This window comes from Brassica napus, chromosome A7 (assembly GCF_020379485.1).
Source record: "Brassica napus cultivar Da-Ae chromosome A7, Da-Ae, whole genome shotgun sequence".
NCBI classification, from domain to species: domain Eukaryota; kingdom Viridiplantae; phylum Streptophyta; class Magnoliopsida; order Brassicales; family Brassicaceae; genus Brassica; species Brassica napus.
In genome coordinates this window covers 17153120-17292726 of record NC_063440.1, presented here as the reverse complement: position 1 = coordinate 17292726, position 139607 = coordinate 17153120, and the positions used below count along the sequence as shown (strand labels likewise).

At 33.1% G+C, this 139607-nt stretch overlaps 19 protein-coding genes, 2 long non-coding RNA genes and 3 pseudogenes across 33 annotated transcripts in view; 10 read left to right on the top strand and 14 right to left on the bottom strand.

The window, feature by feature from the left end:
* Nucleotides 1-565: 565 nt before the first annotated feature.
* LOC106356736 lies at nucleotides 566-1967 on the bottom strand. 2 transcript variants are annotated; one of them, XM_013796459.3, is made up of 4 exons: nucleotides 1671-1967; nucleotides 1158-1280; nucleotides 901-1074; nucleotides 566-778 (listed from the first exon to the last, which is right to left on the bottom strand). In XM_013796459.3, exons 1-4 carry the CDS (start codon nucleotides 1749-1751, stop codon nucleotides 776-778), a joined length of 381 nt encoding a protein of 126 aa, XP_013651913.1. In that variant the 5' UTR covers nucleotides 1752-1967; the 3' UTR covers nucleotides 566-775. The 2 variants fall into 2 exon arrangements, with proteins under 2 accessions (XP_013651913.1, XP_013651911.1); XM_013796457.3 differs by having other exon boundaries at nucleotides 566-812; nucleotides 1671-1952.
* A 7047-nt stretch (nucleotides 1968-9014) lies between these two features.
* Nucleotides 9015-11270, top strand: LOC106352910 (alpha-soluble NSF attachment protein 2). The gene is made up of 9 exons (XM_013792563.3): nucleotides 9015-9272; nucleotides 9442-9491; nucleotides 9577-9649; nucleotides 9809-9888; nucleotides 10073-10224; nucleotides 10423-10582; nucleotides 10658-10705; nucleotides 10798-10878; nucleotides 10973-11270. The coding sequence occupies exons 1-9, from the start codon at nucleotides 9128-9130 to the stop codon at nucleotides 11051-11053; spliced, it is 870 nt and encodes a 289-aa protein (XP_013648017.2). The 5' UTR covers nucleotides 9015-9127; the 3' UTR covers nucleotides 11054-11270.
* On the bottom strand, nucleotides 11167-12502 carry LOC106352911 (protein LURP-one-related 14-like). 2 transcript variants are annotated; one of them, XM_013792564.3, is made up of 3 exons: nucleotides 11874-12502; nucleotides 11568-11798; nucleotides 11167-11462 (listed from the first exon to the last, which is right to left on the bottom strand). In XM_013792564.3, the coding sequence occupies exons 1-3, from the start codon at nucleotides 12126-12128 to the stop codon at nucleotides 11328-11330; spliced, it is 621 nt and encodes a 206-aa protein (XP_013648018.1). In that variant the 5' UTR covers nucleotides 12129-12502; the 3' UTR covers nucleotides 11167-11327. The 2 variants fall into 2 exon arrangements, with proteins under 2 accessions (XP_013648018.1, XP_022544645.1); XM_022688924.2 differs by having other exon boundaries at nucleotides 11562-11798; nucleotides 11874-12501.
* Nucleotides 12503-13598: 1096 nt separating this feature from the next.
* On the bottom strand, nucleotides 13599-16891 carry LOC125576606 (protein RETICULATA-RELATED 6, chloroplastic). The gene is made up of 6 exons (XM_048737030.1): nucleotides 16115-16891; nucleotides 15900-16029; nucleotides 14923-15453; nucleotides 14190-14846; nucleotides 13988-14101; nucleotides 13599-13912 (listed from the first exon to the last, which is right to left on the bottom strand). The coding sequence occupies exons 1-6, from the start codon at nucleotides 16759-16761 to the stop codon at nucleotides 13766-13768; spliced, it is 2226 nt and encodes a 741-aa protein (XP_048592987.1). The 5' UTR covers nucleotides 16762-16891; the 3' UTR covers nucleotides 13599-13765.
* Nucleotides 16892-17854: 963 nt separating this feature from the next.
* On the top strand, nucleotides 17855-18923 carry LOC106352906 (PRA1 family protein B1). Its single transcript, XM_013792560.3, has one exon. It carries the CDS (start codon nucleotides 18048-18050, stop codon nucleotides 18678-18680), a length of 633 nt encoding a protein of 210 aa, XP_013648014.2. The 5' UTR covers nucleotides 17855-18047; the 3' UTR covers nucleotides 18681-18923.
* A 2076-nt stretch (nucleotides 18924-20999) lies between these two features.
* Nucleotides 21000-24675, top strand: LOC106352905 (probable leucine-rich repeat receptor-like protein kinase IMK3). Its single transcript, XM_013792558.3, has 2 exons — nucleotides 21000-22695; nucleotides 22768-24675. The coding sequence occupies exons 1-2, from the start codon at nucleotides 21000-21002 to the stop codon at nucleotides 23397-23399; spliced, it is 2328 nt and encodes a 775-aa protein (XP_013648012.2). The 3' UTR covers nucleotides 23400-24675.
* Nucleotides 24676-24890: 215 nt separating this feature from the next.
* Nucleotides 24891-26476, top strand: LOC106352904 (ferritin-3, chloroplastic). Its single transcript, XM_013792557.3, has 8 exons — nucleotides 24891-25227; nucleotides 25291-25374; nucleotides 25468-25528; nucleotides 25609-25696; nucleotides 25816-25877; nucleotides 25989-26054; nucleotides 26164-26227; nucleotides 26311-26476. Exons 1-8 carry the CDS (start codon nucleotides 24962-24964, stop codon nucleotides 26355-26357), a joined length of 738 nt encoding a protein of 245 aa, XP_013648011.2. The 5' UTR covers nucleotides 24891-24961; the 3' UTR covers nucleotides 26358-26476.
* Nucleotides 26477-27513: 1037 nt separating this feature from the next.
* Nucleotides 27514-30071, bottom strand: LOC106352903 (xylan O-acetyltransferase 1). The gene is made up of 5 exons (XM_013792556.3): nucleotides 29362-30071; nucleotides 29105-29276; nucleotides 28814-29013; nucleotides 28573-28731; nucleotides 27514-28123 (listed from the first exon to the last, which is right to left on the bottom strand). Exons 1-5 carry the CDS (start codon nucleotides 29964-29966, stop codon nucleotides 27775-27777), a joined length of 1485 nt encoding a protein of 494 aa, XP_013648010.2. The 5' UTR covers nucleotides 29967-30071; the 3' UTR covers nucleotides 27514-27774.
* A 5293-nt stretch (nucleotides 30072-35364) lies between these two features.
* On the top strand, nucleotides 35365-37083 carry LOC106352902 (CTD small phosphatase-like protein). Its single transcript, XM_013792555.3, has 6 exons — nucleotides 35365-35785; nucleotides 35853-35981; nucleotides 36080-36200; nucleotides 36274-36355; nucleotides 36440-36593; nucleotides 36688-37083. The coding sequence occupies exons 1-6, from the start codon at nucleotides 35516-35518 to the stop codon at nucleotides 36820-36822; spliced, it is 891 nt and encodes a 296-aa protein (XP_013648009.2). The 5' UTR covers nucleotides 35365-35515; the 3' UTR covers nucleotides 36823-37083.
* Nucleotides 37084-39267: 2184 nt separating this feature from the next.
* Nucleotides 39268-42031, bottom strand: LOC125576605 (protein yippee-like At3g55890). Its single transcript, XM_048737028.1, has 5 exons — nucleotides 40366-42031; nucleotides 40053-40096; nucleotides 39842-39950; nucleotides 39681-39736; nucleotides 39268-39528 (listed from the first exon to the last, which is right to left on the bottom strand). Exons 1-5 carry the CDS (start codon nucleotides 40459-40461, stop codon nucleotides 39456-39458), a joined length of 378 nt encoding a protein of 125 aa, XP_048592985.1. The 5' UTR covers nucleotides 40462-42031; the 3' UTR covers nucleotides 39268-39455.
* Nucleotides 42032-42269: 238 nt separating this feature from the next.
* On the bottom strand, nucleotides 42270-44336 carry LOC106352900. 3 transcript variants are annotated; one of them, XM_048737027.1, is made up of 3 exons: nucleotides 43931-44336; nucleotides 43580-43857; nucleotides 42270-42975 (listed from the first exon to the last, which is right to left on the bottom strand). In XM_048737027.1, exons 1-3 carry the CDS (start codon nucleotides 44226-44228, stop codon nucleotides 42910-42912), a joined length of 642 nt encoding a protein of 213 aa, XP_048592984.1. In that variant the 5' UTR covers nucleotides 44229-44336; the 3' UTR covers nucleotides 42270-42909. The 3 variants fall into 3 exon arrangements, with proteins under 3 accessions (XP_048592984.1, XP_013648006.2, XP_048592983.1); XM_013792552.3 differs by having other exon boundaries at nucleotides 42270-42566; nucleotides 43931-44321; XM_048737026.1 differs by having other exon boundaries at nucleotides 42270-43857; nucleotides 43931-44321.
* Nucleotides 44337-47860: 3524 nt separating this feature from the next.
* Nucleotides 47861-50177, bottom strand: LOC106352898 (sedoheptulose-1,7-bisphosphatase, chloroplastic). Of its 2 annotated transcripts, none has more exons than XM_013792550.3 (7): nucleotides 49816-50177; nucleotides 49530-49655; nucleotides 49246-49431; nucleotides 48683-48986; nucleotides 48487-48587; nucleotides 48320-48391; nucleotides 47861-48244 (listed from the first exon to the last, which is right to left on the bottom strand). In XM_013792550.3, the coding sequence occupies exons 1-7, from the start codon at nucleotides 49930-49932 to the stop codon at nucleotides 47966-47968; spliced, it is 1185 nt and encodes a 394-aa protein (XP_013648004.2). In that variant the 5' UTR covers nucleotides 49933-50177; the 3' UTR covers nucleotides 47861-47965. The 2 variants fall into 2 exon arrangements, with proteins under 2 accessions (XP_013648004.2, XP_022544644.2); XM_022688923.2 differs by having other exon boundaries at nucleotides 49530-49658; nucleotides 49816-50098.
* An 8670-nt stretch (nucleotides 50178-58847) lies between these two features.
* Nucleotides 58848-68537, top strand: LOC106355533 (annotated as a pseudogene).
* An 8537-nt stretch (nucleotides 68538-77074) lies between these two features.
* Nucleotides 77075-79653, bottom strand: LOC106352896 (UDP-glycosyltransferase 76F1-like). Its single transcript, XM_013792549.3, has 2 exons — nucleotides 78795-79653; nucleotides 77075-78098 (listed from the first exon to the last, which is right to left on the bottom strand). Exons 1-2 carry the CDS (start codon nucleotides 79288-79290, stop codon nucleotides 77206-77208), a joined length of 1389 nt encoding a protein of 462 aa, XP_013648003.2. The 5' UTR covers nucleotides 79291-79653; the 3' UTR covers nucleotides 77075-77205.
* Nucleotides 79654-80407: 754 nt separating this feature from the next.
* On the bottom strand, nucleotides 80408-82135 carry LOC106355531. The gene is made up of 4 exons (XM_048737025.1): nucleotides 81976-82135; nucleotides 81585-81935; nucleotides 81094-81508; nucleotides 80408-81013 (listed from the first exon to the last, which is right to left on the bottom strand). Exons 2-4 carry the CDS (start codon nucleotides 81855-81857, stop codon nucleotides 80850-80852), a joined length of 852 nt encoding a protein of 283 aa, XP_048592982.1. The 5' UTR covers nucleotides 81858-81935; nucleotides 81976-82135; the 3' UTR covers nucleotides 80408-80849.
* Nucleotides 82136-82800: 665 nt separating this feature from the next.
* Nucleotides 82801-84671, bottom strand: LOC106449639. Of its 2 annotated transcripts, none has more exons than XR_001289223.3 (6): nucleotides 84430-84671; nucleotides 84306-84363; nucleotides 83985-84104; nucleotides 83771-83899; nucleotides 83517-83702; nucleotides 82801-83414 (listed from the first exon to the last, which is right to left on the bottom strand). It is a non-coding gene; the product is annotated as an uncharacterized LOC106449639 (long non-coding RNA). The 2 variants fall into 2 exon arrangements; XR_001289224.3 differs by having other exon boundaries at nucleotides 83985-84087.
* Nucleotides 84672-87064: 2393 nt separating this feature from the next.
* On the bottom strand, nucleotides 87065-89942 carry LOC125576604 (S-protein homolog 5-like). Its single transcript, XM_048737024.1, has one exon. It carries the CDS (start codon nucleotides 88252-88254, stop codon nucleotides 87730-87732), a length of 525 nt encoding a protein of 174 aa, XP_048592981.1. The 5' UTR covers nucleotides 88255-89942; the 3' UTR covers nucleotides 87065-87729.
* Nucleotides 89943-92973: 3031 nt separating this feature from the next.
* Nucleotides 92974-93809, bottom strand: LOC106355530 (annotated as a pseudogene).
* Nucleotides 93810-105453: 11644 nt separating this feature from the next.
* LOC106352895 (AT-hook motif nuclear-localized protein 15) lies at nucleotides 105454-107447 on the top strand. Of its 6 annotated transcripts, none has more exons than XM_013792547.3 (3): nucleotides 105454-105866; nucleotides 106009-106116; nucleotides 106247-107447. In XM_013792547.3, exon 3 carries the CDS (start codon nucleotides 106330-106332, stop codon nucleotides 107119-107121), a length of 792 nt encoding a protein of 263 aa, XP_013648001.2. In that variant the 5' UTR covers nucleotides 105454-105866; nucleotides 106009-106116; nucleotides 106247-106329; the 3' UTR covers nucleotides 107122-107447. The 6 variants fall into 6 exon arrangements, with proteins under 6 accessions (XP_013648001.2, XP_022544642.2, XP_013648002.2 ...); XM_022688921.2 differs by having other exon boundaries at nucleotides 106005-106116; XM_013792541.3 differs by having other exon boundaries at nucleotides 105457-105866; nucleotides 106203-107447.
* Nucleotides 107448-108419: 972 nt separating this feature from the next.
* On the top strand, nucleotides 108420-111650 carry LOC106357450 (L-type lectin-domain containing receptor kinase S.4). The gene has a single exon (XM_013797120.2). The coding sequence runs from the start codon at nucleotides 108964-108966 to the stop codon at nucleotides 111013-111015; it is 2052 nt and encodes a 683-aa protein (XP_013652574.2). The 5' UTR covers nucleotides 108420-108963; the 3' UTR covers nucleotides 111016-111650.
* Nucleotides 111651-113426: 1776 nt separating this feature from the next.
* On the bottom strand, nucleotides 113427-117610 carry LOC125575440 (triosephosphate isomerase, cytosolic-like). Its single transcript, XM_048735551.1, has 5 exons — nucleotides 117533-117610; nucleotides 117317-117449; nucleotides 115932-116014; nucleotides 114389-114536; nucleotides 113427-113572 (listed from the first exon to the last, which is right to left on the bottom strand). The coding sequence occupies exons 1-5, from the start codon at nucleotides 117608-117610 to the stop codon at nucleotides 113427-113429; spliced, it is 588 nt and encodes a 195-aa protein (XP_048591508.1).
* Nucleotides 117611-124414: 6804 nt separating this feature from the next.
* On the top strand, nucleotides 124415-134371 carry LOC125576603 (annotated as a pseudogene).
* An 873-nt stretch (nucleotides 134372-135244) lies between these two features.
* On the top strand, nucleotides 135245-136930 carry LOC125576602. 2 transcript variants are annotated; one of them, XR_007315032.1, is made up of 5 exons: nucleotides 135245-135436; nucleotides 135597-135688; nucleotides 135791-136182; nucleotides 136276-136372; nucleotides 136487-136930. It is a non-coding gene; the product is annotated as an uncharacterized LOC125576602 (long non-coding RNA). The 2 variants fall into 2 exon arrangements; XR_007315031.1 differs by having other exon boundaries at nucleotides 135597-136024; nucleotides 136110-136182.
* A 2045-nt stretch (nucleotides 136931-138975) lies between these two features.
* Nucleotides 138976-139607, bottom strand: part of LOC125576157 (triosephosphate isomerase, cytosolic-like) — a 1325-nt gene continuing 693 nt past the window's right edge. Inside the window, exons 3-4 of the mRNA XM_048735550.1 lie at nucleotides 139098-139159; nucleotides 138976-139050 (exon numbers count right to left, since the gene is read on the bottom strand). Of these exons, the coding sequence (XP_048591507.1) occupies nucleotides 138976-139050; nucleotides 139098-139159 (137 nt within the window). The remainder of the gene's footprint in view (nucleotides 139051-139097; nucleotides 139160-139607) is intronic.

The following is a 139607-nucleotide window of genomic DNA, read 5'->3' as shown; positions in this document are numbered from 1 at the left end:
TCTCTCTCGCCCTCTCCTCTCATCTCTCTCTCTCTCTCTCTCTCTCCTCTCTCTCTCTCTCTCTCTCTCTCTCTCTCTCTCTCTCTCTCTCTCTCTCTCTCTCTCTCGTAATTCATTTTAGGTGCAGATAGAATAAAATGAATTGGAATAAATGGAATAATGGTAATTTGATGAATTAAAAGAATGATATATGTATTTGTATCGATTAAAGTTTATAGTCCATATTTGTATAATAGATAATGTGGTGTTAGGACTTCTTATATTATCCATAATGTGTCACTGAGAAGTATATGCATCAAATAAATGTGGGAACTATTCTTGAATGATGATGAGGGGGATATTTTAGATATCAAGACAAAAAAAAAGAGTAAATTATGACATGTCTTGGCAAAAAAAACTATGACATGTAAAGTTAAAAAAAACGAAGAAGTATTTATAAAATATATAAAGAAACGACAGAAAGTGTCCTTCTGAGTTCTGAATGTTTATTTTGATGAAGTTATTCAAGTTTTCATAAAATAGTAATGTATGACTTGATGCCGAAAAATAAAAATAAAAATAAAACTTGATGCCGAAGGAATATTTTTCATTAGAAATTTTGATTGAGAGAGACATACAATTGATTCTTCTTGATTGTGTGTCTAACTAAAATCCCTTTTTAGGTCAAACAAATGTATAAATATAGAGAGAGATAATCATGAATACTTTATCTGTCTTTACCCTTTTGGATCATGGCTATCACTCCAGGTCCTGATTGCCACTGCAACTGCCTGTTTCACTGATTCACCATCCATGCTTTCACAATCATCATTCTGGGAGATTGAAATTATAAATCATTTGTGAAAAATTATAATGAATGGACTAATATATAACAATGACAACGGAGATTAGTGTGCTTACATTTGATGAACCAATGGCATGCAAGCTAAATGAGTCCATACATGAAACCCTAGCTTCAACAACCTCAAGTCCAAGATCTTCAAAGGCTTCAAGAACACAAACCAACAAGCCTGCCTCATTCTTCCCTGACATTACTTTTATCATGAATCCCTTCTCTAGGGTTTCCACTGTAACCTATCGTCAGTACAAAACCCCAAAATCAACTGAAGCATTTTAATGTAAATGGGTCAAATACTCAAAGATATATGTTGATATACCATGTGACCGGTAGGATCACAGAAATATTTCTCAGACGTGGTCTCATTGTTGATTTTTTCAACTTTCTGCTTAAGCTTTTTGATATATTTTGATGCATCCACTATGATCGAGGTTTCACTTTCCTGCAAAACGTGTGATTCAAGTTTAGTCTGGGAAAACTTCCCATTTCAGTTAACACATTTTGGCTCTTTTATTTTTCTTGTTAAAACTATATTGTTGATTATGGTTAGAACGAAGTAAGTAACTAACTATATATTTAAGATAGACAGAAAAAAATCAAATAACAAATATCACTAAATGATTACTCTCAAAAGCGATATCCCAAAAAGTATTACATACAATGAAAAGGAGTAAACTTTGATCTCTAATGAATCAAAGAAAGATAGAGGTCACGGTTAAATTGGTAATTTGGTATGTAAAATAGTACGACTGAATTGGTTATATAGTAGAGGTCGAATCCTAACAAAATAAGAAAAAAACAAAGTTAAAAAGAGAGTGATGGAATCAATTACAGCATTAGAGTTAGTGATTGAACGAAGCAATTGAAACTTTTCACGAAGAGAGGAATCTCTCTTGTATTCCCTCGAAACCATCCTTCAAATTTTTAGTTTCTTCTCCTCTTACCCTACGGTTTTTCTTCTATATATATATATATATATATACTAAGAAAGAGAAATTAGAGATCAGAGTTTCTACAACGTTTATAGGATCCTCTCGTCTCTCACATGTCTGCCTTACAGTCTGATCTCTTCATCGCTACAGAATGTGATACATACGGACAAATCCTTTGGTATCTCGTGAATTACTTGATTGCCTCTATGTCTAGTTACACGTTATTCTATATTATATATCTCTACAATTTATACTTACGTGAGAGTACTTATATAAGAAAGTGAATGTGTAAAGATCAACACGTGTGAGGGTATATTCGATGTAATGATCTTGTATCTAGAAACAAATATTGATAGTACTTGTCGAACTAAATGGAAGCGATAATAAGACCATCTCCTATAGTCTTTTATTTTGAAGAAAAACATTAAAAAATGAAGGAAAACTTTCTGCAATAGTGCAGCATTTTGAGAAATTTTTTTTTATGAATAGTGTTCCTTCAAAGTTGAAGAACACCATTCACAAACTCATTTTAGTAAACTCAGTTTAGTGTTAAATTTTTTTATATATAAATTAGTCCTTAAATTTTTTTATAATTTGATGAAAAAAAAACTTTTTATAACTTTGTTTTATATCTAAAAGATTCAATGTTTATGCTTCATTTTTAAAGAAATTATTATTACCTTAGTAATACAATTATAACTTTATATAAATCATTATATCTTTTAGAAACTAAAATTATATATATAATGAATTTTTAGTTCAAATAAAATTATATTTCAGTAAAATTTGTATGTTTAATAAAATAATAAGCATTTTGGAATTAATCATAAGTAGTAATAGTATAATTAATATATTTAAATATATTTTTTGAAAGGAACCATTGGAGCAAAATTCAAACTTATTTTGAATTTATTTTATTTTGAAAAAAATAATGAGGTAAACTATTCTTGATGCCCTAAAGATAGAAATACAGTCAGTCAGTTAACATGACCTTCAAGATCTAACACATCTTCTTTATAAAAAAAGGAAACCATCTCGCATACATGAATTTTTTAATATCCCCATAAAGACCAGTTTGGTTAAATTAAAAATTATCTCCAATTTAGACATATAAATAAATATATATATATATATATATATATATGTGAGACACAAATCCGTTTAAGTTTCATCAACTTTAAAAATAAAACTAATTGGTGATAAGTGAATTAATCTAAGTCATTTGGTTATAGGATCTTGCCACGCCTCTTTCAATTGATGACTCTTATGGGTTCATCTTAAACTAAATTCTACTTTAGAACCAGTAATAAATTATTTTATGAATCATCTTAGTTGGCAACAAAAAAAAACTTTAATAACATGTAAAATTTCATGTGCTTCTAAATTAAAAATTAAACTAAGTACTAACTATCAATATGGACCGATCCAAATATTTTATATATTATTGTTGATCTATTTAAACTTCCAATGTGGGATCTCAATACCTTCCCATTGTGAACTGCAAATATTCAATTGCATTTTCAGAATATTCCATCTATAGACTATAGTTAACCGGTTTTAGTTTTAGTGATAACTGATTCGTATGCTTCTAATCTACATTTATCGTCCTTGTCTCTTTTTAATTGTTTTTGACAACTCATTTCACAGTTTTATATATACATTTGTGCGTGTAAGCGATTCTTGAGTATATAAGGTTTCAAGAAATGAGGAGAGGACAAAAGTAAAAACGAAGAAGGGAACCGTGAGCTCGTAATGGAGCTGGAGGAAACAAAACTTTAAGATATTTATACATATATATAAATTATTGAAGTAGGAGCATCGAAAGAAGTGAAGGAAGAGGATAAAAGCAAACAGAAGAATGTTGTTGTGATTTTGGAATGCCTCCAAACACTCCTCACGGGGATATTTATGAGTTTCCCTCATCACTCTTATTGATCACTACCCAACATCTAATTTTTGTGTATATATATATATGCTTTTATTTGATATAAATATTACAATATGTATATGAACCTTATATATGTGCATGCAGACATAAAACATACATGTCATTCTTAACGAGCACCGATGCAATATGACAAATCTATTACCTTTACCTTTTCACTTTTTTTATTGTAAGATATTACCAGGGCATGCTCTAAGATTTTGAAGATTATAGACAATTTAATCAGATGATATAATCTTTTTTTTTGACAAACTTGAGAATATATATATATATATATATATATATATATATATATGTATATATAATTTTTTCTAGAAATTTTGAAGGTAGTAGATCAATACTTCACCAGCCTATGCTCAGAGCCTGCCCTCAATACTACCAAGACCATATAATTACAATGTAACAATTTATTGTCACGCTGAATAATGCAAGCAAAACTCAATTGATACAACAACGTTGACAGAAAAAACTTCTTAAATTTGGATATATTTTAGGAAACCTGGGAAGATATCATATCTATTTACACAAAATTTTCTTGATTACTACACATGCCGGTTTAAAAAACATTCAAAAAGTACATGAGGCATATGTTTATGTAATCGCGTCTATGTTATAGAAATGTAATGAGTGGAGAATATGGAATTATCTTATTCCACAAGAACATATAAAAGTACCCATCAATTCACATGTGTGCCGATTAATCATCATCACAAAATAACACTCTGCAATATAGACAAACCCTTTCTTCTGACGTATAGCCTACTCATACATATCCTACTATTTCTCATATTCTTCTACTATTACAGTCTGCTTTCTGTCTTTTTAATTAACTAAAAAGATAGATATGTAGGATTTTAATTGCTCGGATTTGCCAAAGAAATGGCACTCACGTGACTTTTACTTCGGGAAGTACATTCATATTCACATGCACAATTTGACAATATAAGAAAGTTAAAAACCCTTTTAATCTTTAAAGCTGAGAAATAAACGTTTTCGTTGCCCATAGAGAGGTTAGTAGAAAGAAAGGGACGTGAGCAAGAGAGTTTGGACATGAAAATTTCACATGCAAAGGCGATGTTGTCTCTTCCAATATATTAGTACTGATGCGTATTATTCGTGTCATGGACTTGTGTCCACTCATTTTTATAAATATGAGAACGGAATTACATTAACTGCGTGAAAAATAATAATAGAATGATCACGCATTACAACAGAAAACGTCCACCACAAATAATTTAAAGTGAAATAATTGCACAGTACGTACTTAAGTAAATGTGTTAACATCATCAGTTCCTTCCTTTATGTGATAATAATCTCCTGTATATTAAAAGAAAAGCATTACCACATTTGAAATAGTCATGTGTCATTGCCATAATGAGTTTTAAAATCCTAGAAAAATATGTTGGTTCATCTAAATATATAATAAATTTTTTATTAAACTAACCATAAATTCGTTATTAATATTTTTTCATTCTTTCCTTAAATAAAAATTACAAAATTGCCTAATGTGACTAAAATATATATGAAAATTAATGATTTTGAATAATAAAGATTTGATAAAAATTAGTGTATTCTCTATCATATTTGTTTACTTTAAATTAATAAAATAAATTAAACAACTACATTAACCATATAATAAAAATTTAAAATTTTCTGTATATGTTATATTTTGATTTTCTTAAACGAGTATAGATTACTAAAACTGTTAAAAGTCCCACATTCAAATTTTTACGATCCATGGTTTAAAGGTTTTTGTTATGATAAAATATAAATGATTACAAAATCATATAACTAAGAAGTCTCATTTAATAAATATTAAGTGCAAAAGATATATATATATATATATATATATATATATATTAAAATTACACTATATACCATCTAAAATATATAAATACTTTAATTTCAAAATTTTCTTTGAACAAATATTTTGGTAAAAGTTATTGAATAAATATTGACAACTTAATATTTAAATTTTAAACTTAGCTTTGAATTTTTTTTTAAATTACAAAAACTATTAATCACACAATGAAAATTTTGTTATCACTTATCTAAAGTTTTTGTTATAAAAAAATACAAATGATAAAATAAACATATGAGTTGAAAGCATCATTATTTAATATATATCAATACTAAAAATACATATTATATATAGGTTAACGTCATTTAAATTTAATTATATACAATAGAAAAAATAAAAAGTAATTGTTTGGATTAATGAAACTTATTTATGTGTTCGCATCAATTTAATTATATATGTAATAATTACTGAATTTTTAATTATTCAATAATTTTTTTTATAAATATGTAAAAGAACATATAATACACAAAAATAGTATATATAATGTTCGTTTCGCGCAAGGTGCAGGTCCTAACCTAGTATATATTTATTTTTCAAAACAAAATTAAGCATGAGTGCATGACTAATGTATGTATGTATGTATGTATACACTATCTAGAAACCGACTGTGTAAAAACGGATTATGACGCCATTTCCCTTAAAGGCTTCATTACCAGTCAAATAGTTTTGTTTTTGAAAAAAGTCAGTCAAATAGTTTACTAAATAGTTTCCTTAATTGTCATCCTTAAATATCTGTAGTGACACGTGAGTTTGATAAAACTGTGGACTTTGGTTAACGGTAGAAAGAGATAAAGGCTTAGAATGTTAAGAACTGTTCCGTCCCGCACTGCAGTTAACAGTAACAAAAATCTTTACATATACCATATATCTATACGTTTTTATAATTGTTAGAACTGCACCGCAGTTAAACCGCTTGTCCCGCACCGCTCAAACCGCAGTTACCATTCGAAGAAAAAAGAGAAGAGGGGTCGAGAAGAGAAGAGAAAAAAAGTTGGGTGTGTAACGAACGTAACAACAGAACGTAATAAGTTGAGAAAAAAGGTTAAGGGCACTAATAAACTATTAAAAAAAATATTTTCGCATATTTTACTTTCTTTTTATTTGATTACTATATATATATATATATATATAAATATGTCATTTCTTCTTTTTCTTCCATTACATTACGTATGTAATACAAGAAAATATATGTCTTAGAGGTTTTTATTAAACTTTTTGTGACCTCTTAGAATCTGAATGGCTGTTATAGCAGATTTTAGTTTCAATTCATCTTGTAACCGAACATTCATTCTTTTCTAAATAATGACATTTACAATTTAACAAAAAAAAAAAAATATATGTCATTTCTTCTTTGTCTTCTTCTTCCATTACATTATGTACATATGTAATAAAAAAAAAACAAAATATATAAAAATGTTAGAAAGTCTCGTGTTTGTGACAGCTATATTTCCTCTGTCTTCTCTCCAAAGGTATTGTATTCCCTTGTCCGAATCAAATATCATTTCGAGAGTGATTGGTAAATGTGAGAAGAATTGAGAGTAAATTAAAATAGATGAAATGAGTGGAAAACTTTTAGAGTAAATGAAAGGGAAAAAAATATAAAACAGTAAAAGTAGCGTAACCCCGTTTCTCTTTCCATAAATCATAAGGTACAAAAGTGAGTGGTTTTACTCCATTTAAACAGTATTTAGAGTAAGAAGATAAAAAAAGTTTTTTTATCTGATTGGAACAACAAAAGTTGAACTGAGAGTAAATGTCAAATCCAGAGTAAAATTTTACTCTAATGAGTACATACAGTCATACCCTTCATGACACCTAAATGCACATATTTATAACATTATAAATTTAACAAAAGCTGAAAAACCCCATCATTTTGCGTATAGGATACTAGATTAACACCATATCCACATGTTTTCTTCGTCGTGTGAGGCATCTCGTCGATCGGGTTTCTCGCTGTCCATCGTGCAGAAGGTGCGGCGAGGTCTCTCCTTAATGGCGAGTTTGTGAAACTCCCGGTTTCGTCGGCTCCAGCGGTCTTTCGTGTTGGCGCGTGTGCGTATGCGGCTTGGCTTTTGAGTCGGAGTCGTCTATGGCTTTCGGCTATATCCTAGTTTGTGGCACTTCCTTCGTGTCCTCTTCTAGCCTCGGTGCTCCCTCTAGATGTCTACGGTGGTCCTTCTTCAGCTGCCTTCATCGTCATGTTTTTTGCTTCGTTCTTTTTTTGCAAGCCGGTCAGCGCCTTGGTTCTCAGGGTCTGTCCATGTTCGATGCTCTCCTCCTCTCCAAGTGGTCGTTGGTTTAGGTGGAGCTCATGCTTCTTTGGTTTGAACTCATCATCCCAACACTGAACTCAGTCTCTAGACATTCTGCTTTCAAGTGGATGTGTTATTTTGGTATGTGAAATGGACCTGGAGTGCTTATTGTGGAGTTTTTGATGCTTTCAGTCTGTTTTGTATAGGTCTTTTATGTGTGGCTCCTTGGTGGGTTCACGTCCGAATAAATGCTTGGTCGAGCATGCGGGTGCTTGGCCTCTTGGTGCTTGGCTCCTTGGTGACTTTTTGTTCGTGTTGGCGGATACTCAGGAAGTCTTCCGCTCTTTAAGAGCATATCATCATAGATGCCATAATTATCGGGTTCTCATTCTCGTTGTAATTCTGACTCTTTTTTTGCGGTTTTGCGGCAAGTGGTGAATGCAGATTAGTTGAGGTCTCTTGATATTGGTTTATGCCTGTTATGTCTGTTCCAGCTTAGACTAGATCGAATTTATGTTTAGATTTTATTTTTCTTTCCTCTACTTCTTTTTTCATTTGTTCTTCTGTCAAAAACTTTAAAAATTAGTAATAATATTTTTACATTTTTACAAAAGAAATAAACATTGTAAACATATCCTTACAGACGATACCCATTCCATCTGTGCCACTCTCTTCTTCCAAGTGACCAAAAAATTATATTAGAGAATTAGGTCACAGGGCAGCTTTGAGCTTATATCAAACAATGTCACTCTTTTTTGGAAAAAAAATTATTTTTCCAGATAGCATATATACACATAACAGAGAACTGAAGAAAATATCTGATTAGCTTTTGTAGTATTATCACAGCTAATTTTGGGTTTTTAACTAATCAGCTTACAACTTCTTTTTAAAATAATTAGTTTAAAATTCTATAAATATACTTCCGAATAACTCAAAATTTATGATATTATGTCTCTAAGTTCTTCTAGATTAAAAAAAAAATAATATCACCCTTGGAGAGATACATAATAGATTACTGATTTTATATAATGGCTTCGGGAAATTTGCAGAATCGAATTACTTTCCTTCTTAACTTTTACATGAGAGCAAATGTTAAAAATGGGAGTAAAACGGTAAACAAACTCACTGTTATAGTAACGCGTGTAACTAAGTTGGGCTTTTAAAAACTAAAGCCCATATTAGGCCCACCTATATCATTTCTGCGAAAATTCTTGGAAGCAAATTCAATCGAAGACGAAACATTCGAAGAAGAATCGAAAGCAAAACCATCAGAGTTCATTTCAATTGAGAGTTGGGGGCATGGGTGATCATCTGGTGAGAGCGGAGGAATTCGAGAAGAAGGCAGAGAAGAAGCTCAACGGATGGGGAATCTTCGGATCTAAGTACGAAGACGCTGCCGATCTCCTCGAGAAAGCTGCTAATTCCTATAAACTCGCCAAATCATGTAAAGTTTTCCTTTTTCTTTCTGGGTTTTTCTCAGAAAAAGATATGATTTGATATTACGTTATTTTGATCCATTAGAGTTGCTCATTGGGTCTAGTAGCTAGACCTGTTTGATTGATATTAAAAAGGTTTTATCTTGTGTTGATGTGTTCAGTATATGATTGTTTCAGGGGATCAAGCTGGAAAGGCTTATCTTAAACTTGCTGATTGTCACTTAAAGGTAAGTGCTTTTGTCCTAAGAGCATGATGAATGTGTTGAACTATTATGTAGTAATGTATATGATAGCATTTCTGTCTATTTGCAGTCGGACAGCAAACATGATGCTGCTAATGCCTATGCTGAAGCTGCTAAATGCTACAAGAAAGTTGACACTAATGGTATGTAGAGAGATCACTAGAATATTTATATCCTAAAGACGTTATTTTGTTAATTGACATGTCTGTGATATGGGAGTGGTTATCAACTTTCTTTTGTGTGTTTCCTTTTCGCTATGCATGTGTATCGTTGTCTTAACATAGCCATGATCTTGTATGCAGAGGCTGCATCTTGTTTAGAGCGAGCAGTGAATATATTCTGCGAGATAGGGAGGCTTAACATGGCTGCGAGATACTACAAGGTACCATTTAGTCTCCTTTGAGCAAAATAAAATATTACACTCTTTAAATACTCTCTTCATTGCTCCTTTTTTTTTTTTTTTTACTTTTATGTATATTGGATCCAGTAAAAATGTTTTCCGTACACTTAAGTAAGATTGTTTTCTGTAATTGGTTTTGTACTGATGGGTACATTATGGTTTACAGGAAATTGCTGAGTATTATGAAGCTGACCAGAAAATCGATCAGGCTATTGCTTACTATGAAAAGGCAGCTGAGTTTTTTCAGAATGAAGAAGTGACGACTTCTGCAAACCAGTGCAATCTAAAGGTGGCGCAATATGCTTCCCAGTTGGAGCAGTAAGATTTATATGAACCTTCCCTGAGTTTCTGCTTTCTCGTCCTTTGGTATTGACATGCTTACAGTACTCAGTTGAATCCGTACATTGTTTGTATTCATGATGTTGTTCACTATGCACGGGCAGCAATGATGGCTTTTTATTTAATTTTCTTTGGATGGATGGATGGATTGATAAGGGCTTGGTGTATTTTTGACAGGTATGAGAAGGCAATCAAGATTTATGAAGATATAGCACGCCATTCCCTGGGGAATAACTTGCTTAAGTATGGAGTTAAGGGCCATCTTCTCAATGCCGGCATGTGCCACCTTTGCAAAGCTGATGTTGTATCCATCACCAATGCTCTGGAGAAATATCAGGTTCGTTAACATCAGCATTCGTGTGTTGTCCTTTCAGGAACTATGACAGGATTTATAACTTCTACTTCTCTGCAGGATCTGGATCCAACTTTTACAGGAACACGAGAATGCAAGTTCTTATCGGTAAGGCTTAAAAACTGAGTTTTGTAGTGATTATGAGAGTGTAGCTTAGCGTAATGTATGCTAACTTAAGTGTTTTTAATTCCCCCGGATAGGACCTTGCTGGTGCCATCGATGAAGAAGACATCGCAAAGTTCACAGACGTTGTCAAGGAATTTGATAGCATGACTCCTCTGGTATGGGCCCATTGCATACCAACAAAGTTTGAATAAGAATGTCTTTCTTTTTAACCTTGTCTGATCTTTATCATGGAATTGGTATTGTTGGCAGGATTCATGGAAGACAACTATGTTGTTGAGGGTGAAGGAGAAGCTGAAGGCAAAGGAGCTTGAGGAGGATGATCTTACCTAAACATACCCTCTCTATCCATCCGGGAGCTTTGCTTATTAATCGTTTCTGGTGTGTATCTTCATTTGTGTTCATGTCACTTCATGTTCCACTCTTGGTTGATTTTATTGTGTCTGGTTATGAGTTTCTTAAGAGGTTTGTTCAAAATTGGTTTGTTTGATATCAAAAGACTACATTTGCTCTGCTTCTCATTACTTCTATGGAGATTTGCTTCTATTTATTTACATATAATAATAAGTGTTCGTTCAGACAATATAATATAGTAAGCAGATACTCTTTAACACAAATTCTCAATGTCATCGACCATAACAAGCAAAGCAATGATAAAAGCATAATCCACTTCTGGATTTACACTAACACTAAAGTTGTATTTCCCTTTGCAGTAACTTCCCCATGTAAACTTATGCGTAACCTGCAAGCATCCCCATAACAACAAAAAGATTTCAAATTTTCACCAATGTCTTCTAACAAAAGAGAGATTAATTAAGAGATGTGTCTTAGTCTTTTTTACCCCTACCCCGGCGATGAGAGCATCAGATTTGAAAACTTTGAATGAGATATTTGAGTATCCACCTGAAGCATGAAAATCACAAGCACTGCTCTTCTTGATGTTACTATTCTCAGCCAAGAAAACATCCACTGATGTTTTCAACGACATGGCTGAAGATTGCTGTACCGTGAACAGCAAGTCTTCTTTATCTTTGCTCTCTCCTCCATGCACTTCCCATTTCCTCTTCAACCTAATCCCCTGTACACATACATACACAATCTCAAGATAACACAATCTCAGTGGAGGCTTCAAAGATTGAATGTTTTTGTAAACCTTTTGGCGCATTGTGAGGACTATGAAACCAGCAGGATCACGCATAACCCTTTTACGGTTAAACCCCCAAGCTTGTCCATCAATTTGCAGGAGGATATTCCCACTAGGATCAACCACTTGGTAATGATCTTTTGAGAAGTTTATAACTTTCCTCTTCACCATTAGTTCCATTGGGTATGGATTACAGAATTGGTCGCCTACTACGCTTATGGGAGGATCTCCTACTTGCCATTCTGTTTTCTTGTTCTTTGGCATTGATTCTATATTTGAATAAACTCAAGAAAGAAGAAGAAGAAGAAGAAGAAGAAGAAGAAGAAGGTTGCAAAAGATTATGAAAGGCTCTTTGCTTTAGAGCCCTTGATAATCCTCTCCTTATGATGATAATTTGTCAAGAACAGTTTTCACATTTTCTTTTGAAATATATCAACTAGAAAACAAATTTTGCAACTTTTCAAAATTGGTGTTGTTACTTTCTCTGGTTATGAAATCAGAGTTTTATTCTCAACCCTATATTGTAAACCCAAAAATAAACTAATTCCTTAAATATAGAAACAAAATAACTAAGCAATCTGCTATTTCCAGGTTCAATCAGATTCCCAGGACACAAAACCGGACCACAGATTTCCTATCCGAAATTTTAAATCAAGCCAATTGATATGTTAAGCTTAGGTATTCTGACATATGTTATTCAAATTTATAGGTAATATATTATTTTATTTATAGATTTTGAGAAATTTAAAATATATAATGATTTAAAACTTTAAAAATAATTTAAATGGGTTATCCAAACTCGAACCAAACCCGCAAAGATCCAAATCAAACTCAAACCAAAATTTAGAAACATCCTAATAGGGCTGAAATCTTTGACCCTGAAAACCCGAAACGCAAACCGATCAGAACCAAACCCGTATGGGTACCCGAAAGCCCATCCCTAGTCATTATTAATATCGTATATTGTCATCATATAATTATTCGTATTTTATACGTACCATCATATAAGTAATCATATAATTAATAGTATTTTATGCGTACCATCATATAAATAATTATATATAATATATTTTTAAAACTTAATATGAAATGTAAAAACCATAATTTGAGTTGGTATTTCAAATTGGGCTTTGTATTGTATTTTTCTTATATATATTGACAACATTTTTTTACAATGGTTATTGAAAAATAGTTTAGTAAAAAAATCTATTTTTGAATATATGTATATTTTTTAATCAATTTTTGATATAAATCAACTTTGAATCATTATTTTGATTTGAAATATGTATATAAAGTTTAAAAAAAAAATTTATGGTTAGTTTAGAAAAAAAAGTTTTAGTTAATTAGATTGATCCATTTTCGTATATTTTAAAACTGGTCCAGATAGATAGTTTCTTATAATATGATTGACTTTCAATTTTTCTTAATAACATAAACCCATTATTTTTTTTCTTAATACTACTGTTTTTGTTTCCAAACAAAATTAACTTTTTTTTAAAGACTATAATCCATATTTTCAAACACTTCAAATTTTTTTAATAGTCCTATTCAAGTTTTCAAACACTCAATTTGTACTTGAGTTTTAATAATATAGATAGGTAGCAAAATTTGATTTCGAACTCACAGCATTTTTCAGGTAAGACTGTAAGAGTAAGTTAGACTATGTATGAATTCTTGGAGATGCTATATCATCTCCTACACTGCCCAAGAAACTCTTACAGTGTCCCATCATCCTAGACAAATATGATTATTTAAATACAAAAAAATACTATATTGATCTCCACGAAGCACAAGTACAAACATCAAAGGTAAAAACTGTGAAACTATGCTCATTTCAACCATCTAAAGCTTTTGGATAAAACAACTATACATTGATAGCTAGTGAGATAGCCTCACCGGTATCATTGGTTATCAAGCTTGTCAACATTCTCCTCTTCAGTAGCATTGCACTCCACCGTAGTTTCTTCCAAAGCCTCAGGAACATCCTTAGAGGCTGGTGTGCTTTTCTGAGATTGCAGACCCGTAGAACGAGCAAGATCAATCCATTGCTGCAAACATTTTTAATGAAAAGTTAGAATTAAGATAACAAAGAAGAAACCAAATTACAGACATGTAACTCTGACCTGTGTTCCAAAATATGAGTTAAGTGTCCTGACAACAAATGAAATTGTATTCACTAGTAAAGGTTGCGAAGAAAGCTCATCAGATATACGATGCTCTATTAATCCAGCTATTATCTGCATTTTAAAGACACTTTGATGTTAAGAGGCATAAATTGAATACAAAGAACATCACTGTCATGCAGCATGGAAACATCATTCATACCTGGTAACGAAGGTTTGCAGAAGTTCCCAAGAAACCTCCATACACCATTGCTGTCTTCAGAAGAGGAGATCTCTTAGGTTTCTGAGCAACAACCAACTCTGGTTTAATCACTTTTCGAACACCATTCAACGCATTTGAAGCTCCCACAGCTGCAAAACTGGAAACAACTCCAACACCTGCAAGCTTCAAGCCACCAACAATAACAGCAGCGACTCTAAGATTCAAGTTCCACTCTCTTCCAGCAAGACTTTTCTGAAATGCATTGTCAGGTATGGATCCTAGGAGGCCTCTCAAGGCGTCTATGCTGTCTGGTCCAGCGGTCTCATCAGCATAGGAAAGAAAAGACAAAGTAGGTGCAGGAAGCCAAACCGTGAAGAAATCAACAACTGATCCTCTCACTGTATCGGTTATAACATAATCTAGCTCTTCAAAGAAGTTCTCTTTTCGCTTCTCGTATTGTGCTAGAAGTGTGGTTGTTATTGATATGGACTCTTCAATAGCTAACCTGTTAAGAAACTTGGGGTCTGCCAACAACCTTTCTCTGAAACCCTGGAACCGCTGAGCAAGCTCAGAGATGAGAGGATACTGCTCCAAATCAAACAAGTTCTGCAGAACCTCAGGTGACACCAAACCAAGATCCAATCCATTTTGAATATCCTGTAAGCATGACAAAACATTACATCAAAGTTTAGCTCAAATGAGAACAGAAGTGAACTGCTTAGTGAAAACTCACCTGTGGAAGAGCATCTCTTCTTCTGCCAGCTGCATTCATCACTCGAGCAATCTCTGCTCGGTCAAAGCAGTTTCTACTACAAGGTCTAGCTGCAGAATACCACAAGAAATCAGCAACTGGAGTTTCTCCCTCTCTTCGCAGGTACTGTCTTTCAGGGTCAAGCAACACAACAACTTGGTTTTTCTTTGGGAACTTCCTCGAGATCCTTGCTGGCAAACCTGTTCCTCTTGAACCATACTCAACATGACTTGCTCCTGTCACAACTAACAGCAGACCAGTCCCACCTCCATCTGCTACTGCTTGTAGAATAACTTGTGACATTGTGTGGTCTTCCACAACTCTTGCTTGTGCAGACAGATAAGAGCTTGGTCCAAAGGGAACGATCTGTGTAGGGAGGCTCATGTCGAATGTAGATCTACGTGAAAACGAAGAGAAGCCTGAGATGAACCCGGAGCCAGCAGGGGGAGTGTAGAGTTTGCGCTCAGACTTTGAAAGACCGCGGATACCCTCTGCTTGGACAGTTCTTAAAACCTACATCATATTAAGTACAATGCTGTCAGCTCTCATCAGAATCCAAATGCAATATCTATGATAAGGATTATCGTCTTTACAGCTTGAATATGTGCATACTTAGTTGTAATGGTCAAAACCAGACTCATGCCACTTAACACTAATCGAAAAGAGCATTGCATTACATCTAAAAACCAGTAAAGAAGCATGTAACAAAAATGAAATCAAGCAGCATGATCAAAAGGTTCAAGAGCCATAAACAACTTTTGATTAATCTTACTAATTTTTTTTTTTTTTTTTTTTTGACAATTTGAGGCTTATGCAGTATGATATCTCTTTGAAATTTGGGGGTTGGTCAAAGCGAATGTTTCACCGGCTGTGCTGCCCTGACTAGAGTGATCAGCTAAACCAAACCAAAGAGTTAACTCCACCCTAAATCAAACATAAGACTTTTTTGAAGACTCTACCTTGAGAGGAGTGCCACAAGCGATGAGTCTAACAGCGTTATCACGACAATAAGTTAAAAGGGGTTCATATTCTTGCCAAAGTTGAGCTGGCCAATCTGTTACATAAGACTTCAACGTCTCTCCGTCAATCCTGCCATCAAAAAAGTTGATTCCTTTCAGCACATAAAAAAAAACACTAAACAAATATTCAAGAAACTTGAGCTGCAAATCTCAACCTCTTATCCATGTACTGGTTGAGCTGTTCCTGCAAATCAAGAGGGAACGCTTCCAACGCCACAGAGATTTGACGCTCGCTATCGAGGCATCTCTTCCTCAAGTTTCTAACGATTTCGAGTTCGAGTTCCTTATCGTCTTTGGTAGGAACCTGCTCAGCTTCCCCGAGGTAGACGACCCTTGCGTTCATCAGCTTCTCCCACACCTTCTTCTTGTCTTTCCCCATAGCCATCGGCTCACCGATAGCTGTCGCGTCATAGATTCTTGACGTTATAGTCTCTTCCTTGTTCACTGACGTAGACTGCGGCGGTGGAGGAGGAGGAGGAGTTGCTGGTTCCGCAGGAGAGGTCACAGTGGCGGAAGAGGTCTCTTCTGAGGCTAAAGAGACAGACGGCTTTAGAAACAGGGAAGCAGCGGCGGAGAGGAGTGGCGGCGCGAGGAGAATAGCGCGGCGGGAGAAGGCGGTTGAGGAAGGAAGGTCGGAATCAGAGAGAGCAACGATGGAGAGAGAATTGTTCTTTCTAGTGAGGTTAATCGGGAGATGAAGGCCATGGCGGCGAGGAAGGGAGGAGGAGGAGGAGGAGGAGAGGCAGGGGAAGTGAAGGGATGGTTGAGAAGCGAAGAGATCATTCGTGGCCGTGTTTTTCATTTTCAGACAGGAGTGACCTGTTTGTACACGTCAGCTAGTTACATCGGTCGAACGACGGAACTAATAAGAAGAGCCATCTTAACACATTATGTCATTTTTCCTCTGATAATCTGGGAAGATAAGATAGCCACTTCATTTTCTCATTTTTTTCAAATATTTATTTCGTTTTTTGGTCAATACAAATATTTATTTCTATGGTGCAGAAAATCCATATTTGTTTCGGAGACTTTGAACTAAAAAACCATATGAGTAGTTTACTAACGATTTATCAGTTTTTATAACAACAAAAATTGAAAAATAAATAAAATTTTCAACATTGTGTAAATAAAATTGTCAACCGTAGAATTGTTTTGGTTTGTGATATAGGCTTCGAATGTTTACAACCGTTCTGTCTCGTTCCATATCGCAGTTAACAGTAACAAAATTTTTTATATATACTATATATTTATACGTTTTTATAACTGATAAAACTGCACCGCAGTTGAACTGTTTGTCCCGCACGGCTCAAACCGCAGTCATCATTGGGAACCATAGTATAATAATCCAACATTGAAAAGTAAACTCTCCAGTGACAAAACGCTAATATTTCTCTTACGATATTTACCTTAGTAATATTTTGTTTGTCAATTGGTGTTCTAAGAATACGAAGATTAGACTAAGAAAAAGAAAAGAACAAAATTTGAATAAAATGATTAATATCTAAAAAGTAAAATTACAGTAAATATGTTTATTCAATATTTATGGGATTATAGCCACTTTTATGGGATTTATATGTTTATTCAATATTTTTTACTTGATATTTTAGATATAAAAATTTGAAAAACTTTTTTTTATCAAAAATATATTTTTAATGTTCAAAAATATTTTTAGACTATAATTAGACATTTTGTAGAAAATTAGAATACCCAAAAAACATTTTTAGAACATTGTTTATTATATCCATAAATTTTCGAATTGATTATTTATATCTTTAGGATTTTTTCTAGTTCAGAATTTTTTTTTATTCAGGTAAAATGTCCAATATATCAACAAAATAATAAAACTGATCGAGGAAAATGAAAAGAAAAAAAACATCTAAAACAAATACAAAGCAAGAGTCGAACCCGTGCCTTGACGGTATTGGGCCGGCGCAACCTTTATTGATCAGAGGCCCTAAAGTATCTAAACACGGAGCTCTGATCTGAATCTGATCCACCAATTGCACTTCTTTGTTTTCCAATCTTAAGATCCAAACCTCTCAACCAAATCAGCCGCCGTACCTAACCTCACGCGCCACCGGCACCGCCATGTCCACTCCACCGACGCTCCCCGTCACCAATCAGCAAGCTGTTCAATCTCAGCCACCAATCAACACCCCCGCCTTCCGCACCTTCTTCTCACGCCTCTCCGCCTCGATCCGCGACGGCTTATCACAACGCCGCCCCTGGGCGGAGCTCGTCGATCGGAGCTCCATGGCGCGACCTGAATCCCTCACCGACGCCTTGTCCCGGATCCGGAAGAATCTCGCCTACTTCAAGGTGAACTACGTCGCCGTCGTCTCCCTCGTCCTCGCCTTCTCGCTTTTCTCGCACCCTCTCTCCCTCCTCGTCCTCCTCGGCCTCCTCGCCGGGTGGATGTTCCTCTACCTCTTCCGTCCGTCGGATCAGCCGCTCGTCGTCTTCGGGCGCACCTTCTCGGATCGAGAGACTCTCCTTGCTCTCGTCTTGTCTACGGTCGTTGTCGTGTTTATGACGAGCGTTGGATCGCTTTTGACGTCCGCGTTGATGATTGGAGTCGCGATTGTTTGCGTTCACGGCGCGTTTGTGGTTCCGGATGATCTGTTCATGGACGATCAAGAGCCTGCTAACGCTGGGTTACTCTCCTTCCTTGGTGGCTCTGCTACTTCGGCGGCGGCTTCAGCTGTTGCGGCGAGAGTTTAAACTTATAGAAGAGGTGAGAGGTTTCTCTTGACAATTGTTGTTGTTTCGTCCTCTAATCTGGGATTTGTGTTATGATGTTAAATGTTTAATCACATGGAAGCATTTTAGCTTTGATTGTATTTCTGATCATTTGGTTTGTATAATTTGGAGTTAGAATCTTTCATGTTTTGTGGTTGGAAAAGACATGACTATCTTGGTTCTGCTTTTGTCTGAAGTTGATCGAAAAGCTATGTTTGTTCATTATATGGTGATATAGTCGGGTTTCACGATATTAAGAATGTGTGATACTGGTTTTTGATAGTCTTGATTTATCTCAGTACACCAGAAGTTCATCTCGCTCACGTGATTGTGGCAAAAGACTATCAGCTCGGTTATGTAGACGTTTTTTTTTGTCATCTGTTAGATTATTTTTTTAACTGGAACAATGTTCACAAAAGTTACAACTAGAATCCCCACTGAAATGGATCTCTACATACCAATCCATCCAACGCTCAAAAGCCTAAACCCCCCCCCCCCCCCCCCCCCCCCCCCCCCCCCCCCCCCCAAAAACAAGGTTAACATGAAGCCTTCCTATCTTACGGCCAAAAAAACAACCAGCCTATACTCCATCAATAAACAGAGGGCTGGGGACCTCCTCACTCTCAAAGAAATTCTTTAACCAAAAGGGAGGCCCTGCTGCCACACTGTTAACCAAACCTATTCTTACTCACACTGTTTACAATCTTCTACACTCTGTTGTATTCTAATTTTTGTTACTTCTTATGGATTATTAGATAGTAGGGTTCAATGTGTGCATAGTCATTCGTATCCAAGTGAGTTTTTATGGGTTTTCACTTTGTTATGCAAAGTTTATTGTCACATTTCTGTGTGCTACATAGAATATCCACATAACTATTCTCTGAGATTTTGCGTTGCTTTTGACCCTTTTTTGCTGTTTTGGATGATTTGCTCTTCATGCTACTACATATACCATCTTTGTATCTATTCTTCCAAAAAAAATTGTTGAGACGAACAAAATTTGTGATGACATCTACAAAATTTATTGCATAGTAAAATATTTATTTCTTGCAACCATATTGTATCCATGGGGATGATACGTGACATTCTCTGGAGATAAAATGGTCAATTTTTTAGATTCAGACTGTAAGTGTTTGAATTGGAATACAATTGAACTTTTAAACTGAACTTCAAAAGCTACATATCTAACGGGCTAAGCAACTGTCTTATTAAAGAAGAGAAGTAAATATACATCAACGTCGAAACACTAAACCTCGTAAGTCACAACCCTTCTCTTCATTTTCAGTCACCTTCAAGTTTTCAAAGTCGTGTGTCGTCTTCTTGAACTTCACATTATTATACTTCTCACCTTTGAGGGTACTTTCGTCATTCACCATGACAAACTGGCTTTGTAAACACACATTCGCACACTTGGGCTTTAGCTGATCTAGTTATCAGTTATCACTGTCTCATGGGACCCACAAATATAGCCGTTGGAGGAGAAGTGAAGGAGAGCGGTTTGTTATCAACAGGCCAGCTCCGGCGCATTAACCGAAGGCTGGTCTACTGGTCTGCAAACAAAAAAGTGTTGTCTTTTTATTTTTTATTTGCTTACTTTATTCAGATGATCAATGCTTTTGATCTCTTCCTCAGATTTGGCATTAGTATTGCCTAATAATTGTATTATTTTTCAGAAAATTCACAAGCTGATAATTGTATTATTTTCATTATGAATCGTGATAACTGTTTTGCTTTAAAATAGTTTTGAAACGTTTAGCATTGTTCATATTCATATTTAAAAGGAAGCTCTAGTATGGAGTATATTTTTTCATACAAATTAGACATAATAGGATATAGTTGTTATTCAGAACAATCTTGTTATCAAATTTAGTAAAATGAGTAGTTTACAACAAAAAAAAACCGTGATAATTCTCATTATAAAATACTTATGTCTTTGCTAGAACAAACATTTTTGTATTGTGGTTAAATTGTATATTTTAATGATACAGTTAAACAAAATGACATGAGTTAGATCAACCCAATAGAAAAACTAGCCGTTGGAGATCATTTAGTATTAGGCAAGATAGAGAGCCTTTGCTCCACCCACCAACCTCTTATTGCCATCACTTGATCTGTCTCCTCTCTCTCTCTCTCACTAGAAGATAAAAAGAACATAAAGATTCTCTCTCTCTCTCTCTCTAAGATGGTCACGTGCTGTGTTCTTTTCCAACTAAACCCATCTCTCACTTTACAAAACTCTTTCAAACGCTGTTTCATCCTCCTCATTAATTAGGGAACTCACTCAACCTTCTTCATTGTCCCATGGAGTTTACTACCAAAAGTCAACCCTTTGATCAGCCTCAGGCTTCACTTCGAAGCCGCTTTCTCCTTCACCTACTCCTATTCCTCCTCTTCTTTGTCTCTCCAGGCTCAAGCCAAGCTTGGGACGGTGTAGTGATCACACAAGCTGACTACCAAGGCCTTCAAGCGGTCAAGCAAGAGTTTATTGACCCAAGAGGCTACTTGAGAAGCTGGAACGGTTCTGGTCTAAATGCTTGCTCTGGAGGTTGGGCAGGAATCAAATGTGCCCAAGGTCAAGTTATAGTGATTCAGCTTCCATGGAAGTCTCTTGGAGGTAGAATATCTGAGAAAATAGGACAGCTTCAAGCTCTACGTAAGCTTAGTCTCCATGACAACAACCTAGGAGGTTCCATCCCAATGTCTTTAGGACTCATTCCTAATCTCAGAGGAGTTCAGCTTTTCAACAACCGTCTCTCCGGCTCCATCCCTGCGTCTCTAGGTCTCTCTCGTTTCCTTCAAACGCTTGATCTCAGCAGTAACCTTCTTACTCAAGGTATTCCACAGAATCTTGCTGATTCTACTAAGCTTCTTAGGCTTAACCACAGCTTCAACTCACTCTCTGGTCAAGTCCCAGTGAGTCTCACCCGTTCTTCTTCTCTTCAGTTTCTTGCCCTTGACCACAACAACCTCTCTGGTCCAGTCTTAGACACTTGGGGTAACAACAACACTTCTCCTAGTCTCCGTGTCTTGTCTCTTGACCACAACTCTCTCACTGGTCCATTCCCATTTTCCCTCTGCAAGTTACTTCACCTACAAGTCTTCTCCCTTAGTCATAACAGGATCGGTGGAACCCTACCTTCTGAGTTAAGCAAACTTACTAAGCTTAGAACAATTGATATTAGCAGTAACATTGTCACTGGCCAGATTCCTGAAACTCTAGGGAACATTTCTTCTCTTACACATCTTGATTTGTCTCAAAACAAACTCACCGGAGAGATTCCTGTTTCATTGACTGGTCTCAAAAGCCTTACTTTCTTCAATGTCTCTTACAACAACTTATCTGGTTCTGTTCCTACTCTCTTATCCCAAAAGTTCAGTTCCTCCTCTTTTGTCGGAAACTTGCAGCTTTGTGGATACAGCGTTTCCACCTTGTGTCCTACTCTAAATCCTCCTTCATCGTCTCCTCGTAGGAGTCTGAGTACCAAAGACATCCTCCTCATTGCTTCTGGAGCACTCATCATAGTTCTTGTTATCCTTGTATTTGTTCTCATCTGTTGCTTGCTGAGGAAGAAACAAGACAAATCCAAACCTAAGGGCCTAGAGGCAGGACAAGGAGCTGCAGCTGCAAAGACGGAGAAAGGAGGAGAAGCTGAAGCTGGAGGAGGAGGAGACCCCGGAGGGAAGCTAGTTCACTTTGATGGGCCAATGACGTTTACTGCAGATGATCTTCTGTGTGCAACAGCAGAGATTATGGGGAAAAGTACTTATGGAACAGTTTACAAAACTACACTTGAAGATGGAAGTCAAGTTGCAGTGAAGAGACTGAGAGAGAAGATCACCAAAAGTCAGAAAGAGTTCGAGAACGAGATTAATGTACTGGGACGCATACGTCATCCCAACCTTCTTGCACTTAGAGCTTATTACTTGGGACCCAAGGGAGAGAAGCTTGTGGTCTTTGATTACATGCCTAGAGGCAGTCTTGCCACTTTCCTCCATGGTACTAACCTCAAACTTCAATGAAAAAAACATTAACAATGTTTGTTGTTAACTAAATGTTTTGAAACTGCAGCAAGGGGACAAGATGTTCGTATCAACTGGCCTACAAGGATGAGTTTAATAAAAGGAATGGCTCGTGGGTTGTTCTACCTTCACACGCACGCAAATCTCATCCACGGAAACCTAACATCAAACAATGTACTTCTGGATGAGAACATCAACGCAAAGATCTCAGATTACGGTCTTTCAAGACTAATGACAACAGCTGCAGGATCAAGCGTGATAGCAACAGCTGGTGCGTTAGGTTACAGAGCACCTGAGCTTTCTAAGCTGAAGAAAGCCAGCGTGAAAACCGATGTTTATAGCCTTGGTGTGATCATCTTGGAGCTTTTGACTGGCAAGTCTCCGAGCGAGGCTTTGAACGGTGTGGACTTGCTGCCTCAGTGGGTTGCTGCTGCGGTTAAAGAAGAGTCGACTAATGAGGTTTTTGATGTGGAGCTGTTGAATGATGTGAACACTGTGGGAGATGAGATGTTGAATACGCTTAAACTGGCTTTGCATTGCGTGGATCCTGCACCGTCAGCACGACCTGAAGCTCAACAAGTTATGACGCAACTCAGAGAGATTAGACCTGAAGAGACGTCAGCAACAACATCTGAACCGTTGATTGATGTTCCTGAAGCTTCTGCTTCCACAAGTCAATAGAAATGAGTGGAGAGTTTTGGTAGTGGTAGATTTTGTTTTTGCAATTCTTTGATTCTTCAAGTAGTTTTGAATTTTTAGCCATTTTGTCTTTAGTTTGTGTTTGTATATTGGCTAAGCTTCCATTTCATCAAACAGAGTTCTCTGTGTTTGTCAAACTTGATTGAAGAAATTAGAATTTGGGTTTGTAGAAGGTACTATAGGATAAGAGGTTCATCATCAAATAGACAGATAGATGTATATTATATAAAGAGAAGACTGATGAAATCATGAAATACATACAAAGTTGCCAAATCATTAACGCATACACAATTGCATATAAGCTTAATCGTTTAACACTTTTAACTTAGGAAATGTGAAAGAGTGACACAAAGATAAAACGTTTCTGCTTTATTATTGTATTTCAGATGCTTTACAATGAGTGTTTACAGATGATTTTATAGATGATAAGAGAAGAAAACAATATAGAATGGTTGGCTATATATCTTTTTCTAGATGTCACAACTGTAAAGATTGGAGAAACAATTTAGAATGTCTTCTTTTTGCAGGTTCAAAAGTCTTGATTTTGATCATTGTTGTCTTCTTCTGCTGTCTTTGACTAGGCTTTAAGTTTGGGCCTTTGTTTTCATTTTGGGCTTTGTTTAAAGAACCTGATGGTGGTCACTTACAGGAAGCACAAAGGGGTAAAAGATTCAACAATTACGGTCAAAGTTTCCAAATTCCAATTGGTGTGTTACCATTTATACATATAATTTAAGAATTATATAAAAGTAATATTGTAGATCTTTTGGATGGAGTTTTTGTAATCTCTCACTCAGGTCTGACTCTAAATTAAACCGGTCATCTTGTATCTTTAGAACGTGTGAAGCTCAACCACGTGTGAAGCTCAACCACAAAATATGTTATTTTTCCTTTGTTGGACACACAAACAAACCTTAGTTAGTACATATATATATGACTGGTGAGATAACCTGTCGCAATAAACCATAGATATGGCAACCATGTACCTAACTATGCATATCATTATTCTAAAATTAAACATATTTTAAAGATTTAGAAAAATGAATAAAAAGTTACTCAAAAAAATGAATAAGAAAATCAAATCATTAAGTTAAATATATATCTTATATTATGCAAAAAATATTATATTTTATAACAACTAATAAAGTGCTTAACTATAAAAAACTGTTTAATTCAAATCAAATAATTTGATAAATTAGCATAATTTTATCATAATTAAATATATATATATATATTTTTTTTTTTTGAAAAGTTTACAGCAAGAAAAATTGAATGAAAAGCTGAAAAGACAAAAAAAAAAAAGAGGGGCCACATTTACGCAAATACCAAGGCAAAAAATGAAAAATATCTTCCAGCGAAGCAATAACACCACGAGCCAACCACGCGCCTCCATCCAACTCTCAATCTCGTCCATCCACGTGTCGACAATCCATAGCCTCATCATCCACATAACCTCGCTTTATATCTCCTCTCCTTCCTCCTCCTAGCCACAAGTCGCCTCCTTTCTTCTCTCTTCCCATTTCTTCGCTGCAGACAGATCCAAAATGCTTCTCAAAGCTGCCTCTACGTTCTCGCTCATGACCGTTCACGGAGTGAAGAAGGACGTCTCTCCTCTCTCCTCCTCCGTTTCATCGGGGAGAAACCTCTCCTTCTCTGTTCGTGCCTCCACGCAGCCACTAAGCGGCGTCGTTTTCGAGCCGTTCGTGGAGGTGAAGAAGGAGCTCGATCTCGTCCCTTCGAGTCCGCAGCTTTCGCTCGCTCGACATTTGTACTCCCCTGAGTGCGAAGCCGCCGTCAATGAGCAGATCAAGTAAGCTCCTTTTTCAATCGTTCTGTGTTGTAAACGTCATGTATCTGAGTTGTTTTGATGCAGTGTTGAATACAATGTGTCGTATGTGTATCACGCTTTGTACGCTTACTTCGACCGTGACAACGTTGCTCTGAAAGGTCTTGCCAAGTGAGTGGAAACGTTTTTTTGTTCGGTTGTCTGATAAAGGTTGTGTCTTTTTATTGATTAATGAGTTTGTTTTGATGTGTGTCTTGTTGTCAGGTTTTTCAAGGACTCGAGTGTGGAGGAACGAGACCACGCTGAGATGTTGATGGAGTATCAGGTCCTTGGCTAATATGTTTCGTTCATAATCCTTAATTGTTTGAGATTAGTTTCTGACACCGTTTTGTTTTGGTTCTGTAGAACAAACGTGGTGGGAGGGTTAAGCTACAGCCTATGGTGATCCCTCAGTCTGAGTTTGACCACGCTGAGAAAGGAGATGCTCTCTATGGTAAGCCTCTTTCTCATTAGCTTTGGAAAGGTTGTGACTTTTCTTCAGAAATGGATACCCTTTTGTGGAATATGTATAGTTGCAAAACAATGATGATGATGTTCTTTTATTTGTTACAGCCATGGAGTTGGCTCTATCATTGGAGAAACTGGTCAATGAGAAGCTCTTAAATGTGCACAGTGTAAGTCCATTACTCCTTGAAAACCAATTCTTGTTTGTGGTATTCATGTCATTTTTCAGTCTAATGTTTCAAGAAAGAATAAAAGTTGCATTTTAATATTGTGAACAACAGGTGGCTTCGAAGAACGACGATGTCCACTTGGCTGATTTCATTGAGAGCGTGTTTTTGAACGAACAGGTAAAACAAACAAAAGAAAACACGTTCTATGTTAGTGGTGAAGACATAGTGATCTAAAGCCTGGTCTTAAGGGAATCTAATGAAGTTGAAATAAACATTATTTGCGCAGGTTGAAGCTATTAAGAAAATCTCGGAGTATGTCTCTCAGCTTAGAAGACTCGGCAAAGGACATGGTAACCATTAGTCTTCTCAATTTTATAAATAATAAAAACACACATCTCATTTCGTCCACTTACACTTTGTTTTATTTGTTCAGGGACATGGCATTTCGATCAGAAGCTTTTGGAAACTGCTGCTGCTTAAGCTATTTTTGGTTGTAATCTCTCTAATAAACTGCTGTTGCTTAATCTATGGTTGTTGTACTCTCTTTAAAAACTGGTGTTGCTTACTCAATTTTGGCTGAGGGATATTTTAATCTTTTAGTTTTTTGTTTTCATCGGCTTACTCACAAAAATTGGACTTAGGCAACAAGTTCATTTAGAAAATATTTTACTATCAACGGTTGTTTAACTTGAGGTCTACATTCAACAAAAACTGTTCTAAGTGAAAATTAATGTTAACCAAAATTTATATCTAATGTGGTTTGGACACAACACAACAAGTTTTTTTTTTTTGGTCAACCCTTTTTCATTAAAACTTAAGAAAACAGAGTATAAGGATCATTACAGAGCATTTCGCCATGAGGTTACATAATTATCATTCCTTACTCTTGCTTCCTTTGAAAGTCTATCAACATAGGCCACAAAAGACCTTTGAACATACTGAAAAGAGTAGTCTTGGCTTTGAGGCTTCCTTATTTTTACAATGTCAGTTAGTATTGTGGTTGCCTCGTTACCATGCTCTTCCATTTGATCTTCAGCTGTTTGATGAAGATTTAAGAAGTCAAACAACTGCTTACAGTCTCCTATAAAAGTGACTTGTCTATATGATAAACGATTTATTTCGTGTACTGCCATCAACAATGCAATTGCTTCTGCCTCCATAGATGTGTTAGTAGGGAGTATTGATGGTCGTCCTTGCAGAATTTCGGCGAAACGGTATAGGTTTAGTATTTTTTTTAACCATTTACTCATATATGTACAGCAATAAAGAAAGGGGAAAATTTTAGAGATTCAACAAAGACATGATGATCATCAAATAGGAAGAAACCACAACTATTTTAGGAACTGGATCATATGTTGTTCAGTTGTTATACTGGTGGCAGAGAAATATGTGAAAGGCGTGAACTTGAATAGGGCTCTGAACCAAGACTCTAATTGTGAAATGGGATAACTGGCCCCCTATATTTTGTCCAAATTAGTGCATTATCATGTCCAACCCAAAAAAAAAAAAATGGAGGAGAAATGAATACAGATTGACCTTTATATATATACTCCTGTGAACAATATATTGAATGCTTGTAGATATAGTGGATGACAGGATGTGGGTAAGTTTTACATAATTAATTGACCGAAAAAAGCAAAACACAAAAACATTTGGCATCCTTTGCTTTCCACCTCACTCCAAAGTTCAAGAGTGTACAAAGACAGTTAAAAGGCCCTCTAATAACCATTTAAAGAAGAAAAAAGAAAACATTTCACAATTACAGTTACTGAAAATTATGAACATTATAACATGAAAATAATAACATTTCCAGGCACCGGATCGATGGAGCATAGAGGAAAAAAAAAGGTTTTAAAAGAAAGATTCCAAAACATTTCTTTTGTTATCTTTTAGGACGTCACGAACGAGAAATAATACGTGTGTAAAGAAACTCGTTCCACGTATCAGGCAAACCAGGAAGACACCAATGGATACAATCAGCATAAGTGTTGGGATCGGCTTGTTGCTCCGGCGTCAGCATTTTGCCTTGTCGGATTGTGTGAACCGAAGTGTGAGCGTCTTTCCTGTATTCGGACAGTTTCGTAATGTTCAGGAAGTAAACCGGAACTTTAAGAGAATGCGTGACGTTTTCCGCTACTGAAAACAGCCTGTAGTCTGTTCCTACGCTGAACGGCATTGACATGTTGAGGATCGGTGTCGTCTCCAAAGCACACTTTATCCCATCTGGATTCTCCCAGTCCAAGCTCCTATGATATAATAAAAAAAAGACTTGTTATCTACTTTTCTGGTAGTTGCTTGGCTTTAAAGTTAGGGCACATGTGACTTTTTGTAATTTAAAAGGATCAACTAGCTACGATCACTAACTAACTTCAAGTTGTGAGTAGTTTCATATTGCAAGCAAAGCATCACTAGTTATGATCAGTTCATCAATCCAAGCTCCTAAGATACCAATAAACAATAATATGCTAAGTTTGTAAATTTTGTGGCCTTTTCAAGGGACAAGGACTTGTTATCTCATTTTCACTGGTTTCTTGGTTTTCAAGTTAGGGCACGTCTGAATTGGTGGCACTAGACAAAACCTCTCAAGTGGTGAGTAGTTTCATTATTGCAAGAAAAGAATCAGTTCATCAAGCAACTAAGCAAGACACAAGCTTTCTTAACCTGAAATCTAGATGGGAGTTAAGGGATTAGTTACTTGATGTGGAGAGGAGACATGCTGGCGAAGAAAACAGTGGTACGTAGAGGATCTATATTGCGGTCCACCCAATCTCCCCAAGTCCTTAACACTCTCTGGTACGCTACTGGCCGTGGGATCTCTTCGTACTCAGTGTCTCCTTTATCGAACGATCCTCGTCTGCTTGTTACACCATCTCAGTTGACAACTTTGTAATTTACACACATATCGATAGAGTCAGTAATGTAGTAGAAGCACTTACAGGACTTTCATGGCGAATGTGTTCATCCACCAGATGTAAGTGTTGAATACAAGAAAGTCAACGCCTTTCCAGTTGACTCCATGCTTCTCTATTGACTCAGGCATTATTATACGGTTAAGTATACTGTGCATGTTTGGATCATCTGAATTTGATTCCACCAAAAATGGCGCCCAATAAAACTCCACCGTTGCATTATAATCCTTTTTTACATTCAAAAAACAATTAATTACTAACTACTCTCATAATCCTATAAAACATTAATTAATTAGTTGAAGTTTGTTAATTAATTACCTCGATTCTAAAGACGGAGAGAGAACCGGTTTTGTTCAAGCTCTTTCGACCGGGAGGAACCACTGATTGAACCAAGCAAACCATCGATTCCCATTGATTCCGGTTAAGAGAGTCCCCAACGAACATCATTCTCTTGTTTCGTAGCTTCTCCAGTAGCAGTTTCGCTTTGAACCTTCACAAAACCGAGACAAATTAGACTTAACCGAAACTAAACCAAACCGATAACCGATTGGACAAACAGAGCTTTTCCGGTTTACTTTGGTAAAGAACAATCTCTGGGTTGCCATCTCCAGTTCTGATACAGAGAATCTTTTCTCCCGTTTCTCATGCACGTCACTTGCGCCGTCAAGAACTCACACTGATCCTCTTTATACAACGGATGCGTCTCGTTATCGAAAACCCATTCTCCGGTGAACAAGTCGCACTCCTCCGGCGGCAGCTCCACGTCGTCGTCTTCCTCCGCCGCAGCAAACAGCTCAATCTTCTTCTCTTCCTCTGTCTTCGATGGCTCTGCTTCTCTCACTGAATCATGATCAAGCTTTTGGCTTTTGACCGAGTCCTGAACTGGGTCTGCGTTTCCCGCCGAATCATGAGCTGGGTCTGAGTTCTTGATCGGTTCTTGTACTGGTAGTGCCGTGACCTCTGTGATCGGTTTAGCATCTTCTTGGCTCTCTTGGACGTCGCTAGGTTTTGAGCTGGAGAAAGGGAACTCGGCGATGGATTTGACGTCCTCGTTGTACATGAAGATACCGAAGAGGAACACAGAGAAGACGACGACGAAGATCGAGAGATTACTGTTCTTCCTCTGTTTCATTGTCACTCCTGTTTCGAACAATGGAAACTTTCTTCTCCAGGGTTGCATCTGAGTTAGAAGAAATGAACAAAAAAATATCTTCAAGGCTCTCTAAAATATCAGTATGTTTGTGAGAGAGGGAGATAGATCGAAGGAAATATAAGAGCAACGAAATTAAAATTATACATTTAAATTGTTATTGTTAACGTTAATTAGTTTTGTGATTAATAGTTTGGTGAGATGCGTTTATCTTGAACTGGTTTCCAAAGCCTTTCAGATGAATTAAAATGTAATCTAATTCGCCTAACTAATCTATCTTGAAGTTGTTGTCATAGCAAAGTAGAGTTTGGAGAGAAGAGTGGATTCAAAGATTCCAAAGATTGTCTCAATCCTCACCTAAAGAAAGGCCCATAGAAACAAAAAAATTGTGCAAGCACCATCTTACTAATTACATTTATACTTCAACACTTTTAGAAGCATACTTCATTTCATTTTCACTGTCCACATTGTTTCCTACTTGTATACACCAAAGTATATATTCTATCCTTTTATATTTTCTAACCATGGATTATAATGTTTTAAAGAATTTGTTTGCTTCCTAAACACAGCTTTTTATTTATTCAAAATTATGATCAAAAGTGAATTTTATGTTTCGTGCATGTTCCAGTAAAACCATGTCTCAGCATCATTCACGTATTCAGAATAAGTTTATAGATAATGCAGAGTAGTAACTTAACAAAATTCGATCGTGGATTGATTTGTATGCATGATAAATACCTTTTTTTGGTTTAGGGTATGCTTAATGGCAGGAAGCCTCAGCATTTCTTTAATTGAGATTAGATCAGTGATTAGTCACATCCCCTGTTTGGAACTATATGATAGGTGGTAGTCGATCGGCAATTCCTGGCCTAGCGAGTTACAAAAAAATTAGGGAGTACTAGCTAGGAGAATACACGGAGTCTAATTTTAAATACAATTTAATATACTTATAATATGTTTAGCTAATTTTAAACATGATGAAACAAGTTCTTAGATATAATTATATAACTTTTTATATATAATTTTAAACGGCCTCTTTTTGATTTGTCGAACATTTAGATTACGGTGTGTTTGGTACAAAAAAAATTCCTAAATTTAGTATGTATGTATTTATTTTGGGTTTGATAGCTAATTGCCTAATTGTAATTATTTAGTAATTAATAATTAAATAAAATCTGTCAATAATGAGTAAAAAACAATCAATTGTGTTTCAACTTTACACGGACAAAAAAAAATTTAGGCGGTCAATTCAGGAATTAGGCGGAAATTAAGCGGTCAACACGGAAATTAAGCGGTCTTACGCGGATCAACACTTTGCGTTACCGATTTGTCATATTCACCGTGGTTAACGTCCGAACAGTGCCTAGACGGTCGCGTTTTCGAACAGGTCACACCAACACTTTAACTATCTAAGACTAGACTAATCTTTCGTTTCGGTAACAATCAGTGCGTCCACCGCGTGTTGAGGGTGAAACATCCTTGTTCGTTAAGAGAAACATAAACATATATTTTTCACTTGAAAAGGTGATGGAAAATAAGTGGACAAGTATGATCAACTCAAAATGATGCATGAAGCTTTCTCTTTGAGAAAAGTAAAGGCTAAGTAATCTCCTCAGTCCTCACAACACACAAACACAGTATATACGTTACCAACCATTATCAATCCATTTTATTTACATCATCTTCTACATGTATATATACTTATATAATTTCTTCGCAAATATTGTAATACTTTATTACGACTCCATTTGGCTTTAGTTGTTACTTCAATATGTGAATCATTTTGCTTTGAACCAAAGCCAAAGGAACCTAACTCAAACCTTTTGTAATTTTGTTTGTGTAAGTGAGACACACATGTAGAACTCGGCCCTTTTATTTCTATGATGATTTTGCTAGAAGTTCACCACGTGCGTAATGATGTGCCTGAGTCACACGTGCGTCCTATAAGACTTGTGGTATTTTCTTATTAAATCTAAGAAAACTCTACTGTTTTGATGAAAACTTCAAAATTAGACTTTATCAAACATCAGCCACCCTACCAAAAACATTCTTTGATGGTTTCTTTTATTCGGATGAATGACTAACCAATTACACGTTTTAAATCAAGTTGAATAATCTGAAAATAAGGTGACCAACCAATCTGAATGATAGACCACATATATATGTGGTGGACTCAAGAAGGAAAACACTAACAATTGTTTGAAGTAGAATTATTTGATGCACATGTCCTATCAAAAGGTCTGAAAATGTTTTTTTTTTTCATTTATGCAGCAAAGCTTCTGATGGCTTGTGTACCGCCGTCTTATTGAAGTATATCGCGCGCGCACACGCGCACACACACAAAAGGAGAGCATAATCTCAATCCAAGATTGCAAGTGATTTAGTGTGATGAAGGGCTAAGAACTCCTTTTAAAAAAGGTTAAATGGGTGATTGAGAACATAAAGCCTGTTTTGAAAGCCATTAAATATAATCAAATCCGTTTAACACATAAAATAAACGACATTCTTTCTATTAATTGTGCATGCTACCTGTAGAACCTGCACGCTCAAGTGGTTTCAACTTTGACCAAGCTACTTCACTTAGTCTTGTCTAACCATATTTCTTTGTTAGAGATGTTTGTGTTGAATTCCCTCATCCACAATTGCCTCATTAAAAGCCCAATAAGAACACATAGAAGCCCAAAAGAGAGTTGAGTTTAATAATATCATATACTACCAGTACCAAGGCTTGTCTTCATTCTGGCCCAAGCCCAAGCTCTTGAATTTCCTAAACCTTCCTGCTTTATATTAAAATCTTCAGTTGCCCAAAAAAAAAAAAAAAAATACTACCAGTACCACTGAAGTCTCCGGAAACAACTAAAGAAAGTTACAAAAATAAAAGAATTAAATTGCAAAGATTGCCTAAAACCAAAGTATAAAGCTATTTAAGTTTGTCTTTGTGTTTTGTTGACAAAAAAAAAAGGTAAGTTTGTGTGTGTTTACTCCACACTCTGCTACTTCTCTCTGTACATTTGCTCAGCCCATGACAACCCCAAAACCTCTCTCCAACACCACATTGTCTTTACCAAAGAGTTAACCCACGAAACATCTGGCTCGTTCATATAAGTTCACAAACTAACCGAAGTATATCTTGATGATTCATTTTGAAGAAAAAATGAAATAAGCTTCCGTAAATTCGGTTCAGAGATAAGACAAATATGTCCTCTCCTCGATGATCATTGTAGATTTGGGATTAGACAGAGAGAGCGACTGAATATTATAAGTTGCGAGCATGTGATCGTGTGTGTATGTGCGCGTGTGTCACTGTACTTCATACTAGCAATGAATGGATCAAATTCCTTTCAGCAAATACAATAGAAAATTTTGTCTCGTGTATGGTTTCAATTAGGTTAGTCAAATTTGACAGGTTGGAACCCTTTACAAAATTAAATCAGACATCTCAAGTTGGTTCAAGCTTTTCCCCCTAAATTGAAACCCGAAATTTTGAAATGGTTTGTAAGCAAAATGGGAGTTAAACCGAATTTAAATCAAATCAAACCGGGAGAGTCATGTTAAAGGAAAAGTGTACATGGAGAAAAGGACAAAAGGAAAATTATACGGATGGAAGAAGCGTCTTCGTGCAGTTTAGAAATCTGTATTGTTCCTATTGGCTATATTGTCTACGAATTGATTTTTAGGTTAAAAATATTTCAAATAAAATATAAATGGATTTGAGTGACCTTTGAAACGATGAGAAGCTAATAAAACCGGATATATAAACTCTCTTTTTTTGACAAAAATATATACTCTTTCATCAACTTAGGTTCGAAAACATAATTTATACTCACTATGTTCTATGAAGATTGTTATTTTGACATTTTAATGTAGATTAAAAAATAATTAAAATACATTATTTTACTATTAATTATACTTATTTAATTAACAGCATTTAAAATAAATAAAATATTTATCATATCAATAAATTTTATAATTAATATTAAACTTAAAATAAATATAAATTGTATTAAAATATTAAAATTACATTCTTTATTGAAACAAAAATTGTTAAAATGACGAGTATGATTGGTTAATATCTCCGATAGCCCCATCTATGCTAATATTTCTCCTATGGTCATCAAGTATGGTCCACATCGATATTGGCCTTGTTGTTGTCTCCTTTGGAAGTGTTTTTTATTATTCTCGAGTTATTGAAAATCGTTGAATTAAATAAGCAATTTGATATTGGAAACCGCCATCACCGAATGAAGAAAAGTGTAGGTCTTGTATCAAAGGAGACTTCTGCGTCAATCATCTTCTGGATGCGTCGTCTCTTAGGCAATGGGGCGATTGTTATGATAATATTTGTGGTGAATTACTGTGTGTAAGTTTCTCAGAGGTCTATAACAGAAGCAAGGAGTCTGCAAATGTTTCTACAACAAAACAAATTGAAAATATGGCTTTAACGATTTCAAAGCAAAGAAATTTCAATACCATGGATGGATAGTTACTGCACACGTTATCTACTGTAGTGGAAATATTTGGGATGGATTGCAATATAACATATGGATAAAGTCTAATGATTTTTTAAGAGAAATCAAGAATCACAAGAGGATCTTACAAGACCAAAAACTAAGTGGAAAAAAGGTAACGAATTAACATATCGTACGAATGCGCTAGGTAGCATCGTATTACCAATGTCTCTATTAAAAGTTCTTCTTAATAATATGTTTGGTATAATTTATGGTTAATGTAATATGTCACGTTGATTTGATATTAACTTAAAGTTAATATGTTAAAAAAGAATAGAAAAGTATATATTTGGCTTTATAGTTTGGAAATGTTTGCTATATTACTCTAAACTATTTTCATAAAAAATATATTTGGGATATATGTGTTTGAACTAGGATGATAATTAAGAAGAAAAGTACTTTAATTTTCTTAATTACTAAATAAATATTCAATGGAGTTATTGCTTATTAGGTTTTAATTGATTTAGAAATCTAAGAAAAATTATGTATTATGAGAATAAATGATAACTTTTTTGTAAAATCAACTGTTGTTTATTTAACAATTTCTAAATATTAACTAAAATTTTATAAGATTTAGCCATATTAATTTATTGATGATTTCACAGTAACTTTTGCCAGGTTTAGAAAAAAAATCTATAAATATATAAATTCAAAAGAAATATACGAAATTGAACAATGATTTCACAGTGACTTTTATATAAATTTCTAAATCAATTAGTAAAAATCTTATAAGAACAAGAATATTATTGAACAAAAATTATAAAGAGTTCCGAAAATAGGCAAGTGGGCGCGTGCATCGTATCATTAAATGTCATTTTCAAACTTGTTCATCGAACCATCGCCATAGATACACACACATACACCTCTCTCTCTCTCTCTCTCTCTCTCTCTCTCTCTCTCTCTCTCTCTCTCTCTCTCTCTCTCTCCTAATTAAAAATCAAATTAAAAATTAGATTAAAACAACATCAAAGGAAGAAGAAAACCCAAAAGCTTAGATTGCTTCCTTCCTTCTTCACCTTAGATTCCAACTCCCCACCGAGTTGCTTCCGCGCCAATCGCCTCCACCGATACATGGCCGAGCTGACTCAGGCCGATGTCGTATACTCTCGTCGGTCGCTTCAACTGTGGAAGACTCTGGTGAACTGCCTCGCCTTCTTCTACCAGCTCTTCCTCCAGATCCTCCGCGCCGTCGGATACCATCCCCTCCTCTCTTCCTCCGCCGATGGTTTCAAACCCTTACCGAACATCGAACTTCTCGAAACGGCGGCGGATGATTCTCCCGCCTCCGTGGAAATCGAGTCCTCAATAGAAGTCCAACACAGCCGATTCCAGAGACTCAAGGCACGCTTTCGATTTCTTCTTCTTCTTCGTCTTATCAATCAGTTTGAATATGTGTGTTTGTTTGTAGGTAGTTCTTGACTTGGACGAGACGTTAGTTTGTGCATATGAGACTTCTAGTCTACCTGCTGCTTTGCGTAATCAAGCCATTGACGCTGGATTAAACTGGTTCGAGCTTGAGTGCTTGTCATCTGACAAGGTTTGCTTTCTATTACCCGGTTTAGATTGGTCAAATTGTAAATGTAATTTAGGCTGGTTTAGTTCGGTTTAGTATGACACACTCTTGTTGTCTTGAAGGAAGTTAATGGGAAACCTAAGATCAATTATGTCACGGTCTTTGAGCGTCCTGGATTACACGACTTCTTAGAGCAACTTAGCCACTTTGCAGATCTTGTTCTCTTCACCGCTGGTCTCGAAGGTCTCTTTTATTTCAAATGCATACTCATATATGTAATCTGTTAGACTTGAACGTTCGTGTTTCTCGCCTGCAGGGTATGCGAGACCACTTGTGGACAGGATAGATACTAGGAAAGTACTCAGCAACCGACTTTATCGACCTTCAACAGTCAGCACGTGAGTTGATACTTGCTCTGTTTTACACTTGTTGTTTGGTAGGTTATTGAGATCTTTGTACATTGTTGTTTGATTTTTAATCAGGCAATACAGAGATCACGTGAAGGATCTGTTAAGCACATCAACGAACATGTCTAGGACTGTGATTGTTGACAACAATCCTTTCAGCTTCTTATTGCAACCATCAAATGGGATTCCATGTGTTGCCTTTTCCGCTGGGCAGCCTAATGACACTCAGGTCTCTACTAGTTTATTGCTCTTCTCTCATGCATCCCTTTTGATTATTGTTATCATCACTCTCGAGACTAATCGAAAATTATCAACACATGAAGCTTTTGGACGTTATACTTCCACTTCTAAAGCAACTTTCAGAGGAAGAAGATGTAAGACGGACACTTTATGATCGGTTCCACATGCCTGAATGGTTTGAGAAGCAAGGCATACCACCTTCGTGCTGGAATTCATGAACTGATTAAGCAGAAACTAATGGATATATATATCAGAAATCTTTGGTCCACTCAAAAAGGAAAAGGACTTGGTTGGTACAGTAGTTTCAGCAATGGAAACGTGAGGAGAAGTAAGGCACATAAATTACCATTTGTACTGTCTATATTCTATGGTAGAAGATTCCTTTTAATGATCTGTTACACATTCTTGGTTTCATGTAATTTCTCTAGCTTTCTTTGTAATATTGGTTAATAATCAAGCCATTATTTTTTTTCTTTTAACGGGTTGGTTCTATATTACTTTATTTTCCACTCCAAAATGGAGTAACTCTAAAATGGAATTAAATTTTACTCCAATGTATTACTCCATTTTCTACTCCAAAATAGAATATTCTTAATATATTATATTTTATATTTATTTAAAAATTAGTAATATCACTTTCCATTTATACTATTTGTAAAACAATACATTTTTAGATTGTAACAATTATATTAAATACAATATTAACCACAATTAAATTTTATTATATAAATAAAATTACTCCACAAGGTTTAAAAAGAAAACATTTATTACATTATATAGCTTAAACACAATAATACATCAACTTAAATGATTCATTAGAATAAGTATAATTTTCCCACAAATGATCAACTAATGCATTTCGAAGTAAAAAATAAGCTTTGTTATCTTTGATTTTTTTATATGTATGATCTGTTATGTTTTATATTATATATATTTTGTTGCATAAAATAGTTCATTAGATGGCTATATATATAATTAAGAAATATTAACAGTAAATTTTATAATATATATAGTAAAATAATATTATTATTATTTACTTAGAACAATTATATTGAAAACAAAAATATTTAAATATGGAAAACCATTTTATAAATTAAAAAGTTCAACTCCATTTTGAAGAAATGAGTTGGTTTACTCAATATTTAGAGTAATCATGTCTATTACTCTATTTTGGAGTTAGTTTTGGAGTGGAGTTAGAGATAATTTTACTATAAAATAGGGTTTGAAATGAGTTTTAGAGCATCGCCAATGTATAACTCCATTTTTTCCTCTAAAATAAAGTAAAAGTGAAAATGGAGTAAAATTGCTCCAATCCTACTCTATTTTCCACTCCATAATGGAGTGATGAACAAACAAAAAATAGAAAATTTCATTATGGAGTGAGATATAAAGTTGGGTTGGAGCATTCCTTACTCCATATTCACTTTTACTCCATTTTAGAGGAAAAAATAGAGTAGAGATGAAGATGCCCTTAGAGCATCTCCAATGTAATACTCCATTTTTTCTTCCAAAATAGAGTAAAAGTGAAAATGAAGTAAAAATGCTCCAACCCTACTCTATTTTTCACTCCAAAATAGAGTGATGAACAAAAAAAAAATAGATTACTCCATTTATGGAGTAAACTCTATTATGGAGTGAGATATGGAGTTGGGTTGGAGCAATTCTTACTCCATATTCACTTTAAAAAAAAATGAAGTGGGGTTGGAGATGCCCTTAGACTTGATTACCTAGTCTAATTTTTATTTGGTTTGGTGGGGGCATTGAGAACTGTAAAATTTTATTATGCTTTAGTTTTACAGTTTTTAATGTCTTGCCAAACCGTTTGTAGGCAAATGATAAGGTGCTTCGTCCATTTAGGAAAAAGTCTCCGATAATTAAGGTTTATGTTCGAAATCCTAAGTCCAAATATGAAGTATATGCTTTTAACTATAGTTTTTGTGTTGTTTTATGGTTATATCGTTTAACTATAGTGATCGTTTTGTTTATCAATCGATATAAAGTTGGATTTATGTTAGGAACTAGCGAAGTTGTTTCTGAAGGGCTTAGAAAAACCAATGATTGCTTAACATTCCCTAACATTAGTCTTTCTCCAACCCATAAAACTTTATTCCATATTATAATTATCTTCCATGAAGAACATCTGCAACCATTTGCAACCATCTGCACTGGAACTCGGCCAAAGATTTAGTTCAATAACCCTTGGCACCTTTCTCCAATGCTTCTATTATAGGTTCTTCCCTAGACTCACAGCTCCGCTGATAACGGTTAAAACTTTTACAAATTAATAATTAGATAAGTGTGTTTAGCTTTTGCTTTAATACTGACAATAATGACTAGATAAGTTCGTTTCTTGCTCTAACAAGCAAGGAAATGGAATCCAATTCGATGGCTACAGTGTAAAGTGGAAAATATGTATTAACAAGACTGAATTTGAAACCATATTGTGATTAGTTAAGTAAATTATTATTAGGCGGATCGAATTTGAAACACTACTGTGATTAGTGTACTATTCTACACCATCAAATTTGATGGTCATCTCACAAGAAATGGACTTCTTGGGTGTTCTTGAGGATATGTAATTAGAAAATGATTACTACCAAGCCAATTTGGTGGAGGAAACCCCACTACAATTCGTCATCATTACTTCCAAGAATCATCAAGCATAATGTGTAGTTAATAGTTATTCGTTCAAAAATAAATAAGACTAAAAACCTATCAAACCAGGCAATTAGGACGGGTACCAAATTTACTTATTCGAGACAGAACCAAAAGAAAATGAAAAAGAAGTCGAAGAATGTACATTGTAAAAGAAATCTAAGAAATAAAAGGAAAATGCTTAAGCATCATCTGATTATTGAATCATAAGCTGAGAAACTTGTTGACAAACCAAGTCGTTGCTATCATGAGGACCCACAATCTTATACCTGTTGCAAACAAACAACCATAATATTAGCATTTGGGATCATACCTCAAATCACATTCTTGAATCAAAAGTTGTAACCTTTGTGTTTATTTGTTGAAACTTGGAAATGTAATCAATGCTTTGATAAAAAAAAGTTAAGGAAATGATTCTCACAATTCAAGAACAGACTTTCCTTCCTTGTATTTCTGGCTCACATCATGGGCAGTCACCTGAAAACATAAACCACAAACCAAGTTTCACTACTCTATCATTGCGAAAATGGACTATTATTATGTCTGTAAAGCAACTAAACTAAAATAAAGTGTTTGACTTACATATTTCCAGCCAACGTTTAATCCACAACCAACACAGAATATATCAGTTACAGTATGAAGCCCCGTTATCATCATTCTGTCTTCTTTATTTCCAGTTGAAACGTTTACACTATAAGATCAACAACAACAACAACAAGAAAACGTAATTATGAGTATAGGGGAAAAACTAAATAATAGACCAAAGTAAACTATAAGAAAACAGAAAACTTACACTTCACTGAAGAGATAAGCTTGTCCACCCCTGCTTTTGAAAGACTGCAAACACAAAGTCTATCAGTACTATAGTGTAGTCTATGTATTATATGTTACCCATGTTGACATAAACACCTTTTAATAGTAAGAACGGTGCAATACTCTGTAAACTAAGAAACTGAAACTGACACTAAGCAATGTGATGAGATGTTATCATATACATGGTCAATACTAAAAGGAATCATTGAAAACTCATATATATAATCAGAAAACGGAGGCCCTAGGCCCCTAAATGAAAAAAATCATTTATCAACCAAAAAAAAACATCAGACCTTGGACATGATGTCTTGATCTTTAGTAAGATTGGTCTTACAGTGTATGCAACTATAGACTTTCCCTTCCAGATCAACAATAAAAACCCTTCCCATCTTGATTGTAACTACAAATCTCTCTCTTCTTCCGTGAACTGGATAACTAATCCCTAAAATCCGAGTGTTTTGATTTTATATGACTTTTGGAGTAGTTTTCGGTAACGTATAAAAACTGTTAACAAGAGGACTCGGTCTGATTGGATTTGGAAGTTGCGTATTTTAGCAAGAAACGTGGATATGGAAGTTGATTTCTATTTTTGTTCAAAAAAAGAAGATTTTTCTCAAACAAAAACATATTTATTTGAAAACGTTCAAAATCATAAGAGCAGGTGATGATGATTGTTTTCTAGATTTTAGTTTTTGATTTTTTTTTGGTTTTTGGTTATCCAGTAGATTTTAGTTTTTTGTTTTACATGAAAAAGATATTTTATTTTGAAAAACTGTTCTGAAATCCCTCTTAACATTATTTTTGATTTGATTATGTATTATCATTATATTCATTATTAAAAAGAAAAATATGACACTGGATCAACCTAATTATGATATGTACAAATTTATTTATAAACATTCACATTTTTGACAAAATTTTAAAATATGTTAATAATTAATAATTCATGTATTATTAAAATAAGTTTTCTTTATAGAGATTCATGTTTTGTAAATTTTATAAAATATGGTAATAACTAATAATTCATATATCATCATTAAAGTAAATCAAACTTCACACTAATAATTAATTTAAATAATAATACAATTAAAAAATGTTGGTCCATAATTTTCCTAGAATTGGATTCCGTTTTAATAACACGTTAGGTGTTTAAACTTTAAACACAACATGTTAATATGAACCAACCTTACCACGATAAATATATGAATCTAAAAGTATAGAAAACACGAAAAAATGAAACTAGAATTAGCCGATAAAACAATGCGGACTTCCGGTTAGCCACGTATTTTGATTGGTCTCCTCCTAACCTTTACTGTTTTGGTCCTAACTAGTCACTCATTAGGATAGGGTTGGTAGGTCTAATTAAGGTTTTCTTCTGTAATGTCAACATGTTTCTGATAGATATTGTCTCTATGTAAATTCGTTATATGTCTAGTTTAAGGTCCTTGACCCTAATTGCTGAGGGAAGGCTTGGACCAAATCTTGCATAAAAAGAACTATAACCTTTATCTCAAAACTATGTATCCCGGTGAGAGTTTCATCTAGTGGGTCGATTCTAGGTATGTGCAAAACTTTTAGTTCGGCCTAATAAGCTCGGATTATAGTAATCAGTTTAACAAACGGATTACCTAGAAATTGCGGACTTTTAAAGTATATTTGTTAAATAAAGATCAGATAGATTTTTATTAGCAAATGAGATCATCTTCGAGCGTAGTGTACCATTTTATAGTTCGAAAATATATTATATGCACTCAATAGGACATTAAGAAGTTACGTTGGAACCGTTGGACAAACATAGTTTGATAAATTGCATGTTTATCTACAAAAAGTCAAGTGACGGAGTAAGAAAACACTCTTCTTCTTTTTTTTTTTGTGCAAAGGAGTAAGAAAACACTAAAACACATTTCTTACTACAAGATTTTGAATTCAATGATCACATAAGTAAATGAAGCATTTTAATCGACAAACAAGTCAAGTCGTGGAGTAAGAAAACACTCTTCTTCGTTTTTTTTGTGCAACGGAGTAAGAAAACACTAAAACACATTTCTTAATACAAGATTTTGAATTCAATCGACAAACAAGTCCACTATGTCCACAGTTTCAAAGGGTTGGAGTAGATAGAAAGTTCCATACAAAACATATGCAAACTTACAATATGTGTAAATATATTCTTTCTTTTTATAGTACAAAAGAGAAGTGGGAGAAAGATGCCTTCGGCTTCTTATTTCATTGATGAAAATAAGGTTTGTACAAACAAAACAAAAAGACAAGAGTGTAACGGTGGATCATTCATTAAAGTAAGGGAAAAAACCTCCTACAACGATTCTTTTTGTGTGTGTGTGTGTCTACCTAATTTTAAATCTATAATATAGTAAACAACTGCCAATTCATTGGAGCTGTCTTAGATAGTGTCACATGGAAAAGCAATAGTGTTATATTAAAGCCCATTCGTTATCTGTTCTTGCCTCCTTTACAGATTATCCTTTGGACCTTTCTGTAACGAAAACATACAATTAACAACATTATCAACACACATATTCTCAAATTGGTTATACATCCACTATATATGACTCACAGACTCCGAAAATGATAGTAATCAAAGCAACTTTAGTATTTAATAATCAAGTTATTAGTGCAAGTTGGTGGTCCGTATTTTATGGAAACACTAGTATATAAAAACGATGAGGTGGGTTTTGTTACCTGATACTTGTAAGGAGAAAACAAATCCCAGAAGACGTCGCATAATCGCATTTGATACGTATATTTATATATATATATATATATAACTGTATCGTAAGTATATATATGTACAAGTGTTGATAGTCTTCTAATATTAGCTATTTGAGTCTCTCTTGTAGAAGGATCTTCTGGTATCTGGGAAACGCATTTTTACAAGCTGAAACCTGCCATTAGATTACCACAAACCCAACAATTAAAACCTTAAAACTATATTTATTAGTCACAGTTCATTAAAAACAACCATGAGGCGTGTCTTAATTAGGTGTTAGTGACATTGTCATGGCCTAGTAGATTAGTAAAGCAATCCAATCCATCATTATTCACCTCACACGGTTCCCACTCGGAAACATTTTCATTTAGGAAAATGTGATTTATTCTTTTGAGGGCCCTGTTAATCCTACTTATTGGTCACTATCTATTTTTAGGTAAATTATTTTAAAACCATAAAAAGGTGTTAATCAAAATAAAATTTGGTATTTTGGTTGGGAGTGAAAAATCAAACCTTCTAAATTGACTAGTCATTTCCAAACCTATAAACGACATACAAACTTCAAGAACCCGTAGTGCCCAAATATGTGTAATTTAATATCTAATGTCACATGCCATTTCTGACCGAGTCTGGTTTTTATAAGTGGTAGAAGAAGAGCATCTCAGATATTTTTAAAATAAAAAAAATATCTAAATTAGTACTACTAATGTTTCTGTAACGGTAAAATTAATTAAATTAAATTGAATGATGAAAGAATAATCAAACGTTGAGAAACTTACGGATTCGATGTCGATCTTGAAGACTAAGAGCTTTCTTCTCTCTCTACAACTCGTTCTGTACGCCACAACGATATGACCGATGGCTAAGACCCACGAACACACAAACAGAGCCACTTCCTCTGTTCTAAACTTTCCTCCCCCGTCTCCGACCACTGGCTCGCCGAACACAACAGCTGCCTTAAAAGACACGTAGATTAATGAACATATCGAGCATATCATCGTTATGGTCAGATATGGTCCCCTTGATAGCTTTGGTCCATCACAGAGCCCGTAAACACCTGTCATAAAAAAATATAAAAATATAAACTTTAAGAACAGAACTAATGGTACGGGTCTTGTGGGGATACTTACAGAGAATAATGGAAGATCTAATGATGGAGATGAGAGGAATATCGATGAGGGAGTATCTGAAATCGTAGTTGCTTATATGAGAAGAAACCGTCGCCGGAGAAAGACGAAGGAGAGAAGAGAAGGATGAGAGGATGATGGAGGGTAGGACGGCGTCTGCGACAGAGAGGAAGATAGGAGCAGAGAAGAGGATGAAAGAGAGGAACATAGTGAAGAGAACGAAGATGGTCTTGATGCATCTCCATAGAGAAGATGAGTATCTTCTTGTTTTGCTGATCTCTTCTTTGCTAATCAGACCCATTTTTGATTTTTTGTTTGTGTGTGTGTTTTTTTTTGTTATTTGCAGAGTGTTTGTATTTGATGCAAGTGTGATTTGTCTATAGAGAGAGGGTTTTTGAAAGGGTCGAAGAAAATAAAAAATTGACAATGCTGTCGATAATGCTGATGTGTAATTTGTGTCTTAAATTAATATTTTTAACCATTATAATGACATCTTCTGTTGAATTAAAACATTTGATATGATATGATATTATTTTGGTCGTCTTTTGCCAGGAGATATTATTCTGGGAGAACTTTGGTTATGACTGAATGTCATTTCTAGAGTAAAACTTTAAGGTGGAAAGTGTTTTATTCCTGGTTACTCAACAAAATTATTCATTTCGTCTGATTACTATTTAGATAAGTAAAACATAGATACATATGTACTCTCTCCTTCACAAGAATAAACATATTTAGGTTATAACTGGATGTTAATAAAAAGAATAAGTGGAATTAAAAGAATGATAATTAGTAAAATCCAGTGGAATGGAATTTAGTATTCCATTTGTTCCAGAGCTATCTTTACATGGAATAATTTTTCAAAAGAGTGTTGATATTTTATTTTTGGAATGGAAAGGAATAATAAGAAATGCGATGAAATACTTTTCTCTTTTTTTATTGCAACTGGTGAATATTTTGTGGAATGAGAAAGAATTAAGCATTCAGAAAATTTATATTTCAAAAAATGCATTCAGCTGCACACTTTACTCTATTTTCCCCACTTTTTTTTTTCTTTTTCTTTCACTTATTTGTATTTCTCTTATTTATTCTTGCTGGAGCCGGATTTCACCCCGTTCCAGACCAGTTTCAAGATATCAATCCAATTGCGATAAGGTTTAAATTCTGACAATATCAAAGCTAAGAAGGAAACATAGGCTCACAGAGGCCAAAGTCCACCCCAGACACAAGGAATCAAATATACCAAGCTTGGAAAAGTCAATTGTTAAAGATAGAGCAATCAAGAGCACTAAAACCATTATCAAAACGCTCGATCCACGATGAAAATCGTGCCGCCGAGATGACCTATAAAAGACAAAGGACTAGCCAAAGACAAATGATCCGAATTTTGGACAGCTTTACTATACTCTCATTATATACACTCTCGAATCTTATCAAATGCCCCCATGTACTCATCTCTATAATCAGCAATAAAACATCAATTTTCTATAATTGATCATAGTTGTGTCTTTCCATTTAATTTGAACTTACTTGTCAATCAAGTTTTTGTGTCGTAAATTCTATTTCTGAATGAATTTTATGATTCATCAACTCCAAAAATAACCAATCACACTCTTTGTATATGAGATATTCGTTCTGCATCATTTTTTTCGGTTGATTTTGTTAGTTGGGTATAAAATAGATCTAGCTGTACAATTTTAACTACCTTTCGTGTTTTTGCGATCCTCATATATTTTTTAAATGAATTTCTATATATAATCAATTAGCTACTGCAAGTGATTATGAGCATATATATTGTTAGTGCCTTATGGTATATCAGTATATGCTATAATCGCTGTTGTGTCAGTGTCATTACCGTATTCAAAATTTCATATTGTATCTTGACGAAACAAAATTATATAAACTACTAGTGTGTGTATTTTCCAATTAAAAAACGATGTTAGAGTAGACTATTAACTTGGAAACTTGTTTTAATGTTCATTGTCATTTAGAAAATATTAGTTCCATGTTTGTGTTCATGATATTATGAGTTTATTCTCTCTCCTTGCATTTTTAGTGTTGTATATCGCTATCCTGGATTCATGTAATTCAGTACGTATTTGCTAACAGCTTTTTGTGTTAATGTTTGCTAATAGCTTTCCTTAATAAAAGTTGTGTTCGTATAACACAGCTCACTAGAATCTGTTTTCGTGTATGAGAGCTTAACAACTCTGCTCTTTAATTAAAAAACATGTTAGCTTTAGTCTCCCTGGAATAACTGTATTCAGAGAGAGTGAGCACTGATCAAATACATGCGGCTAATTTCTCATACAACTTGTACAAAAGTAGATATATTTAACTTTAGTACTATCATCAGTTTTATAAATATTAGTATATACTTAATTATTTTGTTTTATACATTTGACTAATAGTTGTATAATTTTTTTCGAAATGTACATGTCAGTATGTCATTGATGTTAGAAACTCTAGATCGAGAAAATGAAAACTGATTACTTCAACAGACTGCACTAACCACAAAACATGGTTTTTTCTCTCGTAATTTATCGTGCATGCAACAGAGTATAATATATATAAAAGAAGAGAAACAAATTTGTACAATAAGTTTTGATTGATCTTGTTGAAATACTGTAAGACTAAACTAGACTTAAGAATTTTGCATCACACTTTAAACGAATACAAGTTTCGAAAAACTCTAGAGCTGCGGGAGTTGACTAGCGACTAGTAATTTGAAAGAAGCTTCTTTCTTACCTATGGAGCTCACAAGAGACATATCTTTTCGGCCTTTTAGGTATACTTTTTCTCAATGGAGAAATGGATACATATTTGTTTTGAAAAAAAGAAATGGATACATATTTGATAAAATAATATATCAATCATTACAGATTTATTGAAATTATTATAAATTAATTAGCTGTCATTTTGCTGACAGATATTGAAATAAAATGTTTATTTTTCTGATATTTTCAAACAAAAAAAATTGCATAGTTTTTGGTCGTCTATTCTGGATGTTTGCTATATGATATATATACATGTATGGTCAAATACACAAGTATGTGTTTACAATAATTCTAAATAGTTCTTTTATAAGAACTATTTTTTATTTTCTGTTTTGGGTAAAATCTCCTAAAAGAAATGGTGACCTGTAGCAAATTCATATGTGATTTTCTTTTTTTCCAACATCAGATTCATGTTTGATAAGAAAAACGAAATACCTAAAGAAAAAAACTGAAAAAACTGTAATCACAGGGTAAAAGAAAAGTTGGAGAGAAACGAGAAGGTAGAGAGCCATGTGTAAGCAGCCAGGGGCAAGGGCGGCTTAATGATCCATCACATCAACTTCGTGTCTTCTTGAGCTTCGTTTACGTTGTAGGAAGGAACCTAAGTCCACTCGAGAGACTCACCAACTCTTTCTTTTTGATGGGCAATTCATTTTCTGTATAAAATTATAACGCGATATTTTTGTTCGTATCTCATTCGTCCACTTGGATAAGTATTTGGAACAAGTATCATTTAGCGTTTATATCTTGCCATATGGCGAAATCATAGAACAGTATTTTTGGGTGATCAACAAACAACTATATAATTAAAAAGTAAGGAGTTCAATATCTGAAAACATTTAGGAGTTGCTTATGGCTTACCACGTATTTCTTTTAGTTATGTATAACTTTTTTTTTCATTAACGCCTTTATTGAAAGCAGAAGGAAAAGAGTTTTATAGCCCACCATAGCCTCAGTTAAAATATTATAGAAGAGAAACGTATTAATTAGTAATCAGATCAAACCAAATTATCGACAGGTTTGATCTGATTCCTAATTAACTGATTGTTTATTCTAAAACTAGCGAACCGAATCAAACTTATAACCGAACATAAACCAAAAATTTCGGTTTAGGCAAGTCCTAGGCCTTTCCGTACTGGTGACTTGTGAGAAACTAGAGTTTGGTAATAGTTTTGTTGCATCTTATATATAACTCAACAGAAAAAGAGAAGATTATCCGGTTTAAGGAAAAACAAACATGCTTTTGAGTTTTTTCAAAGGGTTTCTAAGCAGTAGCTCCAATGGGAACATTCTTGAGTCTTGATGTTGCGTAAAGGGTTTCTTCGAAGCGAATGATCTCGTTCTTTGAGCCATAGGCAACTTGAGTTCTATCGTCGAGGTTGACGATGGTCTTGTCAAGCACAGACTTGTATCCATCACTACTGAATCCACCAGCATTCTCAATGAGAAGGCCAAGAGGAGCCACTTCGAACAACAGCCTCAGCTTTGCCTTAGCCGTAGGAGACGTCACGTTCGTGAAGATTCCTTTCTCCTTCACAATAATCTGCATGCCATTATTAATAAATTAGTATTTAATTCAAGTGTCGTTCAGAAGTAGAAGTGCCAGAGAGGAACGAACCTGGTTAACGTCAGGAACCATTCCTCCCGTGTATCGTAGTGTGTACTTCTCTTTCACGTAGTAATCAATCAGCTGATTTCACAGTGAAAGTAATGAAGAAAAAGAGCATTCAGAGATTAGTAGATTCAAGAAAAAGTTGAAGTCAGATTGATCAAGAAAGCAAGAACCTTGCTGTATTCGGAGTTGTCAAACGTGGCTCTCAAGTTTCCTGGTGAGAACATTTTCCCTTCATTGATCTCTGTTGTCTCCTTAACATGCTGCCATTTCCCTGTGAATACATTTTGAGCTTAGTCTAAAGCTACCAAAGAGAGAAGAAGAATCTTTTTAAACCTAGATTGTACTAATTAAAAAACAGAGAGATACCTTCATCAAGAAGCAAGAACTCATGAGTTCCAGGAAACCCTTTAACAGCCAAAACATAAGTGGTTCTTGGACCATAGATTCCCATGGCTGCAGCCACTTGATCTGCCCCAGTGACTCCGGTTAACTTATCACCAGGCCAAACCCCAAATATGGTTCCCACAGTGAAGTTCGTATCCACAATGCTGGATCCATCCAATGGATCAAATGCTACACTAAAGCCACCTTCCACTGGACCTCCCATGTCTTGAAGCTCAGGTACTTCTTCAGAGCAAGCGTACTTACACACATGCGAGTATTGCAAAGCCTATAAAACCAATACACAAATTAAAACGTAATGAGCCCCTTCATGGGCGTATACAAGTAGAACATATGCCTTTTTGGACTCCAAATTTTTTCGAGTAAATATAATATGAACAGTCTCGAAATTGTTTATAACTTTTTTTTTTACTTAAGTTATTACTAAATTGCTTAAGGCCCTCACAATCTTAGGCCGGCCTAGTGATCATCATGTTGGAAACCAAACTTGTGTAACAAGTTATTCAAAGAATGTAGTGAAAGAATACCTCAAAGAGAAGCTTGTCGGCGAGCATATCGACAGCGAGTTGTTCATCTCCAAAGGAATTAACACAAGCTGTTCCACCACAAGAAGCTGTCCTGACTTTGAAAGCTATTGTCCTCAATGCTTCTCCCATACACATCAGCAAAGTTCTCAAACCCTTGTCAGGTGTTGCTTGTGTCAAAAACTCTTCCTATGTACACTCAAGAAGTAAAAAAAAGAAAAGCTCACTTAGAGATCAAATCTTGACCACATGATTTGAATTTAAAGATTTGATTCTTTTGTTGATACCAAGCTTTGACCAATTTCACACTTGGTCATGGTTGAAGCACCATTGTTCTTCGCCTTCGTGGCTTTCAGTTGCGATCTTGGTGTTAGTCGTAGTGAATCTCCGAAAATAGAGCTTGACTTCAGACGCTGCTGACAAGAAAATTTGCATATCCTTTCGTAATTAGGAATACATTCGTTCTACTTACTAGTCTAGCAGTGAACAAATTCTCCTCTGTACTCGCACGTTTGCATGTGTGTGTGTGTGTGTTTGATTGAACTCAAGCCATTTGTTGTAAAGGATACTAACCTTGAAGCTGGATGAAGCAGAGAAGGAAGAAGGAGGAGAAACAAGTGTAGAGGATCTTTGAGAAGAGACGCTTGGGAGGAGGATCCCACGTGAGTAGCTAGTGACGCTGGTCTCCATTGCCAATACTTTTGAAGTCGAGGGTTGATCGAATAAGAAGAGAAAGAGCTCTCTAAAGGGAATGGTGGAGACAAAAAACAAACAAACCAAACCCAAGTGACTTTCGAGAAGATAAAACGATGTTACTCTGGGAGTGACACGTGGCAGTATGAGAAGATATGCTTACGGCTCTGGTGATGAGCAATTGGGCAAGAGAGTTTGAGGCAAAGAAATGTGTTGGCTTTGATTTGCCATCTTACATCAGTTGTGTGGTTAGTCTTTTCTATCGTATTGTGTTTATATATCTCTCAAATAGAAACAGGTCTTTGGCAAAAAAAAAAATAGAAACAGGTAAAAAGCTAGAACACATAAGTACACTTCAAACTAAATAAATGTTAATTTTTTTATATCAGAGCCAGGTTTTCGATTCTGGGATCTGTGGGTTATGGGATCAACATGCTTCCACTGCGCCACTATATTTGTTGATTTGATTTATAGTTGTTCAATGCACAAATTTTAAGAATTTTAAAAATGATATCGCAAGAATATTAAAATATTGTAAGATAACATGAAGAATTCTTATTTTTATTTTAGACGATTTATTTACATAACTTTTAAATTTGAAGATTTGAGGTTGAGTTGGAATGACACAAAACTTAAAATTTGAGGATTCTCTTAACAAAACAAGTGAGTCAATTGGTATCCTAAGATCCATTGGACCTTTTTTACCCAGATAGTGTATGAAAGGACCAAGTGGAGTCAACGGATCCCACCAGAAATAAGTTTATCCACCATCATTAATCTCAAAGTAAACCAGAGATTGGACAACAAGGCGTAGCTTGACAAGCCTTTGAACCATCCAAGAAGTGTTTAGCGTAGTAAGCCGTAGCGACCAAAACGAGTATCAGTTAAGATATTTCATTATGACCTAAGCTACCCATAAGGATCCGGCTCTGAAATGTAGTAACCAAATAAGCTTATGACCAAAAACTGTATTCCAAGAGGATAATTTCTTCAGACCTAAACCTCCCTTTTCTCTAAGATAACAAACATCTTCCCATGCTATCTTATCACTTCTGGGATTATCCAGGCAGCCATGCCAAAGAAAAGAAGAAGTTAGCTATTAATCATCTTCAAACCTTTCATGGAATACAAAAAGCGGATGTGAATCCAATTATAATTTGGATAATCGAAGAAATTGGAGTCAGTCTTCCCGCCAAACTCAGGCGTCTATTCATCCAGTTATTGTACTTCTTTCTAATTTGGAAAATTAGTTGATCACAATATTTTACTGATAAATTTTGTAGAGAAGAGAGGTATTCCCAAGTAATCAGAGAGACCTGAACAGAACATTAATGTTTTATGGATGTTTAAGATAGTTTTTCAAAATGGATAACACAATGAAAACTCTCACAAAAATTTCTCCGTCCTCTCTAGGAGTATGATTAAGTCATCTACAAAAACCAAATGGGTAAGAGCCAAGTCACCACAGGCCTGGAGATGCCAATCAAAAATCTTTATTACAGATGAAGTTGGACACCACCAAACAATATGGACCATCTGAAGCCTCATCACTTGCAACCTGGTATGGATTGGATACCTGATATGAAATTAGAAATGCAAAGGGATTAACACAAATCAATAATACAACATGTTTTTCCTTGGACATTAGCACCCTTGAAAGTGCTGCATTTGAGACAATAGTGAAAGGAGGATCTTCATCAACCTTCTTCTTAAGAATAAGAGGAGGAGGCTAAATCCAAAGCACAAAGCTGGTTCTGACTCACTGAGGTAACCTCGTTAGTTTCAATGCAGCATATCCATCTCTAGAGATTTGAGGCCGATAATTCTTCTTTGGCACATAAGCAGCACCCGCCTGCCTGTTTTGCTTAAAAGATGATTTATCTGATTCTATAGGGGTATTTTTTTGTCCACAAAAACTTTCTAAGCCAATGGATAAAGCTGGAAACATGCATCTTTTGCTTAAAAGATGATTTATCTGATTCCATAGGGGTCTTTCTTTGTCCACAAAAACTTCTGAGCCAATGGACAAAGCTGGAATTTATGACCAAGCTCGTTACATACAGGACAAAGAGGTGGCAGCCACGGATATGTGACTGAGATAACTTGAATACCACCATCTTCTCGTTCAACTTCAACTTTTTTCAGCAAGGGATGCATCAAATCAACTACAACCTTGATCTCAGTCGAAGATACTGAAGTGAAAGGTTGGGCATCCACTATTACACCAATAGGTTTGGAGATAATTGATAATCCTTCATCAGTAAGAAGATCAAAAAGAACATTTGAAACCTAACACATACATGAGTTTTTTGAAGCGATGGAGGGTCAAAAGTGAATGGAAGCTTTCCATTCTCTCACAAAAAAGGGTGAGTCCTAACTCTCAAAAGCTCATGTTGAAGAACCCTCTGCCTTAAAGATTCAGATAGTATATGGAAGAGATAAGCATTTGCTGAAAGATTATGAATAGTAACCGTCCTATCTTTTCTATAGAGAAAGTTTAGAACATCCAAATTTTACCATAAGGTAGATTACCGTAGAAAATCCTAAATTTCGTCAAAGTAACTGAAACCATAAACTTTGGGAATTTAATTGCTGACTTTGAGCGCTCTGTCCAACTAAAAGTAGAAGCTGCAGAGAATTGAGATTTCTCAGTTGGAGTGACTACCTCTAGAATAGTGCCGAAAGTAACATACGTTTTGGGGATGGTCATTTGACGAACAACACCGTTCTTCGCAACTCCAAAACAGTTGGAGTAGAACCCACTGGCTCTGATAATGAGCTAGTAAAACCAGGTAGAACCTCTATTGAAGAGGAGATATTCGCTTGAGGCATGCGAGATAGAATCCTTCATCAAGGCGAGAGAAGAAGGATCCTAGAAAATGAGGGTTAATGATAGGAGCTAGGAATTTTGACTTTTCGTTTGAGAGGAAAATGCTGTTCGAATAAATGTCTCTAATGCAACATAAGTACGAGTTGCAAAATCTACAAAAGATACATCCGCTGCGCTACTCTTGTTTTCTTGCTTAAATTGTTAATTTATATATAATGTTTAATATTTTGAACATATATGAGTGTCATAAGATTAAAAAGTCCATTATGTTTTGGGAAACTGATTTACATACATTCTTATCTTTTCACTATGTGTGAGTTATATATCTATGCATGCAATATCTAAACCAACATGATACTGCTCAATATGATTTTATTGAGTGGTGTGGATGATTAAGATGCAAAGAAAATATTTCCCTCTAAAATCAATTTTTTTTTTGAATTATACAGGGGTATCATGGCCTCACAGAAGTAGTTCAGACTAGTCACATGTTGCCACGTGTTGGTTCCCTGTCCCTGGCGATGCCGAAATGTTAATTCTCCAGGGGTTGGAACTTGAACCCTGGTAACATTACCGTATTGGACTTTTTTCCTCAAGTTAATCATCACCAAGACCACAAGTCCTGGTTTCTAAAATCAATTCACTAAAGATTGTGTAGATAAAAGGAACCCTAAGAAAACAATGACGTTGGTGCAAATGCGTAAATGAGACATGGTGCTGTTGATAAGAAGTTGGGCAAACTGATGTTATTGATCACTAAAGTTCTATTATCTAGCTTTTCTCCCTGAAGCAGATTATAGTCTAATGAAATGTGATCAAGGAGAAGTGTGAGAGCTTGGCTCACTTCAGCTTCAGCCTTCAGAACTTGCAAAACAAAGGGAGCAATTCCTCAAAAAAAAGGGTAGAACCTTTGTTACATATATATAGTCTTACATTTTGTGATGATTTGAATTTTGCCGATCGTACCATACTTTAACCTTTCTACGTTTGCGTTTTTATCACTTCTAGACACAGCCATTTGGTATTAACCATATATAATTCAATAGTTTCTTGCATGTTCTTTTATCAGCATAAATATTCATAAAATTGGAAAGAAGAACAAATTATTAGCGTAAAAATAATAAAGTATTAAACCTTTTTTTTCTTTGAAGAAAGATCATATACATGCATTTGACATTGACCGAGATCTTACATCTAACTAATAGAAGGTTGACGCACGTCGGGGAAAAATGAGTGGCTGAAATCCTTTGAAAAGGGATCACTGGAGAAAGGAAAGCTTTTGACCAGATGACTATCATTATCGATTAATTACTTTTTTTTTTGGTAAAAAGATTAATTACTTTACATTAGAAAGGTAGCATTTTTCCAATAAAAGGAGGACAAATCATTGTATTGGAAGTCTCTTTAAATTTTCACAAAGCATCGAACAATTACAAGGAAACTTTCTACCAATGGTCATATATTTTCACTTAACATAATCGAGCGACCACAAAAAAAAAACATAATCGAGCGTAGCCTTCTAAATTACGCTAACATAATCATTAGTATTGTTTTTCCTTCTCTCTTCTCCCTTCAAAATTCTTTAGTTAGTGTCTGTTCCACGTTGTATTAAACTACCAATGCAAAAAAAAAAAAAAAAAAAAATCTGTACTTAGAGCATCTCCAAAAAATATTTTATAATTTTAAATATAAAATTTTTCTTTACAAAAAGAAAATTTCAAATTTCAAATTTGAAAATTTTAGTATTGAAATTTTATATTTGAAGTGTCACTAATCAAAACTTCAAATTTTAAGTTTCATATTTTATTTGATTTTTAATCTTTACAATTACACATCACATTTATAATTATTAAATATTTTGTTGTTTATCGTTTTAATCCTTTAAATTTTATATCTTATAAATATTTTAATTTTTTTTTGTAAATTTAAATTTTACACATAAATTAAATAAAAGATTTAAAATAAAATTTAAAATATTTTAAAATTAGATTTAGAAATGCACTAGTTGATCATGTATAGGAGCATTACATATATAGTTTTATGGATTAATGTGATAATTTTATTGTAGTTTAATATTTAATTATGAATATCTATGCAACTTCTATATTTCGTGAAACATTTTATTAATTAATATTGTTGTAATATTTTACATATATGACTAGTTATTTATAAAAGTTTATCAATTTAAATTAATTAAGATAAATATAAGGACAATAATATAAAATATAAATAGTTTTGAAGTTAAGTTTGAAATTTATCTTTTAGAAAAAAACACTTTTAAACTTCAATAGAAAATTTTGTAAACTTCAAAATAGAGTATTTTTTAAAGATGCTCTTAACAACCGACTTTACAATCATACTCTTTTTCTATGAAAATAGATGTTTTTAAATATGTTACTAGCCTATTGATTCATCAGCTTAGCTTACTCACCAGTTTGTCATCATGTGTAGTTGTCTATATGGGAGTAGAAGATGCAATCGAAAATATTTCAGTGTTTTCTGTTGCTGAGAGCTAGCTTAAATGTCATATTATGTGACTATTCTCCAATTGTTTGACTTCGTAAGGAAGGCTTTTTTGACATCACTAAACTTTGTTTCGAGTTTGTTGTCATCTTTTGAGGAAAACCTATTTGAATTAGTTCTATCTTTCCTTGTACTTTATATTTTTTTTCAAAGAAAATGAAAATTTTTTTTTTTTGTATTGTATCTAAATAAGGTTGAATGAATGATATTAAGTGGTTTTACAAAGAAACAACAAAGTTGTAAGAAAATATTAACCAGAGAAATCAATAATTATTATATCTACTACACAGTGACATATTATTTCAAAGGTGATTATTAGTAAGAAAAAGTTTTACAGATATTGACTTTCATACCACAATCTTTAATAGATTGATCTGATAATCACTTCTTAGAAACTAAAGAACTTTTCTTTTTTGATAACGATGGGAATCCGGCGACCAATGTCAATCAACTTATTCCATAAAATTCGAAGCACACATATTCTTACCATTTAAGATAGTCCGCGTGGCCAACGGGAATCGAACTGTAGATTCGCCGTATTAGAGTTATTTCTCAAGCGCCAATATTCCAACCCCATTGGTTAATATCACATACTTTAATAGATTTAGAAACTAAAGAACATTCTAAAATATATTTGATTTTCTAACAAATTTTTAGTTACACATTTTCCTGTCATTAATTACTATGTCACATTGGATTTCACCCATTTTCATGGTTTATAATTACTGTAATACTCTGAACTAGTTTACCAAACTTAATTTCAACACAAAGTATGTAAATTCAAGATGGGTCGGATTCTCACTCTCACTAGTGAGAACTAAATTACGGGATCGGAGCACTTCTTGATCTAGTATTTCGAACTAGTAAGTGTAACAGAATTAAAATTTAACTTATATATACTATATACTTTCCAATAATTTGTTCTTAGGTAAAATTAACAAGAACACTCTAAAGATGTATATTCAGGGTATGTATGACGTTTCTATCAGTAAGACTTTTGGAAAAGAATACCTCATATTCTTGTTTTCTTGACATGTGTCCTAAATCCTCGAAACTTTGTAGAAACCCTTTGACCAAGGTGGAAGCTACCAGAGGATGAATCCGAAGAGATCGCATGATCCGGAAAACGAAGCAAAATTTTTTTTTTCTATCTTTCCATTGAGAAAAAATTAAAATAATTATTCGGGAATAACTCAGCTTGATTAGGATCAATGCGATCCCTTTGGATCCTTTCTCTAGTTGCTGTGAAGAACTCTTTTTCTCTCTCTAAGTGGGAGCAATGTTGTTTTTCTCCAAGGCCATTGATATAAATGATGGACATGTTCCTCTTGTTAAATAAATAGATCAAATACGTTTTTAATCTCTTTTTAATTCCACCTTCTCATCTTTAACTTTTTATTATTATTACTATTTCCACTTTGAGGGTTCCTTTATAGGGAAATTTGCTAAAAATACACTAACTAAAAACATCCTATCTCTCTTACTTTTTCTTCCTATATCTTGCTACTATCTCTCTAAAAATCTAATTTTACTTTTTTTGGGTATTTGGCAAATAAGTCTTCTTTTATATTGGTAGTTCATAAAAAAAAAATTCCTTTATATTTGACTTGAACGCATCTCCAACAAGCTTCCTCATTTTGAATTAATGAGACCACCCTAAAAATAAAAGGATAAAGGAATGATTTTCCAATGGTGGTCCTCAAATATTTTTTTCTTAAAATTTTATATTTTACAGCAGTTCTATTAAAAATTAATTATAATAATTAAACTTTAATTTATAAAAAAGCACATATTTATATATGGTATTGACATAATTAATAAAAAGAATTAGTAATAACACTAAATTACTTATAATAAAAAATAAAAGACATAAAATTGCATATAACAATTAAACACATACAATTCAAATTACAAAATATACCAAATATAAAACTAATCAATACGATCATTCCCGTAATGCTATTATATATGCTCAATCAATGCATTTTAAGTAATAAGTGAGCTTCTTTATTTTTTATTCGCAGATTACATGCTAAAAACTGTTGAAAACGCATATCTTTGTTTATGGCAATTTCAACTTTTATTGGAGGTGCCGGTCTTGTATCTCGAATCTGGAAAAATATGAGATAGTTCAGTTACGCATGCAAAATCAAGAAAAAAAATTAACTCAAAAAGAAATGGAAGGAAAAAATAAAAATTTGCTGACAAATTTAAACTCTATCGATGATATTAACATTCGCCAGTTTATCTGAGCTGAACAAGCAAGAATCATATAAAAAAAACTCAGCAACAAGAATCTTAAGAGACTGCTCCAAATTTATATTGATAATTTTTTGATGATCTTGGAGGTTTGAGACCAAATTTACCTGAATATTAGTGTTGTAATATATTTTTAATGTTTAGTATATCAGCTTATGTAACTTTTATTTTGATATAAAATATTATGATTATATTATAATTTTAATTTTTGTTAAATTTCCGTAATGTATTATTATTGATATTACTATATTTTGGTATACAATATTATTGAATATACTATTATTATTTGAAATTAACTTTATAAGACCATAATTATAATATTTAAGTGCTAATATAATCTATAGTACTAAAATGCAGCACAAAAATAACAAGCACACGATCATTGGACATGTGTCATCAATAGATAGAGTAAAATGGAAAGTAAATAGTGTTTAAAGGAGAAAAACAGTCCACTGTCAAATTTAAGGGTATACTATTTTACCTTTTTAAATTTGAGGAGACGACGGATTGCTAAAGGGTAAAACCCCTAAAAATGAATGCACAAGAGGCCGTTGGAAATACCACGAAAAAGTAAAAAAGACGTCTAAAGTTTAGCCGAATTTCGTTTATAAAAAAAAAAAAGTTTAGCCGAATTCTTGTGGCATCATTACTTAAGCACCGTAACCCACATGATATACTATTTTACTATTGTTATCTTCCACTGTTTTATGTAGAGGTGGCCACAATTACTCACCCCATACGTAGTGTTGTCCATAAAACTAAGTATTCATCTCGACCAAGTCGAATAGCAGATCATTTATTTCAGTTACTTGTAGATACAAAAAAAGATCAAGTACTAAAATAAAATTAACAATTTGATGTTGTAATTTACCTGCTTTTACTCTTGAAGAAATTTTTTTATCTAAATTATGATAGAATAAATTGTTTATATGATAAATGTTATTACATGATGAGGATTATTTATATGATAAATGTTACAAAAAATAAAAAAATAAAGTTAAAATTGAAAAATTTATTATTCAATAATAATAATTTATATTATTTATTTAAATAATTATTTATATAGCAATAAAGTAAATATAGAAGAATCTTTTACCTCTTTAATAAAACTCGCATTACGCAGGATCTACCGACAATCCCATCTTCTATCACCGCTCCTACTCTTCCTTCCACCGAAGTCACCTCTCCTCTCTTTTGACCACACCACAACCTGCAAATTCTGTTGGTCCTTCCACAAAAATCTAATTTCCTTTCTGAAGCTCACCTGCTGCACCGTCATCCGCTCCTCGGAAGGGCCCAGATGACTACGCCAAGACACGTTTCTGCACACCAGAATGGTTTCTCCTTAAAGAACTTTAGATCTGTGAGACTTGTGTCTTTTCTTGAAAAGCCTCATTGCCGAATTGGTCCAGTGCAGCTGGAGATTAAATCTCAACTGACACTGGCAAATTCACTAATTTCTTCAGACCTTCACCATCTCTGCCTCACCGGCTCCTCATGGAGGATTACACAAACTCACTCATTGTACACCAATGTCTCCGGCTCCAGCGTAGACCTTCTATGACTTATCATTAACTTGACAGGTTTCGTGGATCAGTGTTTCAGACTCGGTTTCCCCAAAGCTCGTGTTCTCTATCGCGGTAATGTTGGTGTCATATGCTTTGATTTGACCAAAGTCCCCGCTTTATCATGTTATCAAGTTAACCTCTACTCTATTGGCTGTTCTGAAGTCTCTAATGGTACTTTTTAGATTCACCTAGTCTCACTATCTTCCTACTGATAATTACTCATCAATGTGTTTGAGGTTCACCTAGTTTTTTTTTGTGAGCTTTGTCTGTTTTAGAGTTGATCATGCTTATTTAAGTGTCAAATCAAGTCAGCTAGGAATTCGTAATCTCGATGTTGCCTATGATTCTTGAGCTTCTCACCAGAAGTTCTTGCCGGTCAACATTTCAACTTTTACGGTGCATCAACGTTGTTTTTTCGACTATCATCAATCAGTTGTTATTTCGAACAATAGTTTATGGGTTTCAACTGAAGTATTTCTTCGGGTTCTTGCACTTCTTAAGCACATCTATCTACCTTCTCGTTGTTGTAGTATTTGTTATTTAGCTTGCCGTTGAATTTACTTCCGGTTCTACTCTTATAAGTTTCTTGGACCGTTAGATTAGTATAACCGTTTCATTGACTAAAAATGTCTTTTGAGAAAATTACTCAAAAATTTATACATAACAAGTTTTTAAAGGGTTTGTAAGACATAACATGTTTGAATCTCCAAATTTGCATTCAAAATCTACAAAAAATTGTGTTTTCGAAAATTTGACATGAAAAGAATACTTACGCCATTGAAATAATATTCAATTTCTACTTATTTTCACATTTAACCAACTAATTAATAAGAAAATTAAAATAATTAACGTACTTTTCAATATTCTAGTGTTAAATTGTACTTCGGTAATTTTTATTTATGAATATTCTAGGGAAAGTAGAGTTACTTGAGTACAAAATTGTTAATGGCCTTTTCTCAAACAAACCCAGACAAACAACTTCCCCACAAGTTGGGTGGCACTATTAATTATCTGTTTGTCGTTTATATTATCTTTCTATTGTTTTTAGCTTATTTTATTGGAAAGATTTTTTTTCTTGGTGTGGTCCATCCCATGTTCCCCTTTGCTTTTGGCACCAAACATTTTCTAAAGACTCTTCGAATATTTTAAAGTTATTTAAATTATAATAGAACCAATATTTGATTATATTTTTATTTATCCTCAGAAGATTGTGAGGAGTAGTTCCAAGAATAAAACATTTTCGTCTAAACTGCCTTATAGATTGACACATAGGTAATCATAGGATCAGAATCAAGTCAAAGGTTTGGTCATATGATTGACACCTAATAAAGAAATATTAAACTAATGGATCCAATGCTTCTCCATCGCCTTGCACACATATAGATACATATATATGTATAATGTTTGATCAAAAAAATAATATGTATAATGGTATCATTATTCGTTATACTATCAAAGATGCCTATTTCACATCTCAATAATTAAGTTCGATCATAGGGATCACATGTTATCCATATCTTTCATTCAAAATATCACTTGCAAAAGCAACACATACAGATTGGTGAATCAGAGAACCAAAAGGCTAAGGATCTCTACTATCGGCAGATGTAATAAGTCCACGATGTTATGTGTTTCTAAATGAATCAATCCAGAGAGTGGTTTACAGTAACTATCATAGATAATAATTTCATAAATATTTTAAAATATTTCAGAATTCCAAAATGTGAGCATTCTTTAAACATGTCATCACTGCTTGGCTTGGCCAGGAGAAGAAAAAAGGAGAGAAAAAGAGGATGAGCATGTGGCCTACTGTGTTTCCATCTAGTAGATTATCTTTTATTTTTAAAAAATAATTTATATATAATATGATATATATAGAGGTAGGAAAACAAAGAATCTACAATAAATCAGTGCACATGGAGAGTCTATTCTACATAAGGGAGGTATTCAATTTCATACCAGACAAGGAAAATCTTTGGCTATTCCATCTGTTCGAACATGACTCGAGTTACAGCGTATGTATGTGCGTTTAACTTTGTATATATAGTAAGAATATAAAGATTAAAGTGCTTGGAAATATTATCTTAGTATTTACTAGAGAAACGTGAAAGGTCGAATAGAATAAGAATTTTAAATTTTTAACTAAGATTGTGACAGTCTTTTCAATCACATGATTTGTGTTTGTGCTTTTGTAACTAAGTAGAGATTCTACTTTGGCTGGTAAAAATGCATTTATTTTGATCATATCCACTATGCATAAACTATTAATGGATCTTTAAGGCATATATAGACCCTTTTTTTTGTCACAAGGCATATATAGACTAAATGGCCTAAAAGATTGTTAACAGATAATTAAATTAGTACTTCCTTCTGTCATCGTGACTAGACCTAATCATCATCACGCCAACCCATATGGGTTAGGAAAACAAAAACTTGTCAAGCAGTTGATCATAGCGCGTACCGAAATCAATCATGAGAGTTCCATAAATTGTTAGGTTTTATAGACTGCATAATATGCATATAAATACATTGATCTATCTATTGAATCCTGTTTACTGTAATACTTGAATATTTTTTTTCCTCAGTAATACTTGAATAATTAGGAAAACAGTATCTAATATGATATTGACTGGTCTTAAACAAAATAGGCTATATACTTCAAAGGTTTTAAACTTTTTTTTTTTTTTTTTGGTAAAATCAAAGGTTTTAAACTTTACATAACTAATCTGTTATACGCATAAATATTTTGGCACTAAGCCATTGCCTACCTTGCTTATGATATAAGCCGGCAGGTTGTAAAACTAGTTTTGTTAGAGAATTATGGAAAAATATATATATATATATATATATATATATTTTTTTTTTTTTTTGCTTATAGAATTATGGAAATTTGAGATGAGGGTTCCTTTCTAGACTCTTTCTTCTCGTATAGAACATCATAAAACGTATGTTTCAATTTGTAAATTTCTTTTTTCCTTTTCCAAAAATTTAATATTAAAGATGTTTTGATCAGATAAATTGTATGATACATGATCTTATTGGAGTTAACTATCAATGTACGTACGACATTATGAGTGGAAATTATATTTATGGGAATACACATAGCCAATATGTACAAAGGTTTCAAAACGAATATGGTTGTCGGGAAAGAGTGAGATCACAAACAGAAATTGAACACGCAGTTACAATACAAGTGTATGATCCTAGAACCACTGCTCTCCTTTCATTTGAAAAATTAAAAATACATCCATTTAATATGTATCATGTATATATGAAATCATATCATCTAAAGTGTATGTATTTGAAGACGCACGTATGGATGTAGAACAAATGGTAGGGTAAAATGGGGATGCGTGGTTTGTAATTGTCGATGGATGAAACCATGAAAGTGAGATATACATATAAGACATCAAAACAAAAGCGGGTCACTTAGAAAAGATCCCAACGTAGTAAACATAATATTAGATGTCTCTTCTTTGTTGGACACCAACCCCAATTCTGCATACCTCTTTGTCGTTCTTTCCATTTTACAACTCATTATTTTTATATATTTCAACTTCAGTATATCGATGTGTGTAAGCTTGAATCTCTTTGTTGGGTGAAATTTTTTGTTTACTTCGAATTTCATTAATTCATGGGTAATTCATTATACACCTAATTTTATGCTTGGAGAGCTTTAACTCGAATTTGCTGTTAGTTTATGGAGTGTAATTGTAAATTTTGAAATAGCAGAAAAATGTAAGTTCGGTCGATCCACAGGTTCAACCAATCAGCTGATTTACTATGTTACAATGCCCGAGTCTTGGTATGTTCAAGAGGTGCATTTGCTTTGGGCTCAATAATTTTATGCAACTCTTTGATTACAATTTAAAGCATTTTTCAAAATTTAAAGGATTTTTTTAAAAAATTTGGAACCATTTCAATAAAATTATTTTAGTTGTTCTTATAAAATTAAAACTTGCATAGATCCAAAAAAATTATGAGACAGATAACATAAATTAACAGGTCAATTAGGTAGATGAATAACTAGAAATCAAATTATTCATTTTCGTTATGAGGTTTAATTGAAGGATATATAGTTTAAACAAACAGATAAATAAATTTTGATTTCTTCCTTGACAGAGAACCTCCAGCTCCATACATAATTAATTGTAATCTTCTATATGGATCCAAATAAAAATAAAGTAAAATATGAGCAATGAGCAGATCCATGTTGAAGAGTTTTGAGTAAAGAAACGAAACAAGGACAATTTGAATAAGAAGGCACCAACTCATATGGACCTACTTGCTTTGCATCAATGCTTTCACCTTTCAATTCTCAACTCGTGTCTTTTTTTACAAGGTATCGCGTCACTACTCGCCACATTTCAATTATGGTTATTTTTTAGTAGTTCGGTAAGACAAATTAGGGTTATATAAATTGAATTTTAATTGGGTAAATATACAAAATCTATATCATGCATTAAGGAACTAACAAAGATAAGATGCATTAATCTGTTTTTGGTATAATATAAAGATTATATAGTACAGGCATGGTAAGATGAATATAAATGACCATTCGATAAAATGTACTCCATATGCTCATAAAAGATAAATGTTTTAAAATAATCTTATTTTAAAATATACATCTTTTAAGTTTTCTATGCAATTTTATTAGTTAATAACAAGGAATTATTAACTTCAAAAAAAATAGCACTGGTTTAGAATTATAAAAAATTGGCAAATACAAAAATAATACATTTATTATGTTATGTGTAAAAGCACACAAAAAATACATCTTTTAGGAACATATGGAATATATTACATGTGCATATATATGCAGCTACATATGTGTACATAAATGTGTGTTTGTTAGAAAAGAAATGAGGTAAAAACTTTGGTAAGAAACGGAATGACGATATTAAATGTATCATTCAAAAACTAGCTAAGAATTCTATGGGGACCATTTATTTATTGGTTTATTTTTTTAAATATGACATAAAATTTCAAGTCAAACACAAAAATAATCCATGATTTTTTGAATTTTTTTTTTAAATTCACCATAAAAGTTTAAGTATTCACGAAAATGCCTTACATTTTTTTTTTCTTTTTTTTGAATGATTTTTTTACCTTATCATTCTCATCTTTACCAACTATTTACAGTATTGACATTGCTATCAATACACTAACCACCATGAACAACCAATTTGAAGCTTTTAATGCATCAAAGTTTCGATTTTTACTCTTCATATCTCATTATTTATGCACACAAATTACATTTCTTTCACCATCTCTACAAATTAATCCAAAAGAATCCAAGATTTTGATTCCAAGAATTTGATTCCAAGATTTGTAAGGTTCATAGAGACATTGAAGCTAATGATTCGTGGTCATTAACGACTTGGTAGCTTTTGTAGTGAAGTTCTCGGTGTTTGGAGAAGTTAAAGCAAGTAATCTCACAAATTCAAGGTCTAAAATCATTTTTTTCTCAAATCTATTCGCGAAGATTTTCAAAAGACTTCGAGAAAACTTTTATAAGACTTTGCTAGATGTGTTCTCCATCAAGAAGACTTCTCTAGAAGTCTTCTAACTTTCCTCTATTAAGAAAAAAAAACCCAAAAATCCCAGTGAAGACTTCTCGAGAAGTCTTCTCGGATAAATAAGTTAGTTTTGCAATTGACCAAAGTTTGTCAGAAATTTGACTTTGTCAGAAATTTGACTTTTTATAGAAGATTTCTCGGAAAAAACTTCTATAAAAGTCTTATGAAAGTTTTTCCGAAATCTTCTCACTGTCGCAAGAAGTCTGCGTGCGTTACTTTTGCAATTGAAAAATAATAGTGAAACATATAATATTAACGAGAAGACTTCTCAAATTTTATTTTGGGTTTTGGTCAAACCTTTGGTTACGAGAGAAGACTTCTATAGAAGTTTTCCGCCGGAAGACTTCTAGAAAGTTTTCTCTGGAAATGTCAAATATAATCAATTGCAAAAGTATCCTATGTAGACTTCTTTCGACATTGAGAAGACTTTCACAAAAATTCTATAGAAGTCTTCCCCGAAAAGACTTCCCGAGAATTCTTCTGTAAAAAGTCAAGTTCTGATAAGTTCGGTCAATTCTAAAACTAACATGTTTATCCGAGAAGACTTCTCGACAAGTCTTTTCTGGCATTTTCGAGATTTTTTCAAATTCAATTAAGATAATATTTATAAAGAAAGACTTCTGAAGATGTCTTCTGTAGAGTAGACTTCTTAAGAAGTCTTTATTTGTAAATTTTCAATTGCAAAAATGACCTTAATAGAAAACTTCTTAGGAAGTCTTCTACGCAATGCTTAATAAACTTTTATTTTCTCTACAATTAAAATGACTTTTTAGTATTTTCTTATTAGTTTATGTGCATTAGTCAATATTAGGACTCCTAAATGAAATTCATAACTTATTTGGTGATAATTATGAGATTTCAAATATTTATGTTTACTAATATTTTTAGCTAATCTGAGAAGACTTCTTAACTTTCAAAACTGTTTAATCTTCTCTAGAAGTCTTCTACGTTAGATTTTCAAGAGCGTTAAGTAATTTCAAGGTATGTTTTTAACTTCAAGTTATATATTATTTGGTTTATTAAATACTTAGTATATATTTCATTAGTTAATTAAAATTTATGTATTTTATGAGTGTCTACAATTACTTGTTACTTGCCTATGTTCACTATTTGGTTGGTTGGTACTTGATCTTTACAGTCGAATACTTGTTTTGACCAAAATGTGTATCAAGTAGTCTATTTAAACTACTTGCGAATACATAAAAATACAAAATCATAAAATAAAATTAATTATTTGGTTTATTATTCATTTTTTAGTTGAACAAAGATACATTTTCCTAAATTATAGTAAAAGAACTCGTTTATATTTCAATTTTTATAAGTGAATCAAACATAAATGATATATTTATATAAGATTTTTGGAGTTTTTCTTTTTTAATTTAATCTATTTACGAATGACTAAAAAACAGGAAAAACAATGACAAAATAAAAACAAAGACATATTATTTATATATAATAAATTTATTTATTTTTAAATTTCAATTAATTATCAAATAATTTACTAATAATTATCAAATAATTTGTAAATAATTTACAAGTAACAAGTAATAAAACAAGGCAAGTAACTACCAAGTCCATCAATTTTTCTCAAGTACTTGAAACTATAAGTACTCGGTTTTAACAAACCAAGTACAAGTCCAAAATTTTAATATTCGTACAAGCCAAACCAAGTACTAAGTATACCGAAAATACCAAATACTCGGCTTGTGCCCACCCCTATTAAAAAGACTAGGGGGAGATGTGTAGAGAAGTTACATGTTTGGGTGGATTGGTCAGGAGCATGATACTTTAGGGGAAAATAAATATAATTCATATGTTTGCAGGGGTTTTAGGCAGCCCTTAAAAGATTCATTTTATATATATATAATGATATAAAATATTATATTTCAAAATATATATACTACGGCTTTGTCGAATAATATTCTTTATTTTATAAATTGAGAAATTATATATATATATATATATATATATCAAATTAATAATATAAAATTTAGTACAAACAACCCGCATCAAGAGAATTAACCTAGTACAGTACTAAAATAAGAGGACGAAAACGATATTGGAGGATTTTCCATGTGTTCTTAGCTATTCTCAGAAATAGTTTCATTGTCACATTAAGCATATATTTACAAAGTTGAACAAGAACATGTTTCTATTCTCTTAGGTTTAACTTTTCCTGTTTGATCTGCAGTAGATGAGGAGGATAGTATGATCATTTCTGCTCACGCCATTCACGGAAACAAATGGGCCGTGATTGCCAGTACCGGTCCTGACATAAAGTTGGGGAAAATGGTGCTTTGGGCGCCAAATTAGATTAATACTTTAAGAGCGTCACAATTGTTTTATAGTCTACTGGTTACGTATCGTTGTATGTGGTCAACTGGTGCTCGGTTGATTAACTAGGGGCACCAAATAAATTTTTATTTTTAGGCATTAAAATGAATTGGGATAGACTTCGTGATTGCGAAAATGATACCAGGAAGAACAGATAATGCCATCAAGAACCACTGGACCTCAATGCTTAGACGTAAAATACGCAGATCTTTGGAATAATAATGGTCAGTGGATGGTCAATCAAGTTAGTACGTACCGCTTACATCAAGAATGAAAATGTCGACGGAATGTCTAGTCTTTGTATCAAGTAAAAGTTACCTCAAAGAGAGATCATTTCACCACCAGGGCCTTCAGAAGTTAATGATGTTGCAATGGATGATGCATCAGCCGAGCCAATGAACCTCAAGAACAAGATCCAATGGAGAGTATTACTCCTATAGACAGTAATGTTTTTTGCGCAGTGGCTCATGTTGGAGCGTTCAGCGTATATATAAGAACCCAACTAGCCAAAGAAACGGATACAGGGATCACAATGTAGTACCATGTAAGGGACCATTGATTCAAGCGGCTAAAACCTGATTCATTGGCTGGTAGATTTCTACAATCTCTTTGCGGCGAAGTTAACATCCCTTGGAAATGTGGTCACGGTTGCTCTACTTATCCAGCTGAAACAAGTTTATTCGGTAAGTCAGTATTGGGGCCGGAGTTTGTGGATTACGAAGAGCATTTTGCAGTTTTCAACCAACATTGGCCTAGACAATACCATTGCCAGAGAAGCAGAACAGAGTTTAAAGATCGATAACTTCAGTTGTGATGATCCTGGAATCAAGTTTAATGAAACATTTCCTAGATAATGTTTCTTCTGTGAAGAAGCTGAAACTCAAGAGAAGAAGAAAGGCTTGCTTGCAATTCTTCATTAATGTTATTTACAAGCACTTTTCTCTTATTTTTCACATATTTACAAAAAATATATATTAAGATAGTCAATTTACAGTTAAGAAACTTAATTTATTCCTCAGATTCTTCGAAATCTTCAATAGCTGTGACTTTTGAGGACTTGAGTTTCCAAGAAGGTGTGTTAACCTTCAATGGAAGCAGCAAAGGACTACTATAATTTTCAAAATTAAACCCACTTATGTGAGGCTTTGTGTCTCTTGGGCCTGCTGGTGGGCTTCAGGAAGAACCTGAAACAAGACATAAGAGATATGGATTAGTGTAGGTTCAATAAGGAAATTATTTCCTTATAGTATTAGGAATAATACAATCCTTTTCCATCTAGGAAAACCTACGATCTATTTTGTATAAATAGAGGTCTAGGTTCTCATTGTTAGACACAGAAACATAAAACTCTCTAAAGCATAGAACACGCAACTAGTGCGAAGCTTGTAACGTTTTCGATTCATAGTGATATAGAGTTTGTCTCCGGTTTGGAGAGGACTCGCCCAACATATTGTTGTGTCGATTTACTTGTTACAAGAAACAGCCAAGGTCGTTTCTCTACAAGTGGTATCAGAGCTTAGGCTAACAGAGATCCTAGTTACAGAGATTCGAAGGCAAGATTCAATAAACAAGCAAGGAGAATTCTTATCTGGTGCGGAGAAGAAGACTCAGCTCGTTGGTGATTGAAGCTTGAAGACTACGGCGTGTTACAGCAACCTGCAAACAAAGGAAAATAAGTTTACGGGTTATAAGAAAGATGGAAGCAATTTCAAAGAAATTTGAAGTGGAAAAATTTGATGGAAAAGGTGATTTTGGTCTATGGAAATATAAGATGCTGTGTCAGTTAGAGATCTTTGGTTTGGGGTCTGTTCTTAAGGAGAAAACTCCTTCTACGGATGTTGAAGGTGAAGAACAGAAAGATGAAAAACCTGATCCTAAGGAGCAAGACCGGGAATTGCGTACAAAGAATCTGATCAGTTTGTGTCTATCTGACCTTATTCTGCGCAAGGTTATGCAAGAGCCTACAGCACTGGCTATGTGGAAGGCTCTAGAAGCTGAGTATCAGACCAAGACATTACCAAATCGAATCTACATGAAGCAGAGATATGCAGGTTTTAGAATGGAAGAGCACAAGTCCATTGAAGAAAATATGGATGTGTTTCTGAAACTTGTGGCTGATCTAGCAAGTCTGGATATTAAGATCAGTGAAGAAGATCAAGCAATTCAGATCTTAACCAGCTTGCCCAAGCAATACGAGTCTCTCGTTGATGCATTAAAATACGGCAGCGGCAAAGAAATTTTAACGGTTCGTGATGTTACTAGCTCAGCTTATTCTAAGGAAGTAGAATTAAGAGAGAAGGGACTCCTCAACAAGTCCAAAGGTAACTCGGAGGGGCTGTTTGCTGGCGACAACAGAGGCAGAGGGGAGAAGAAGAGCGATAAAACTTGGAGAGCTAGATCTAAAAGCAATAACAGATCAAAATCAAGACCTAAGTTCTCTAAAGAATGTTGGACGTGTGGCAAGGAAGGACATTTTAAAAAGCAGTGTCCAGAAAGAAAGAAGCCATCAAATTCGGTCAACATAGCAGAAGAGAAGGAGGAACCATTGGTATTAGTGGCTAGCCAGCAAGCTACTAAGGACGAGTGGGTACTTGATTCTGGCTGTACATTTCATATCACCCCAAATAAAGATGTCTTATTTGATCTTGAAGACATAGAAGGAGGAAAGGTTTTGATGGGAAATAACACTATCAGCGAGATTAAAGGGATCGGGAAAATCAGGATCATGAATGATGATGGATCGAGCGTGATTCTCACTGATGTTCGTTACATGCCTACAATGGGCAGAAACCTTATCTCCTACGGTTTATTGGAAAAGATGGGATGCAGATACGAAGGCAAAGACTTCATGGTGCAGTTTTACAAAGGAGATAAGAAGGTTATTTCTGGAAAATACTGTGATGGTCTGTACTACTTACAAGGGACAGTATTGGATGGTGAAGCTGCAGTCGCAAGACCTGATATCGATTTGACTAAAAGGTGGCACTCTAGGCTTGGACATATGAGTCTAAAGGGCATGAATATTTTAGTCAAGGACGGATATTTAAACGAAAAGGATGTGAAGACGTTAGAGTTTTGCGAGAATTGCGTTCTGGGCAAAGCACACAAGCTAAGTTTTCCAAAAGGCAAGCACACGACTAAGGAAGTCCTAGAGTACATCCATTCAGATTTATGGGGTTCACCTTCGGTGGTAGAGAGTCTCGGAGGATGTTTCTATTTTGTTACATTCATTGATGATTTTTCTAGGAAAGTTTGGATCTATTTCCTAAAATCAAAAAATGAAGTGTTTCAAAACTTCAAGGAATGGAAAACATGCGTGGAGACTGAGACAGGAAAGAAGGTGAAGTGTCTTAGGACAGATAACGGATTAGAGTTCTGCAATACACAGATGGACACATTGTGTAAGGAAGCAGGGATTAAAAGACACAGAACATGCGTCTATACTCCACAGCAAAACGGAGTATCAGAACGCATGAACCGTACGATTATGGAGAAGGTGAGATGTATGTTGACAGAGGCAGGCTTAGAGCAAAAGTTCTGGGCAGAAGCGGCTTCTACAGCTGTCTACTTAATCAACCGATCTCCCAGTACAGCTATTAACTTCAAACTACCGGCAGAGGTGTGGTCTGGAACCAAAACAGACTTAAATCATCTAAGGAAATTCGGATGTACAGCTTATGTTCACGTGACTCAAGCCAAAACCAGTCCAAGAGCGATGAAAGGAGTTTTCATGGGATATCCAGACGGGACTAAAGGTTATCGAGTTTGGTTACCAGAAGAACTAAGATGTACAGTAAGCAGAAACGTGATTTTCAATGAGGAAGAGATGTTTAAAGACATTAAAGGAATCAGCGAGAAGAAGAGGAAAACGAAAAAGGTAACGTTCAATCCTGTGCTGATTCAAGGACCATCAAACACAACTACAGACACTGAAACAGAGGATACAGTTCAAGGTGGAGTTTCTCCAGCATCAGAAAACTCGGAACCTGAATCCGCAAGCTCAGAAAGTGAAGAAGAAGTTGTGGGAGCTCAACAGGAAAATCTAGACAACTACATTCTTGCTAGAGATAGAATCAGGAGGGAAGTAAAGAAACCTTCTAGGTTTGATGATTCAGATTGCGTGGCTTATGCTCTAGCTACAGCAGAAGAAATAAATAAGGATGAGCCTAAATCCTATTTGGAAGCAAGAAGAAGTAAGAGCTGGAAGTTATGGAACGAGGGAATGCAAGAAGAGATGGATTCGTTGGAGAAAAATCAGACTTGGAAGCTGGTTGAGAAACCAGAGAAAAAGAAGATTATTGGCAGCAAGTGGGTTTTCAAGCTGAAAGAAGGCATTCCTGGAGTAGAGAAGCCGAGATACAAAGCTAGATTAGTAGCTAAAGGGTTTTCACAAGTTGAAGGGATCGACTACACAGAGGTGTTTGCACCAGTGGTGAAACACGTGTCGATTAGAATTATGCTGTCACTTGTTGCAAATTATGATCTTGATTTGGAACAACTAGACGTGAAAACGGCTTTCCTGTACGGAACGTTAGACGAGGAGATATATATGGCACAGCCAGAAGGTTTCGTTGAGGAGGGAAAAGAAGATCAAGTTTGTCTCCTGTTGAAATCACTTTACGGATTAAAACAATCACCAAGACAGTGGAATAGGAGATTTGATAGTTTCATGAAGCAACAAGGCTTCGAAAGAAGTGCATATGATCCTTGTGTCTACATGAAAGGTTCAGACTTATCTCATATGGTTTATCTCTTGATCTATGTTGATGACATGCTCATAGCATCTAAGGATTCTAAAGAAATTAAAAGAATCAAAGATAGCTTGAAGAGAGAGTTTGAGATGAAGGACCTTGGAGCAGCTTCAAGAATACTTGGAATGGATATTATTAGAGACAGGAAGAAAGGAACTCTAAAACTATCGCAAGGAAAGTATCTACAGAAGGTGCTGGAAACTTTTAACATGGCAGAGAGCAAAGCTGTGGTTACTCCTATCGGACCACAATTCAAGCTTAAAAGTTTGACACAAAAAGAAGAGCACGAGGAAGCAAGGTTCATGAATGTGATTCCATACGCATCAGCCGTTGGAAGTTTAATGTATGCAATGGTGGGATCTAGACCAGACTTATGTTTCGCAGTGGGCTTAATCAGCCGTTATATGAGCAAGCCAGGAAGAATACACTGGGAAGCTGTTAAGTGGGTGATGAGATATCTTAAAGGAGCTCTAGATTCAGATCTATTGTTTACTAAAGGAGAAGATTTCAAAGTACGAGGATTCTGTGACGCAGACTACGCAACCGATTTGGACAGAAGAAGATCCGTGACAGGATATGTGTTTCAAGTCGGAGGCAACACAATAAGCTGGAGATCAGGTCTCCAACATATTGTCGCACTATCAACGACAGAATCAGAATACATGGCATTAGCCGAAGCTTTTAAAGAAGCATTATGGCTTAAGGGGTTTGTTAGTGAATTGGGATTCAAGCAAGATGATGTGAGAGTGTTTTCAGATTCACAGAGTGCTATACACTTAGCTAAGAATGGAGGATTCCATGAAAGGACTAAGCATATAGATACTAGACTACACTTTATGAGAGACGTAATTGAGGCTGGCGATGTTACGGTTCACAAGATTCACACATCTATCAACCCTGCAGATTTTCTAACTAAGTGTGTACCTGGACAGAAGTTCGAGACATGCTTGGAGATCCTCAAGGTTCTGCCTTAGAAGGTCTCGCGTGGCTGCAGGTGACAATGCTGTCGAGTTGATCACCTCGCGGAAAAGCCACAAAAGAAAATATCAGTTTCAGGAAAAGTAAACTGATGGTTCGACAGGGTTATTAAAAAAAACTCAGGAAGAAGATGAATTTGAGTGTAGAAGATTACCTTTGAAGAATGATGGGTGTAGACAGAAGCTGTCTATGCAAAGAATCTGCAAAAATTATTCAGGAAATACTAGTCAAAGAATCTTTTATGCAGAGGTTAAACTTCAAACAGAAGCTGGGAAAAATCATTATAAAGAGAAGAATCAGAAGCTCTACCTGAAGACGTGGGGTTGTGGCAAGGAAACGTCTGCAACACAGTTGTGAACAAAAAAAAAAAAAAAAAAAATTATTAATTCACAAGTTCAAAGCTCTTGGAAAAATTGAAAAAACAATTCAATTTGATTACCTTACGGAAGTAACGATGGTGAAGAGACGTCAACACCATGAGCTGTAACATTAAACAAGGAGATATGTTTAATTATTCAAAAAAAAAAAAAAAACTTTCATTACAGGGTGAGCTTAAGACACGTTCTTAAGGAAGCAAAAGAAGTCAAAAACAAAAGGAGTTACCTTTGGACTTTGACAATTCTGGTTTGATCTCGTACATGTCGTGAGGTAAGCAAAAGGAATTTTGCTACCGGAGAGTCACGAAAGTCAAAGGATGTGGCCAGATTCATCGAAGGGGCAATCTGGAAGAAATTGAAATCAAAAGGTTAGGGTTTATTCAAATGTCTAAGGAAACAGACAGAAGAAGAACGAACAGAACCTGGGATTTCAATGGCAGAGGCGGTGAGAGCAATCGCCGGTGAAGACAAGCGACGGTGAAGTCAGGATCTTGTCTGGATCACGGAGAATCGAAGATAGGAAGTGTTCGGAGAAAAGAAGAGAAGCAAGGATCGGAGAGGGCATGCGACTCCGGTGAAGCGACGTCGAGGAACAGACGAAGCTTGAAGAAGACGAGGCGGCGAGCTCGTCGGTGCTTCAGTTTTTCATTTTCGCAGAGAGAGAGAGATGGAGAAGCGGAGAAGTCGAGGAGTGACTCAAGAGCCAAGGTGGAGAATGTGAGGCTTTGTGTCTCTTGGGCCTGCTGGTGGGCTTCAGGAAGAACCTGAAACAAGACATAAGAGATATGGATTAGTGTAGGTTCAATAAGGAAATTATTTCCTTATAGTATTAGGAATAATACAATCCTTTTCCATCTAGGAAAACCTACGATCTATTTTGTATAAATAGAGGTCTAGGTTCTCATTGTTAGACACAGAAACATAAAACTCTCTAAAGCATAGAACACGCAACTAGTGCGAAGCTTGTAACGTTTTCGATTCATAGTGATATAGAGTTTGTCTCCGGTTTGGAGAGGACTCGCCCAACATATTGTTGTGTCGATTTACTTGTTACAAGAAACAGCCAAGGTCGTTTCTCTACAACTTATTTCATCTTCCTTGGTATGCAAGTCACCTGGAGGCAACAAGAAACCTGAAGACAAGCCCACTTCTTCAATCTCCCAACTCTCTTCCATTGTAGTCTTTGGATGGTTCTCTAAGCTCTCATCAAGCCTCGATAAGGATACGCGTGTCCTTCCTCTGTGAGCAATCTGAATCCCATCAACGCTCTTATAACCTTGGATCATTGTTTCAGAGGTTGTTTCCCATAAGACATCTTCTTCTTCAGGACCAGTCTTGATCTGTTCGAGATAAGTGTCCTCTAGTTGGACCAAAAGTCCTGTGCTTTGACTAAAAGAACCCCACACGGTATGCTTCAGCATCTCCATACCGCTTTTGCTTCTTGTTGTAAGCCCTGAAGGCGCGTTTCAAGCATAAGCACAAAGCATTCTTCATCATTAACAACCGCCTTCTCCCCCCATGCAAACCGATTCAGAAAAAAAATTTGCTGTGGTTTTTGGGTCAAGTCCTTAAAGGAACCTTCTGAGAGCTCCAGAAGGTTCATCAGAAGAATGCGAATGTGCGAGCCAAGGACTTTGCTTCCAAGCCAAGTTACCATCACAACCAGCACTGACTTTACAACCGGACAGAACAAGCTCTAAACTCCATTGGCATGAACCTTTATTCCACAACACGAAACCACCCATCTCTCCACCGTTTCCGTTGTTGATATTTCTGATCCTCACCATCTTCTTCTTCCTCTTTCCATTTAGGGCTTTCGCTGCACAAAACTCTGTTACTCCCATTTTAACCTTTCCTATAGCGTACATGCTCTCTACTCCAGCCAATGCCGTCTCTCCTTCAGCTGCTGCGGTGTATTGCTTCACTACGTACTTCGCCACGCCTGCTTCATATTATAACCCAAAAACAGAGAGAAAGAAAACTTTTTAGTCAAGTTAATACTAATTTATAAATTTACATATATATTCAAAAACAAAAAGGAAACTACAAATGGAGGTTTAAATAATTTGTCTTCTCAAAATGGTTTAAATGAGTATTTATTTACTTGCGATATATTGTTATTTGCTTTTAACATATATAAAATAATTTACTTAATATTCAGAAACACAAAAGCAACAATAAAGGTCTGATAATTTTTTTTCTCAAACAAAAGTTTAAATGAGTATATTTATTTACTTACAATTGATTGGTGTTTGATGAGTTTGGAGATGGGATGATCAAGAGGCCGAACGTGGCTGACGGTGTAGTATCAGACCGACTATCAACAATTCCCTTTAATTTTGATTTGCTTGCCTTTACGGCTACATTAACAAATCAAACAACTTTAATAACTTAATAACAAATATGTATATATGCGACTGTGTAGTAGTTGCATTCTTCATACATTCATTGAGTTCAATCTATATATGATCCTGACAATATTATTCAACGTTTTACTACAGGAGCACGTATCTTATACTATATATTGCATGGTTAATTAGTGAATAATAATAACATGCACGCTGTTGGTTATCTTTTTGCAGATATGGAATTTGTCTGCATAACTCATTGCTAGAATAAACATCACACTTCTGCATGCCGGAACAACTCAAACAAATATGGAAAATCCGGAACAAAATCTAATCCATTAAAATTGGTACTTCCTCTGTTTTATACATAATGTTTTCAAAGAAAACATGACGTTTAAGAAAGTTTATTTTTCTCTTAAAAGTAATTTTAAAAATATAAATTATTGATAATGTAACCAGTTATAAATGAAGATGTATAATCATAGGTTAAATTTTTTAATAAAGTTAAAGTTGACATAAAAATATCTAAACATCATTTATTATGTAACAACAATTTTTTTTTAAATATCTTTTATTATGAAACTGAGGGAGTACTTCTTTTTTAAAAGCTAGAGTATATATATTGACGGTGGGTAATGTTTATTTGCTAGAACAAGCTACAGTTCTCGAAATATACTATCAAATCACACTTTTCCACAGATAGTAAAGCACCAAATAAAAATTAGGCTATTTTGCTTAAGCTATTAATAACATTTACAAAAAAAATAGAAATTGAACTAACATTTACAAAATTGATGTTATTAGTTCGAACTCTGAGAAACTTTTCCTCTTAACTTCATAGCTATGATTTCTCGTTTACTCCTAATGTTATATGGGGTTCAGTTTTGGTTATGCTTTGCAAATATTTTAATTTCTTATTCAATTAGTTTTTCAATGATAATTTTTTTTGAAATATGGAAATGTTTCCTTATGGTTTGTAATTTGACTAGATATTGAACTTTTCAGAATGAAAATATACATTAAAAATAAAATAAATAGAGATAAAAGAAAGAAGAAAAGGCAAAATAAAAATCAAAGGTTCCGACCATTGTGTAGTTGATTGCGGATGGTTAATGGAGCCGAACTGACGTATTCCCATAAAACGTTATCGCCCATAACAAGGTTTGCCTTCTTCCGAACGTGGGTTTTGTCTTTCTCTCACGTGTTTGATCGGCGCCGAATTGGCTTTCGTATAACTATAAATCATCATATTTTCTATAATTATCCAATCTATAAGAAATATATTGAGAAATGTATTGAGAAACCAAAATTAAAAAAAAAATCTCTAAATTTTCAAATTACCACTGGCAAATAGATAGCTCCACAATCGCCATATATTATATATAAAGCTTCCAGATACGATGGAGTTAAATCTCCAATTTTCTACTCACTAATCCTCTCACACCATAATCTTTTGTCAAATATACCGTTTGTAGGTTTCGGTTATGTTTGCTAATTTTTAGAAACTATAAAGTTAATTTTAGCTCAGTTTAATTATTTTTCAAATGGACATTGCTGATTATATCATTTTCAAAAAATTAAAACCCAACAACTCAGTCTAATTTTTATTTTTTTGTTGATATATATATAACAAAACAACCAATATTACAATTTTAAGAGTAAATAAAACATGCAAAAGTTGGTTTGATAAATTTTATAAAACATTGCTCGTTTGTAAAAGCTTTTAACTTGCAAAAGCATATGAGTCAAAAGACATGACATGACTCACAAGTTTTTCTAAGTACTTGGAAGAAGACCCATCTTTACTTAAGCAAACATTAGCTCTATCTTTCCACTTCAAGCAACTCTCTCTCATTTCCTCTCCCATTTCCTTTCTTAATAACTTCTCAATGTCCTTCCTATCCAACTTACTTCTCTCTAACATCATCCCAAGCTGCCACACATCAACAATGTACCTCGCGTTCACACGCTGGTCTGTAAAACATGGCGTACATATCATTGGAACACCTTCACATATGCTCTCCAGCGTTGAGTTCCATCCACAATGTGTCCAAAACGCTCCTACTGCAGGATGCGCTAATACTTCTAACTGATTCACCCATTTCACAATTTTCCCCTTCTGACCAATGTTTTCCAAAAACCCACAAGGCAATGACTCGAGCCATTCAGTCCCTTGGACCATCCCCGGCCTAACCACCCACAAGAACGGCTGTTTAGTATTTCTTAAACCCCAAGCAATCTCAAGAAACTCCTTCTCCTCTATATCCGCAAGGCTTCCAAAACTCACATATACCACAGTCCGCGGGTCTTGCTTGTTGAGCCAATCAGTTGTTACATGGTCTTCTTTGTTCTTTGTCGTCGGTAAAATATTTTCGCTATGTTTGTAAAACGGTCCGACGGGAAAGACGGGAACTTGAAACTCGGTACTAAAATTCATGAGTACGATTCTTTCAAGATCTTCGAATGTGTTCCATATGATTCCTGAAGAAGACTTGGCTCCTTCCACCATGTTGTTAACTACCCGGTATAGTTCCTCCGGCTCATTCGTTTCCATGACTGGAAGATCCTTCACTCTCAAAGGTGGAAGCTCCGTCACTAGCTCATCCAATCTAGAATCTTGAGCAAAACATATATATAACTATTTAGCTTTGGATTATTTATGTTTCCATCATTCTTTGCGTTTACATGTTTTATAGTAGGCACTCTATAGAAAATGAATAGACCATCTTAATTACTTTGTCTTATGAAAAAAAAATAGAAAGATATATATTAGAAACAATGTCCCACATCTATTGTTGGATAGAATTTTAAATAATATATAAGAGATAAACCAATTCAATTATTACTAATTAGTTTTATGTTGAAAATTCATATAATTTAATAATATATTTCATTTTATGAATTTTTTTGTTAAAAACACAGATTCAAATAGAAAAAGTTTTGTTTGAAGGATTTGCAGCTATAACCATAACTTTCAATGGATTATATATGATATACTATATTTCCAGTTTATCATACAATCAATTAAGACCCATATATAAAAGAAATTCATATTAAAGCCTCTTTATATAATCTTTTTTTTTTTGTAACATAATCTTACTTTAAGAAGTTAAATAGAGAAAGCTTTCACTAAACAACATTTGCTTTGTGACTCCGTTAGTTACCCATATTGTAAATGTATAATTTAATATCATAAATAATGATATCTGATCAAGCATATGCCAAAGTAATTTTCGTAAGATAAAAAAATCAAAGTTAAAGAACTGTGAATTTTTTTTGTCAAAAAAAATAGAACTGTGAATTTTGTATTACCTTGTATAGGGAGGTAATGCTTATCTCTAAGGAAAGGGTAAGCGGCAAAAGCACAAAAAGACGCCACACCACTTGTGGTTAACACCATCCTTCTAATCCCAACCTCTTCCGCTGCAACCTCCGTGGTCCTACCCCAAACAACGTCAGACACCAGACAACACGCCCTCTCTCCTCCACCTACTTCCGCCTTCAGAGACTCACGAAACGGGTTCGCGTAACCTTCTCTCAGCTGACGAATGAATGTGACGAGGTCCATACCTGAAGCACCCGGTTTAGATAGAGGGTCTTCTTCTTCTTCTCCTTCGTTGTGGTGATGTATGGTTCGAAAAGTGAAGTTTGGGTAGTGAGTAGGATCAGGGAAGTTGAAAGAGGTGTGGATGATCGTGATGGAGAAGCCGCGGTGGTGAAATATTCTGGCCAGTTGGACCAACGGGTTGAAGTGTCCTGGAAATGGTAAAGGGAACATGATTATTCTCTTTTCTTTTCTCTCTTCCATTATTATTTTTCTTGTTATTGGAGAGTTTGGATTATTTTGAGTTGTTGGTGTGGTTTTAAACTTCTAGTACGCCGTCGAGAACCACTTGGGCAAGTTGGTGTGCTACCTTCGTAGGCTATTCAAAGTCTCAAACACGACTCGAACTTTTGATAGTGGGATTACATGGGGGAGTGGACCCCGACCAAAAAAATATAATAGATGATAATATATCTGTGGTTATTGGTTTGTGTATAAGAGAATATTTTTTTCGCTGTAAGATCCATTGATTTATAACCTAAGTCATAAAGATATGGAATCCAAAGCTAGCGAGTTATACCAAACTCCTAGAAAACTAGTAAGCCAAAGGGAATAAGACATTCCTTTGGAGACATAAGTCGGCTGAAAACAAGCCGAATCCCCAAAAACATAAAACTAACTAACTATACAAACGGTTAATTTATAAAAAAAAACTGATTATCATATAAATTCAGGATCTTACATCCATAATGTTTTATAAGGCCGAAGTTAGCATTTAGAAATTGATGTGAAAGTAATCATTTATAATAAGGAAACCAACCCCATTGTACTACCATCAGACCACCAACACTTTGGCAACTATAGAATCTCAATTTCAATTTTATTTGTTTACGACAAAGAAAAGGGAGAAAAAGTAATACCAGATAAAACTGGCTTAACATGCATAATATCTTTGGCTTGATTATTCTAACCATGAGGGTTGATGAAGGATCGATATAAAACTCAAACAACTAACATTATTATTTCAATAGAAATGATTGGAAACATAACATCCAAAAGTTTGATGAGTGCCTCACAAGTTTTCTTTACTCTCTTCTCTCTTTTTTGTCATTTCCATATTCTTTCCAAAATTAAATTGCACTATTTCTTTGAAACTAATGTACAACAAACCCTTCTCAAACACATTCTTTTAAAGATGAATCATCATTTTATCCCATTTTTCTTGATTTCTTACCGGTCTTGAGAAATGAAGGAGAGATCCCAAATCTATCAGACTTGAAGATTTCAAAATATAAAAAAAAATGGCATAAACTTTTACCGACGTTTAGTAAATGTAGGAAAATTTACTTCCAGATACAATATATTTCCATTACCAATATGATTCACTACAAACTTTGCTTCAATTATTCAAACAAACCAACAAAATAAAAATTACATATAGTTCATTGCAACCCCCACAGATTCCAAAAAGAGTAGAAAGCACCCTATGTGTACTCTCAACACATCCTCTATGGTGTTGCACTGCAACTACAACTACAAAGACATAATCTTCACCCAAGGAAGAGCAGCTGAAAATTCCTCCAAAGGCCACAAAAAATAGTTCTTATTAAAACCCTTTTCTACATTCTCCTAATCAACAAATATAAATTAAGCAATAACCAATAAAATATCACCCCCACCCCCGTTCCACACACAATTCTTCTTTACTATAACCAGTAACCATCACTAACTACGACCGTCTCCGTTTCCTTCAAAGTCCTGAATCCTACAGTACAACCATTCATTCTTGTTGAAGATGTCTTTCTTCCTTCAGACAGCCACCATTACTGCAGTTTTGGAAACTGAGTTTCGGAACTGAGGTTGGGGATGTTGTTCGAATTAGTACTAAGACGAGCTTGGGAACGTGAGTTACACCGACCAGAGAATGTTTGAGTTTTAAGATGTTGTGTCTGAACAACCTTTGTCGGGAGCTTAACACATCCACCTCCTGAAACCAATTATTTTATTTTAGATCCCAAGGAGCAGAGCACACGACTTAAAATCCATGGAAAAGTTCGTTAAAGTTACCTCCTTTCTTCCGGGAATCTGAAGGGTTTCTGTGATTCTTGGGAAGGAAAACGCCGGTACCAGCAGACGGTTGTTTAGCGGCGGCGTAAACGCCTCTAACGGGATAAGGAAACAAGTTCAAAGCGGGTTGCGATGGTGTCTGCTGTAGCCAATAGTAGTAGTAGCTACCAAACGCTGCGTTTTGAGGAAATGGGATGAATGGATTAAGATTAGGGTTTTGGCGGCTCGAATCAAGATTCGCCCTTTTGATCTTGGCGACTTCTCCAGCTGCAGCAGATATTACTTTCAAAGAGTCTTCTTCAACACACGGAGACTCTGGCCGTGAAGGGGCTTGCGAGAACGGACCGTCGGGACTTTTGTTTCCAGAGGTTGTCAAGCCCCCGAGTCCACTCCGAGTTGACTCAGTCGAGTTCACCTGAAGAGAGATTGCTGTGAATGTTTAGTTTGCATTATGAGATAACATTTGAAAAGAGTGAAGCTTTTAAACAAACCTCAGTAGCCTTGAGGAAGGGAGGAGGAGGAGAAGGGAGGCGCTGAGTAGAGAGAGCGAGTCTGCGAGTCAACCCGGCAAAGAAGTCATCTTCGTCTTCGCTAGTTTCGTCTTCCGTCTCCGTTGAGTCTACCGGGGAGGTGAAAGCGGAGGAGTCGAATTCGTAAGGGAACTCGTTAGGGAAGCCGAGTTGACTCAGGGTTGATTCGGTGAAAAGGGCTTTCTCCATCGGTTCAAGGTCAGAGGACACGGCGGCGAGTAGCGGCGCGACCATTACGACAGTGAGCAAAAAGAGTGAGAGAGAGGTGTTTGACTCAAGAGAGGGTTCTCTCTCTTTATAAAGTAAAAGAGGGTTTGTTGTTCAAAAAAAAAAAAAAAAAAAGTAAAAGAGGGTTTAACGAGGAGAGACAGCTATTAAAACATTGTTATAGTATTGCTTCTGTAACTAGTCTGTAATTTTTAAATGGTTTGACTACCAAAATATAAACTCAAATGAGGAAACGAGAACTCACATGGGCTAGTTGGGCACACACTACGTGGGATTTCCACTATAATCATGTCGGTGCTTTGAATCTGTGCGACCGAAAACAAGGTTCTCGTCGGCGATCGCACAAATCATTTTTTTTTTTATTACTTCACTGCTAATATATTAAACACTAGGGGAGCCCGGCGCTACGCGCCGGATTTCGATGATAATATATGTTTCAGTGAAATTTAAATTAATCTTATGGTCTTGAATTAATTTTATGGTCTTGAAAAACTAAGTATTTGTCTAACATATAAAGATGCATTAATTTTTTTCACTCCTGCATCATTGTTCCTAAAATTATTTTAAAAGAAAATAAAATTCCAATACGTGGATAAGAATATATTAGCATTTTATATCAGAGTATTTTGTAACATTTTGTATTATTTGTTGATTTTGAAATGATTTCTTATAATTAGATCTAATGGTCTTACATTTTACAAAGAGAAATATGTATACTTGTAATAATTAGATATAGTGCTTAGAGATTTTAGAAAGAGAGATATGTATACTGTTTAGATACACTTCATTTAATTTTTGAGGATCCATTCAAAAGTTAAACGTGGATTACTTTTGTTACAATGAAACTATAGTCTTGGTAAAGACCAAGCAAATAAAGTTAAACGACAGAGAATTAAAAATAAAAAAAACAATCTCATCTCCTTGACAAAAAAAAAAAACAATCCTTGTCTAATATAACAATGATGCATAGAATTATAGAAGGAAGTATACATCTAAAAAAGTATCAAATTTAGTTATAACAGATAAACTATATCTCTATTTTTTGTGAATAATATGTAAAATTTATTAAGAAATAGTTATTTTTTAGAGACTAAGCTACTGGAAACAGAGATTGTAAAACAGAACACAACATTCTTTTAAAATCAGTTTGAGACACTGGAAACAGAGATTGTAGCTAGCCATACTTGAAGGACAGCTCCGTAGAGTCCTCTTTGAAACCAGTGTGAGACACTGATTTAGAATCTGCCTATCAATAATTTTTATCATTGTAGAGGCCAGATAAAACTATATTTGATGACAAAGACGTCTTCTTTTACAAAGTGTAGCCTGCAGCGACAAATAATGGCATCTCCGAGAGAGAATCCCAAGCTCTTGGCTAGTTATCTTGTAGTGCTGAAAGAATCAACGTCGCAGATTACGTTTAGAACATCTGATTCAAACAAAAAGGCTGTTAAATGTTGTCACGAAACGTTTCCTTTAAAACACTGGCTTGGGTTTTAACTCCTCAAAGTCAATCTCCTTCCCGTTGATCAATTTTGCCACCTCCTCCATCTGTTTTGCTTACTGTTATCATAACACCATGAGAATAGAAACATTATTGAGAGTTATATTTGATCATCTGAATGAAAACAACACTCGTTGGATCAAAGTTTGAACATTTGCTACCTTTCAAAGAGCCCAGTCAGCTGAATCAAAGTATGGTTGCTCATAATCCTTATATAAAACAACACACCACAGAAACACAAAAAAAACTCTTTAGATGTAGATAAATGAACCGACCTTGGAAATCAGAGGATGTTCTTTGGCATGAGCCCTCCATAGTTGTTCTTTACAGCAGCTTCTTACCCAATACTTTCAAAGAAAGAGTTAGATCAATCGGTGTTAGATAATTTTACTTGTGAGTGAGATAAGATAGAGACCTCTTGCTGTGACGAAGATATTAACTTCTCAGTGTCATTAGCGAGGTTTCCTTGCCCTTTTAAGAGGCTATGGTAGAAATTATGATGTCTAAATAACACCACCAGAACCCGAAAAATGCTGGCACTAATCTATATATATATGATGTGAAAGCAGAATGTAAGAGCTTTGCCTAGGGGATTGGCGCATGAGGGAAATAGAGAGAGATGTGATCACCGATATTATTAGCGACACCAGAGAGCTCCACTTTGCCAAACCTCTTGTTCGTATGAAAGTAGCCAACAATACTCAAACCTTGAGCCACGTAATGCTGCTCTATCTAACACATCAAGACAACTAAAAATCTGAATCCATAAGTACAAAATCTCAGAAGTTAAGATATTCAAGCGAGAGCACATATTAATACACACACTAAATCTCTATCAGCCATAGGTACAAAATCTCAGAAGTTAAGATATTCACGCGATGAACCCTAGAAACAAACGTCACAGTCGTGAAGAAGGAAAAGGTCAGAAGGGGAAGGAAAGAAAGGCATACCTTTTATAGAAGTAGAGAAACCGCCTTGCAGATGAATAAGGTGCATTCAGTAACAGATCTGTTCGAAGAGGGGTGATGTTAAAGAGCATGATACAGGGGATGATTTAATTAGGAGAAAGGTTACCTCTGAAGAGAAGACAGAAGGCCAGGTCGAAGATTCAAAAACGATTCTTCATGTGGATTGAAGATATCAAAACTCCATAGCTATATCAGAGATTGAAGAAGAAGACTCTTCGTTAATTACTGAAGAGGAATACCAAACCCTAAATATCTTGCGGCTGGCACGTGACGCTAAAAGAAAGGCAGAGTATAAGACATCACATAAATGAAACGATGAGTTTTGATCAGAGGGGACAGGTGTCGCGAACTCCTCGCCTTATTTGTTGCGCTGGCAGCATAAAAAGAGAGTTGTCTTCTTCTTTATGTTATAAGATTCCAAAATTTATGTTTTTTTTTGTTAAGGGGTTTCCAAAATTTATATTTTATATGGAGGATTATCAAAACTATATGGTATATCTGTTGACAAAAAAAAAATACTGCATGGCATAACTTGCATACAAACTAGATATGTAAGATAAGCAAGAGGGGAGTTTAAACAAACACTACCAATATTAGGAAAAATTTGGTGAATATTCACAGAGAGAGTATAAAATAAGTAGTTAAAGGGACAATTGAAGCACTATCTTAATGTATTATACTATATTTATTAAGTAAATAGTATAGAAAATCCGATTTGGTCTCCAACAGAGGTTCATGGAACCACTAGATGCTTAAGAATTAGTGATTTTAAATTGTGACACCAAATCCGCACATTGGAATATCGTCGAAATAAAATCAGTTGCATCTTCATACTCCGAACAGACCGTTACACAAGATAACAAAACGTTTATAGGTGAATAGACACTTTCATTTAACATTTGGAAGGGAAACACTGTTTAAAAAGGAAACAAAGGTTAAGACGGTTTGCTTCTCCAAATGATAAGGATGCTAGAGATGATAAAGATGATCCCGGTAAGCCCACCACCGATAAATGAGAAAGGAGGCGAAAGTGATTGTGGTGGTGATTATTGGACGAGGGTTTCGGGAATCCCTGATTGACGGTGTTGTTCCGGTGAGCACGCCACAGTGATCAGAGACGACGACGGCGTGACCCAGAACATAAAGTATGTAAAAGAGCGACATTAAAACAGAATACAAGTTAAAACGAACATAGAAGAGAGGCAAAAGCAGTGGGGATGGGGGTTGACGCCAAGGAACTCATGCTCCACCGGCGTCCGGAACCAAACATATCTGAGGTTTCTCGGTTATCGTGCCCGGGAGCGTTCAAATTCAAAACCTTTTAGTTAATTTTTTCCGTGATAGATCACTTGGAAGTTTAGAGTTGTCTTAGAAAACATTTATTGACAAAGTTCTTGAAAAATATGGCATGATAATGTGTTATTTGGTAAATATTAAATGTTTGGAATTGGAACAAAATATCTTGTAGCATGTTTTTGCATTTGAAAAATATTCTCCAGAACTATGCTTTTTTTTTTTTTTTTTTTTTTTTCCAGAACTATGCGAGGTAATTAAAATTATAATTTTATAGTTCATATTACACCGGTGAAACTGAGACCGCATGTCCCTTACGTGTGGAAGAAGCAAGAAAGACAAGGTTGATACACCGTTCAAGAAGAGATCATAGCAATCGTCACTTCCTAGTTCCTAGGTTGTCGTGAAGACGCGAGTTGCATCTGCAGCGAGATTTGTTTGGGCAGCATCAACGCAACGCTCGATCTCATGTCTCCGACCATACTGAAAGGCTACCTCAGTGCCTCACTATAGGATTTCACATGCCTTACATGCTTTGCTTCATCGTGTTCTTGCTTCTTTTTTTTCTCCAAAAAGTGCTTACATGAATTTTTTTTGTGGTTGATGGTGATGGTTGTTGTCGTATCAAGACTTATTGGGGCAAAAACAAATGGAACACATTCGTTATGCAGCTAGATCCTAACACACTGATTCTTGAGCAGAGCGGAGCATAGAGATGAATATATAGTTTGAGAGTCAGTCAACCTTCGTTGAATTTAAACAAGGGGTAGTCGGGAATGGATCTTAGATTTACGGGACTATATACATTTTTTGGATTAGAATGATAAAAATATTTAATAATATAAAAAGTTAAAAACCATACTATTTAATGTATAATGTAGTTCTTTAGAAATTAGAGTTGAACCGAATCTTTCACCCGGCCAAACCTAGAACTGACTCTGGTAATAGTAGCACCCAATTGGAGCGATGAACAAAGTAGTTTATTTGAAATTTTAATGTGTTAACAAAAAAAAAGTGTAATATAATGTGGTTGATTCCCTTCATCTTTTTTTTTGTTTGGTGTATGTACTAAAAATTTAGTCTGCTTATGTAGATATATAAAAACTAGATACATAAAAACTTCAAACGAAGGCTTTTGGGCATTCGAACATTATGCAAAAAGAGTAAGAATAAAAATTGTGATCATAAACATTATATGCAATGAGGCTTATTCGAGAAAGTTTATGTTTTTGGCAATATTTTTTAAATATGATAATATCTAATAAATTACAATTTTTAACATCATAATAAATCAGCATAAAAAAATTAATAATTGATATATCACAACTGAAACAATATATATATATATATATATATATATATATATATATATATATAATGTATATATCACATTAATAAAAAATTAAACATAATTAAAAATAATTTTTACATCAACATATATGATATCTTCTGTACAAATATACATATTCATCAAAATTAATTGTAAGTGTGTATTAACAAATACAAAACTAAAGTAATTCTAATCAAATGAAAATTTGTTGATATTTCAATGACTAAAATTTAATTTAATTTTTTCTCTTCACAAGATTAAATAAAAATTTATTTTTTACCAGTTTAATATATTTTAACTAAAACAAAAAAAATATCTAATTTTATTTGAATTTATATTTAGATATTGACATATTTAAAACTAGTGATAAGAGACATACTTAAAATAAATAAACTTTAAATGCAAAATTAATACAAAAAAAATATTTTTATAAATGTTAAATTTATTAAAATTTAAATAAATTAAATTGAAATAATAAAACCAAATTAAAAGAGCAACGCTAGAAAAATATATTTATGGTTTTATTTTTTCAAATTGATGAAGTTAAAATATAAAAGAATAATGCCAAATCTAAATTAAAAAAATATTTTAAAATAAATAGTATTATATTTAAAATTATTATTTCTAGTATATTCAATATATGAACACTACTTTCTTTGTGTTTTCAAAGGAAAGGATTTTCAAGCATTCGGACAATATGAATGGTATTATTTTAAAATAATCTATTACGATTATAACACTTTTTATATTAGATATAGAGTAACAACAATAATCTTCTCCTTCTTACAAAATAACTTTATCGTCCCAAGGGAAACAAACAGGATGATTCAATTCATCTCGATTTACTCGACACATAGCTTTCCCTTTATTGTCTCTTCCCACCTCCCAAATACATACTTTACAGACTTCATAATCTCCAAAATTGTCGTCGTCTCTTGCTACCGTAAATATATTAAATTCGTGAGATTCGCCTACACCCCACGTAAAATGGCATCTAAACTTCGTAGTTTTGAAAACGTTAACATGAAATTTGAAACCCCAGGTTTGGTTCCAAGGGATATGGATCAACCCCAAGTCATCTTCACTAGATTTGCAATGTACATTCAGAGTTTGCTTGCTCTGTACAGTGTTGTTGATTATGACATGCTTTGGTGCTAGAGGCCAGAAGCCGTCAACGCCTGCAGATCCTGATGTTGATGTTTCCTGCACAGCATTTGAGACATCTAACACTGATGCAAAAATAGTATAAAGACTATAAAATGAGATCATAATCATGAAAATGCTATGCGACTTATCATAGAGAGCCATTGCTAATGAAAATTATATGGAATGGGTTGTTCGATTAAACTTTGTTCCCTATTTAAATGTAAATCTATTCGAAGGGATGGGATGACTAACCTTACGTTGAATGCATTTATTTGATATGTACGTAGTAGTATATTTATATAATTGTACATCGCCCTGTAAATGTTAATTTAATGCTTTACTTTGGAGTTACAAATTTATTTATTTTGGCGACAGTTATAAATTTATTTCTGGTATAATTTACTACAATTTGGAAACAAATTAATGTATTTTGGTCTTGATTGACTCAGTTACAATTTCAAAATTTTGGAAACCTCTTATCTCGAAACATCTCATTTGAGATACGAGTAGATAGACTTTCAAAAAAAAAAAAAGATGTTCAAATAAAGACGTTCGTTGGATTTGGATAGACTTTACATTCCAAAAAATCTAATGTTATTTAATGGTTGATTTAAATTCCTTTTTTTATATATTTAGTGTTATTGATTTTGTATTAAACAAATTATTGTAAAGGTTTAAAATCTATTGTTATTAGTTTTTGTATTTATAATATCTTTATTAAAAGAGTTTAAAATCTATTGTTATTGAAAAGATTTGAAGTGATAAATTAAAATTTAGTGTTAACTATGTTTATTGATTTTCACTGTGAAAAAGGTTGTGAAAAGAGTTGAATGATTTTGACATTAATTTTATGAATAAATTTTAGCAATCAGAATCCCAAAATTAACAAGAATCAACTCAAAGTTTATCAACTAACTTTTTTTTTACAACAATAACTACATCTACATATGAAACAAATTTAGGTGAGTTTTTTCATGGTGAAACAAATTGTCATTCATTATTTGCTCAATCTTCAATAATTCATTTGTTATATAGAATTGATTTTTCTTGTTTGTTTTTATTCTCTTGTAGTTTTATTTTTATCCCGCATTAGAATTACGCATGGGCATAAAATCCATAATCCGAAATCCGAACCAAACCCGAACAGAAAAATCCAATCCGCACTCGGTCCAAAATGTAAAAAATATCTGAATGGATCTTGTAAGGTGGTACAAAACATATGCGAACTCGAAGTGTTATTAACCGAACCCGAACGGCTAATCCGAAAAACCGAAAAAACCAAAAAATCCGAAAAGATATCTGAAGAAACCGGTTTGAATGTCCAAACTAATATACAATGTAATTATATGAAACATGAGTATATACTTCATGTTGGTTATAGACAAATCTTGTATCGGTTTAAGTTCAATTGCTTAGTTTAGATTAGACTTGGTTTAGAATGGTTTAAGCTTGTAATTGAGAATGAACCGGACCTCTCTCTTTAGCTAGGAGATACGCGTGTGATATGTACACGTGTTCAGGTTAACTAACTCGAGTTATAAGAGTCTGTTAGCTGTAGTTAAGAGTTAATAAGCATAGCTGATTAGGAGTTGTTAGATCAGTTGATGCGAGATTAACAAGAGAGTGAGTCCGTGAGATTGAGCTGTAGAGATGGTGACTCGAGTGTGAGATCATTCGTTGAAGATAGTAGATTGCTGGTTCAATCCCAGCTCCGGTGAAGTATAGCGGCCACACACCTAGTTAATGGTGGTGGTGCGGTGAACACCGGGTGAATAGATCGACTGTGTGCTCCGTAGAATAGAAGTTCTAATCAGTTCAAGATTGGTGCGATCTTCACACTTCAGATATTCAATTTAATATTTATTTTGATATGGTATCTAACAATAAGTATTTAAAATTTAAATAACTACTTTAAATACTTAATTATATACTTCCTCCGTTTTTTTTAATATAAGTCATTTTAGAGAAATTTTTATGTTCCAAATTATATGACGTTTTCGGTTTTCTATGTAAAATTTATTAATACTTAATGGTATATGACCAATGATAATATACCTTCTATTTTATTATTGGTTGATTTGTGGTTAGGTAAATAATTAATGATGTTTTTGTTAAGGAAATATATAAAATTAATGATTTTTTAATCAATGTGCACAATTCTAAAACGACTTATTTAAAAAACGGAGGGAGTATAAATAAGTATATATTTCTTATGTTTTGCTTTTAATTTTTAGATTTTATTTCAGGTATATCCGAACCGATCCGATATAACCCGAATCCGAATGATATATGATTATTTTATGAGTTCTATGATGTGATACAAACCGATCCGAACCCGATGTGTTATATCCGAGCCTAACTCATACTTGCAAATTTACTAGAATGGGACCTAGGAGGTGTTATCAAAAAGAACCGAAATCCGAAAAACCCGATCCCAACGCCAACGAATACCCAAACGCCCATGCCTAATTAGAACATCTTCATCCTGATTCTTTAATTTACTCCAAAATGGAGTGAAAAATAAAGATTGAACATAAAATAAAAGATTATTCCATAAATGAAGTGATTTTCATTTTTTGTTCATCTCGTTGAATAATCTGAGTTTGGATTGGTATAAAATTTGAATTTGAGAAAACTCAGTAAAATCTACTAAAAATCGGTAAAATCGGTGACAATGGTCAACTTGGAAACCCGGTTATAAAATTTAACACATAATTAATGTATTTTAACTGTTATTAAATTTCAATAATTTATTTTTATATTTATTTCTATTCTCTTAAGAAAAAAAAGTAAAATCTCTATTTTGATCTCTCATATACAGTTTTCATTTTGGCCATATTCATAAAATTTGAGATTTTAGTTGTAAGAATAAATAAATACGATAATTTAAACGGTCAATCATTTGAGTGTTTATCAGTTACAATCTACACAGTATTCACTTTTACTGTATAATGGCAAAAATTATATTTAATTTTCTAGTTAATGAAAGAGAACAAATAGTGTATCATATATATAACTACTTTTTAGGTCATGATGATATCATTATAAAAAAATTAATTTTGGAAAAACAGAAAACTCAGTTCAGCCGATTGAACTAGTTCAACCAACAACCCAATAGATATATTGAGTCGGTATGCGGTCCAATTTTTAAAACATTTCATATATTTGAGAATTTACCATTAGGATTGCTTTAACTATCCCACATAGGGGTGGACACATTACACGATATTCGAAGCTGCACCCGAATCCGATCCGTAAAACCCGAACCGAAGTAGCAAAATATCTGAACAGGTATTGAATTAGGAGAGATTGGATATCCGAACCCAAACGGGTAATATCCGAATCCGAATGGATATCCGAAGATAACTAAACATATGTATAATTAACCATATATTTCTAGCTTACATCTCTCATTTTATATAAAATATTTATATTGATACTACACATACTTTAAATTCATATGATTTACATAGAATTACAGAGAAAATGATTTGCTACTCACTTAAAATGCATGTTTAGCTTTTTATTTCAAGAATTAACAAAAAGCTACATCCAAAATTTCAAACAATAACCAAATTAATGTCTTTTTTAGTTTCAAAATGTTATGTCCAAATCTATTAACCATTCAATCTATTAAAAATAAAAAATTAATTAAGTGAAAGTTATATTTTTAAATATAAGAATTTGAGAAATGAAAAATTTAATTTTTTTTTTCAAAATCTATATATCCGAACCCGATCCGAAATAACCGAACCCAAACTAAAAGTATCCAAACCCAATCCGAAGTACAGAAATACCCGAACAGGTTCTATACTTATATACCGAAATATCCAAAAATCCGAAATACCCGATCCAAACCCGAACGGGTACCCGAACGCCCACCCCTAATCCACATATAAAAAGATAAACCAGTATATTGAAACTTAATGCTCCCAGCCTTAGAGTGTTCTATAGTAGTAATGAATAACATCAATACCAATGTTTTGAAAACCAGACCGAATACTGATTCGGTATAGCTACTGGTTGACTGGTTAGACCAGTTCAACCTGTTGAACCGACCTTTCTGTTTTTCAAAATTAAATATTTATAATGATATATTATCATTATCTAAACCTAGAAAGTAGTTCTGAATGTAATATGTTCTTTGTTCTCTTTCAGTAACTAGAATAATAAACATAAATTTAGCTATATATACAGTAAATAAGTGAAAACTATATAAACTGACGAAGACCCAAATGATTGATTATTAAAATTACTGCATTTATTTATTATTACAACTAAAATTTTAAATTTTAAATTCTATGAAAAATTAAAATAGTATATGAGAGCCAAAGATATATTTTTTTTCTTTTTCTTACAAAAATAGAAATAAATAAAAAAAATTAAATACATACATTAATTGTAAAGAATTAAAATTTAATGACAATTAAAACGTACATTAATTATATGTTGATTTTTAGAACTGAGTTTTCAAAATAATCCAGGTCACCGGTTTTATTGGATTATAATTTTTGCAGATCCGGGTTTTAAACCAAACCGGGATCGGCTTATTCAACGAGTCACGATCGGATCGGTTCTACCGGCCGGTCTGGTCCGGTTTTCAAAACACCGATCAATACCTAAGTACTATGGAGTACCATCAACATGTTTGGTCTAATTTTCGAACTTAAGATCTTGATTAGCTGTCAAGCTTTCCGAAATTATTTACACTATAAATCCTTAAACAAATAATTTTTGTTCATTTTTAATATTTAGCACCCACTTTGAGAAATGAACAAAGTAATTTATTTTTTTTGTAATATTATTGTGGTAGTTAATTTTTCATCTTTATTTTTTGGCTTATGTACTTCGAAATTTATTTTGCTTATCTAGATATAAAAATAAATCGTACGATAAAAATAAATCTTCAAAGAAAGCTTTTAACCATTACAACATTATGAATGGTATTATTCTGTTACAATCTATTACGATGGTAATAACAATAAGCTATTTTCTTACACATCATCGTCCCACGTGAAACAATATCGAACTGATCCATCTTGAGTTATACGACACATAGCCTCGTCTTCGTTGTTTCTTCCCACCTCCCAAATACATTCTTTACAAACTGGAGTCTTTCCAAAATCATTATCGTCTCCATGTACTAAATATATCAAAATAGTGCGATCCGCCGAAATACCACGTAAAATGGCAACGAAACCTTGTAGTTTCCCAAATGTTAACACGAAATCGGAAACCCCAGGAATTACCAAAAGGGATATGGATCAACCCCAAGTCATCGTCACTAGATTTGCAATGTACATTCATGAGTTTGCCTGTTCTGTACAACGTTGCGGATCACGACATGCTTTTTTGCTAGAGGTATGAAGCCGTCACCACCAGATCCTGGTCCTGGTGCGTCCGCCACAGCATCTGAGACTTCTAACGCTGATGCAAAAAGAGTAAGAGTATAAAATGAGATCATAAACATTAATATGCAATGAGGCTTACTAGACAAAGCCATTGTTCTGTAAATTTTGTGGAAAAGGTTGTTAGATTGAACATACTTGAAGGGATGACTAACTATTTATTTTACGTTGAATGCATCTATTTGGTCTATGATCGTATTCATCGACGTGTAAATGTTTATTGTTTTCCTTTGGTGTTACAATTTGTTTTTTGTTAGTGTATAATTTGGAAACAAATCAATGTATTCTTATCTTGTTTCAAAACTTTTTTTTGGGGTCAAATGTACTCAAGTCTTGACTCAAGACTCAAGACTCAAGATTCAAGACTTGACTCAATGTACTCAAGTCTTGACTCAAGACTCAAGACTTTTGAGCTTTTGAACAATATTAAAAGCTTTATTTTAAAAACATTTGATCATTGTTTAAGAAAATATTAGGTGTTAAGTAGGTGGTGATCTACTGCAACCTCAAAGAAGGCTATAGAAACTTAAAGTACATTTAAGCATTTGTGAATATAATAATATAGTTGTTAATATAGCATGTTATTTTAATTTATATTTATAAAATTCATATTATTTTATTTTGGATAATTTAATATATGATATATAAAGTATCATAATTTATAAATAATGGACTATATAATTTTGTTATTAAAATCTTAAGATTTTTATATTGTATAAATATTGCTGTGAAATATTAGCGTCTACAAGCCCCTTTAACAGCCATCTAAAACTCTTTTTAAAACACTATTTTCTAGGGCTATTCAATATGGTAAAACCGAACCGTACCGAACCGAACCGAACCGAAATAGACAATATGGTTTGGTTTTGGTATATACCATATAAACCGAATGGATATAATTTTATAAAAACCGTAGGATTTGGATATGGTTTGGTATATAACCGATTAAACCGAATAAACCGAAAAAAACCGATTAAAAGTAGAAACATGTAAATATGTATCTATTTTAAAACAATACATGAAAATCTATTTGTTACATAAGTTAAATTTGTGTTAATAACTATTACCATAATTTTATAGTAATAAAAAACCTTAATTTGTAAAACACTTGAACTATAACTAAATAAAATACATCGCAATTCATACATCTTATTTTCTAAGTCTTTTTTTTGATCTTTTTTATTTATTTTAGTCTTCACTTAATTAATATGAAGATTATAAATTTGATGGACAATAATTAATGGAAAATTTTCAATTGAAAAAGCATGACTTTAATGAACACTAAATATGGAAGAGTGGAAAAACTTTTCTTTTATGTTTCTGTTTTGTTTCATATTTTTATTTTCAAAATTTCAAGCTTTGATTTTAGTTATAGAATTGATTATTTTATTTGATGGTAGAAGCATTTTTACTTTTTGTTCATCTATTTGAACATGTAATATATTTTTAATAAATGACTGTGTTGACAATATGATTCTAAAATTCATATAATATGATCTCAAACAAAATAATTATGTTTTTTGGTATAAAACCGAATAAACCGAAAACCGACGGTATATAAACCGAACCGAACCGAAGTAAATATGGATTTAGAATGGTAGTTATATTTTACTAACCGAAATACCAAAAACCGAAAAAACCGAACCGAAACCGAACCGATATCCGGATTGAACACCCCTACTATTTTCACTTAGTTTGTTTTTTCGGCTAAATTGAGACTATATAAAAAAAGATTACCCACCAAGTGGCAGAACATACCTAGACCTAAGTGAGTAGTAAGGATATCACCTGAACTATATATTTTGAATTATAGAACTTAAATTTGCAAACTTAAGAATATGATAATTTAGCTAGTTTGGGACAAATTTTAATTTGTGGCTGACTTCATGCCAAATTTATTAAGTATATTACGACACTAGTTAAAAACATGCTGGGACAAATTTTAATTTGTGGCTGACTTCATGCCAAATTTATTAAGTATATTACGACACTAGTTAAAAACATGCTGGGGTTCCAGAGTATAACCATCCCACATAGAAAAAGATAAACCAATTATATGATATACCAAGTGCAACTAGCATCCCTTCTGTACGAAGAAGGGTTTTTGATGGACCTGTAGAGGGTATGATCAGCTCAAGATTAGCCAAATTAACATCCCCTAGGAGGCTTTGTCCATTGCATAGCCAGTGCCTGCGAAATCTCAGAAACGATAGGCATCACTAAGTAAACGTTTACCATATGAAATGCATTTGACAAGAAAAACAGCAACCCAAATTGAGCCTTGGCCATTTACACTTCATTATATAAATATATAACACCCAAAACTCATTTGGATTTCTCCAAAAATTAAAGATGGTACTGTGCCTTTGATTCATTCTTCACTATGATAGTAGCAATATTTTTCGGATGGGAAACTCTAGCTCTACCCATCTGATTCTTCAAAATTTCTACACCATTATTGATATTTGTGTTTTTAATGGTTTTTAACCACTTGTTCTTTGGATGGGAAACCGCCGACCTCATTATATTCTTTAATTTTCTCTACAATGTTTTAGCATCAACGGTCAAGTAAAACCATGTTTTAAAGAAATATTTATAAATCATATTATTTTATTATAATCTATTACGATGGTAACATTTTCTTAGATTAGACATAGTAATAACAACAATCTTTTCTTTTTCTTACACATTATCGAGCCATGGGAAACAATAAGGGTCTGAACCTCGTGCCCCTATGCGACATATAGCTTCGTCTCCATCCTGTCTTCTCACCTGCCAAAGACATTTATCGCAGGCTGGATACTTTGCAAATTCATCATCGTCTCTCCATGGGTCGAATATTACAAAAAGGTGAGATCCCCCTCCGTACCACGTAAAATGGCAACGAAACATTGTAGTGCTCCAAATGTTAACACGAAATCGGAAACCCCAGTAATGATTCCAAGGAATATGGATCAACCCCAAGTCATCGTCATCAGATTTGCAATGTACATTCAGAGTTTGTCTGTTCTTTACAACGTTGTGGATTATAACATGCTTTTTTGATAGAGGAAAGAAGCTGTCACCGCCTGATCCTGGTCCTGGTGCTGGTGCTTCCGCCACAACATCTGAGACATCCAACGCTGAAACAAAAAGAGTAAAAATGAAAAATGAGATCATAAAAATCAATATGCAATGAGGCTTATTAGAGAAAGCCATTGCAGTGTAAATTGTGTGGAGTGGGTTGTTAGAATGAACTTGGTTCCCTATTTATAGATATTAACAAAATGTAAATATAATGGATGACTACATAGTAATACGAATGTTACGTTGAATGCATGTATTTGATATGTGTTCATCGACGTGGAAATGCTTATTGCTTTCCTCTAGAGTTACAAATTATTTATTTTTTTTCATAAATTAGGAAACAAATTTTTCTCATTCCTTCTCATCCCTTTTTTTTGTAAAGGAATAAAGAATAAAATTATTTCTTGATAAATTTGAGAAGGAACAAACATTCTTTTTCATTTCCACTATTTTATTCCTCTAGATTCCTTTTCTATTCATTCCTCCTCTTTTCAGAAAAGTTACTAGTCGGAGCCTAAATGTAAAGTAGGTGGTGATCCAATGCGAAAGTTAAAACCGGATACGGAAAATTAAATTAATAAATAATTTTCTGAATATAATAATATGTTTATTACAAATTATTCCAATTTATATTTAATAAATTTGATATAATTTTAATAAAATTGCATAAAATACCACATTTATAATACCAATTTTCATGTTTACCTTAATCAGTTTTATCCTCATTTTAAGAGCTAAAAGACACTTATAACTTTAGATTTAATTAATGATCTAGATTTATAGTTTAGAGTTGAAGGGGTGGGATATAGTTTTGGAATGTGGAGTTTAAGATTCTAATAAATATATATACATAAATACTTAATTTTTTTAAATTTATAGAAATAGTTTCAAATATAATATTCTAATTTCAAAAATAAAATTTGAAACAAAAAAATTCAAAAATTCAAAAAAAATTATAAAAAGTTTGAATTTGAAAATTTATAACTGGAAAAGTATAAATAAATTTTATTTATTTAAATAATTATTTATTATATATAAAGCAAGAGTATAAGAGTTTTTTGCATCTTAATGAAGAAGACATTTTTGAAAATGTCACTTTAATAAAGGTAAACGTTGAATAATGATACCAATAATAAGATAAACATGAAAATTTCTCATAATTTTATTTTATATAATTTTATTTTATAATATGGTGTTTAGTAATAAAACTTACAACTAAAAATGTATCATAAGAAATATTTTTAATGAATAAAAAATTTGTTGCCAAAAAATGAATAAACAATTCAATTTGAAATTCGTTAAGGTAATCTGCTTCAGTCTATGATTTATGTAAATGAAATTTATGTTTTTTTACTATGAAGAGGTTGATATTATTCAAGTACGAAGAGAAGGACAAGTTTTGAAATTTTTTTTGTGGGGTGGGGGTGTTGAAACAAATAAAAAATGAACGCCTATATATTATTCCATGCGATTTATTTTAATTGTCGTTGTAGACTTGTGCACAAAGATTAAGAAACATTTAACGTCAATGCATGACAGACCGGTACCGCTGAAACATGAAATTTATATATTCTAAATAAAAACATCATTACCTATACAACTAATTATATTTCAATCAACAGAAAAAAACACTAGAGAACTTTTGTTACTTTTTATAAGTCCCCATAAATCAAAAGTTCAAATATATTATAAATATGAATATTTTTTTCTAATGAGGTGGCAAATGTTCAAAACTGATGAATATGGCAAATGTTTCATTAACAATGCGAGAGCTTCTTTTGATTTATAGTCCACTAGAGAGGTGAATAATTTGCCACCTCTTACAGAGTATGTGGTAAATGTTTCATTAGAAATGGCCAGAGCTAGACTTGACGAAGAGATGTTTCTCTGTACACAAAACTGATAAATATGGTTCTCGAAATATTTAGAAAGCACCAGAACTTTAATGATTATATACTCAAATATACAATAAACTAATCATCAAGTAATTTCAACCTGGATAATTAGGTTATTACAAACTATAAGAAATATTACAGACGACTTTATAACCGATAATTCTATATGCTTATGAGGATTTATGCAAGACTGCATCAACTGAGCCGTCCTATCGAATCTACGCTTGATATTAATTTTTGCGCCATGTTACAAATTTATTGTATGTCTTTTTTCTATTAATTCACAGGATTCTGTCTTGGATTCGAAACCCAGACTTTCTAATATGGAAGCATTAATAAACTTTTCATTTAGTTGTTTTCATCAATATTTGAAGACACTATATACACTGGAAGATTGACATTTAATAGATGTTGAGTTAAAGGATTGATTCGTTCAAAATATAATTGAAGGGCTTACTATTTATTTTAATTGATTTTTTATTATTAAAAATATTTAGTTTTTTTTTTAGTTATAACACAATATTTTTATTTAACTATTTTCATCCACATTTGAGTATTTGACGACAATTTAAAGGTAAACGAGGGAAATTGACATTAACGAATTTTATGTTAAAACTTAAAAGGTTTTAAAATAAGAGGAAATTACAAAATAAGGACTTTCGTTAAGATCTTTAACACTTTAAGACACTCTTGTTCACTTAGCCACTTTCCTACAACATTCACCATTGGAAAACCCTGATATATGCCTTCTTTTTTTTTGGTCGAATCCCTAACATGCCTTCTTATCTATGTCTATTAAAAAATAACTATTTACCAACTACATATTTCAATGGGAAAAATTGGAGAAATACACTTAAATAAAATATTAATTTGAAAACTACACCATTGTTTATTTTTTTAGAAAAATACACTTTGGTATTTATAAATTTACTAAATTTCCCAATCTCAATATTTCTTAATTATTTATCATCATAATTATTTTATACTCAAAGTAACGGTTTTAACAAACATAAGATGTTTTTAAAAAGAAATCTTTAGAATATCCAGACAATATTATTTTTTATATATTTTGAACTTTTTATATTTCTGAAAAAAAAACCTTCGAGACAAGTCTAGTTTTCTTCTTCTCCTTACCCTCCATGTTTGAAAGAATTTTTTTCTTCCTCTGATCTCATTCAGAGGTTTTGTTAATTCATGAATTATATTTCACTTTCTCTTTCTGCTTCTATTTTATTTTAAATGGTTTTTTTTTTAGGAAAATCATGCTGCATATAACTGGAGTTTTTGGAGAGAGGAAGATGAATAAAGAATCATGGAATTTCACGGTGAATACAAAAAAGGAGGTAAATTATTTACCAATAAAGAAGGTTTGAAGTTTGAAGATATGGTGCATATGGTTCATGAAGATTTTGGTATAAATAGGTTGGGTAATGATTTAGAACGTCTCAACTATGGTACAATGTCTTCGTGATACAACGCTAACGCTAGTCTATACAAAACCGTATAAGTGTAGAACGTTTCGAACTGTTGTCTTAGGTCGACTTTTGCTGGTCACACCCGATACGTCTAACACTTTGACTATTTCACTTGATGCTTCTCTCTGCGCGAGTAGAAGCAAATACAATTGTGGTTTTGCTGTGTGATTTTGCTGAGTGGAGGCAAGTACTGTCTGGAAACCTGTGTTTTTTTGTCTATGAATTTCCGAAAAAAAATTTAAAGCAAGACATGAAAATTCCATAAGATATAAGAGAAAAGAAAGGTGCTCCAGCTATTGGCAGAATGAACTCCTCTTATCAAGAAAAGCCTGGTGATGAACAGATCAATAAGTTCTGGAGAGATAGATGTTCTATACCTTTGAAGAACTCCGCTTATGTTCAAGTTTGGCGTAAGTGTCGTTTATGCGGCTTGATAGACTATGAATTACAGGAGTTGGTTTCCTTTTTTCTCAGCCTTATTTATCTCTTTTTGTTGTAATGTTTGTAGAATGGTACCATGAAGATGCAGGAAACTTTCCAAAAACATCCTTGTTTAAACATGATGTTGCTTCCTCCACAAGACACTGCTTATTTCTTCCCAATTCAAATTAATAACAGCAACAAAAAAAAAACTACAACATGTTACTTTCGTATGTTGCTATGGAAATTGCTCTCTCCCTTGTCCTCTCTGTTCTTGAATAACAAGTGATGATTTTTTTCCATAATTATAGTTTCAATATAATTCCTACGTTCGGCTATAATATCCTTGTTATTGTAAAATTTTAAATAGTAAAATAAAATATTTATCCAAAAATACATATTTATCTTAAACATAAATAAATATAATAATATTATTTTTTTTAGTTTCGAATTTATATTTCAGTTACTGAAATCTCATCTGGGCAAAAAATGTCAATTCACATTTAGGAAAGTGTAGTTTTTAAAAAATAAAATAGATGGTGTAATTTTCAAATTTCAAACTATTAATAAAGTAATTTACAAATTATCCCTATTTCAATACCCACATGAACATTAAGAAATAAAATATATTTAAAATAATTGTTTGGCTAAAAATGAAACAAACCAATATTTTCTCTTTTTTTACTATATCTTCTCTTTCTTTTTTTTCTCTCACGGTTTGTTCGATCGCTAGAAAACTTATGACATTCTTTGTACAGATTTACTCATTTTCCATTTTTTTACTACTGTGATTCTTCAAATTGTAGATTTAAGGTGAGATCACTTTATGATGCGAAGAATGATATCTTTCGTGAATCGAAAAGCCGCACTCGTCAAAATCGTATGTCAACATCAAAGCTCGCACACAAAATTAGATCGGCCAAAGAAAACACTTCACCTCTGGATCTGTTATCCTTGATGGGTATGGAAAAAAAACAAGAGCTTATTTTCTTTGTGTACACTGACATTCAATCCGCTCAAATGGAATCTTTGCTCGGGTGAGGTGGTGGACAATATAGGTGTCTAGGTAATTCTCTTTAGAAATTAAGGAATGTTGAAGAAAATATCTAATTAGGTATTGTCGGGGGTCTCTAGGAACACGTACCACAACACTCAAATTTTACTGAAGGACATGTACTTCTTTAGGTTGAATCCTTTTCTACCATGAGTCGAATGTTTACTTTCTTAAGCCTGAATTTGTTTTTGTTGCATATCTCACCCTTTTTAGCGACACGACATTATATGATAAGTTTTGAGGAAAAAAAAAACATTATATGAGTTCTGACCAACCATGTGGACATGGTATTCTGTGTAAGTTATCTTTTTTTTTTTTGCAACTTTTTTTGTAAGTTATCTTTTTTTGAAAAAAATTATGTGCGGAAAGATTACCAATGATATATATTACCGTGGACATGTTAGTGTGGAGAGAATATCGGGGGCCGTTTATCATAGACATGTTTTTTATTTGACTTATGGGTTATCACAAAAAATATATTGTATTTAAGGAGCGTTTATTGGTGACCGAATTCTCGATGATTTTAAACTTTTTAGAGATTTCCTCTTAATTGGCTTATGGATTTTAAAACAATTCTTAGAATCTTTTGTTATTGGTTTATGAAATTTTAAATTCTACGTAAAATCTATTGTTATTCAAAAAGTTTAGTTTTCATTGATTTTGTAATTTTATTTAAAAAAATTTGTTCCTGGGACACAAATCTCTTTAGTTTTACACATAAGATTCAACTTTAGAAATACCATGTATACTCATAAGTTCTTAAAATATACGTAACAAAAACACATACAAACACACAAATTTTGTATTGTTAAGAGAATGTGTGTTAAGAGAATGATAAAAAAATTGTAACAAAATCATTTTTAAACATAGGTATCGATCAAAGACTTTCTCATCTCGTCGACAATAGAGCTAGGATGAGCTTCCCTTAGCTTGAAGATGATGTCTATAATAGAGAGCTCTGTTGCGGTTGTGTCTGAACCACAGAAAGCAGTCCAGTCATTGACCGTCATACCCGCACCTATAACATCACTACCACGGTTCACGGTTCCTGCAACCAGAGGGACTTGAAGAAGTGTTGACAGTGCGTTAGACCAAAAAAAAAAAAAAAAGTGTTGACAGTGCGTCCAAATCTTCCACTGAGGTGTGAGAATTCTTTTTTAGTCTAAATATAATACCTAGCAGAAATGATAATCTTTTTTCTCTTGTCCTTTTCTATAGTCATCTTTTTGTGGTTTTATTTTAGTTTTGAGTGTGGTAAATATTATTTAAATTATTTATTATCTTTAAACATTTTTATAATATATTTTTTCCTGCATTAGTCAAAGTTGAAATAATATAATGAACTATTTCTTTCTTTTTTTGTCAACAATGAAACTATTTCTTATAGATTAGTTTTATCCTATAAATTATAATTATTCTTATATATATATTTATTTATAATTATATGTATACAACTTATATTTTCATGTTATGCATATAAATATAGTTAAAAATTTACAAAAAAATTTATAAGATAATAAAAGTTGTTATAACACACTTAAGATTACATATAATATTACAGATACGTTATGGACAAATCAAAATATATTTCATTAAATTATTTTATTTTTGTTTATGTATTGTTTATATATAATGTGTTTGAAATTTTAGTGTAATTTTTATTGTTTTAATATATGACTTTTATTTTTGAACTGTTTTTGCCAAGGATAATTTATAAAGTTACTTGTTATGCTTGATCTATATATTTTTTGCAAGATCGGCATCTTTCATGCATGATTTGCTCGATCTACTTCGTTTAACTGCTTTTACCATAAATTTTGTGGATTCAAAACTATGAATAGTGCACGTGCACGTCTTTTAAACTGTAGCTTCGCCCCTGGTCCTTTGTATCTGCACTAATCACATTTAAAACGGTGACAAAGAAACTACATAATCAACTAATAGACACATATAGAGGTGTGTTTCAAAAAAAAAAAAGACACATATAGAGGTAGGTATATTAATTAAATGTATTGATATAAATGTAGTGTTCCGTTATAGTGGCCATTGGAGCCGGTGGTGGCCTCCTTTTTATTCACTTCATTAAAGAAGTGAGACCAAATTCATTACTTTTAGTATTATTAATATTTTTGAAATCACACCTAATCTTATATATTAAAACAGAAGTCACAACCTTGATTCATGTGTGATTTTTTTTAAAAATGGACCTAATGGACCTATTCATAGAAATTCATACTATATTTTAATTCAGACTAATAATAAATATAATTTTTAAAATATTTTAATCATAGTATCTTTTGATATCTTTTCATTTTAAATATAAATATATTTACTTTAAAATTCTAACAAATCTGTTAAAAAGATTTTTACAAGATCTTCATTTTCGAAATTATATTTAAATATTTTCACTAATTTCGAAATTAGTTTAAAATATTATTATACATTAATATATTCAGTTATATAAAATGAAAAATAAAAAAATCTATAATATTTTAGTTATTATATAATCATAATCAATCATATTAAATTAAAATTATTATATTGAGCTAAATATAATAAAATTGTATTAAATTTATATATTTATATATTTTATTTTCGTAATTATAAAATATTTATGTTCAAAAATAAAATCTAATATGTTGGTAAGATGGGTTAACATTATCAAACTATATAATACATGTATAAAAATTATCATGTATTTCTTTAAAGTTAATAATATAAAATCTTTGTAACTACTTTAATCATAATATATTTTCATTTTAAATATAATATATATTTATATATTATATTTTAAAAATTCTAATAAATCTGTGTAATATTTAAACAATAACTTAATGTATTTTAAGTTATCGTTTATAAATGAAAATAAATAAATTATATCATATTTTGTCTACTTTTATATTCATGATCATGTTAAAATATAATTATTATATTAAAATAGATATGATAAAATTATATTCAATTGATAAATTTATAAATTTTATTTTCATAAATATAAACTATTTATTTAAAATATAATATGATGATAGAACGGCTTAAAATTAACAAACTATATAATACATGTATAAAAATTAAAATATCTTACACTTTTATATATACAATAATAAATTATCTAAAATGAATAAGCATAAAAATATTGGTAAAAATAAATTCAGATTTGAAATACGGGTCAGAATTTAGCATAAATTAAATACAAAATATTTTTTAAATATATTTTCTTATGAATATATTAATTTGCTTAATAACTAAATGCAAATACAATAAAATAAATATATAATAAGAAGTGGCAAATACATAAGGTTTAAATAATTAATTAATTATAACATGTAAATTATAAAATTATTGTATTTGAAATAGTTATATAAATATTTAAGTACATGATTAACATTAAAAATATATACCACTTATGTTCTAAAACAATAATTTATGTATAGAAAAGTGAAAACAAACACCCGTGCGGTTGCACGGGTCAAAATCTAGTTTATTATTATTGTTGGATATGGTCATATATCAGACTTTTAGAACTTTTGACAGGCTTCATAATTAACATTACTTTTTATTAAAGCATCCACCAATAATAAAATTTGTCAACAAAGTCTGTACCAACTAAACTCGTAACATACAACAAATATGCTTAAAATATTTATAAGGTCAAACGTACTATAGATTCTGCTATTCTGTTTTTTATTACAACAAAATTTTTTATCATGTAATCACAATATAGAGACGGATTATACTATAGTCAAAAGTTACAACACCCTATATTACTAATATATATATATATATATATATATATATATATATATATATATATATATATATATAAGATGTCAGTTGTTCAAAAGAAAAGAAAATATATAAGATGTCAATTCTAAATAATACGTGGCTGAAACAATTCTAAATAATACGTGGCTGAAAGCCTGAAAATTAATTTTAAAATTTTTAGTCCAATCGAAGCTAAAGTCAACTTTCTTTCTCCTTTTCTACAGCTGATCTTCCACCATCAAACCAGAAAACTTGTTACCAAATATGGATCTAAAAATTGACAATTGATATCAGGGGAAATTTAGTAATTTCCTAAGTAGGTCCACAAAAATGAGCAATCCAGGCCTGGTGTGTTAGAAGAGACAAGGCGTGTCTAGAGAAGCTCGCTCAAACTTTTGCACGACCACCTAAATGTTCAATGGTCCAAAAGGACGGCTCTGGTCGAGAGAGAGAGGACCGCTTGGTCCGCTTCTAATCAAAATCACAACTCATCATCCACCATAACTCCTTATCGTACGCCCCACTAAAAGTCCTTTTAACTAACGTACGCACACGCCTATATTTTCCAAAGTACGAAATAGAAAGAGACGGTGAGAAAGTTCTTACTACTTTCAAGTACAAATCTTTGCCCCCTCAGACAAATCTTTGGGTTTATCTTTCTCTCTACAAGAAGAAACAACATAACACAAAGGTACTTCCTTTAAATGATTTTACATTAAGTTTATATTTTCGATTGTAAAATAAAATTTGGATTTTTATGTTTATGGGTTTATTTTTTTTTTCTTGGTGTTATAGATCTGATTTTTTTATTTTCGGTGCCCTTTTTTAGTCAGGTACGTATATGATAAAGAACAAATGATGTCCCATGTCTCGTGTGTCTGATTCATGCAACATGTTGGTTTAAACTTGGTTAAAGATGCAATCTAGAGTTTTAAGATAAGGTTTTTGGATTTTTTCCCTCTCTTGTAATAATAGTTTCTTGTCTGAAAGTCACGAAAAAGGTATTTATTTTATTTTTACTGGATAGAAGGAAAAAAAAAAGTAAATCAATGGCGAATCCTTGGTGGGTAGGGAACGTTGCGATAGAAGGAGTGGAGAGTCCTGTGACGTCATCAGCTCCGTCTTTGCATCACAGAAGCAGCAATAACCCGAATATGACTCGGTCGGATCCAAGATTGGACCATGACTTCACCAACAACAGTGGAAGCCCTAACACTCATACTCAGAACAGCCAAGAGGAGCAGGACGAGTTACCCGCCGTCGAACATGGATCTGGATCCGGGTCTACGGGTCGACGTCCGCGGGGTAGACCTCCTGGTTCCAAGAACAAGCCCAAGAACCCAGTGGTTGTCGCCAAAGAAAGCCCCAACTCGCTGCAAAGCCATGTCCTCGAGATCGCCACGGGTGCTGACGTGGCGGAAAGCTTAAACGCGTTTGCTCGTAGACGCGGGAGAGGCGTTTCTGTTCTCAGCGGTAGCGGTTTGGTCACTAATGTCACTCTGCGTCAGCCTGCTGCATCTGGAGGAGTTGTGTCTCTTCGTGGTCAGTTTGAGATCTTGTCTATGTGCGGTGCTTTTCTTCCCACTTCTGGTTCTCCGGCTGCAGCTGCTGGTTTGACCATTTACTTAGCTGGAGCTCAGGGTCAAGTCTTGGGAGGTGGAGTCGCTGGACCGCTTATTGCATCTGGACCAGTTATTGTGATCGCTGCTACGTTTTGCAATGCTAGTTTCGAAAGGTTACCTATTGAAGATGAGCAACAACAACCACAAGTAGAAGAAGCGAAGGAGAAAGAGAATGATGATAACAAGAGTGGGAATGATGGAACTGAAGGGTCGATGCAGCCGATGTATAATATGACTCCTAACTTTGTACCAAATGGTCACCAAATGGCTCAACACGACGTGTTTTGGGGTGCTCCTCCGCCTCGTGCTCCTCCTTCATACTGATAATTAGATAGGTGATGGTGGCATTGTTCTTTTGGCTGGGGTGGTTATGGTTTCCATCTGTTGGAATTATTAGGAAGAATAGACTTATGTTTATTAAGCTCTCAAAAGTTTTCAATTTTGTGCGGGTAATGAGATGACATTTAGCTAGTTGTTTGTTTTGTGGTGGTGACTACTGGTCTTTCTGACTGATTATTTTGATCGCGGATAGCTTTATGAAGTTAGCTGATTGTAGAATTACCTTAGAGCTTTGATGTTTAAAAACCTGAGCTTTTGTCTTTTAAGAGATATGGTGTGTGGCTTCTACATTGAAAAGCATTTGATTATCATTCCTTTCTTAATGTTGATAAGTGTGATTCTTATTGATCTTTCGAGTTCTTTAGGCCTTTTAATAGTTTTAAACATTGTTCGAATCATTTCTTCAAACTCTTGTTGAGGCTGATTAGTTTAGTTTGTGTTTTTTACTAATCTGTTATTCATCATTTGAATATTTGTCTGACTTAGTCATCACTATAATCATCGTAAATCTTTTTTTATTATTATTTTGTTAATCTGTTATTTATCATCTTAATCAATCTCTTTGCAACAACCATATCTTTTGTTTTGAACGAAAGCCAATAGTCTCCGGAACATATAGACTTCTCCCATTTTGCTTTCGATCGCTTTATTATTTGATTTATTGACCTTTTGATTTTGTTGCCTATCCAAGAATATTGTCTACAACTTTTCTGAAATTCTGCATGCATTTCAATAATTTTCAATGTCAAGTGGATGAATCGTTCACACAATTCATCTATATAGAAATGCGTGTCACAATACTTTTATGATATTTAATCTGATCAAATTTATCGAATGGTGAAAGTATATAAAGCTGTTTTCTTGGTATCAGGTTAAGTGCACTTGCTCAAGACATTGTCACTGGTGCCGAAGCCACGTTACTGATTACTTGACCAGGCTGTATACGTTTGAGTTACTCCAATGTGTGCGTATAACTAGTTCTGCTTATATAATCTAAGATTATATTTCTCACGTATGCTTAATACAAACGAAAGGACTACTAACCGAGGAATTTATAAATGGGGTTTAAAAAAAGAGTTGTTTTTATCAGTGATAAAAACAATTCAATCTCTTCTTAAAAACTTTCAGAACTATCAAATACGTCGAAGCAAAAAAAAAAATTATTCCTGCATGTATTGTTTCTGGACCTACGTACATATAGATTGTCAATCAGTAAATTAAACTAAAAGGAACGAAAATAATAGTGCTAAAGATTTCTTTAAACCATAACATACCAGTTTAAAAATCATCAAACAACGAGCCAGAACCTCTAATTCGTCGTTCATAACCAAAAAATGGTTAACTATTTAGACTTATAATACAAATTGTGAGCACACTTGGTTACAAATCAATACATAATTAATTGTTGATGGTATATGTACATAAGAAATCCATTAAGTTAAAGTTGTAAGTCGTTTGTTTACAAAGTATAAGTACTTTGTTCATTGCTTAAACTAATCAATACCGACGATCTCGACTGATATCAACAACATCGATATAGTAAATAGTACTAACCTCGTATAATTGTAGTTGAAGTAAGTTCAGTTTGCTGATGAATACTATAATACTGTGATCTGTATAGAAATAATCACATGTTCCCAAATAACCAGCATCATTCTCAGCACCACATGCTTTCATAATCGTCATTTGTCACCATCAAATCTTCCTCTTTCTAACCATATCATAGAACTATAACATCATAGCTCATCAACCATATACAAGTCTCTTTACTTCTCACACAAGGAAACAATTTACAGAGAATCTAAAACTCTAAAACACACATTGTTGATGGAGACTTTTGTCTTCGTCTGGCTGCTTCTCATCTTCTTCACACACTTGGCTTCATCTCTAACACAAGACTTCTCTTTCATTGGCTTCAAAAAAGCCTCTCCAAATCTAATCATGTCAGGAGTTACAGAGATAGCCAACACTGGAGCCATCAGGCTCACTACGGACACAAGTCGCGTGATTGGTCACGCCTTCTACTCCTTACCAATCCGGTTCAAGCCACCTGGACAAAACCGAGCTCTCTCTTTCTCCACCTCTTTTGTAATCGCCATGGTTCCAGAGTACGTCACACTTGGAGGTCATGGACTTGCCTTCACCATCACGCCAACTCCAAATCTCCAAGGCTCTCTTTCTAGCCAGTACTTAGGGATTTTGAACTCAAGCCGAGCTAACGTCTCTAGCCACTTCTTCGCTGTGGAGTTCGATACCGTCAAGGATTTGGAGTTTGAGGACATCAATGACAACCATGTCGGAATCGATATAAACAGTTTGGAGTCAAGTGCTTCAACTCCAGCTGCCTACTTTCTCCCTAACTCAACCAAGAAAGAGCTGTTCCTCGACAGTGGTAGAGTGATTCAAGCTTGGATTGATTACGATTCAAACAAGAAAAGGTTAGACGTTAAGCTTTCTCCACTCTCTGAGAAACCAAAGTTGTCTCTTCTCTCTTACAATATAGATCTGTCCACTGTCTTTGGAGATGAAATGTATGTTGGATTCTCTGCTTCGACCGGTTTGCTAGCTAGTTCCCATTACATCTTAGGTTGGAACTTTAACATGAGTGGAGAAGCTTTGTCTCTGTCTCTACCCTCTCTCCCTAGGGTTCCACGTCCACTTAAGAAGAAGAAGAGCCCCGGCTTGATCCTAGGGGTATCTCTCTCGTGTTCCCTTTTGGTCATAGCGGGTCTTGTCGCTGCAGTTATGTTTGGTATTAAAAAGGTCAAAGATGAAGACAGAGTTGAAGAGTGGGAGCTTGACTTTGGTCCGCATAGATTCTCTTATAGAGAGCTGAAAAAAGCTACGAATGGTTTTGCGGACAAGGAGCTTCTCGGGTCTGGTGGATTTGGGAAAGTATACAAAGGGAAGCTTCCAGATTCAGAAGAGTTTGTAGCTGTCAAGAGAATCTCTCACGAGTCAAGACAAGGTGTACGGGAGTTCATGTCTGAAGTCTCGAGCATTGGTCACCTCAGGCATAGGAATCTTGTTCAGTTGCTAGGTTGGTGTCGAAGACGACAGGATTTGCTTCTGGTCTATGACTTCATGCCTAATGGAAGCTTAGACATGTACTTGTTCGGTGAAAACCCTAAAGTTATCTTGACTTGGGACCAACGCTTCAAAATTATCAAAGGGGTTGCTTCTGCTTTACTCTACTTGCATGAAGGATGGGAACAAACCGTTATTCACCGCGATATTAAAGCCGCAAACGTTTTGTTGGACGGTGATATGAACGGGCGTGTTGGAGATTTCGGTCTTGCTAAGTTATATGAGCATGGATCGAACCCTGGAGCTACAAGAGTGGTTGGTACGTTTGGGTACTTAGCTCCAGAACTTACTAAATCAGGAAAGTTAACAACAAGCACTGATGTTTATGCGTTTGGTGCGCTTCTATTGGAAGTAGCTTGCGGGAGAAGACCGATTGAGACAAATGCGTTACCGGAAGAGCTTGTAATGGTTGATTGGGTTTGGTCAAGGTGGCAAAGTGGAGACATTAGAGATGTTGTGGACAGGAGATTGAACGGTGAGTATGATGAAGATGAAGTGGTTATGGTTATCAAACTAGGCCTTCTTTGTTCGAACAACTCACCTGAAGTTCGACCTACGATGAGACAAGTGGTTATGTATCTCGAGAAGCAGTTCCCGTCGCCGGAAGTTGTCCCTGCGCCAGATTTTTTAGATGCAAATGATAGTATGTGTCTTGATGATGGAAGCGGTAATATTAATGCTGGCGAGTTTGAGGACTTTGTGGACTCAGCTAGGTTTTATAGTGGACCGAATCCGACTACTAGTTCGTCTATATTCTCATTTGGGGGTAAAGCTAAAACCGATGGGAGATGATGGATGCTTAAGGTTATTTTAAAAGCATTTTGGTCACTTTTATGTACAATATTTCACCATGGAAAATGTAAGATATATGCTACATATATGAAAATGTGTTTATTATAAAAAAATTATATGAAATTTCTCAAATGAAACAGTTTAAAACATCAAACCATGCGTGATAGTGTAGTGGTGCGCAGACGATTGAGTTTGAAAGCTTAGATTTGAAGGCATTCCATCAGATGGTCACGCGGATATAATATATTGTTTGAGGACCATTTGAATACTCGGAAAAATGGTTCATCCGTGAACTGTATTTCTTCTTAGAAATTATGTATATTTCCATAGGTTTTTGATACTTTAATTAACTTTTAAAAAATTAAAACCTCATGAAAAATTGAGAACTCTTTACATGGAGATACATGAAAAATTCCAACCAACTCTCCATTAGCCTGAGATATATAACTCACTAATACTATACGTGAGTTTCAATAGGTGGGGGAGGTGAAGTTTAAGCACAATTTAAGATACCTCCCAAGTAATTGTCGAGTAAGTCAGAAGCTTGTCTTCTGGTACGTTCAGTGCGTGCATATCCAAGGAGTACGAAGCTGGCTTTGTCACCACTGTCGTACACAGATATCTCAGCACGGAACCTGTAATTATAACGGAAATGTTTTACCAAAAAAAAAAAAACAGAGAGGAGTTCGTGAACTAAAAATACTTTGCAACATCACAATAGTAGATTGAGTTTCGTCAATGTAACTGTGTGAGTGACATTACTTCACAACCCCGGTAACATTCTCACATCAACGATGTTGGCCCTCTGTAATACCACCCGGGATTTCTTTCGACATCGTCAACTGTCTCTGTGCAGTAGGAAAAAGCATTCAACATTTATTAGAGCAAAAAAAAAAAGTAAAACAATTCGGGGGTAAGTATACTATTCAGGCGGGAGTGAAATGTCAAATGTGGCTGTACCTGAACGGATTCATTGTTGACGAATGTGACTATCGCACCAATTGTGAGGGTTTCAATCTTCATTATATCTTCGATGTATTCACCAGTTCAGACGCGTTATGATGCACAGCTAGCCTACAACACAATATATTGTTCAGGTGGAAGGAAAACATTGGAAAGTTTTTAAAGCAGAAGCACATACCAAGATAGATACTGAATGGGTCGGCTGACCTTGTCGTCAATGAATACTCTGGAATCTGGAGGAATACATTGAGCTGAACCAGACCTTCCCTGTGAGTTTGGACATTGGGACAATATAGGAACAATCCAAAGGTTAGGACAAGAAAAATGACAGAAGCAGTGAAGTTGTAATAAGTGGCTAGCAACTAAAAGCAATTACAGACAGCCGGGATAAACATGATATACTATTGAGCCCTTGCATTTGGTCATTCAATGGTGAGTGAGTAAATTAATATGGAAGCATTACGAAGTTGGGTAGTAATATGGAATACAATTTGCTTACTCTTTAATTGTACGTGTATCTCCTTCCCCGTGATCATGTCAAGGACTGGACGTTTCTGGAGATGATGCTCATCGATGAGCTTCATGTGCCCAATAAATCTAAAACATTAATGCACCTACTACAAAACGGGGAGGAGAGGTCAGAACAGTTGGGGAATATTAAGCACAAACATGTTGCACTTATATAAAAATTAGGATATTCATCTTACTAAATAGATCCCTTTTAGGCTGCAAGTCGCTTGAAAACATCATCTCCAATTCAACATACCACCGCTAGCAAGGATTAAAAACCATATTATCCAACCACCTCTCAAGTTTGACGAACAGTTAAACATGCCCTTGTCTTATAGTCTGAACTAGCCCTTGCAAATAAATAAGATAAACAGTATAAAATATTTGGTATGAGTAAAAGTCTCAGTACAAAACGTTTCCTTTACTTTTCCTTGCTACTTGCTAGCTGTGAATTCCAAGCCCCGATGACTCTGTGACTTTCTTAAATGTGTCTCATGCCAGACAATTAAATGAATCAATTTCCAGTGTTTTCAGATAAACTGTACAATACTGTAAACAAAACGTAAATGTGAAAAAAAAAAGAATCACAGGGCTGTAACAATCCATATAATAACACAATTGAAGTATTTTAGATTATAAAATCTAGAGTAGGGATCAAGATGCTGAGGTGATTTTAGACTGGAATCTTGAAAGATTCAAACGTGAAAATATGCCGTGTATGAGCTTGTGTTGCTTCTCTAGCTTAAACCACAATTCATAAGTTGAGAAGCGGTTGCAGTCGGAGTAAGAAATTAAAATGCAACAAAGAAAAGGAGAAATATCACCTAGAAATTGGCTAGGTGGGTTGCCTTGTACGTTCATCATCATAACTGTCTTTATCATCTTAACAATCTCTTTCTCTGTTCCACTGAAAAACTCCAACACATCTCCTTCATTCTTTAGCTGTCTGCAACAACTCTCGTTAGCTTCTCGATAAGTACTGACGGCTGCTCGCACCTTCTGAGTTTAACATCCGACGACTCAGATTCATCAAGGCTTAACATTGTGGAGCTTGGATCTACACCAGGAATTGTCAGAATCATGCCTGCTGAGTCATGATCCACATATTCGTGATATTATATTGCAAGAGATTTAAGGATGCAAAAGGTCGCCTTAGATTAATCCAATTGAAGATCAGGGTGAGATGGGAGGATGAAAGAGAAATTGAACTTTAGTACAAAGGCATTGTAAAGTTATTTAAAGCCCGAGATCAAAACTCCTTGAATCCCAAACGAAAGTTAGCGTTAGTGGTTTTTGGGAAGAGGGATAGATTTGGCATGCAAATGTAATTCATGTTTGTTACCTGAGATGAGATGGCATGTTCTAATAATTTTATTGGCTTGAATTTATGTGCTGATGTTGACACTTTTTTTTATCAAATAACCGGTATACTTTATTAGTACATATCCTCATTATAATCGCCTTTTCCTCTTTTTTTTTGCATTTTTTTTCTGTTAAACTGTAAATATCATATAATGAATAGAAGATTTTATAAAAAAAAATCTTAAGTCTGAACCATCTTAACAAAATAAAATAAAAAAGCAAGACGGATCACTAAAAATTCAACCTACAAAAAACAATTATCTCAGCCACATAACAATAAAGGACCCAAATGCTTTCTGAGTCTTCTTGTTGAGATGATGTTCCTTATCTCTTTGTCAATTCCATAGAACACAGTTGCAGCCGTGAGTGATGTCTGATTGTGAATCAGGTTGTTTCTCTGCTTCCATTGATGGTATAATATATGAACCACTATCTTCCTTAGAGTAGGTAGCTTATTCGATGATGTATCTCTGATCCAAGACAAGAGCTCTGCCCAGTTGGTGAACATTGTGTGTGGCGGCCTGCATCTGAGAAGTACCTCCCTCCAAATCTCTTGACTGTACTCGCAAGAGAGCAGTAGATGATCTCTGGTTTCGTCCAAACGGGAACAGAACGGGCATGTGGGTGAGACTGGTAAGCCCCATTCTGCTAGTCTTGATCTCGTTGGGAGCTTGTCGTTTTGTTTCCTTAATCTCAAACGTTTTTATTGATAAATTTGAAATTCAGAAATATTCTAGAGAAAAAGATTAGGATAGCACCAAACCAAGTTTTTGTTCATAAACTAGCACTCAAGGCTCAAAGTCACAAAAATAAGTTTCATTAAAGAGGTAAATATACACTTATACCCTTTGGATTAATTAATTCAAACTTTAGGGTTTAGAGTTAAGGGATGGAGTTTTGGAATTAGGGTTTAAAATTTTATAAAATAAAAAAAAATAAATACTAAAAAATTTAAAATAAAAATTTAAAAAACAGTTTCAAAAAGTATTTTTGAATTATAAAAAGAAAATGTGAAAAAATCAAAAAAAAATATTTCAAAAAAAATTATAAAAAATTTCGAATCTGAAACTATAAAAAAAATTTCTTTTTTTTTTATTTTAATTTTATTTGTTTTTATTTATTTTTGTTTATTTAATTTTAAATCAAGAGTATTAGAGATATTTTACCCTTTAATGAATGTCATTTTTGTAACTTTCTTTTTCTAGTAACATTTTTGAGACAAAAACTCAAAAGGTGCTATTATTGACAATTGCCCAATATTCTATCAAAAATTAGAAATTTGATAAACTAAAATGCATAAAGCGATAGATAAAAAATAAAACTTAATACCCACTCATTGACACCGGGAGTTTCATCATTCATTCAGTACTTTACTTTTTGCAGTGTGAGTGGAACAAATGACATATCATTATATCTAGGCCTAATTATATCAGGTCTCTAGATACATGTAAGCAGCGACAGAGTAAAAAGTAGTTATAACACCTTTTTGTACCGTGATTGTGTTACCGCCGCACTGAAAGCAGTACAAACATGCATTGATCATGTATCAATGAAAAAAAAAATTAGAATAGAAAAAACACATCACATTTGTGATTTGAGTTTTAATACATTATACTGGGCTTGGGCTTAATTAATGCCCAAAAAAAACTGTCTACGTTGGGTTATTATTTTTTCTTTTCATTTAATAAGATAGCATGACCTTACAAAAATCATGAAAACACAAAACTAGGACCGTTAGGAAGATCGAACACACAACTCCACTAAGGAAGATTAAAAAGGAGAGACTGTAATTTGACAGCTAAATAAATTGGCGAAGACAATGATATTTGTTGCGTTCTCAAGACAACATACAACCGAAGCAAAGAGTAATATAATGCTTGTATCAACTTATTCATTTTTTATCAGAGTTTAGATTGAATACACAAAAGGATTTGAGATTGCTTAGTGAAAGCGCTTTTCTTCACCTCCGCAGCTTAAATGATGTCGATAAACTCAGGATGCAAAAGCAACAGTGAAAGAAGACACATTAGGTAATGGTATTGATTGAAACAAACTAAGAGATCAGAACATAATATATGTACCTTTAGAGAAGGACCACCGACCAAGAAACCATCCACATCGGTCTGACCATCTAGCTCCTGACAATTACCACTATTCACGGATCCTGATAATTTATTTGCATAATCAAGCTAAGTATCAAAAAAACTTTATGATGCCATTTAGATCAAATAAAAGTACTATTTACCTCCATAAATGATGTGGGTTGTAGCAGCGACATCCTCACCCACGTTCTTTGCAAGCCATTTCCTTAGCTCATCATGTACATAAGGAGGGAGAGAGAGAGAGAGAGAGAGAGAGAGAGAGAGAGAGAGAGAGAGAGAGAGAGAGAGAGAGAGAGAGAGAGAGAGAGAGAGAGAGAGAGAGAGAGAGAGAGAGAGAGAGAGAGAGAGAGAGAGAGAGAGAGAGAGAGAGAGAGAGAGAGAGAGAGAGAGAGTTTTCATATCAATAAGCAATAACGCTTCACTGCTCACACACATAGATAATAACTTACTTCGTGAGCTTGAGCTGGGGTAGCTTCCGGTTCAAATGGTCAGCACTGGTCCATAGTCTATGACAACATTTGACCAGTTCGACACCGATCTGCCATTACCAACAAAGAGAAGGTCTTTGTAAGAAAATGGGCAGTAAAATATTTATTTGGAAATAAATATTAACAAAGTATAGTAAATGCAATGTATGGATAAGTTAACAGAAAAAGACTAGGATAGCACCAAACCAAGTTTTTGTTCCCAAAGTAGCACTCAAGGCTCAAAGTCACAAAAATAGGTTTCATTAAAGAGGTAAATATACACTTATACCCTTTGGGTTAATTAATCCAAACCTTAGGGTTTAGAGTTAAGAGATGGGGTTTTGGAATTAGGGTTTAAAATTTTATGAAAAATAAATACTAAAATAAAAAAATAAAAATTTTAAAATCAGTTTCAAAAGTATTTTTAAATTATAAAAAGAAAATTTGAAAAAAAAATAAAATAAAAATTCGAAAAAAAAAATTTCAAAAAAAAATTATAAAAATTTCGAATCTGAAAGCATATAATCTGAAACTATAAATTTTTTTTTTTTTTTTTCATTTTTTTTATTTTTATTTTATTTTTATTTTATTTATTTTTATTTATTTTTGTTTGTTTATTTAATTTTAAACCAAGGGTATTAGAGATATTTTACCCTTTAATGAATGTCATTTTTGTGACTTTCTCCTTCTAGTGCTATTTTTGAGATATAAACTTCAAAAGGTGCTATTATTGACAATTGCCCATAAGTTAAAGTCACCATGTATTGCCTTACTAAAGTAGCTATGCACGTAGAGCGAGTAGAAACGAGAACTAATATCATGATAACAGGCTCACAGTGTCAAAGAGAACAAACTAAAACAGCAAAAAGAGATAAAAGTGTTTGACAATATACATACCAGCAATAGCTTTAGTCTGGGCAGCCACAACATCCATGGTCGACCCAGCCTCTCGCTGCTCAAGAGTCTCACCAACACAAGCAATCACTTTCAAACCCTGAGCAAGTGCATAGGCAACCTTGTCTCCGAAGAACTACATTTGTAGGATTGAGGTCAATTATCAAAATCATAGCTCTCAAATCCAAATGGTAGAGACATGAATGAAAGGTCACCAACCTCGTTTGATTCATTGAGGAGTGCCCTCCTTTCAGAGTGACCAAGGATAAACCATGGCATGTCCAAGTTCACAAGCATCTCCGCACGGAATACACACAAGTCACAGAATTCATAAGAAGCATGATATAATATGAAACAAGTCCATTGGTTGAACAATATGTTGTGACAATGCCTCTTGTGCCTAACTTCATAGAGTTGGTTCTGTTTCTTCCAATTTAAAAGTATCCTTTGGACAGTACTATGATTGCTGAAAACTATATTGTTGTGACTATTTCAAATACAGTAAAAATTCTATAAATTAATACTCGTTAAATTAATAAACACTATAAATTAATAAATTTTTTTGGTCCCGAGATAGGTCAGTTCAGAATATCATACAAATCGATAAAATAATAAGATAATATTTTTTACAAAGTCCTATGTAAATATATGATCCCATAAAAATCATAAGTTAATAATCTATATATATAATGTTTTATATAAAGGGATAATTTGCAAAATACCCTATTTAAGATTTGAAATTTGAAAAATACATTGTCTCTATTTTTTTTTGAAAACTACACTTTCATTAATGTGAATTTACCTTTTTACCCCATTTTGATATTTCAATAATTAATATATAAATTTGAAATTATAATTATTTATGTTTAGGATAAATATGTGTTTAAGATAAATATATTTTTAAGATAATTATCATGAAGTTTATATAGATTTTAATTTATTTTGTTAACTTTATATAAACACAAGTCAAGTCTCATTCTATACAAATTTCATTATTTCTTGAAGCAGAGACCAAGTTAATTCTTCTAATATGATATTCACATATGTGTTTATTTTGTTTTACTTTGAATATGAACACTAATTATCATTCATCGCTTTGGCTTGTTATTCTTCTTTTTAATGTGACATGAAAAACATGAACTCAGATCCAAGTAAATTTGCATGTAATCATCACTACCCTAGTTACTTGCTTATCAAGTTATCTGTTTGGGGGAAAACTCTTATGGACAGAGAAAGCAGAGGATGAATATTAGAGATGATTGACGATGATAATATTGTAGATGGGTTCAAGAGAGGGAGAGAATCTCATAGTTTCCATCCACATCAATCATTTTCTCAGGAATGAAGACAAGAACCCCGAAGCTAAACCAAAAGTTTCGAAGGATGAACAAAGGGATGATGATGACTAAAACTATTGGTTTTACCAAAAAAAAGGTAGAAATAGCGAACATACATAGTAGATGTTTATATATATATATATATATTTATATAGATGGATACGCTTCTTGTATAGTTCATCAAGTTTTTGATCAACTGCATCGTGTACTGCAAGAAAGCTCTAGCCAGCGCTGAATCTAAATGAAAACGAAAAAAGCAGACATGTTTTTTTCTTATTCATGGTTTCACATTCTTAGTTTCACAAACAAACATAGTGGAAGAATAAAAGAGAAGCAGACCTAGACACTGAAATCTGATCATGAATCAACAAACCACTTGAGATGAGAAAAAAAATCTGTAAAACTAAAGAAAGGAAAAAAGATCAGAAATGGAGAGGAAAGGAAAAGGAGACGAGAAGACGAGACGCATCTTGCATTCTTTTATTTTTTTCAAAATAATAATAATAAATTTAAGATATATTAAAAAGATATGAAAAAGATATTGTGTAGTATATTAAAAGATATTCTCTAACGATTTTTTTTTATAATTTTTTGAAAATTGTTTAATAGGAATTGAGAAATATTAAGATTGGGCAATTTGGTAAATTTATATATAAATAAGTGTATTTTTCAAAAAGCTTAAACAAGGGTGCATTTTTCAAATTATATTCTTATTGAAGTGCATTTATCCAAATTTTCCCTTATATAAATGCAAATTAAACATAATATTGTTGGTTTTATAATCACAATGAAATTATCTATATTTTTCTTTAAATTTTAATATATTTTGATAATATTTAGTAAAATTATATATAAAACCATATTTGAATTCTATGAAACATAAAATATACACCAAATAATATAATAAAAAATATGAAAACCTAATTGCTAAATTTAATTAATGAGTATACGATAAAATCAGATATTTTTATTTTATAAATAAAAATATTCAAAATAGAAAAAAAAGTAGAGTTTTCTTGTATATCATAATATCCAAACAAATTGGTGATTATCTGTTACGGTGGAATCATACAAAATAAATAATTTATATTAGCGAAAATGGATTTGCATTGGAAAAAAACGATGGGTTAGAATGGAATCTTTGAGAGAATCCAACTTCTTCTGCCCCACATCGAACACACTTCGTGTCACATCGAATACCTTTGAATTCAAACTCATATTTCAGTCTTTTTCTGGATCAACATTCTTATAGATTCTTTGGTTGTGATTGGTGACTTCTGTATCGCGGAATTCAAAGCGGAATTTAGAAAACCACAGTGCATTCACCAATCAAGAATCTGGTGCATAAAAGCGTTTTTTATTTACTAAAAAAGTTAAATCCGCACACAGTTTCCAAAGCATCTAAATACTTGAGTTTAGTCACACACCTAAAACCATGTGGTCCGGCAAAAAACGCCTTTACACAGTAGTGACTTTTTTTTCTGACTTTTTTTGTTTTAGTTAATATTTTTATTTATAGTATATATGTTAGTGATACGTGGAATAATCTGTATAAGTGTATCACTCTTCATTTTGTTGTATGTGAATTCTGAACCAAAGAGAAATTTGTTTTCTCTCGTACTTATCAAGCAACATACGTATTTTTAAGGTATGATTTGTAGTTTATAGAAATTATATAATATACATTAAATAATGTGATATAATATTGACATAATTAGCGTTAGTAAAATTGGTTCGTAATGATGTTAAATAATTATTGTAAACTGAAGTACTTACGCAGGTGATGAAATCAAATGTGTTAGTTTTTTTTTTTTAACACAATCAAATGTGTTAGTCATATTTATTAATATTAATAATATTTATGACAAGTGATCGGTAACTTTAAGCTATATAAATATTAGTCATTACATAAAATGTAAATTATAGCTATTTCATATATTATTTTAATATATTCTATATTTTATATCATTATTATTTTACTTTAAAAAAATTATCCAATACCGCAAATATATATCGTCACCAATCAAACAATATTCAGCACCGCTTTTTACTGAAAACCGCAGTTGTACCATACCGCCATTTCAATTCCGTACGAACCGCAATTGTGCCGTTCCGTACTTTAATTCTGTACCGCTTTTATTACTAATTCCGCCGTCACCAATCCGAGCCTTTGAAATAATATGAGCATTTAGAGATATCTTTCTCGGGAACACCGATAATTTCCTATCAATTTTGTATTTTGTTGAAAGCCAATTCAAATTTTTTTGTTAGATTCTGTTAATATTTTTTATTTTCTCTTGGATTTTATTTTTTAATTATAAAAAATTGTTTTATTAGGAATAGAGAGAACCAGTACTTTTTATGAGTAGCAGCACACTTTGAATTCTAGGTCCATCTTAGGTGCATAATACTTTTAATGGAGTATATTACATACCTTTGTTTTTGCATAATACGCTTAATGTAGTATGATTCTTTCTTTTTTTTGTTACAGGCGTACTGTAGATGATTAGGTCCCATATTGGATACATGTTCCTCTATTTGTTATTCATATTTTAGTGATCTATTTTGTCAAAGCCTCATTGGTCGACAAGATTATAAAAACTGTTTTACATATAGTTAATGTGTGAAAATATATTATTTTATATGAATAAATTCTAAATATAGATTTTGGTAAGACTTTTTAAAAAAAAAATTAGTTTTCTTGAACCACAAAATCTAATCAACTTATATGGGTTAATTATGAGGACAATTTTTTTAGCTTTTCTAATTTCTTTAATTTCTTACTTGAAATTAACTTGTTTTCTTCATAATACAAATATTTTGTTTTCCTAATCCATACATATTTTTGGATTGGTACAAATTATTTTTGCATTTTCATATTATATTAGAGATGTATCACAGTTCTATTTGGAAAGATCATTGGCCAAATTTCCTCAATATCTTTCCGAATAGAGATATGCCACGTTTCTAATATGTAAGGAACAAGTACATCTTGATTAGGATGTGAGAATAATATGCACATATAGCCATCTAAGCGTTCTTATTGTCAATTATCTTTAGGAACTAATCCCATCTCACTGATTAGGAATAAAATATTTTTTATTTTTTATTCTATTTAACAAAATGCTTTTAATTGTCAAGAAGATATTATAAAAAAGAAATAAACACATTAAGAAGACGATGTGCTTATGTTCTAAAATATTCTGTCTTCAAGTTCTAAAATGTAAGCTGCAGTGTCCTTTTTATTAACCCTTAAACGATGATAATGAATTTATGATAAAATGAAACTAAATTTTATAGTATTATCATATTTATACTTATCAAAATTCATTTTTATGCATTGAATATACTGTATTGGGATTTATTTATTTTATATGAACTTATTATTAAATTTAGATATATATAAAAAAAAATTAATATTAGCATGGATCATTTTGTTGTAGAGATCTTTTCTCTGTAATTTTAGTTTCTAAATTTTATAATAACTAGAAAGAAATAAATATTATAAGTAAATAAAATTATATTACATAAAATCATCATATTCTATATATTCATTTCATGTACTTTCATTTTTTATAAATAATTATAAGTAAATACAATTATATTACCTAGAATCATCTTAATTAATTAATCTTATTGAATTAAATTAATTTTAATTTTAATAATTCAATTATAAAATAGGATAATATATCGTCTATGAATTTTGTTTAATAGATTATTAAAATTATTTAATTAAATAATTTTAAATATTTTGAGAACTTAAGATAGAAAAGCCGAAATTAGCACACAAATTTGGATGAAACCATATAAAAATACTATTAAAACATCAAATATTATGTTTTTTTGAAAAATATGCACATAATCCATTTTTTATATGCTTGATAAGTAAATTATTATACCTTTGATTTTTACATATCTCGATTTTTAATAATTTTTATAATCACTAAATGCTCCAAATTTAATGTTTTGACATCTTATATTTGGTTATTTTAAAAATATTCTCTTTTATTATATATTTATATATATAATAAAAAGAAGACATATTTTAGCTCTCTATTTATTTAAACAATAATTTTATGTGATGTTTATTTTTATCAAAATAAATCAAAAGTTTTCCAAAGAACTTATTTTCAAATAGCGTATTAATAGTATAATACATAAATAATTGAGAAATAAAACTAAATTAGATAAAACTGTAAAGCTTAGTTTTAGAAATTAATTATGTTTTCAATCCCATTTTAGGCAGAACTGATCAACTAATTCTTTTATTCCAGTTTGATTTATTCAATTAATAAAATTAAACGCAGATATATAGCTCAGAGGCTTAGAAAAAAATATCATTTATTTGCATCAAGCATCGTAAGACAAAAATAAATAATTAGCCTACTAAACATCATTAAAATTTTGTCTTTCATATTTTTTTTATGTTTTTCGTATTAATAAAATACTAAAACATTTTATCAATTTTCTAAAAAATTCACATCTTATGAAAAAATTAATTTATTAATCAAAATGGAATTTGATACATATTTTGTAAATATGTTTTGTTTCTTGGCAAAACATTTGGCACAACTGTGTATTAAACATATGTTGTTCATCTTTCTTTTTTGCTTCATACATTACTTACAACAAATCTGAGACTATGGATACCTTAGATTCAAAGAATGTTGTTTTGAGTGTATATTAGATTCAAAATTTTGGAATTACAGAGTATTTAATATACAAGACACTGTATACAGAAACAAAAGATATGTAAACTAAAATAACATATGAAAAACTCAAACACTGTAATCAAATTAATATAACTTTATATTACTAACATGTAAATCCCCTGTTTCTTTTATAAATTATTTATAGAATTTTGAATTTAATAACTATATGTATCATGTGCTAATAAATTTAGAGATGTACTTTGAATATTCAAATTTTGGTATTATTAAATTTGAAATGGTTATTTTTAAATAACTCAACCAACACGCTAAATATATCGCTAAATTATATACAGTAAAAATCTATAATTTAATAATATTGGGAGTATAGAACTTTATTAATTTATAGGATTCTTTTTTTTAGATTTATATCTTTTAGAATATATTTTTCCATAATAAGAAAAAAAAACATTTTATTTCACTGTTTATATATTCATTAAATTTTATACATTCAACTTGCATATCTTTTTATTATATTATTTGATGTATATGAGATATGTATCATGCAATTTAAATGTGTTTTAAAATTAGTTCTTAGATATTATCAAATAATAAGAAATCTTAAGAAAAATAGAAATAAAATCCACTATAACATAAACAAATAATACAATATATCATTTCTACTTATATAAACTATATATATATATATATAATTTATTAATTTATTATTTTAGTGGGATTATTTATTTACATGGGATCTTCAAAAAAAATGTTATCTTTTTATTTTATTGATTTGTGTTATATTTTGCACCGGTCAACCGATAAAATTTATTAATATAGTCGTTATTAATTTATAGATTTGTTACTGTATATAGTTACATGAAAACTCTAGATTTGTAAAATTCAATTAAATAAATCATCTGAACTATGTTATAATCATTCTTTCATTTCAACCCAATTTTTTTTGAAGTTTAATTTATGATGAAAATCCGGTATCATACTCCAACATTTGCTTGTTAACACCTCATTAGCTCATTTTGATTTAATCATAGCTAGTCAATATATTTTAATTGTTAACTAGCGCGCAGGTTTTTGTTCTTGATAATTATATATTTTAACTCATGGAAATCACATAAGTTAAATTGTTTATACTTATTATATTATAGATTTGATGTTATTCATGTTTGACATTGAGATTGTCTTTTTCTTTTCTTGTGCTTTTATTTAATTTATTTGGTAAAATAAACAGTAAAGTGTTAAAGGTTTAAGTATACTTGTGGGTTTTAGTAAATTATATTATAAATATTTTCTTTTAAAGTTGAATATATTGTTCAAAATTTTTATTGAGTTTTTTTAAATAAATACATTATTTAGATAAAAAAAATGAAACCAAGTTACAAAAAGAACATTCAAAAATATGAAGAGAATTAATGTCAAAAATAAAAATAAGAACAGATTTTAAAATTTTTATTTTGCAAACTTAATTTATATTATTAATTGGGCCATTTTTTATGATTTTAAAGTTCGTCCATCATAATTTACAATTACATAGTGGATATGAGCCCATAATTTACAATCACATAGTGGATATAAGCGCATAATTATCAATAAAAACCTTTTCCAATGATCCAAGTCCATATGTTATTTTTCCAAGAAAAAAATAAAAACGCTTTTCCCATCTACCGACTTTTCTTATCCCATCAAAAGTTCTCTATTCTTATCTCTATTCTTATCTCTTTCCCCGCAGCCGACAAAATTCTGACGCATGCTTTCTCACAATTGATCTAAATAAGTTAATGTCTTCACTCTAAGATTATCAGAAGATAGATCTATTGATAACTTCATCTTTTGGCATAAAGGTTCGAGTTTCTTGATTGAGGTTTGCTTGAGGTTTTAGGATAATTAGGTTCTTCTAATCTACATTCTTTGTTTTGATTTTTCAGAGACCAGCTAAGGTATGAAATACCAAGAGCTTTCAATCGGGGATGAATATTTCTTAAAGCATTTTGCATAATTGTAAAAATATAATCTATAACTGAATAGTCATTTATGGATAAAATATTTAAAAGAACTTAAATATATATACAATATATTTGCAGATTTTTAGTTGACGATGCTAACTAATTTTTCGTAAAATTTTAAATTTAGAATCATAATCAGTTATTTACGGATATATATGAATTCATCAAAATTCCTTCTTCTAAATCTAAACAATTACCAAAATAAAATTCACTAAGGTATATACATTGAATAAATAATTGTTAACTGCTTTTGGTCTAACGTAATATTTCATATTGGTTAAGTGGAAATATTTTCTTGGCAGATTAATATAGAAATTACTGGCATACTGGAAATATTTCTTGGCATAATGTAGAACGAAATTAATGGGTTAGCGAAAGTATAAACCTATTGTGTTTAGATCAGTGGCATTAGATTGTAATTATTAAAGAAAATTCAGAATCAAGTTTTATTTGTACTCATGTTTTAATGGATTAGATTAAGAGTATCCAATGTACTCTAGGTGGAACTTGATGTAAATCTGAAATGTTCAAAAAAAAATCTTTTAGAGAATATAAATAGAAAAATATCTCATTAATACTTTTAGAGTCGCGTCCACAAAAGAAAAAAAATCTGTAATGAGATTGTTTTCATAAATGGTCTTGTTTTAAGTTTTTTGACAAAACAAAAAGGACATAAGGAAAATTTCTAAACCATATATGTCTTTTCCAGGGTTTCTATATAAATAGCTTTTAAATGGTTTATAGATTATGCATATTTGATTATTCTTTCATTTGGATTTAAAAATGGCTTCTGGTCGTGATAGCAGCTCAAGTGATGAACAAGAAACTTCTCTGTACACCAGTGATGGGGATAAGAGGATTTACCATCGCCACTCTAATCATCAAATTCAAAAGCTTGAAGCGTAAGATCTTAATTTAGATCACAGTTAGTTTTTAAATGAAAATCTTCTTAATTAATAATTAATGTTTTGTCAATTGATTTAAGGTATTTCAAGGAGTGTCCTCATCCAGACGATTTGCAGCAACTTAAATTGGGCGAAGAACTGAAACTTAAACAAAAACAAATCAAATTTTGGTTTCAAAACAAAAGAACCCAAGCCAAAGTAAAATCTTTCGTAATTAATGTTTATTTCTACATATTATAGTTGCATACATGACATGAACTGGTTTACTTTAACTAAAACTCTGAGAGTAATTTATCAGTCATTATTTATTCGTCGAAATCAAAATATTAGGTGCATAATTAGATTTTTTAGTTAAAACAGCATGTGCATATTAAAAACAAAAAAAAATTGATATGACTTAAATTGTGGTTATTAATATTATTTTTATTTTAAATAAAAAAATAAATTATAGGTTCAAAATGAAAAAGCAGACAATGCATCACTTAGAACAGAGAATATGAAAATACGACGTGAGAACGAAGCAATGCAAGAGGCATTGAACACTGTGACTTGCCCTCCATGTGGTGGCCCTCATCCTGAGCAAGTAGATCGCAAGCTCTATTTCCAAAACCTCAGTGCAAATAACGCATATCTCAGAGAAGAGGTGTGTCATATTTTTCAGTTTCCCTTTTAATTAATATTGTGATTTTCATCAATTGTTCCATTGTTAAATGAATATCTCAATTCTAACACTAGAAAATATTGGTAAATGTTAAAATTTAATATACTTATGGATAGCAATATAAATCTGTGAAAGATACAAAACATGCAAGTCTTTTAATTAAAATGATTTTGTTAGTTGAACGTTTCAGATTTTCAATCTATAGTTTTACTTGTTTTACATGAAATATTTACATATTAGATAAAAAAAAAACTAATAAGGATTTTGCAGCGTTTTTCTGTTCACCATTCATTTAATTTATCAAAACTAGCAATAAATGTTTTAAATCATCCATGTGGTTTTTCTCATTTAAATCCGTATAATATCATAATTTTACGCTTAAAAATAATCTATATGATTTATTTATCCATTTAATTTTATAAGTTAAACATATATACAATTTTTTTTGATAAAACTGCATAAGCATCAAATAAAAAATACTAAATGATTTTCTTTGTTTTACATGTTTTATATAGAATCAACATCCAATTTAAAAAGCATATATGTCTTTATGTGTATATTTTTCTGAATGGAAAAATAATTTTTATTGTAATTTTCACTAATGTTTAGCGATTAAATTATTTATGAAAATCTAACACAATATTAATGTTAGTCGTACTATAAATATGTAAATTACATCAAATAGTATGATTTGCTTTTAGACTAATAGTTTTTTCAGTTTTCCATGTTTTACATGCAATATATATTGGCAAAAACAATTGAAAACCAATATAAATGATTAAAGTTTGTTTGACTTACGGTTCATTTTACATTAAATATAGTAATACCGTTCATTTAATAAATTAAATATAGTAAAAATATTATAAACACTTTAAAATTAGATGTAAAAGCGTTTATGGAAAATGATGCAACCAGGTTATTTCAAACATCAAATAAAGTAAAATTATTTAAAATGATATGAAAACTTCATTGGTAAAATGATACAAACAAGATTTAATTAAAAGTTATATACTTTAGATATATATATATATATATATATATATATATATATATATATATATATATTTACAATGATTTTATTATAACTTTTTCAAGAAATATTTACATATTAGATAAATAAATAAAACTAACAAGGATTTTGCAGGGTTTTTCTGTTCACCATTCGTTTAATTGATCAAATCTAGAAATAAATGATTTAAATTGTTCAAACTTAAACTACAAACTTCAAATCATCCATGTGGTTATTCTCATTTAAATCAGTATAATATCATATTTTACGCTTAAAATAATCTATATAATTTATTTATCCATTTACTTTTATAAGTTACGCATATATACAATTTTTTAAATTACTAAATGATTTTCTTTGTTTTACATGTTTTATATAAAATCAATGTCCAATTTAAAAAGCATATGTGTCCTTATGCATATATTTTTATGAATCGAAAAATAAATTTTATTGTAGCACAATATTGATTTTAGTCGTACTATAAATATGTAAATTACATCAAATAGTATGATTTTCTTTTAGATTAATATTTTTTTCAGTTTTCAGTTTTCTATGTTTTACATGCAATATATATTGGCAAAGGCGGTTCAAAACCAATATAAATGGTTAGAGTTTGTTTGACTTACTGTTCATTTTATATTAAATATAGTAATATCGTTCATTTAATATATTCAATATAGTAAAATATTATAAATACTTTCAAAATAGTATAAAAGCGTTTATGGAAAAATGATGCAGACAGGTTATTTTAAACATCAAATAAAGTAAAATTATTTAAAATGATATGAAAACTTCAATGGTAAAATGATACAAACAAGATATACTTTAGATATATATTCTATTTACAATAATCTTATTGTAATTTTTTCAAAAAAAATTCACTTTTGTTATTCGGAATTCAAATATTTCGATCCCATAATTCTACATAATACAAATTATATATGACTTAATTCTTTTTTTTTCTTTACATATGATATCTATATGTTATTATTTACGGTAAAATTAATTTTTGATTAAATATATAAGTTTCAATTGAACAACCTTTTCCATAAAAAAGTATTATATTTTTTTTTTAAATGTCTCCTTTTTTAAACATGTCATTTTTAGTATAGATTTTTTCATGGGCATTCTGATACCCGTTTAAATTTGGGTTGATTCTTTTTGGTATCTATTTTTGAATTTTGAAAAGATCACATTTGGACATTATTAAAAATCGGATCGAACTTGAGTCGGGTATTGAAACCTGATTTTTGGGTCGGTTTTGAGTTTGTTCTTCAGATGCAGATATGTTGCAAGCTCTAGATACCCATCTTATTATTCACAACTTAATTGATTGGTTAAAAGATAATCTGATTTGTTTTTTTGCTAATCTGGATTTACAAACTGTCATGTTTTGTTTTAATTTAAAGTGTATCTACATTACTAATGTTTTGTTGATCAAAATATGAATATCAGCGTGACAAACTCTCAATTTTGGTATACAAGACCGAAGGCCATCCAAAACCTATTGTCAATGCTTTAGCCTATCTCCATGGTCCATCATTGCACGCATCGACTTCCAACAACCCACATGTCACATATGGAACCTCTTCCAACCATCTCGTGGAGCCGCCAAGCTTGTTAAGAGAACTATACCTTCGTGAACACATCAGCTTCGCCCAACCGCCTCAGCCGCGACAACTGCAATGTTCCCCGCCACTATCTAATATGGAGAAAGTGATGATGACTGAAGCGATGGTAGCTGCTGTGACGGAGGTTATAACTCTGATTCAAACTGAAGAACCAATGTGGATTAAGTCGTCAATCGATAGTAGGCTCGTAATTGATCAAGAGAACTATGAGAAAAAGTTTACTAAAAATAGCTATTTTAAGACTCGTATTGAGTCTTCCAAGGAAATCGCGGTGATTCCATTGGATGCCAAAAACTTGGTGAACATGCTCTTAGATACGGTACGTAATATCTAAACTTAACCAAAAATGATATTCTTATTTTTTGGTTAAAATTATATTTTATTTGTTCTATATTTAACTATTCAAAACCATTCTTGATGATTTAAGAAAAGGCTGTTTCCCCAAATTCTTTCTCACGTGACAAATTTTATGGGTCTCAACATTTATTTTTACTTTAATCAAATAGTTAAGTAAGTATATTTTACTTCTATATTTATAGTAATCAACTCATTAATAATAACTATCTATATTTTTAGATTAATTTGTTTAACATCATATTTATTTCATGGTATTAATATTTTGAATTGATTTATCATCGAAACTTCATTATGTTTTGACGAATTTTTTGCTATTTCTTTTTTTTTTGTCCATATCTATATCTTATTTTTTTTGATTAATATTGTATTATTTACATTTTTATATTACTTTATCATTTATAACTTTACATATATACATTGTTATATATATTTAAATTAAAATAGATAACTGATGAAGATGTTTACAGATGCCTATATATATTATTTTATGTTATTTTTTTACTATTATAGTTTTTTCTCTTCTTTAAATTTTATGTATATAAAAGTTTTGGATATATTTTTGTTGGTATATTAATTATATTTTAATAAACGTTTTATAGTAAATTTTTACCTTGAACCTCTAAAATGCTAGACACAAAACTTGTAAAATCGTATATGCCATGATTATAAGAAAATCACGGAAACTTATTTCATGAATTTAATTTCAGCTTTAAAAATATAAATTATTGCAGGAGAAATGGGCGAGTCTTTTCTCAACAATTGTGAGCAAAGCTAAAACAATTCGCGTGCTGGAATCCTCGAAATTGGTATGAATCTTATAACATTTTATAATTTTATGTTCAACTCTTAATATATGCATTAATAAGTACTCGGTGAACACACAATAAATGGGCTGATACATTAAATAGATGTATGAGCACTGCACATACTGTCGCCATTGCTGCCACCAAGAGAGTTTATGATTCTAAGATGTTGCCAACAACTGGAGGAAGGTCTCTGGGTGATTGCTGACGTTTCTTACCATCAAGTAGCCTTTGAGTTTGAGTTTGGGACTCCGGCTTGCTACAAACGTCCTTCCGGTTTTCTCATCCAAGCCATGCCCAATGGTCACTCTAAGGTTTCCTTTCTTCTCCTATGTTTCTCTAATAGAATTTTTATATCATTTATGGATTTACTTATTATAATAGTTTTAAGGTAGCATCAAGCGAGGTTTTTACATTAAGAAAAAAACTCCCTCCTTTAAATGTTTTAGAAGAAATATTTGTTTCACGAAGATAATTTTCTTATATTTTCTTAAAAATTGTAAATTTAAGAAAATTATTTAAATTTATTAAATTAATATTAATTAAAAATTATTGAAAATTGATAATTATATTATAGAAAACTGTATATTTATTATAGTGATTTAATACGTGAAAATATTAAAAAAATTATCTTTTAAAAACGAAAGTAGTATTAGATCTGAGTCTATCACATCACTTCAAGTTTGATTAATAGAGTCTAGTAAAATTAGAAAGAAAATATATTTACTTATTTATTTACAAAAATTAGAATGTGTTGTTCATATATAACCTAAAAGCGATTTTTTCGGTTACATGCATAGTCAGAAATTAAAAATAGAATGTGATTTGATCAATTATTTTACAACATACCCCCACTATTTTTATGGAAAACAAGAATAGTGAAAACATGTAAACATTGCAATTATGTTTTGGCCCATATAGAAACTAAAACTATGTGAAACAAAATGAGCAGGTGACGTGGATGGAGCACGTGGAAGTAAATGATAAAGTGCGGGCACATCGGATTTACAGAGACCTCTTATGCGGCGGCTTTGGCTACGGAGCTCGCCGTTGGACCGCTACTCTTGAGAGAATGTGTGAGAGGCTATCTCTCTACTCTGTCTCTGACTTCCCGACGACTGACGACCCCGGAGGTACTTATATTATATATCAGAATCCCATGCTATATAATATCAATCTGGCCAAATTAATATTTGTGATAGCCATTAGAGCTTGAAAAGAAAAAAACTTTAATATGCAACAACGATGTTGACAAGTGCTAGTTTTAGTAGGTGAAAAATCTTATATATATTTTAGTATTCTAAAAATTGTTATAGACAACATCCAGACGCCTGTTTAGATCATTTTAAAATGATTTTTTTTTTTCAAAAAATGGTGTACACGAAGTCTAAGCCTCCACTTAAACACTAACTTTTTTATTGAGTGTCTAATTAATATTTTACGGCATCTTCAACAGCTATTTATCCTTTTACTTTTAAAGATTTTGTATACTAAAAGTTTTTTTTATCTTTTTAAAAAGGTGAATAATACACCTTCAAATATAAATGAATACTATTCAACAATTTAAACACTATTCATTTTTTCATTTTGTCTCTACAATTATATGTCTCACAATTGCATGATAATTTTTTATATATCATATTTTAGTACTTATTGTTACAGTTTCTTACAACTATTTCAATTAAAAATCATTATTAACATTTTTATACTATTTATAGATATATTTGACTACATATTATTATATATTTTCAAAATAATTTATTTTAATATCTACCAAATAATATGTTTTATTGATTTTTGAAAATTTAATGATTATATTTAATTATTATATTATTGAGGACTAAAATATAATATATTAAAAATTTAAAGAAAATGTATAAAATGTCACCGTTAAAGAACCACTTTCATTTATCTTTTATTTTAAGCGTGTCCCTCCTTTAAAAGAAGGGAATTGTTGGAGATCTCTTTATTTTATCTCTGTTTTCTATATAGTTGTGAAAACCATAAATGGAAGAAGGAGACTCATGGATTTAGGAGAAAGAATGTTGAAGAATTTTGCATGGATACTAAATATGCCTGAAAAATCTGATTTTTCGCAACAGTCTGCAACCAACAGCAGCGGAGTTAATATTTCGGTGCGTGTAAACAAAGAAGCCGGCCAACCGGTCGGTCTCATTGTCTGCGCTTGTTCATCTTTATGTCTCCCTCTTGCTCCTCTCCAAGTCTACAACTTCCTTAAAAATCTCGAGGTTCGCCACCAGGTAAAAATATATCAAGCTTAATTGCACAAGTCCATCTCTAATCATCTTTTCTAAACACAATTAATACAAATTTACTGATTTTCACATTGCTGCAAATTAACACGAAATCAAAAATTTTATGTAAAAAAGTGGGACGTTCTCTGCCATGCGAGTCCGGTTACTGAGGTCGCTCGCTTTGTCACGGAGCAAACAATAAGAACTGTGTGAATATTCTCCAGGTATATTACTCATACTTTCTTATTGTCTTTACAGGATATGCCCACTTTAAAATTAACGTTTTCAATAGAGATGTTATATTAAAATGTAAAAAAGCAATGGATAGTCATTCAAAAAATAAATCAATAGATAGAGTCAAGTTAATATGTTCTCATTTTAGTTGTCTATCAATCGTTGTTTCAGAAAAAAAAAAGTTGTCATCAATCGCAAGTAGATCATCCTCCATAGTCCATAATAAGTATTATATCTTTTCATCGTGTCCACGTCTATATTTTCATGGAAGTATTTACATTACAGTTTGATGTATTTGTGCTATTATTTAGCTTGGCCTTCACTCTCAGTCACAACTCTTGTTCTCTCAAGACTGTTTCTGTTCAGTTACAAAAAAAATAGACTGTTTCTGTTCAGTCTCTGTTTTGTACTCACTCACACTCTCTCTGTTTCTACTTGTGTATATCATCATAACACAAGCACACACCCGTTCTCTTTATTCTCTCACGTTTTTGGTCTTTGCATTAACTTTGATTCTTTTGACCTTAATTGATGTTGGTTTATATGTATATGTTAACTAGCCTTCAAGTGCAGCGGAGGGTGGTGACTTGATGATAATACAAGACAGCTTCATAGATGCATTAGGAGGTATGGTGGTCTACGCTCCAGTGGACCTAAGCACTGCACACGCTGCCGTTTCAGGTAATGTCAATCCTTCTGACATTCCAATCCTCCCATCCGGTTTCGTCATCTCCCGTGACGGCCGTCCCTCCGCAACCGCTGAGCTAGACGGTGGCTGTGACAATTGTAAGACGCTCCTGACGGTGGCTTTCCAGATCCTTGTCACTGGTCCGACTATCTATGAAGAACTCCAAATGGATAAATGGACCACCTCAGTCGATACCTTGATTAGCTCCACTATTACAAAGGTTAAAGCCATGCTTAACTGCCATGATGGACAGTGAGAGCTGTTTCACAGTTCTCAAACTATTTGGTTCTGTTTCTTTTATTTCAAATAATGCTTTGAGTGAGAAGACTATTCTCCGATATGATTCTCTAATGAATCAGACTCGTATACTTTCATTCTTTTGGTTGGTTTTCAAACTTATAATAATTTCTAAGGGAAGGCCCTTAGATAAACAATGTTATGTTTGTTGCCGGTTTGGCTTTGTTTGTTTATGATATCTATACTATATTAAAAGGGATATATGAAGGCTTCTAAGATGTGCCACGTCGGATTAAAAATTCATCCAATCAAAAGGTTATATTTTGACATGTCACGCAGCTGTGTCCATCTGACTCTTCATTCTTCTTCACCATCTCCGTTCTCTAGCAATCACCGTTACTGCGAAACCCTCCTCATCAATCAAAGTTGCTATTTAATCTCTTCTTCATGGTTTTGTTCCATCTCCCGTTGATTCTCCTACGATATAAGCCGCTTCATCTAAACCCTGAATCAAGCCCAAATCGAAAACTATCACTAACGAAGCTACAATTACGACCACATAATCCACCGGTAAGTCTCCTGCCTCCGAAGTTTCGCTCGGACCAAAATCCATTTCTGGGAGGCCAAAAACATTGCAAAAGGTGGGACCTTTATTGGCTTAGAGCTGCTAGGATCAAGCTGGAGGTCGCTTCATAGGGTACCAGCCTAATCAGCACGTAGTACCTTGTTAGTTTAGAATCTCAAAACACTCTATTGGTTTGTGGGTTTCAGAAAAACTGAGAACTGTTCTTTATATTTGTATGCAGGAGATCGATTTTGAGTTTGAGACTGAATAAAAGAAATATCTTACCAGACAAGGAAATAATTAAGAGGTATATACACAACATCTTAATGAATGTAGCTTTTTGCTAGGAAGCGTATAAGTTGAATATTTTTTTCCTATTCTGCAGTCATTGAAAGATGAAACTAAAAGACTTAGCTTTCTTCAAGAAAATAAAATGTATATGGCAAATCTTCAAAAGCTCCTGCTAAAAACGAAAAGGTAATTTTTCTCCTTTGCACATGTAATAATTTCAGATACCTTGGCAACGCTGATGCTAGGGTAGGATTTGTATTCTTTAGTCTTTTTTTGCTCCTTCACCTGTAATAATTTTAGTTACCTTGGCAACGCAAGACGACCTAATGAATTTATGTTGAACCTGTGAACTATATTTCCTACTTATTATTTCTTTGATTTTAACAGAGAGACAATGTCAGGAACCAAAGGGAGTATCTGGTTTGTTTACTTGCTGATAATCATATAAGGTTGACTCCCAGGCCAGAGTTTCTGAATAAGGTACCTTCGATACTTCCCTGCACTCATCTAGACCCACTGACACTACTGATGAGTAAAACACCACAGCATTGTCCCAATATTCCATCAATAAAAAGATACATATTTATCTGTTAACACTTTTAAGCAATGGAGTTTTGTGTTAATTAATGTATCGATGCAGCTCGACGATAGAGCCGTTGATGCCGTCAAGACAAAGTTCTTTAAGAACTACAAGAACTGGTGCAAATTTTTAGGACGTAAACATAGTTTAAGGTACCAGGCAACATTTTATTTTCACAAATGGCTTGAATGAGACACTTTTTTGAATGATGTTTATACTCTTAATAAAAATTCACTCATTTAATTTATGCGAAGGCTTTCTCAAGGTGCTGAAGATATACAACAGGAGAAGATACTGTATATGGGTTTTTAAATCCTTTTTAGCTGATATGATTAGTCAAACACAAGAATTCATCAATATTTACCTGCTTTTTATTCTCAGATGGCTTATGAACTCCATGGTCTTCTGGCTGGAAATGTCAGCATCGTTACTGGAGAAAATATCAAGCCTTCTTACGGTGGAGATGATGAGGCCTTTCTGCTGAAAAGGTAAATGTTTAAATGATAGGTTTATGACATCTTAATAATCTTGACCTTCTATACTCCATAGTTCTCTTTTCCATGAATTGGAAAGCAAGTAAGAATGCCACTGGCAAGGCCGCTCACTCAGATTGGTCCAACTATGATGATCTGTATGAATATTTTTGGTACGTTAAAACTCAAAGTCTGTAAATTGAATATTTACTTGGTTGGGAAATATTAATTTTTTTTTGTGACATTTGCACATCACTGTTATATAGGTCTCCAGATTGCTTCTATCTCGGCTGGCCAATGCGTGATGATGGAGATCTCTCTCCAGTATCTTCATTACAGCAGCTTTTCTACGCTTCCTCCAGAGTACGTCACCCTCAATGTTGCGACAAAACTTTCCCTGTTTGGAGTTCCTCTGTTTCATCATTTTGTTACTTATCTAGGAAATAACGATTACATTGTTTCTTCCTTCTATTCTAGGTATCTTGGATATTATCTTAAACTTCCCGGGTTTCCACAGATGGAAATTTACTGAAATTTTGAGAAATATTCTCAAGATCGCTGTAAGTCTCGCTTGGTGTGTAGTCTTACCGCTTTGCGATGCCCAGTCCAATTCTTCTGCTCCTGGGATGCTGAAGCAATGGATATCATTCCTTCCACGAGACGTTAAAGGGGTTCCCCCGCTCCATATCTTGGCTGTCGCTCTTTACTTGCTCCCAAATGTACCATGTTCATTTTCCCTATGCTTCGACGCTGGATTGAGAATTCAGACTGGCATATAATTAGATTGCATGTGTGGTGGTCACAGGTATGATGCTGGATTTATAATTCCTTTCTTTTCATCCTGGATGAAAATTATGATTCTGTTTAGTCAGCAAATCCCTTTAGGCATGCTAGAAGAGCTCTGAACTCTGTTATGTCTTATGTTTTATATATGCAGTGCTAATGGCATAAATTATTTGAGTATTTTTCTATATATTTAAATTGCATTGTATGATTGTATCTAGAGGCTATCTCTTGGCTCAGTTTAGCAGCTCAAATATGACTGAATCACCACAAACCTCACCGGCTATTCTTTTTGACGTTTGCAACAAGAGACAAGATTATATATATAAAAGCTCATGCGTCCATGGTTCTTAGTGTCTTTGTCTTTTTTAGTTTCTTTTTTTACTAGGAAACTTCTGATATTTGTATGTATTTGATTCATTCTTCTTAGTGTCTTTGTCTTTTTTAGTTTCTTTTTTTTTACTAGAGTGTTGTTTTGTCTGTCTAAAGACATACTCTCTGGGTTATCTCATAAAACGAAGAGATGTAATAAATTGCTCCTTATCAACTGGACACGCACTGAAAATACTAAAGATTACCCATATTGGGATCTAAACTATTTTTTTCATCCCCGGATGCTGAAGATTACAACGTAGGCCAAATTGGCCTACAAGTCCACGGTGGTGCACCAGGTATGTCCATTCCTTACCTACTTACTTTACTTTCTCTACCAGTTATGTTTTGGTATTTACGGTTTATTGGATTCGTGTCGGCAGCACGAGGAAAATCTCATCACATTCATGATCCGATGAAAGAGGTTAGGAGGAGATAGTTCCTCCAGGCACAAAGGCTTTTCATGTCATGGCTACTTCCCACACTAAAGTCTGAGCCAACCAAAGCAGTGGAACCAGTACGAGGCCCCAATACCTCTCACGGACACGAAGCTCTGCCTCATCATGCAGGACCCTTAGGTGTGTCGGAAAAATAAGAAAAAGAGGCGTAGGAAAACGTATAACACACACGTGTCTTTACTCTCTCTGACATGAGATGTCACTAGAACATTTGTTCCTGGTGACAACTTAGAGTCAACATCGAGAGAGACAGAGGATTGGAGGAAATGACGGCTGCTCGGGTCTTGGTGGGATCTCGAATTATAGTCCAAAGTCACTTTTCCCACCGGAAAAAGTAATAGCTTTACACCCACGTTTTAGGGTTTTAAATTAGCGTTTCAGTTCTCTGATCCATGTTGTTTCCGTATCTCAGCTGGTGGAGAAATTGGAGCAGCACAGCTCTTGCGAGGAGGAAAGGAACATGTGATGATGTTCAACTAGGCTCCTGGAAGAGAGAGGGGATACAGTCAAGAAGAATGAAGTGAGTGTTTTTTTAGGTGAGTGGCTTTTGTTTTAAAGATAAAAAGTGTTTTATGGATTTGACCCCACAGATCATACCTTCTTCTGAAACGGAAGTCTCTGCTGGTTGCGGTTAGGGCAAGCTGAACATGCCTTATATGATGCTAACGTCTGCAGAGAACTAAAACCTGATTGGTCTAAAAGATGTTGTTTCCGTGAAGGTGTTGCTCTTTGTTTCCTACAGGTAAAAATCATCTCACTTCTATTACAAAAAGCAGTTGACTTTGAACACTGAAACATTATAATTCACTGAGTTATCAATGATTCTACAGAGATTTGTTGAGGCAGCCAATGCCTTTTTACGAAGGAGTAAAGCAAAGAGATCAGTGATGAGTTCAGGTTTGTTTGAAACCCTCATTATGTTTTGTTTTTTTTTCCTATCGTTTTTCAAGATACTGTATTTTCTTTCTTCTACAGAGAAGTTGTAGATGCTCAAAAGGAAGTTTCCCGGCAAGGGAAAGATTAAGGCCAACCATAAGATCTTCTAGAGAAGGCTCTTTTTAGTATATGTATGAAGTTTTGATATTGCTTCTTACCTTGGTCTCTCCCATGACATTGTTGCCTATCTTTACTTACACGTACTAAAAACTTCAGGCATAAAATTTGTTTGTGCTCTGATTAAAAGGATATATGAAGGCTTCTAAGATGTGCCACGTCGGATAAAAATTCATCCATCAAAAGGTTATATTTTGACATGTCACGCAGCTGTGTCCATCTGACTCTTCATTCTTCTTCACCATCTCCGTTCTCTAGCAATCACCGTTACTGCGAAACCCTCCTCATCAATCAAAGTTGCTATTTAATCTCTTCTTCATGGTTTTGTTCCATTCCCGTTGATTCTCCTACGATATAAGCCGCTTCATCTAAACCCTGATCAAGCCCAAATCGAAAACTATCACTAACGAAGCTACAATTACGACCACATAATCCACCGGTAAGTCTCCTGCCTCCGAAGTTTCGCTCGGACCAAAATCCATTTCTGGGAGGCAAAAACATTGCAAAAGTGGGACCTTTATTGGCTTAGAGCTGCTAGGATCAAGCTGGAGGTCGCTTCATAGGGTACCAGCCTAATCAGCACGTAGTACCTTTGTTAGTTTAGAATCTCAAAACACTCTATTGGTTTGTGGGTTTCAGAAAAACTGAGAACTGTTCTTTATATTTGTATGCAGGAGATCGATTTTGAGTTTGAGACTGAATAAAAGAAATATCTTACCAGACAAGGAATAATTAAGAGGTATATACAAAACATCTTAATGAATGTAGCTTTTTGCTAGGAAGCGTATAAGTTTGAATATTTCTTCCTATTCTGCAGTCATTGAAAGATGGGGAAATATGGAAAACTAAAGACTTAAGCTTCTCTTCAAGAAAATAATAATGTTATATGGCAAATCTTCAAAAGCCTCCTGTAAAAAACGAAAAGAAAATGT

Excerpts from the sequence above, each read along its gene's own strand:
- LOC106356736 (XM_013796457.3), bottom strand. The coding sequence starts at position 1,751 with ATGGTTTCGAGGGAATACAAGAGAGATTCCTCTCTTCGTGAAAAGTTT. Across the intron at positions 1,075-1,157 it reads GTGATCCTACCGGTCACATG|GTTACAGTGGAAACCCTAGA; the intron begins GTATATCAACAT and ends TACTGACGATAG. Across the intron at positions 813-900 it reads ATGCCATTGGTTCATCAAAT|AATGATGATTGTGAAAGCAT; the intron begins GTAAGCACACTA and ends TCAATCTCCCAG.
- LOC106352910 (XM_013792563.3), top strand. The coding sequence starts at position 9,128 with ATGGGTGATCATCTGGTGAGAGCGGAGGAATTCGAGAAGAAGGCAGAG. Across the intron at positions 10,583-10,657 it reads ATGCTCTGGAGAAATATCAG|GATCTGGATCCAACTTTTAC; the intron begins GTTCGTTAACAT and ends ACTTCTCTGCAG. Across the intron at positions 10,879-10,972 it reads TTGATAGCATGACTCCTCTG|GATTCATGGAAGACAACTAT; the intron begins GTATGGGCCCAT and ends TATTGTTGGCAG.
- LOC106352911 (XM_022688924.2), bottom strand. The coding sequence starts at position 12,128 with ATGCCAAAGAACAAGAAAACAGAATGGCAAGTAGGAGATCCTCCCATA. Across the intron at positions 11,799-11,873 it reads TCCTCACAATGCGCCAAAAG|GGGATTAGGTTGAAGAGGAA; the intron begins GTTTACAAAAAC and ends GTATGTGTACAG. Across the intron at positions 11,463-11,561 it reads CTCTCATCGCCGGGGTAGGG|GTTACGCATAAGTTTACATG; the intron begins GTAAAAAAGACT and ends GGATGCTTGCAG.
- LOC125576606 (XM_048737030.1), bottom strand. The coding sequence starts at position 16,761 with ATGAAAAACACGGCCACGAATGATCTCTTCGCTTCTCAACCATCCCTT. Across the intron at positions 15,454-15,899 it reads CTTGTGGCACTCCTCTCAAG|GTTTTAAGAACTGTCCAAGC; the intron begins GTAGAGTCTTCA and ends AATATGATGTAG. Across the intron at positions 14,847-14,922 it reads GAAGAGATGCTCTTCCACAG|GATATTCAAAATGGATTGGA; the intron begins GTGAGTTTTCAC and ends TCATGCTTACAG.
- LOC106352906 (XM_013792560.3), top strand. The coding sequence starts at position 18,048 with ATGTCCACTCCACCGACGCTCCCCGTCACCAATCAGCAAGCTGTTCAA.
- LOC106352905 (XM_013792558.3), top strand. The coding sequence starts at position 21,000 with ATGGAGTTTACTACCAAAAGTCAACCCTTTGATCAGCCTCAGGCTTCA. Across the intron at positions 22,696-22,767 it reads TCTTGCCACTTTCCTCCATG|CAAGGGGACAAGATGTTCGT; the intron begins GTACTAACCTCA and ends TTGAAACTGCAG.
- LOC106352904 (XM_013792557.3), top strand. The coding sequence starts at position 24,962 with ATGCTTCTCAAAGCTGCCTCTACGTTCTCGCTCATGACCGTTCACGGA. Across the intron at positions 26,055-26,163 it reads GCGTGTTTTTGAACGAACAG|GTTGAAGCTATTAAGAAAAT; the intron begins GTAAAACAAACA and ends TTATTTGCGCAG. Across the intron at positions 26,228-26,310 it reads AAGACTCGGCAAAGGACATG|GGACATGGCATTTCGATCAG; the intron begins GTAACCATTAGT and ends TTATTTGTTCAG.
- LOC106352903 (XM_013792556.3), bottom strand. The coding sequence starts at position 29,966 with ATGCAACCCTGGAGAAGAAAGTTTCCATTGTTCGAAACAGGAGTGACA. Across the intron at positions 29,277-29,361 it reads AGAGATTGTTCTTTACCAAA|GTTCAAAGCGAAACTGCTAC; the intron begins GTAAACCGGAAA and ends GGTTTTGTGAAG. Across the intron at positions 28,124-28,572 it reads ATGTCTCCTCTCCACATCAA|GAGCTTGGACTGGGAGAATC; the intron begins GTAACTAATCCC and ends ATTATATCATAG.
- LOC106352902 (XM_013792555.3), top strand. The coding sequence starts at position 35,516 with ATGGCCGAGCTGACTCAGGCCGATGTCGTATACTCTCGTCGGTCGCTT. Across the intron at positions 35,786-35,852 it reads GCCGATTCCAGAGACTCAAG|GTAGTTCTTGACTTGGACGA; the intron begins GCACGCTTTCGA and ends GTTTGTTTGTAG. Across the intron at positions 36,201-36,273 it reads CTTCACCGCTGGTCTCGAAG|GGTATGCGAGACCACTTGTG; the intron begins GTCTCTTTTATT and ends TCTCGCCTGCAG.
- LOC125576605 (XM_048737028.1), bottom strand. The coding sequence starts at position 40,461 with ATGGGAAGGGTTTTTATTGTTGATCTGGAAGGGAAAGTCTATAGTTGC. Across the intron at positions 40,097-40,365 it reads ATCAAGACATCATGTCCAAG|TCTTTCAAAAGCAGGGGTGG; the intron begins GTCTGATGTTTT and ends TTGTGTTTGCAG. Across the intron at positions 39,737-39,841 it reads TAAACGTTGGCTGGAAATAT|GTGACTGCCCATGATGTGAG; the intron begins GTAAGTCAAACA and ends TTATGTTTTCAG.
- LOC106352900 (XM_048737026.1), bottom strand. The coding sequence starts at position 44,228 with ATGGGTCTGATTAGCAAAGAAGAGATCAGCAAAACAAGAAGATACTCA. Across the intron at positions 43,858-43,930 it reads TAGATCTTCCATTATTCTCT|GTGTTTACGGGCTCTGTGAT; the intron begins GTAAGTATCCCC and ends TTTTTATGACAG.
- LOC106352898 (XM_022688923.2), bottom strand. The coding sequence starts at position 49,932 with ATGGAGACCAGCGTCACTAGCTACTCACGTGGGATCCTCCTCCCAAGC. Across the intron at positions 48,392-48,486 it reads ACAACTCCGAATACAGCAAG|CTGATTGATTACTACGTGAA; the intron begins GTTCTTGCTTTC and ends CTGTGAAATCAG. Across the intron at positions 48,245-48,319 it reads TGGTTCCTGACGTTAACCAG|ATTATTGTGAAGGAGAAAGG; the intron begins GTTCGTTCCTCT and ends AATGGCATGCAG.
- LOC106352896 (XM_013792549.3), bottom strand. The coding sequence starts at position 79,290 with ATGGAAGAGAGAAAAGAAAAGAGAATAATCATGTTCCCTTTACCATTT. Across the intron at positions 78,099-78,794 it reads GCATTACCTCCCTATACAAG|ATTCTAGATTGGATGAGCTA; the intron begins GTAATACAAAAT and ends GTTTTGCTCAAG.
- LOC106355531 (XM_048737025.1), bottom strand. The coding sequence starts at position 81,857 with ATGGTCGCGCCGCTACTCGCCGCCGTGTCCTCTGACCTTGAACCGATG. Across the intron at positions 81,509-81,584 it reads CCTTCCTCAAGGCTACTGAG|GTGAACTCGACTGAGTCAAC; the intron begins GTTTGTTTAAAA and ends ATCTCTCTTCAG. Across the intron at positions 81,014-81,093 it reads AGATTCCCGGAAGAAAGGAG|GAGGTGGATGTGTTAAGCTC; the intron begins GTAACTTTAACG and ends AATTGGTTTCAG.
- LOC125576604 (XM_048737024.1), bottom strand. The coding sequence starts at position 88,254 with ATGGCTCTCTATGATAAGTCGCATAGCATTTTCATGATTATGATCTCA.
- LOC106352895 (XM_013792545.3), top strand. The coding sequence starts at position 106,225 with ATGGCGAATCCTTGGTGGGTAGGGAACGTTGCGATAGAAGGAGTGGAG.
- LOC106357450 (XM_013797120.2), top strand. The coding sequence starts at position 108,964 with ATGGAGACTTTTGTCTTCGTCTGGCTGCTTCTCATCTTCTTCACACAC.
- LOC125575440 (XM_048735551.1), bottom strand. The coding sequence starts at position 117,610 with ATGCTTGTGAACTTGGACATGCCATGGTTTATCCTTGGTCACTCTGAA. Across the intron at positions 116,015-117,316 it reads CCAGACTAAAGCTATTGCTG|GATCCGTGAATAGTGGTAAT; the intron begins GTATGTATATTG and ends ATAAATTATCAG. Across the intron at positions 114,537-115,931 it reads TCGGTGGTCCTTCTCTAAAG|GAAACAAAACGACAAGCTCC; the intron begins GTACATATATTA and ends TTTGAGATTAAG.